Below are 143,372 nucleotides of genomic sequence, written 5' to 3'. Positions count from 1 at the left end.
CTACTAATTCAGGAAGTATTTAGAGGAGATTCATGCCTACCATTTACTGGTTCAGGAAAAAAATCACATAGATGCCTGGGAGGTAGAAAATGATAAAGCAAACGTGATAAAATGTTAATATTCAGGGAATCTGGGTACAGGAGTACTGGACTTCCCTCTGGCATCCTTTTCGCCTTTTCTGTGAGTCTGAATTTACTCTGAGGTGGGTATGAAACAGAGTTAATACTGTTAGCAGTTCCTCTATGTATTTCAACTTCCGCCTTCCCCCTTCGCCTCCCCTTTGCGATCTAACGTGGCCTTTGAGTAGCATCCTTTTTCTAAATTGTGGCTTTAAATATATATAACCTTAAACTTGTCGCGATAAGCATCGTCAGTGTGCAATTCAGTAGAGGTGAGGGAATTCGCATGGTTGTGCGACAGCTCTCTATAACTCTGAAAGTATTTTAAAATACGTTTGTTTGCTTGTTTTTCAAAGGAAGAGGCAGAAGAGGAGGAGACAGAAAGCGGAGACACAGAGTTCGGCAGAAAGTCTGGGGACGGCCAGGAGGACAGTGTCCCGCAGGAGTTTGTGGTCTGAGGGGTCAACAGGCCACATAAACGGAAGCGGGGCGGCGGGGACAAGACAAATAAACCCCAGCCTAAGACTTGGCTCTAGGAAAGATCTCTGCTCTCCTTTCATAGGCACTACTGGTAGGCAGGGAAGCCTAGAAGGTTCTTGCAAACCACTGTCTTCATGGAAGAAAAGTTGGCTTCAGAATTCCTGCCAGAGTTTTGCATGGCTGAAGGTAGGAACCCAACGGTGGGGTGCATTTGGGGGTTTGGAAGGGTGTCTCGTGGGCCTGCTGGCTAAGTCAGAGGGGGCTCACTCCCCAGAGCCCACCTCCCAGAACCCACACTCACCCTCACCTAAAGGGAGAAGTCGAGTCCGAAGGGAACCGAGATAGCTCAGCACAGTTATTTCCATGGGTCCCTGCTGACCGGAGAGATGGGACTTTGGGGTGGGCCCTGGAACTAAAGCTAACGGTGTGAGAGACACTCTATGGAGAGAGCAAGGAGGCTCCGGGGGCCAAGAAGGAGACAGGGGCCGAGGAGAGAGGCTGGAGTCCACAGGGCCACTGGCCTGGGTCCTCAGGAACGTGGGGGCTGCTGAGTGTTCTGTGCTTTGTTTTCTAGGCTGTCGTTCCCTGGAAGCATCTGTATGCTTTATCTATTGATTGATTGATTTTTAAGCCTCACCAGAGGATAGGTGTATTGATTTGAGAGATGTCTATTGGTTGCCTCTGGCACATGTCCCCACCTGGGGATCAAACCCACAACCTAGGCATGTGCCCTGCCTGGGGATCAAACCCGCAACCTGCAGATGTACAGGACGATGCTCTAAGCAACCAAGCCACGGCAGCCAGCGCTGTAGGCTTTAGTGATAGTCACTTTCACCCAGACACGAGTGGTGTCCTCAGGTGTGAAGAAAAGACGGGGTGGGCATACCTGGGCACGGTGGAAATCAGAGAGACCTTGGGCAGCCCCCACCCCCCGAGTGAGGCTGAGACAGCCAAAGGAATGGGGATAGGAGCAGATTGGAAAACAAAAACAAAAAAAAAACCCAGCAAGTATTTAAAGACATACACATACCTACGTCCCCATTGTGAGCCTTGGGAAGCCTACCGCCCGAAGGTGGTGTGGGACCCTCTGAGGAGAGGGTCACATCGAGCCAGATTAATGTTTCCTCATAGCCTACTTAGCTTCACGTAGCCAATTCCATTCAGTCCTCACCGCAACCCTCAGAGTAGGCCTTCTTATCCCCATTTTACGGATGAGCATGTTGAGGCTCAGAGAGACCGTGTAACAAGCAGCAAGTGGCAGAGCAGGAAACAAGCCTGGATCTTGTTCTGAAGTTCGTTTCCTCTTCATTCCAGCCCCGAGGAACTGTATTCTGGTGTCCTTGAGTCTGGAAAATTATGTCTGATTATCTAGAATATCATAAAAGTAGGACCACGCTTTTTTCCTGACACCCCCCTAGATTTTCAGAATTATAGGAATGAGTCCCTCTATCTCCCGAACCCCGGAAAGGTGAACCTACGTAACCTGCCCAGTCTGCTTCTCTCAGAAACCCGGTCACTTTCCACCGTTGCTCCCGACCTTTCTCCCTGGCCGTGGAGCATGAGAACAGCTGCGACCAGACTTATGTAAAAAGCGGATCAGATCCGGCTCAGGTCCTCTCCTGTCACAGCTCGAGTGGTTCCTGTTGACTTCGGAGGTGCCACCAAGTATGTCAGGGAACACGGTGGGATGGCCACAGCTCTAGGGCATGAGGTCTTTGTGTCTTGTTTTGTTTTTTTAACGAAGATACTGAGATTCAAAGCAGTAAAGTGACCTGCCTAGGGTCACCCAGAGAGTCACGTGGATTACAAGTTTCATACCCTGTTTGTTTCATTACTATCAAACCCAGCTTTCTTTGACAGGCTGCCAGCTGCCTCCCCAACCCAACAGCAATGCTGCGTCTCCCCCCGACTTAGGTTTTTTTTTAATTTTTTGTTGTATTTTTTCCCATTACCATTTAGTCCCCGTATACCCCTCTCACCCTAGCATTCACCCCACTGCTGTCCATGTCCAAGAGTCCTTTTTCCTTTTTGCTCAATCTCTCTACCCCTTAACCTCCCCCCACCCTTTAGTTGTCATCCTGCTCTCCATCTAGGAGCCTGTCTCTATTTTGCTTGTGAGTTCAGTGCGCTCATTAGATTCCACCTACGAGTGAAATCACATGGTACTTGTCTTTCTCTGACTGGCTTATTTCACTCAGCACAATGTTCTCCAGGTCCATCCATAGGTGTCTCCCCCTTAGTAACGGAGCCCCAAATTTATTCAAAGTAGCACTGTACCTGGAAAAGGACTGACTTTCCCAGCTTCCTTTCAACGTGGTCTGGCCATTTAAGTTCTAGCCAATAAATTGTAAGCAAACGTGCAATTCTTCCAGCAAGTCTGTCTAAAAGAAGGTATAACCCTGCTCCCTTTCCTCTGTCCTCCTGCTTAGAAGTCAGATGTGATGGCTGGAGCTCCGGCAGTCAATTTGGACCAAGAGGACGAAGCTCACAGTCTAGGCAGGGCAGGCAGAGTGCTGAGAAGAGCTGGGTGGATGATGGTGAAGCTGACCTAATAAAATTGTACTATGTACATGAGAGGCAACTGAATATATCTTGTTTCAGCTGTGCTGTTGCTTACGCTCAATCCAAACTACTTGATGCAAATTGGGGACAGGTTCAACTGTTTTCTCTAAGCCCTAGGGACAACTCCCAACTGTATGGCCCTGCATGCGTATCTGGGGCCCGGGAAGGTGTGACCAGCAACTTCCCATTCATTCTCAAAGCCGCTGTGTGCTGCGTTTCCCAAGGCCAGAGGCCAGCCGACCAGCCCTACTCATCCAAGCCACTAATACAGTCTCATCAAGGTTTTGCGAGTCTCCATTCTGGGCTCTATTTCCAGAACTCCCAGGGCCCAACCACCTCTTGCACCTCTGTGCTATGGTTTCCCCTTTAACCTCAGAAACCCCCTGAGGTTGTATGAATATGAACTCCAAACAGGGGTCATGAAAAATCACAAGAAGTCGGGAAAAAGAGACTACTTTACCCCTGTCCAAAGAAACTCGGTAAAGATGCCATTAGTAGCCATGAGTGGGGCAAGATAAATCTGTAACTATAAAGAGATGAGAATCCAATACCAACTAGAAATAGCAAGAACACGATTCTTGACACTTCAGGAAAGAGTTTCCCATGAAAGCCACAGGTTCAGTCTTGCCCGGAGAGACCAGACGGCAGGAAATTTCCATCCGCTCCCCAGCAATGAGAAGCATCTTGGGGAACACAGCCCCGTCAGGATAAGCGATACTCCAGTCTCTCCGCCCCGGTGCTGGGAGCGGAGTGTGCGGCCAGATTGTACCTGTCAGCAAGAAGACACCCGGCAGCTTCTTAGTGCCTCTCCCAGCCGTCAGGGCAGCTGCCTGGGGTGCGAGGGAGAACTGCCTGGGTCCCCATGTTTATGTGACTGAGGCTAAACAAAGTTTACTTCCTGACCAGGGTCAACTAGCCATGACACGTGCAACCACCTCAATGGTGAAGGCTGCAACAGAGGGCACTTGACTGTGAAAGAGATCAGCCACGTTGGGAGGAGCGGTCTGCAGACTGGCGGGAGGCACCGTCACCTACGGCACTGAGCTATGCATGGTGTGCAGAGGCAACCCTGGGGACCCTCACGTGGAAGTTCTAGCGAGAACTCTGCTTCTTGGCGCTGTTAGTGCTGACGGGGGAGGTCCCACTGGTGATGTTCCATACGTGCATGCCTCACATCCACAGCTGTTGCTGTGGCAACGAGGCACACGGGGGTGTCACCTACAACACCTTGCCTCGGCTGCACCCTGTAGCTCCTGCTTCTTGCCCTGGGTTTTCTCTGCTGTCGGGGGTGGAACTGCAGGAACCCACTCAGGTGAGACCACTTCCTGGCGTGTCTCCTACCTAAAAGCTTTCATTTCCTCCAACTACTTCCTAAATGACTTGGTTCCCAGGTGTTTTCCTCCTTCCCAGGGTTCATTCGTTGATCCAATAAGTAACTATTGCACACCTACCATGTGCCGGGTCTTGCTGGGCACGGGGAATATAACGTCCTAAAGGACAGACTCGATCGGTCTTCATGAAGCCTAGTTCAGTCTTGGGAGTGCTTGGGAGTTTATTTCTGTTCCTCTTCAAACGCGAGCAAGATTGCACGCACTGAACGAAATACGTACTTCATGCCTAGGGCCAGTGAAATGCACGAGGGGACTCTCCTGTCCCCTGTTACCCCCTGGTGCTTGAGCTTCACATTCCCTGGGAGTAGAAAAGCACCAGACCAGGGGTCCAACTCCACCTCTGTCACTGAAGGACATAGCTTCTTTGAGATTTTGATTCTCCGTCCTCGAAAAAGAGATAAAAATACCCTCCCTGTCTCCGCGAATCAGTCCGAAGAAAACATGCATCTGCCCAGTGTTCGGCAGCCTGGGGTGGAAATCAGACCCATTTTAGACCACCACCCCGAATCTCAGTGGTCCTGGGGACCCAGAGGAAGGCAGGCCCTCCGCCCCACCCCCGCAAAGTCCCCCTGGGTCTCTCGGCGAAGACTCAAAAGGGTCCCCCAATTAGTCCCAGTCATTACTCTGTCCTGCCCTGGCTTCTCTGGCCGAGGTCCACAGCACCCAGACCCCTGATAGGAGCCTTGGGGCCACCATTGCTGATGGATCCTGCCTGTGATGGCAAGGCCAGGCTCCAGGCCAAGGGCTACTTCCATGCCCTGAGCCCCTACACCCACATGGCCCAGCAGGGCTGACTCAGTGCGTAGAACAAGCACCTTCCACCTGCCCAGTCCACATCTCTGGCCAGCACATCCAGCACATCTCCCCCNTTTAGACCACCACCCCGAATCTCAGTGGTCCTGGGGACCCAGAGGAAGGCAGGCCCTCCGCCCCACCCCCGCAAAGTCCCCCCTGGGTCTCTCGGTGAAGACTCAAAAGGGTCCCCCAATTAGTCCCAGTCATTACTCTGTCCTTCTGCCCTGGCTTCTCTGGCCGAGGTCCACAGCACCCAGACCCCTGATAGGAGCCTTGGGGCCACCACTGCTGATGGATCCTGCCTGTGGTGACTAGGCCAGGCTCCAGGCCAAGGGCCACTTCCACGCCCTGAGCCCCTACACCCACAGAGCCCAGCAGGGCCGACTCAGTGTGTAGAACAAGCACCTTCCACCTGCCCAGTCCACATCTCTGGCCAGCACATCCAGCACATCTCCCCCCTCCCCCCCCCCAAGCCCCTCAGCCAATGTAAACACCAGTTTCCACAGGAGTGAGTTTAGACATCGCTGGCCCTCCAGTCCTTCCAAGCTGCAGACGATGCCATTCCTCCACTCGGACCTGGCTCAGCCGATGGGTGACTGATGTGCTCCCCCCAGCACTGTCACCCTCGGCACTCAGGTGAGACAGGCGGTGGTCAGCCGGCTTCCCCTGGAGCAACCAGAGCACAGCTGCCTGTTCCGTGTCCTGGTGGCCTTTGTGGAACAAAAAGAGACTTTGCCCCAAAGGGGGAAACCAGAACATCCATCAGTTGCAAAAAACAGCTGCTCCCGCACCCCAGGGCCCGGGCTGCTCTGCGGCCCACTCTGGAGGGGCTGGAGGGACTGGAGGGACTGGTCCCCCACCTGGGGACCCAAGTCAGCCCATAACACTGTGTTAAAACTGTGAGGTGTTGCTACACTTTGAAACAAACTGGCCGCCCTGCGGGTCCCATGTCTTGCTGCAGACGCTGCCTGTGGTGCTGGGACTCACCCACTTGCCATCCACTGCTCCCCATCCGCCCCGGCAAAGACTCCATCTCTCTTCATCTCTCCCTGAACACGCAGCCCTAAAAGGCACCCTTGCTTCCAAACCCCCCCGTGGGTCATTTGTCCCCATTCTTCTCACAGATCCCAGCTTGGCCGTCTGACCCTTACCTACTGTCCCCTCCCTCTCATTAAGCCAACTCCTTTTCAAAAGTGTCTTGTCCATGGACTCAGACCAGCAAGTCTCTAACTTCCCCCGGCAACAGGGGCTTGTAAACCGAACCTCAGTACAGAAAAGCAAAGCCCATCATCGATCTTCGCACAGCGGAGTTGCACGCCGGAGTTGCACGCCGTGAGCCGCGGTCCTGCCCAGGCCCCTTCCTAGCCGGGCGACACTGGGCGACTTCACCTCCCCACAGCTGCCTCCCTACCTGTAAAGTGGGAGTGATAATAGTCACCTCCTTCTCTGCAGGGTTCAATGATATAAAGCATACGAAGCCCCTAGCATGGTGCCTAGAACACAGCAGGTATTCAATAAATGCCATCTGTTATTATCTTTATTATCACCATGTATTACTCCTTTATACTTTCTGCCTTATTTTCATGTCAAGAGCAAAGTCTGGCTGTGCTTGACCTCCCCCACCAACCTTTGACTAGAGAGAGACCCTCGTTGGAGTTTCGGGGTTTCTCTGTGACCTCATGTATCTATGCTCCTGTGGCCCCTGCCCCTGCCTGTCCAGTCCTACTAACAGCCAACTGGGCAGCTCAGCCTACCTGCTGTCCTCCTGGGCCTCCCGGGGTACATGTTTCTAGGACAGTCCCCATCTGTCACACTGCCTCAAACTGTTCTTAGTAGCTCTCTTCACATAGCGGGACCTTTGGGAAGATGTTCCCCACCCCAAAAGGAGCACTTTTAAAACACTTTTTTAAAAAATAAATGATTTAGGAAATAATGCTGATTTGCTCTGTGAACTTTTAAAACAAAGTCGAGTCACCTTAACCATGTCCTTAAAGCATGCGCGCGCACACACACACACAAACATCCCATTCCCTCTAAACTCCGCCACCAAAGCACCCAGCTGAGGCCTGAGCGGCAGGGTCTGGATAACAGTCTCCAGCTGGGAAGGAGGAGCAGCTCAAGTCCCGGAGCAAATCTGTGTGGGAAGGCGCCGCTGCACAGTTTGTCTTGGAGCGACTTGCTCAGGAACTCCGCTTCCACCACCCTCGGGGGGAGGCCCGAACCAGAGACCATCGAAACCCCACACGTTTCTGAAAGGATGCATGCACCAAGGTCTGCTGCATCGGGTGGGTGGAGGACTTGCCATGGCAACAGAGAGAAGCTTTATGTTTCTTCTTGGTAGTAAGAACAGTGGTTAGAAGAACAGCTGATCTCGCCTTGTGCGGCTGCTGTGGGCGCCGCACAGCTGTGCTCGGGCGCAGGTTGATTCACCCGCGCAACTGTTACTGAAGGAGGCGCTGCGGCCGCAGGTCCTCAGCCCCGCAGCTGTGCCGCTCTCGGGTCACACGGGCCTTCAATTTCTCACCCATAAAGTGGGGGGAGTAAACACCTCATACAGTTGTTGTGGGGATTAAGTGAAGTAATGTAGAGCAGGGACCCCCACCTCCAGACTGGTACCTTCGGAGCCTGTTAGGAACCTGGGCGCGCAGCAGGAGGGGAGATTGAATGGTATGAGCTTGAATCGTCCCCAAACCATCCTCCACCCCCTGGTCCTTGGGAAAATGGTCTTCCACGAAATCAGCCCCTGGTGCCAAAAAGGTTGGGGAGCCCTAATGGAGATCCCTTCACCCCAATTTCCACTGTAATTTCATAGGCATAGAGGATCAAATGATACACTTGAAAAATATGTACTGTATTAACAAACAAACAACAACAGGAGAAAGTGGAAAAATTTGAGATACTTTCTAGCATATGTCAACCTGCCCTTCAATATGTCTGTGCTGGCGGAGGTGAACTTGGAATGGCGTTTGATCTCCTGGTCCTGGTAGCCAGGCCCTGCTAGGCCTGGCGTCACCACACATCAAAAGAGCCCGTGTGAATTTAGAGGGACCTAAATGCTGCCCGCACTTCAAAGGAAGTTCCTCTTCCAGAGGCTGTCACGGCCTTTCAAGGCAGGTAAACGGTAGCGCAGCGCAGGGGACTCACAGGAAGGTACAGCCACATCCAACTGGCTGCCATGCGGGGACATGCAAGTTTTCCTGGGGCCAGAACAGCGCAGCCCGGAATGAAGATGTCGCTGCGCGCAGGGTAGGGTGGCCCCGCGCCGTCCCAACCTGCTTCTTGTTAACGCGCAGCCCGGAAGCCCTATCGCAGAGCGCGCCATCAATAATGTCGGCCCCGCAGGTGGTGTCCCCTCTCTTCCCTTCTGCCCACGGTCAAGTCCACCTGGACAGCTTTGATTCCTGGGCTTCCGGCCTTTGGCTTACACTTTGATGGTTCTGTGTTTGAAAATCACAACTGGAAATAAAACGCCACTCTTTCGGGGGAAGGGGGTGCAGGGGGGTGGGCGAGGGAGGATTGAGGGAAGCGAAGGGAGTGGTGGTGAAGAAGGTGCCGAAAACAATCTGCTTTATCCTAAACAGGTGCTCTGGGCTCAACCTTTGAAGTCCTCTCTGCCTGCCCTCCTGCCCCGGTCTTTGGCTAAGCTGGCGGCCGACAGGCAGGTCAACGGCCGGTCCTCACCCATCCGTGGTCCAGTTTTTAGTGAGAGAAAGGGTCAGAGACAGGCTGAGACCGAGGAATTTCCCCGCGCTCCCCTCATTGGTTAGGGAGGTGGCTGGGAGTCGGCTGACCCTCCAGCAGGCCCTGGCGCACACCTGGTGGGCTCCCTCCTGCGCCCTTAAGCGCCACCTGCGATCTCGGTCCGTTCACACCTTCTCCAAATCCCAGCCCCAGCCCATTCGCACTCCCCAGAGCACCTCCCCACCCAGCCCCCACAAACCCTCACCGACCCGGTGCGCAATCACACCTCCGCCTGCGCACCCCCAGTTCTCCCCGGACGCCGCCTAGGCCTCGTGGAGCTGGATGCTGAGACGTGCGGCACGTGCGCCGCGCGGTGATTGGCAGCGCAGGCCAACGCCCCCCAACCCCCCGCACCCCCTCTCAGCTCTGGGGCCAGTGACGCGAGCTGCCGCCGCGGCTGTGGCTGGTCCCGAAGGCGGAGGGGCTGTCCGGGCGCCTAGGATGGGCCAGTGGGAGCGTCCGGGGAACAATAAGTCTGATGGGAAGGGGGTGGCGGGTGAAACAGCCGCTAGAAAGCGCACCTAACTGCACCCGCGGAGCTAAAATGAGCTTGCTCAGGGGAGCTGTACATGCTGTTCCTGAGGAGAGAAATACTTTTTGTAACTGATGAAACATTTTCCATTATTCGGTTATTAACTGGGGCCCAGCGCACTTAACCTCTGCGTTCCTTTGGACAGAGCCAGGAGGTTCACTGCATCCTTGGACCTGTGCGTTTGTGTTTGTTGGGGGTGGGGTGGGGGGCAGGTAAAAGAAACCTAGACATTTTAACTCAATTGGTGTACCCTGAGAAAGTGGTACAGGCACCAGAAAGATGTCCATTGCCATACCGGTGATGGCTGGGCTTAGCCAGGGAGGATTTCCCATAGGAGGTGATTCGAGCGCAGGTTGGAGGCGCCGGGCCTGGGACTCGGCAGGACTAAAAGAGCGGCGGAGACTGAGCGCGCGGTGCAGGGCGAGGGCGCTCCCACCGGCTGCGTGGGGACCGGGCGCTTCGGCTCCAGGAGCCATCACTGAGTCTCGGCTGTGACCGCGGAGGGAGGGGCCGTCTCTCCTCGTCAGTCAGCCAATGAAATATAGTCGCAGGGGGCCCGGAACCAATGGAAACCTGCCGGACTGCGGAGGAATTGCCGCTGGAAACATTTGTGGAGACCTGGCCAAGAGCCTTGGGGGCGCTGCTGTCCCACAAGGCCAAGACAAGTGTGTGTCAAGGACCAAAATACCAGCAGTGCGTTTATTTATAAGCTGATGTGGATCAGAGCGCCGGCTGTTTAAGGCACAGGCACAGGCCGGGGAGAGGCAAAGGAAGAAAGGGAGGGTGGAGCAGAAGAAACGCACCTCCTGTCCTGAGCGTCTTAGAAGCCGGGGAAGGATTATTGCCTCTGTTCCACGTCCTGCGTCCTTTTCCCCACTGTCAACATTAACGTCTTGCGTGGGTGTAGCGCTTTAGTTTCCAAATTGCTTTCACATGCGAGATCTCACCCGGCCATCACTATAACCTGCAAGACAGGTATTATTACTCACATGGGGGAAGCGAGGCTCAGATAAGTTAGCTCATACACCCAAGCAGCACAGCTGTTGGTGATAGCTTTGGGCCCAGAACTCACGTGTCCTGACTGCAAATCCAGGTCTCTTGAAACACACCAAAGGAAGGAAATCAGGCCTGCTTTATGGCCCTGGTGCCCAGGCAGGGCACACCCAGCAATTAAAGTGAAATCCAGAAGGACTGGGTTGATTTTTTTTTTTTTTTGGCCTTAATCATTACTCTTTCTAATTGTCCTCTTGAAACACAGGTCAGCTCTGCCATTATACACCTATGGGTGAAGAAGAGATTTAATTGACTCACTGCCAGGCCAGCTCATATCAAGAAAAAGCAGAGCGGAGAGGGGAATGGGGATGGGTTAGCAACTGTGGGTTTCCTAATCACCCCCACCCTGCAGGCCAACTCGAGACCCGCAGCCTTCTCTGTGTTGTCTCATTTGGGTCCCCAGCCCAAGAGATACTGCTTCCTGTCCCTCGGGCCTGAAATAGGCTACCCCCAAGGGGACCTCTGAGGCTTCCACCTCTGCCACTGCCTTCACCCTGGCCCCAAGGAAACAAAACGTCCCACCCCTCCCTTCCGTGGCCACAATGACTTTGTTAAAAGTTTTGCTACAGGAGAATTTGTCACTCCGGGACTTGCTGCGTCCCTGCCACTGTGCCCGCTGAAGTCTCTGACCTATTTGGCAAAGCGGACGATCCTCAGTGATTCCCGGAGCTGAAAGCCAAGTCCGGTCATTTGTCCAGCTTTTGAAAAATGTGCACCATTGAGCGCACCTCTGGATTAGGAGGGTTCGGGAAGTCCTGAAGGCGTGTTGTATGGTTCTACATACTCTGAAATGACTCATGACCACCAGCCAGGCTGGGGGGGCCACAGCTGTAGAATGCCTTCCATCTGGAAAGTCTGAGACAGCTGAAGGGTGAAATTGGCGAATTACAGGTGCACCTCACAGGTGCACTGTTCATTCCAGCCCACCGTAAAAAAGCAAGGGTTAAAATAAAGTGAGTTGTGATCTTTTTGCTGGTGGAGGGTCTTGCCTTCAGTTTGTAAAAAAAAAAAAAAAAAAGGCAACATCTGTGAGCTCAATAAAGTGAAGCATAATACAAAGTGGCCTGCCTGACCGTGGCCAGGTGGCTCAGTTGGTTGGAGCATCGTCCCATGCACCAAAAGATTGCGGGTTTGATTCCTGGTCAGAGAACATACTTAGGTTGTGGGTTTGCTCCCTGGTGGTCAGGGTGCATGCGCATAGGAGGCAACCAATCAATGTTCCTCTCTCACATCAATGTTTCTCTCTCTCAAATCAATAAACACGTCCTCAGGTGAGGATTCAAAACAAAACAAAACAAAACAAAAAACAGAGGTCTGCCTGTCTTTGTCAAGCGAGGAGGCTGTCATGCAGAGGCCCATGCTGCCTAAGGTGGTGGGGACGGACAATCCGTTCACATGACAGCCCGAAAGGGGCTGAAAACCTTCGCGGTGGGAAAATTCTGCATTGAGTAATCTCGGACCTCAGAGGATATGGAGCAAGGGAACTGAAATTGGACGGGAACTTACTTATTTTCACTAAATAATTTTCTTTGCAATCTTTTATTTTTTAACCTTTGCCACTTACAGTTTACATTTAGCATTATTTTTTATTAGTTCTAGGTGTACAGCACTGTGGTTAGGCGAGCATATACTTTTCAAAGTGTTCCGCCTGCTAGTTCCAGTACCAAACTAGCAGCGTAGGAAATGCAGTCAAACAGTATTGTAATTCACTTGAATACAATCTTGAAGGCGGGACTCTGGACCCCTGAATCAGGACCGCCCTGACTCCCACACTGATCAGTGGGCACCGTCTGCTCTGTTTCCATTCATCACAACTCACTAGGCCTGCAGTGTCCGTGAAGGAGCTACCAGCCACGTGTGACTCCTGAGCACTTAAAACGTGGCTGGTCCAAACAGGGAGTGCAGTCGGTGGAACATGCACGCCTGATTGCAGACACCAAGTCAGGAGAAACGTGGAATCGCTCATTAACACCCTTAACGCGGACGACGGGGTGAAACAATATTTGGATCTGCTGAGTGAAAGACATCATTAACATCAATTTCACCTGTCTCTTTTTACTTGTTTTTAACGTGGCTACCAGACAATTTAAAGTGAGCATATCTGGCTTGCGGGTGCTGGAAATAGTCTCGATCTGGGTGATGGAGACATACATGAATGCGTGTGGGTGTTGAAACCCATCAAACTGTGCCCTTAAGCCTTGTGCGCTGAACTGTATCTAAATAAAAACCAGTCAAAAATGTAAAACGAACAGTGGCTTCCTGTTTCATTTCTAGAGAAACCTAAGCTCCTCCCCTTGGCCACCGAGACCCGCCCACTCCTGTACCTCGTCAGAGCCCAGTGTCCCCACAGCTCCCTGGCCCCCTGCTTTTCACGGGGCCTGGCTCGTGCCCACCTCGGGCACCTGCGTGTGCCTTCCCCTCTGCTTGGAAGGTTCTCCCTCCGGATCCGGATGACCATTCACATCTCGGCTCAAATATCACCTCCCTCTTCCTTGACCATCTGCAATCAGTTGGAATGTTTTTACTCAAAAGGAACAAGGAACCCACACTGGCTCAAGCACTAAAGAGAGTCTGTAGGCTTGCTACCCTTGGGCAGCCAATCAGGCTCCAGCCAGGGTACGGCCAGGGCTGTGGATGCTCTTCCCTGTGATTCTCTGGGTGCTGCCCAGCTTCACGGGTCGGCTGTGACCTCAGGCTGGCTTCCTGCATAGTAGCAAGGTGGCTGCGGCAGCCCCTGGCCTCACGTCCATGCCCCACCCCAGCTAAAAAGAGAGTTTCTTGTGCCCCAACACTCAAAGGAAAGTACTGGACTCACCCAACCAGTCACTTGGCCTGGGAGAATCCCATGTGCTACTTGGCGGGGCCCTGAACCAGTCACCGCTGACAGGACCCTGATTATGCTTAGGTAGTTAAGGCCCCATCCCCCCCAAATCTCAAGGCTCCCGTGTATTTGGGAGCCGTGAATGGGTGCTGGAGAGGCAACCAGCGTTGTTCACGAGACCCCCTACAGCCTCAAGTCACTGCCTAGACCAGAGCTTGGCCAATTGTCCTATAAAGATCCAAGCAGCACATAATTAGGCTTGCGTTGTTTTATCCCATGATCCTCTCAAAACATAAAAATCATTCTTTAGCTCATGGACCCTACAAAAAAAATAGGCCAAGGGCTGGATTTGGCCCAAGGGACATAGTTTGCCAGCCCTCTGATCAAATCATTACGGCGCTTGTGGCGTCCAAGTTGACCTTGTTTTGTTTCTGTCTGCAGAATGAAAGCCCCAGGAGAGTAGGAACTGTGGCTAGGTTCTCTTCCACTGTCCTCTCAGCTCCTTAAAGGGGAGAGGGCACATAGTAGGTGCTCAATAACCAGTGCTTGGATAATGACCATGAAGACTTTATGGTGCAGCAAGTCGGGACCCGGTGTCTAGCCCTGACCTGGGTCTTCCTGCCTTTCTCGCCTACGGGACACAGCTGTCCCCATGCTGACCAGCTCGTCCACAGGGTGTCTTTATGCAAATCAGGAAAAGGTAGCACCCTCTGCCCGATGCAGCCAGCCCCCAGGGCCGTGGTGAGTGGGCAGGGACTGGATTTTAACCCCGCCGCCACCGTGGAGGGCATCCGTGGGTAGGACCCATTCTGCACAGCTATGTAGGGCAGCCAGAAATGGAGTTCAGAGTCTGAGCCCTAAGACCTCCCCTTGTTCATTGTTCCCACCCCTTGGTGCAAAATCCTTTGCTTGCGCTCTGCCTCCCACTTTCTCCCCCTTTCACCAACTCCCAATCCCCTGTTCTTCCAATCTTTTCAACACAATGGCTGTGGTTTGCACGTATTGAATTGCAGTTCACACTTGGCACTTGGAAGTTCTTCCGAGTATAACAGTGTGGTGGGGGGGGCGGGGCTTGTGGTTGGGGAGGGGCTCCTGTTCCTGTGCTCATGGTGCCTTCCGCAGTGGGGACTAGAAAAGTCCCAGCCTGTCTTGTCAAGGGATGGGGAAGCGGCTGTAAAAATATAGAGTGAAACGCTGAGCATTCTTCCACTTGGAAAGGGATGAGAAGGCTGAGAAGGGATAACATTTGCTCGATTGTGAATGTCATGGTGAGGGTGGCCATGAACTCACTCATCAGAGGCTGAACTAGAACCACAGGGCCCAGCACAGAACTACGTTTAGGAATAAAAGAAGAAAATCTGCCTTCCCTCAGTGGGTGGTAAGCTCACGGCACTCATCACCCCAGGCAGGAGTCAGACTGGAAATAAAAATGCCCAGAAACGCGTGGAAGACTCAGCTGTTGACAGACCATAATGACCTATTAAGGGAGACGGAGCTACCTTGGGATATTGGGATTGCACTCTTGAAGCCGTTGACAGAGACCATAGCTGGTTGTTCCCGGCACCTCCCTTCACGCCCCCGCCCCCCAGGAGACAGAGTAAGGCCTGGAGCCAAGGACCCAGGAGCCCAGGCTGCCCCCGCCGGCCCTGGGCAGCCCCGGCCGATTGCCTTGCGCAGGAGAGGGGCACCTCACCGATGAAACGGTGACTTTTCCCACCTGGGCTCCCTGAGGCCAGCTACTCTCTATTGCTGGGAATCTGGGGGCCACCGAGCCAGTCAAATGATGTTTGTGGGAACTCTACGTAAACGAGGACTCTACCCAGTGGGAACTCACCTGCTGTCGTTACCATAGCTGATAATGGTAATGACATTATCAGCTATGTCTCGAAGGTTGGGTACTGCGAGATCATCCCGTGTGACAGATGGGAGAGGGAGGCACAGGGAAATAGCTTTGTTAAGGCTGCACGGCTGATCAGGGATCCAGAGCTTCAGCTCAGGCTGCCTGACTCTGTAGCAAATCATTTCTTCTTCCCCGTGAACCTGGGGTTAGGGCCCCTCCCATAATTCTGCCGGGGCTCCAGGCCGGTGTTACCGTAAAGGAACTCAGGGACTCATCCCACTGGGGTGGGATCTGTTTTTGTACAGAAAAGTCGAGACGGTCGGCACCGGGCACATCCAACAGCTCCCGCTGAATCCAGCTCACAGTCCTCCAGCTGCTGATGTCTGTGCTTCTGTCCCCACCTCTCCACAGACACATCTTAGGGACAGGATGCTGCTGGCCACATCCCTGGAAGACACAAGTAACTGTGATGCGCTCGGAGCAAAGCAGGGGAGACTGGTGGGACAGATATATGGAAGAAGCTCCTGGGCCAAGGCCACCGGGCCAGGTGCTTCTATGTCTGGAGGTCCCCCCACCAAGGGAACCAGCTCGGTCCCCCAGCCATTCAGCAGTGGTGGCAACACCTCCAGGTTCAAAGACTCCGGGAACCCGTGAACATCACCGTAGAAAGCAACAACTAAGGCTCTGAGGCAGAGAGAGGTGTTTGATGTGTGGGAATACAGGCTCTGTGGCGTGTAGCCTGTCATTACTAGGCACATAAACCACACAAAATGGGCAGAACCCAGGGTTCCACCTTGGACTGGGTGCATGAGGAGAAAGCTGGCAGGGCAGAGGCAGGGCAAGGAGTCGGTGGCATCGTCCAGCAGAGCCTGTGGCGTTCGAGGTCACCCCACAGGGCCGGGCAGGCTGCGCACTGCGCCTCCAGGGCGCGGGGAAGACCGAGCCTTTTCCACTTTGCACAGAGATGCTGTCTGCTAAGCTGAGCACTTGAGGGTCTGTGTCTTCCCAGAGGGACCTTTTCTAGTTCACATCAAGTCTCTGTAGGTACCAGCGGGGCCCTGAAGAAGTGTGAGGTGCTGCCGTGCCCTTCCACACCCCCTACTCCATCCTATTTCTTTCTTTCCATCTTTTCTACTGTTGAGATTGCAGGTAGGATTAGGGGGACCCCTCCCTTCCTGCAGGGCTCCTGGGGGTTGGCATACACGGAGGGTAAAGGCACACAGCACAGTGCCTGAGGCACCCCCTCAGGGCAGGGGTCTGGGCTCCTTGGCAGGACTGATGACACCAGGACCCGGAGCTCTCACTCCCCTCCCCCACACAAGCCCCAACCAGCCAGTGCTCCTGGGAGGAAGGCTGGGAGGGCAAGGCAGCCGGGCTGCAAGAGGACCTTGGCTCAGCTTCCTCATTCTGTGGGTGCGGGAGCTAGAGAACCCAGTGAGAGCAAGATCCACCCTGCCCTGCAGCAGGAAGTGGGAGAGAAGGCCACACCTGGGCCCAGGAGCCTTTAGGAGCCCCACCCCCTCATAAACGTGCCGGACCCACGCCCTGGACCCCGCCCACGCAGATTGCAGCTGCTCCTGGAGGGCAGCCAGCCCCGGGGAACAAGGCCTTGATCCTCACAGGTTCCCTTTGCACAGACAAGGAAACTGAAATGCGTGCTGAACAAGGATCAGGAACCTGGTCAAGGTCACATATCTAGAAAGTTGCAGAGCTGGGCTTTGAACCTGTGGTGGACGCTGTGGCTTCTGCCCAGGCTTCCCCCAGCCCAGGAATAGCCCTGCCTGGAGGGGGCTGCCTCGTCCGGGAGGATGCAGCCCAGAAAGCCAGCCCCTGGCCTCCATCTGGGACCACTCTGAAGGGCCACCCAGGGATTTGAGCATTGCTGCATTGCTGCCTGTGTTTCAACACCTCCCCCTGCCAGTCCCTGCCCCCGCTCCCTCCCAGCTGCTGCTGCTGAGTACACTCCCCCATCAACTCTCTGCACCCAAACCTCCCTCCGAGAGTTGGTTTTTGGAGCCTCCCACCTAAGACAAAGACACTGCACCCCCCCGCCGACCTTTGTGAAATGCTGCCTCCCCACCTCAAGGGTGGAAAAACCTCAAATTCAAATAGGGGAGGGTGAGGCAACCCAGAGATGAACAACAGTGGGGAGACGCCACCACCCCTGGGCTAGAGAGGTGGACAGAGTAGGGATACAGTGTCACTTGACCCAGGGGTCACCCAGTGGAAGCTGGAACCACAGTGAGTGGCGGCAGGTGTGGCGGGGAGAAACAGAAGCCCCCCTGGAGACACCCCTGAGGTTGGAAGTGATTCGGTGAGACCTGGCTCCTTCCTCCCCTCCTGCTTAAAGTTTGTGACGACCAGACTACTTACAAGCACACACAGTTTATACCTATACCTAGGTTCAAATTCCCACAATTTAGGTATTATTAAAATCTTTTAAATTTTAAGCCAGGTCGGGGTCCGTAACAATTTGTTCCTCTATAAGGGAAACACCACTGCAGAATGGTAGGTGGGGGGGCCCCTGGGGCACCACAAGCCCCAGCCCCAGCTCGCCACACCCACAAGGTGTGACCTTTGGTTGCTTCATCCCTCTGGTTTGGGGGTGGGGAGCCAAAAAAAGCCCGGAGAGGCCTCGAACAAAGCTTGGAGAACCTATCCTTTGGAGGGGCCATACAACTGTAGAGTTTTGGGGGACCATCACTCCTGGGGATCAGAGTCACCTCAAGGCTTTGTAATCGCAGCCAAGATGGGTGCTTGTGTATATATGTGTGTATGATGTGTGTGCATATGAGGTGTGTGTCTGTGCATATGTGTGTGAGTATGCATGTGTATGAGCTGTGTATGGGGTGTGTGTATGGGGTGTATGCATGTGTGTGATGTGTCTGTGCATGTGTGTATGTGTGTGTATGTGGTGTGTGCATGTGTGAGGTGTGTGCATGTGTGTGAGGTGTCTGTGCATGTGTGCGTGAGTAGGAATGTGTATGAGGTATGTGTGTGGTATGTGTGTGTGTATGAGGTGCATGCATGTGTGTGGATAGCCTCCTCTCTTGTAGTTCCCACGAGAATGGTTGTCCAAGCATATCTTTTAAAACGAAGAGGACTCATTGGCATCGATAATAGATAGAATGTGAATATGTTTGATTGGTACTCGATATGAAGAGAAAGCTCCTCCGGCCTATCCCCAGGGCTGAAAAACGAGACCCAGTGGAGAGACCGGGATTGAGGAGGCAGCCTGCCCGGAGCTCCAGGAGGCCCTCGGGGCCCAGCCCCGAGAAAGCCCTTATCAGCAGCCATCCCAGCTTCCTGTTTTGCAATGGGCTGGGGGCCTGGGCCCAAGGCACATCTGCTTCTGTTTATTCTTCCTCCTTATCTTAATGGCTCCCCTCCCCCACATCACTGCCTGGAGTACCCCCACTCATGCTCCAGTACTGGGGGCTCTGCTCCAGTGCCTCTCCTTTCTGCACAGACCCAGGGAGGGAGGATGGTAGGAGAGGACAGACTGGACACTTAGCGTCCCAGGCCCCGCTGTCCCCAAACACTGCCCTAGGCAGCACTAGATACTAACGTCAAAGTGAAAAGGAGGAATAGGCTAAAGACTCTCCTTCTCCGAAGGAAAGCAGGAAACCAGCAGGCTGTGAGGGGCCACCTTAGCTCTAAGAGAAACGTAATGACATGTAAATTTCAGGTGACACCTAGGCTAATAACTGCAACTGGAAATTCCTGTTGGGAGGAGGAAGTTTTCTCTCATTAAAAGATACTAGAAAGTCACTGGCCCTTGAACAGTGAGTTTTGTTCTAGAAAAACTTGACTCAGATAAGGACCCCAAGAGTAGATAGGGTGCCTTTGTGCGGATTCGGAAAGGGGGCTCCTTTCTCCAGGCAGTCACAGCCCGGGGCTCGGCGGGTCCCCCCCCTCCACTTCCCCAGGATCCTGGGGACAGTTACATAATCACTGCATATCTCTCTCTCTCGCTTTCTTTCTCTCCCTCCCTTCCTTCCCTAACTGTCCCTTCCATTTACCTGAAAGAAGCTCTGCACAGACCACCCCAGACGCAGAGAAAACTGCTGTAGCTGTGAGTAGCTTGAAAGGCTTTTAACATGACCTTGGTCTGAAGCCCCTGTCCAATCTATCCCACGGTAAGGCTTCTGGTGGAGTAGCAAGGAAGCCTTCTGATCCCATTCCAGGCCTGACCCGGGCTGCCCTAAACTGTGACTGCTGGCCCTTTAGAATTCGAGAGAAAGGCACCAGAAGTCTCGGGATTTTTTTTTTTTCTTTAAAATTTGCTTCATGCCCATCACCTTAAAGCATGGTGGTTGTTTGTGTGTTTCTTCTAAATTGTAGATGTTACGCAGTTCAGTTCTTTTTAAGTTGTTTTCGTTTCTTTCTTTCTTTGCAATACAACATGGTGGTTCCAAGCTTGATCTTGGACTCAGAAAATGTGAGTTCCAATTTTCATTCCTCCACTTGCCAGCTGAGTGGCCCCGCACAGTCGACCTAACTCCTCCACGCCCCAGTTCCTCATGGGTCAAATGGGGATAAGTGAGAGTGTTTCCCAGAAAGGATTTGTGCAAATCAACGAGGTAAGGCATGGAAAACACCTACGCAGGCCCTGGCCCACGGCCCTCGATAAACACTAGTTACTCCTAGAAGCTTATTTTAAATGGGCAAGGGAAGCGACGCCTTGCTTATGGGTAATTGAGCAGGATGACTATGGCCCTTGGAGAAATGGCAAACCTGAAGTCTGGGGTAGGAGAAGTGAGCCAGGAGCATCAGATTGTTCCAGAAGACAAGGGAGTTTTCAAAGACACAGGCGCTAACCGGAGGGGATTCTCACTGGCCAAATATGGGACAATTCGAGCAGCAGAATGAACAATGACTATAATGGGTAACACAATGAAAACAAAAATCCACCCGTCCACAGTGATATTCAAAACAGGGGGGGAAAGAAGGGAAATGACAGCTAATAAAAATGGAAGGAATGACAGAATTGGAAATCCCTATTTTGCAGTAAAATAAGTGATTTAGGCAAAATTATCTGTCAAAGGAACCCCTGGGTGAAAGGTTATCGGGGAGCAAGACATTCACCTAGGTTAAAGAGTCACTCACAGATGGCTTATGATGGAGACGTCCGGTGGTCACCCACCGCCTTAACAAGATATCAAGCTGAGCATCACTAATGGTGCAACAATTATGCGCCTTCTCACGTGGTGAAATCTGAAATACACGATACCACCTATGAATTTTCCCTGCCAAAAATGATGAACGTGAATCTGATCAAGCCTAGGACCTACCACCTAGTCCACAGGAAGTATGGGAATAGAGGGACAAACTCAGCTGCACCAAGAGGAATCGAAAAGACAAATTCGCAGTATGGAACATACTATAAAACAACTGACCGGGGGCAAAGGCTCTCTCTTTGACCAGACGTTAGTCAGGATCCTTGAACCAACCTCCTTCCACTAGGCCTTGACCTTGGTCCCTACCCTGTCTTGGGCCTGCCCAACTGAATCTTAACAAAGAATCCTGCCAAAGCTTTCCTCGGCTCTTGATATCTAATCAAGTTCCTCATCTCCTACCCCTGATGTCTATGCCCTTGAGCTGTCTTTAGCAAGAACCCCCTCCCCCTGGCGTCTCCTCTTCATACTCTTCCCTCCAGGGACCCCCTCGTCCTGCTCTTTCGCTGTAAACCCCCACTTGCATTTGTTGCATTTGGAGTTGAGCACAGTGTCTCTCCCCAGTCGAGAGACAATCGTCTCTCCAACAATCCTGACTAAATTCTTCCTTATTGTTTGGGAATAACTTTTTCTTTAATACCCCGGCAGCTCAAAAAGTTAATGTCATTAAAAAGGTAAATTACTTTAAAACAAAAGAAATTAGAGAAACATAACAATCAAATAAATATCAGATGACCTTAATTGAATTCTAACCAAAACAGAAAAAAAGTCTACAAAAATATTTTTTAAATAATTTATTCATTTATTTTTAGAGAGAGGAGATGGGAAGGAGAAAGAGTGGGAAAGAAACATCAATGTGTGGTTGCCTCTCATGGGTCCCCACTGGGGACCTGGCCTGCAACCCAGGCATGTGCCCTGACTGGGAATCGAACCGGCAACCCTTTGCTTCGCAGGCCCACGCTCAATCCACTGAGCTACACCAGCCAGGGCTTACAAGAATATTTTGAGGACAGTTGAATCCTTTCATTACGGATTGGCCGTTATAGAATTGTTAATTTTCTTAGGTATGATAACAGTGTTGGTGGTGAGAAAAATGCTGTTACTACCACGAAATACCTGCACTCTGGTAACACCTGTATTTAGAGGTTGTGTTCGTTTTCTAGAACCGCCATAACAGATTTCCGCAAACTGGGTAGTTTCCAACAGCGCATTCCTCTGGAGGCGCAAAGCCTGAAACCAAGGTATCAGTAGGGCTAGGCTCTATCTGAAGGCTCTAGAAGAAAATCTTTTCTTGCATCCTTTTAGCCTCTGGCGGTTGCCAGCAAGCCTTGGTGTCCCCTGGCTTCTGGCAGCATTAACTCCAATCCAGAGTCACAGGTCGCTCCCCGTGCATCTGACCAGGACTTCAAATCTCTCTCTCTCTCTCCTTTAGTGACGCCAGTTACTGGGGTCAGGGCCCACCTCAACCCAGTATGCTCTCCTCTTAACTCGGTTACCCCTGCGAAAGCTCTATTTAGAAGTCAGGCCACACTCACCATACCAGAGGTTAGACTTCAGCCTATCCTTTCGGGAAACATAATTCGACCCATGTCAGAATGTCTGAAATCTACTTTCAGGTATCTCAACAGAAAAAAAAAAGTATATAGCTAGAGAGAGAGAAATAATGTAGGGACATGTTAGTAATTGAGGAATCTAACAGTAATGATTTATTATTAGATATACAGGACCCAACACAAATAACACTCCCTTTTCATTACAGAATCTTTTATTATAAAATCATAAGCATATAATTCTGTAACATAACAATATCACACTCAAGCATAGCATATGATGTTTTATTTTTTTTAAGATTTTATTTATTTATCTTTAGAGGGGAAGGGAAGGAGAGAAGGAGAGAAATATCAATGTATGGTTGCCTATCGTGAGTCCCCTGCTGGGAACTGGCCTGCAACCCAGGCATGTGCCCTGACTGGGAATCGAACCGTGATCGTGTGGTTCGCAGGCCTGTGCTCAATCCACTGAGCTACACCAGCCAGGGCGCATATGATGTTTTAGATGAAACATCCAGATTAAAACTGTAAATTATTACACCCGTATTATTGCCCTACTAACCACACTCAAGCAGGCCTGACTTCGGCTGGACTCTGCGTATTTCACGATAGGTTAATGTATGCAAAGTCAATTTATGTCTCCTGAACATCAGTAGGGTTTTTTGGTCCCTCCCTTGGCTACTCTTATTTCTCTTATGGATGTATGCTTTTTAAAAAAATGTCTTTACTCACATTTCTGTGAGGTTTAGGGAGGGGGCCAAGGCTTATGCTATGTTAAATGGGAAGTTCTCAGAACCCACAGTTTTCAACCCCAGTTTTACTGAACTATAGGCTTCCTCATGTAAACGGAATCCCAATTTCAAAGTGGAAGTCAAGGAGAAATATAGGACTTGACACATGAAGTTTGAAGAGCTAGGTGCTCTTCAAAATCTCCAAAAAGGCTTCTGGTCTGCGTGGTTGTCTGAATGATCAGCCTGAGGACAATTGTCTGACCGTCATGAGTGGCCTGTGTCTCGGCAGCTCAAACCCAGAGCCACAGCCTGGGCCCTTCGGATGAAGCGCCAGTGCCCACACACAGAAGGTTCCCCTTCTCTCACCCTGGAATAAACAGGAAGGTCTCTCGGAGCTGCGGTCTTTGGGCTACAGCCCTGCCCCTAATTTCTTTAGCCTCTTTACTAAGAACCGAGTCATTGCAACATCAGACTCAGCCAGCTGTCTCAGCACAAGAAAAGCTTCGCTATGGTATGAGGTTTTGTGGGCTACAGACTGCATCTAGGTCAGCACATTGAACTCCACAGCGTGGTTACCACGTCCAGCTCCATCTAGCTAAGGGACTGATCACACCCTCCGGGCACTGGCTCTTCTGGTGCTTGGGATACAAGGCCCCTGTGCGGGTGCTGAAGGTACAACACTTCAGGCCGAAACCACTGGACGAGACATGCTCACACTCAGAATCTTATTTTCTCTGCCAGGTCTTTGGGGTACGAGACAATAATAATACTACAACCCTGCAGATACGGAGATTTCTGTGTGCAGTGAGACAAAATTAGGAGGTGGAGATGTATTTCTTTGTCCTTCGGTTTTACCTACCCCTTGTGTTTCTTTCCTGCCACGTTGACCCAAACACGAGCCTTTTGTCTCAGTTCTCTTTCATAGGGAGTTTTAAGAATTATTTCATAACAGATGGCCAACTGGTCTACCTAGACAGGGCTTTACAAAGGGCAGTGTCTTGTGATGGGGTGGCGTCATCCCGATTGAGGAGCTGGGTCTCACATTTATACTGGATAAACCCCTCTGAGACTAAATCATGTCAAAAATCCAAAACAACTCAGAAAATACTTACATGAGGGCCTGCTGCTATCCAGGGCTCCCAAATACAAACAAACGTGTACACCAGAGTTGCTGCCTTCAGTCTAGCGGGGACCAACATTCTAACGGAGACACATTTTCTGCCTCACAGCACCCGTTCCCACTTCTACTGGTAATGGAACCCCAAGTTTACTCTGGGGAGAACCCCTCCTCCGTCTTTATTCTGTGGGTTCTCAATGGAACTGAATCTACCGCTGGCTCTAGGGCTGAGGTATCGACTCAGGCCTGGCCACAGCGACTGGTTTACAGATGGGCATGAAACTTAAAGCCAAGATATGCATGCGATGTTTGCTGATATTGTTCAAGAAGGGGTAATAGCTACTTTTTCTAGGGTTGCTCCCCATAAGAACGAAGTGAACCTGGAGTGGCCAGAAGCCACAAGGTGGAGCCTGAGAATGAAGCCAACACAGCAAAAGATGGTCCTGACTGAGAGAAACTGAGCTCGTGGGTCCAGCCATTCTTCATGTTCCGTATATTCCCGGGTTTTTCTGCTAGTTGTCCCAGTAATTCTTTTTTATATGTTTAAGGCAGTTAGGTCATATTTTCTGTTATTTGCAACTGTATAGTGGGTTGAATAGAGTCCCCCCCAATTCACATCCACCCAGAACTTTAGAACGTGACCTTACTTGAAAACTAGAATCTGAAGATGTAATTGGTTCAGGGTGTTGAGATGATGTCATCCTGGATATAGGGTGTGTTCCAAATCTAACCGATGTCCTCATAAGATTTGTAGAAGACAAAGAAAGACACAGAGACTCAGGGAAGAAAGCCACGTGAAGAGAGAGGCTGAGCGATGCCACCAAAGGCCAAGGATGCCTGGGCAAGGACGAATCCTCCCCCAGAGCATTCGGAGGGAGCATAACCATCTGATGCACTAAAAAAAATTTTTTTAATTACAGTTGACATATACTATTATATTCTGATGCATTGATTTAGAACTTGTAGGCTCTAGAACTGTGAATTTTCCATTGTTTTATGCTACTCTGCTTGGGGTACTTTGTTACAGAAGCTCTAGGAAACTAATACACTCTAATGAAGGAAATTATCCAATAAATATTTAATGGTGCCACGTACACATCCAAAGAGATCTCAGCACACAATTCAGAGGAAAGGGACATAGAGGATGTAGAGGAAATATTTGCACTGGGACGTTATGAAGGCTGACGAAGTGTCTGGCCCGCCCACCTGTCCCATCACGACCCTGAAAACCTGCAGAGTTCACGTTCTCTGTACCATCCCCTCTCTTCATGACTTCTTGCTGGCCATTCTCCTGACACACAGCCCTCTTTCTTCAGCAAGGAAATGAGCTCTGTTTGATATAAATTGAGAATATTGCTCCCAGTTCGCCTTGTCTTTGGACTCATTACAGTGATTTTTGCCCTGCAGAATTTCCATTTTTACATGCTCAAATTTTCTATTTCTTTCAGGCTTATAGTTGTTGCTTTTTCCAATGTGCCCCTGTGTTTCTGCCCTGGCCAGGTGGCTCAGGCAGTGGAGGATTGTCCCACACACCGAAAGGTTGTGTGGTTTGATCCCTGGTTGGTTGGGGGGCTTACAGTAGGCAACCAATGGATGTTTCTCACATCGATGTTTCTTCCTCTCTCTCTCTGTCTCTCTCTCCCCCTTCTGTTCTCTCTCAAATTAATAAACATACCCTTGGGAGAAGATTTGAGGGGAAAAAAAACAAATTCTACCCCCATCATCAAGATCCCAAAGATCCCTGTAGTAGGGGGTGGCTCCCAGGTCTTATCCCCACCTCACTCCCTGTTCTCTCTCTAGCTGCCATCCTGTTTTTCCCTAACCACAGAAATGCACACAAGAGTTTGAACGTGGCCTCATCTGAACTCTTCTTCCTGCATAAGAGCTGTGCCTCTTTAAGGGAACTGTAGACAATGGTGAACGATACTTGTTTGCTTGCTAGGGCTGCCCTGATGAAGCGCCTTAAATGACAGAAACGCCCCACAGCTCTGGCGACGAGAGGTTTGAGGTGGAGGTGACCGCAGGATTTCTTTCTCCCGAGGCCTCCTTCTTCTCCCTGTGAAGGGGAGAAGGCAGTGTATGAGTCTGTTCCGGCCACCATAACAAAATACCACAGACTGGGCGGCTTAACCAACAGAAATGTGTTTTCTCCCAGCTCTGCAGGCTGGAAGTCCAAGGTCAGGGTGCCAGCCTGGTTGGTTTCAGGTGCGAGCCCTGTTCCTGGCTCACAGGCAGCTGCCTTTTCCCTGTCTCCTCACATGGCACAGAGAGTTCTGGTGTCTGTTTCTCTTCTTTTAAGGACACTAATCCCATCATAAGGAGCTGTCTTAGGTCAGGCTGCTCTAACCAAATACCATGAGCTGGGTGACTTAGAAACAACAGAGGGTGATTTGTCACAGCCTGGAGGCTGGAAGTCCAAGTTCAAGGTGCCAGCATTTGTCACACTCTGGTGAGGGCTTTCTTCCAGGTAGCAGACTGCCAACTTCAGTCTCTCTCTCTCTCTCTTTTTCTTTTAAATCTTTACCTGAGGATATGTCTTTATTGGTTTGATAGAGAGAGAGAGAAATATTGATATTAGAGAGAAACACATGAATCAGTTACCTCATGTACGCTCCCCAACTGGGGATCGAACTCGCAACCTAGGTATGCAGCCTGGCTGGAAATGGAACCCGCCACCTTGTGGGGCACGGGACAATGCTCCAACCAGCTGAGCCACCCAGCCAGGGCAGACTGCCTACCTCTCGCACCCTCACATGGCAGAGAGCAGAGCAGAGCAGGCAACCCTCTCGTGACTCTTATAAGGGCATCGATTCCACACCTGAGGGCTCCTCTTTGATGAGCTGGGCCAGGTTGAGTTCCCTCACACAAGGCCCACCCACTAATGCCACCCGTTGAGGGGTATGTGGTTTCAACATATGAACTTGGAGGACACACACATTCTGTGTATAACAGGGCCCAACCCTCATGACCTCGTCTAACCCTACGTGTCTCCCAAAGCTTCCATCTCCAAATGCCGTCTCACTGGAGTGTTAGGGCTTCCTTGTATCAGTTTTGGGGGAACATGGACATTCAGTCCACAGCACGTTGTCTTTTCTCTCTACCATCTCGTCCAGATTTCCTCTTCTTAGAAGGACAGTCTACGGCCATACCACCCCGAATGCACCCAATCCCGTCGGAAGGACATGATCCAAGGACCTCATTTAACCTTTACAAAAGGCCGCTCTCCAAAAGACAGTCACATTCCAAGGTATTCTGCGTTAAGATTGTAACGTATAAGAATGTGGGGGGGAGACACAATTCAGCCCCCAACACTCCTCTTCGCCCCCACAGAATGTAGAGGTTTTTTCCAGTGTAACATTACAAACCTCTCCCATGCCTGAGGTCTGTTCAAGGACTCTCAGGTCCCCCAGGTATCCCCCAACCCTCACTCCAGGCCACTTGTTACAAAAATGTTCAGATTTGAGGGTCAGGCACAAATAACGCTCCTTCTTTTTATTACAAAATCTTTTATTACAAAACCATAAGCATGTAACTCTGTCACATAACACTGTATCACTCTCAAGCACAGGTCATGCCATTTTAGGTGAAATGTTCAAACTAAAACTATAAGTTATCGCACCCATATGATGACCCTACCCACCACACTCAGGCTGGCCTCATGTCTACCAGACCCTGTGGGAAAGAGGCGCAAACAGAACAAAGATCACCCACATGCCCACCGCCTCCCTTTAATCATTGTTGACATTTTCCCAGTTTGCTTTATCGAGATATGTGTATTTTTGCTAAAATGTTTGAAAAGGAGTTTAGAAATGCTATTTCACCCCTAAATATTTCAGGAGGCACCTCCTAAAAACAAACACAGAGCCCTCGTGACCTCTGAGAGAATTTACAGTAATTTCTTCATGTCATCTGATATGTAGTCCGTATTTAGATAGTCTCCTTTACTATGTATGTGTTGACATGGTTTAGAAAATCCAGATTTATTTTTTGTGTAGAATGACCCGCACGCTGGCTTTTTCTGGCTGTTTCCTTGGGCTGCCATTTAACTTCCCTTGTCTCTTTATCGCTTCTAAACTGGGCTTTTTCCAATGGGGTTCCTCACTGAACCACAGAACGTGGAAGTATTAAATGACTATTTACACGAAAATCATCCTAGAATCATAGGTGAGGAGTTAACTCGTTACATACAAAGGATGCTGTAATAGTTAATAACTTCACGTGTCAGCTGGACTGAGCCACAGGGTGTCCAGACGTTCGGTCGGACACAGTCCAGGTGTGTCTGTGAGGGTTGCTGGGTGAGAGGGACATGTGAGTGGGCAGACAGGGGAAAGCAGATTGCCTCCCAAATGTGGGTGGGCCTCATCCAATCCCAGGACGGCCAAATACAGCAAACAGCCTGGCCTTCCAGTGAGTAAGAGGGAACACCTTCCGGCTAACTGCCTCGGAGCCGGGTCGTCATTCTCTGCACCCTGCCACCTTCAGACTTGAAATGAAAAACAGGCTCTTTCTGGGTCTCAAGCTGACCAGCATTCAGACTGAACTTACACCTGACATTGGCTCCCCTGGGTGTTCAGCTTGCCAGCTGCAGATCTTGGGCCTTCTCAGCCTCTGTAATCACATGAGACATTGATAATGAGTATAATTAATTCATTCATAATCACATGAGAAGTTTATAATACATACCCTTCTCACTATTAATATATCTATATCTAAATAGATGTGTAGATAAGAGATGTAGATATATTCCCCAATGGTTCGGTTTCTCTGGAGAAATCTAATACTGATAGCTTAGGTCATTAGAACTTATTTCTTTCCCAGAAAATAAGGTGATTAGATTAAGGTTAACCATTTGGGGTGAGAACATTTCACATTACAGTGCCTCTACTGAGGATGCTAAATTTGGTCACTTGATCACAGATTTCTAATGTATCAAGTCACTTTTTCCACCCTGGCTGGTGTAGCTCAGTGGATTGAGCGCGGGCCTGCGAACCACACGATCGCGGTTCGATTCCCAGTCAGGGCACATGCCTGGGTTGCGGGCCAGTTCCCAGCAGGGGACACACCAGAAGCAACCATACATTGATATTTCTCTCCTTCTCTCCTTCCCTTCCCCTCTAAACATAGATAAATAAAATCTTTTTAAAAATAAATAAATAATTTTTTAAAAAGTCACTTTTTCCCTTGTGATTACTGAGCAGTCCTGTGGGGTGACATTTTGGCCCAGTATGTGTATCCTGTTCCTCGATTGGTTTTCACCTGATTGGCAAGTGAAATCCTTGGCAATCCTTGCCTGAATCAATAATTTCATCAGTTTCCCTCCCAACAATGTAAACTAAAGAAAATCGACCCCACCTGAGGCTACGGCACCAAAGTAGCTTAAATAGTGATTGGCGTACACAGTAGAGAGAAGCTACATCTCTTACCCTTAGGACACGTTCTCTTTCCTACGAATTCCCCTCACCTAACTCCTCAGCCTGTGGAGACCAGGCCAGGCTGGTCGGGTCCCAGTAACTGGCACTGAAACACCTGGGGAGACGCCGGTTGTGGGGCCAAAAAACAAGCACCAGGGCCCTGGGCGGGTCAGGTGCTGGGGCCGGGAGGGGGCAGTGCCAGGATGAAATAAAGAAATAAATATGCTCGGGAGGGGCCCCCCAAAGTAGAATTTATTTATAAAAAAATGAGCATTTATTCTTACATGTTTACACTTCAATCACCTTCAAAGTCCTCTCCATGTGATGTAATGCACCTGTCAAGACGTTTTTCCCACTACTCAACAGAGGTTTTGAACTCGTCGATTTTGATGCCTTTTAGTGCTTCTGCAGTTTTTTGTTTCACCTCTTCCACACTGGCAAAACGTTTCCCTTTGGGGAATTTTTTTCATCCAAGGAAACAATAAAAAGTCACTCAGAGTGAGATCGGATGTATAGGGAAGGTGGGGTATGGGGTTCATGCCATTTTTGGTCAAAAACTGCTGAACATTCAGCGTGGTATGGCCAGGTGTGCTTATAAATCACCCATCCTGAAATGGGCAAACTCATTGAGAGTCTTCAAAAAAGAAATTCACTAAAGACAAACACAGCCTCTCACAACAACGCCAGCTAGTACACTGGTATAGGTGGGTTCCTGGGACACTCACCTTAGTGGCGGAAGCCTGAAGATGATTTTGTTTTGTTTTGTTTGGGGTGCCCTCTCATATGTGAAATTAAGAGCAGGATGAACTGAAGAAGGTCCTTGAGGCTGAGGTAAAGATCCCAGCAGATACGAGGGACTCAGGGGAAGTGAGGTGGAAACACCCCTCAGAGAACTAGCAGAATGCGGAGCATCTCCCATTTTTGAGGTCAAGCTTCTCTGTTCTCCTAGCAAATGCCTGCTGGATGAGAGTCGGGTGGGTCCACTGGAAGGGGCTGGAAGACCAAATGATGCCCAAAGGTGCGGTAGCCAGGTGTGGGACAGGTGGAACTCCACCCAATCAGAGAGGACGGTTAAGGTCAGAAACCAAGGAGGGTCAGCAATTCATGGCCAGGTCACCCATGGAGGTGACCATAGAGCCCATTGCTGCATAAGAAGGAAAAGCGGCCTTTCTCAAAGGAATTCTGTGAAGGTGGGGTTGGCAGAAAAGTGCAGCTTCCGTCTGCAGACCAGGAATAAGGGGAACATTACGGGGGCTCCCAGGCAGGGCAGGGACCCCAGCACTTCTGTCCCACCTGTCCCCGACCACCTGCACCAACACCTGGACCTGCAGGATCCCTGGGAAGCGCATTGCTGGAGCTCACGACACCCCCACCCCACGGCACCAGAGTCTGGCTCGCTCTCCCAGCCCCGCTTTGCTCCTGCCCCTCCCAGCAGCGTCCCTCAGTTTCTCGGTTACCTTAGCATTCAGCACCTGGAAGAGATTAGTGTGGTTGGCAAACCTGGAGAGCTCATTGTTCACTTCCTCCTCACTGTGATTTGTAAAAAAAAAAAAAAAATGGTGAATGAGATCAGTTCCAGCACTTTCCCTAGAGAGCCATGTAAAATCTACAGAGAAGTGTTCATTTATCACTACCCCGGGGTTTCCTGTTTTGAAGTCGACCTGTTCTTGGCAGACACGCCACCCTGGTTTCATCACACTGAAAGACCTGGACCGACTTAACTATCTCTCTCCCCTCCCCTCCCGATCCGCCCTGCTTCTCTGGGCTTCCGGCACTTGGGCAGGACTCCGGTCTCTGGGGACCCGCAAGGCCCCAGATGTGGCTAAGCCACTCTCTAGTCACCCCAGCTTTGGGCTCTGAATTATTTCTGTACCCATTATCTCTGTACCCATTTCTCTCCTGGGTAACATTTCATGAAAGTCGGGGAACCACTCCCTTCATATTTGAAGTGCAGACAAAATGCAGGCCCTACTGGACAAAACTTCCCCTGGTATTCTCAGAGACAGAGTGTGGCTTACGAAGAGTAAACAGGTCAAGTTCAAAAGTCAACTCCTGGCTGGGCCTGGGCTGTTGAGGAAAACAATGAGAAAAAGCCATAAAACGGTGAAGGTGAATAATGGAGCTTTATCGATGGTTGCCGCCAGAAAACTGGCCAGGGTGTTCAGTTCCTGTCCTTCTGCGTTAAGTCAGGTTTGGATCTTGACCTTCTCAGGGTACTTGCTGGTCCCAAAGCCCTCTTGTGACCAGGTCCCATGTTCCTCTAGTCCCCAACACAGGCAGGCCTCACTTTAAGGAAGCTTTGTAGCTAAATTCTAATGACCAGCGCCAGGATGGTTTTGCTGGTCTACCCCCTCTACCCTGTGCCTAGTCCTGCAGCTTCTCCTAGCACAGACCCCGCCCCCAGCTGCGGATGAGCACGTGGCCCAGACTGTCCAATCCTGACGCTCCATTCCTGGGCCCTGGTGCCTTGCAGCCTGGAGAGACCTAATGCAATGAAAACATGGGTATGGTGGGCCTGCTGGTTGCCCATCCCAATATGCATTTCCATCTTATTCCTTAGTAACAGAGGTCCAGTCTTTTTAAATGGCAGTGAAGTTCACATAGCAAAGTTCATCATTTTAACTATATTTAGTTGGTTGAGAAGGCTGTGGACCCATGACCACATTTTCTTTAAATTTTTCACGGGAGGACATGCTTATTGATTTCAAAGAGAGGGGAGGGAGAGAGGGAACGAAACCTCGATTTGATAGAGAAATATCAGTTGCCTCATGTACACACCCCAACTGGGAACCGAACCCACAACCCAGGCAAGTGCCCTGACTGGGAATCAAACTTGTGACTTTTCAGTTTACAGGACAACACACCAACCAACGAGGCCGCACTAGCTAGGGCATAATTCCGGAACATTTTCATCACTCATTGAGATTACTGTATTTTATCGGGGACCGCAGAGCTGCCCGTTGTGAGACTTCCTTGCTCAAGGAAGTCCCCTTGCGGCGAGGTGTGGCTCTGTGAGGAGGCTCTAGCCCAGGAAATGGAAGCAGGGACGTGACGGACTCCCGGGAGAGCGCCTTGAAAGAAAGAGGCACGCTGTCTCCTCTCCTGTTTATTTCTTCTGCTGACCTTGAACCTCTGCTGCTCATCTGCTTTTGGGCCTCAGCGTGGTCCATACTGGTCATTTCTAGGAGGAGTTCCCCCTGCCACGAGCTACTGATTAAAGCAAGCCCCGAGTCTAGGGCCCGTCCACACGAGGGTGTGAAGACAGCGGTATGAGGAGCAGCACCGATGGGACTGGCTGCCAGCCCCACCCACGGTCCTGCGTGGGCTCAGCAGGAGATCCATCCCCGAGGTAAACTTTCAGTCTCCGGAGGGCGTTAGCCTTGACCACCAGGGCCCCCTCCCTCGGCTGATGAGCCCATCTCTCATGGCGGATGGGCCATGCGACATGTGGCACCCTGGATAATAATACCCTTATGCAGCACCCACCCTCTGCCTAAGCATTTACATGGTTGGCCCCTGGAACCCGCTCCTGGGACCCTAAGAGGTTGGAATCATCATCTCCTTTTTAGAGATGAGAAAGCGCAGGCACAGGGCACACGCATTTTACTGTACGGCGCTTTGTCCTAAAAGAGACATAGGGGAAAATGCCGTGGCGTGAGATAAATGCGCATCCTCCTCCCACTCCCGTTCTCCCACCCCACACTGCCACAGCACAGACAGGTGACTTAAACACAACGTAAAGTCTTGGACCGGTCTTTTATGTCTTGGACCAGTCCCCTACGGGTTGTTCCCAAACTCTTACTGTTATGAATAATGCTACAGTTGTACAGTTGAAACCTATACAGTTTTGTGTCCGTGCATTTATGTGTTGGATGAATCGCTAAAAGTGGGATTTCTGAGTCAATGGGCATGTGATTTGTGATTCTCATGGATACTGCCCTCCACACACAGGGGTGGGGCCAATGTGCCCCCCGCCACCAACAATGTTTGAGAGCGCCTGTTCTGTTCCAGCTTCACCAACACACCAACAAGGTGTTACCGATCTTTGCCAGCTAAGGCAATAGAAAGGAGAGAGGAAGGAAGGAAGGAAGGAAGGAAGGAGGGAGAACTTCATTGTACTTCCTTTCACTTGTCACTCGTAGGTAATGGGGTAGATTGAGCTTCTTTTACACACATTTTGAGGCTCCGACCCCAGTCTGAGGGTGGGCCCTGTCCACGGGCCATCCCTTTATCCCCAGGGTCCACTGAGCCCCATCCCAAAGCCATCCAGCCAGGTACAGAACTTCTTCCCAGTGGCAGCCTTCCCTCGGGGATGCGTCAAACCAGAAGAGCACGTTCTCTTGCTTTCTGATGATAATATTTTTTATTGTTAACACTCGACCCAAACAAAAAAGAATATATGAAAGAAAACTCAAGTGACCAATCATGATGCCCCATTCCCCTGCCCTGGTGACCATAACTGCCTGACCCAGAAATAAGTAACGTTTTTGTGTATTTCCTTAATTTATTTTTCTAAGTGTGTATTTGCTTTTTCTTTTGAAACTTTTATTTGTTTTTAATTTCCCTGGAAAATACAGGTATACATGCTCATAAACAAGATAGGACAATTCCGCTCTAAAAACAAAAGGAAATCCTGACACAGGGTACATGGAAGAACCCGAAGGACATTATGCCAAGGGAAATAAGACAGTCACAAAAAGGCAGATACTGTCTTACACAAGGTACCAGTGTGATCAATTCAGAGAGACAGGAAGTAGAAGTGGTTGCCAGGAACCTAGGAGGAAGAAATGGGGACTTGTTTAATGAGTCCTGGAGCTTCAGATTTACAAGATAACCAGAGTCCTGGGGATTGACTGTACAACCATGTGAATGCACTTAATGCTGCTGTACTGTGCACTCAAAGCATTAAGATAGTACGTGTCTGTTGTTGATATTTTACCATGGTTTTAAAAATCATTTTTAAGAAACAGGTTTGTGACTTTGAGGGGTGAGTATGCGATGCAGTGGACACATGATATATCACAGAATCGGACCATTGAAACCCATATAATTTTATTAACCAATGCCACCCCAGTGAGTTTAATTTAAAAAAAAAAAAAAAGATGTGCTAGCTGGTGTGACTCAGCGGATTGAGCGCTGGCCTGCAAACTAAAGGTTCTCGGTTGGATTCCCAGTCTGACCCATGCCTGGGTTGCAGGCCAGTTCCCCATTAGGGGGCACATAAGAGGCAACCACACGTTTTGATGTTTCCCTCCCTCTCTTTCTTCCCCCTTCTCCTCTGTCTAAAAATAAACAAATAAAATATTTTTTAAAAAGAAACCGATTTGCATTTTCCCCCTGCTCCCCTAAAAGGTAGTACAGATACAGAAATGGCCCCTCTTGGTGATTGCTATCAGCTGATCGTATGTATTGCTTCCAGAACTCCTCTGTATAGACGCACTGATGTGAACACACGAAAAATACACCGTTGCACTAGGCGTGGCTGTGGTTGCGATGTTAACACCAGTGTTGCTGTTCTGGGACCTGCCGCCTGGTCAGCACGTCGGCGGGGGGAGCATGCGCATCAGCAACACGAGATAGAACTGGGCTTCTTGCTTTGTTCTTGCGCTGCCCGTCCACTCCCACGCACGCCTGTGGGATTATCCTGCTTTTACCTCACAGATAACGCTCCGGGAACCTCCGAAGCCTGCTTCCTGGGTCACGTGGGCGAGTGTTCCTCTGAGGTTAAAGAGCAAGAGATACGATCGCTGGGTGGCAGCTGTGTCCCTGTGAAATGTCACCAGATTCTCCCCCAAAGTTGACACTGACTTCTACTACCCTAGTCATGTTTCAGATTACCCACGCTTATGAGCACTTGCTAATGTGCACCTTTTTAAGGTGTCATCGTTGTTTTCCAATTGAAGTAAATGTATACATATAGTGACATGTGTATGTTCAGGTGTGAATGTAGGTACGTAAGTTTTTAATGAAAAAACAGCCATTCCCTGTCCTAAGATTCCTCACCCGGCGGGATCTGCTTCCCAGAGGCAGGGCTGGCAGCTCTTACAGCCACTTTCTCTGGAGCTTGCCTCCACGGCTGGGAACCCTGCCCCTGCGCCTCTACTGCTGTTTTTTCTTTTTTTTTTTCTAAGTGATTTTCTTTTTCTTTTTAAAGATTTTATTTATTTATTTATTTTTAGAGGGGAAGGAGAGAGGGAGAGAAACATCAATGTATGGTTGCCTTTTGTGCATCCCCTGCTGGTAGTTAGCCTGCAAGGAACCAGCCTGCAACCCAGGCATGTGCCCTGAATGGGAATCGAACTGCAATCGTCTGGTTCGCAGGCCCGCGCTCAATCCACTGAGCTACACCAGCCAGGGCTGCTGTTTTTTCTTAACGTCTCATTTACAGACACACTGCGCTGACTTCTGTGGGTGAGTACCTACTCTCCCAGGTGCATACCCATCACCCAGCCTCACTTTATTCCTGTTTCTGGATGAATAAATAGTCCTTGTCTACAGTGTAATGACTATGCAAGTATTTCTCACGGCTGAGCCAAGTAAGCACTGCGTGGCTTCCTTCTCACAGCCTTCCAGGATTCCTACAGTTCAGGATGGCCTCGGTTTTTCACTCACTTTGTTTCTGTTCCTTACCCGAAGTGTCCTATAAAAGCCCTGACTGCCAGAGGCCTTTCCGTGATCTCTTCCATATGCTCAAGCTCATCCGTTCCAGGTCTTCTTCCCGGAGCCCCTCAGGGGCTCCACCCGCTCCACCTGCTCCACCCTGCGCTCTGAGCCCACAGGGCTCGGTCCTCATGTTCAGCTGGAGTCCTGGGCTGCCAGTGGTGGGAGCCGGTCCCTCATTTGGAACAGCCTGTGTTTCTCTCCTCCCCATCCCACCATGACTCTCTCTGTCTAAATTTTACTCTCTCCTTTTGAGGAGGCATAGCCTCTATCTAGTACTGTCCCCATAAAAGTCACTGGGGAGTGTACTTGGAGAACGTTATGCTTTTGTGAAAAACGATGCACGGTTTACAGGACATCCTTTCAGTTACCTGATTTTGATTCTGTGGGCGCTCCCTGCCTCTCAGTTCCTTGGAGCTACTTTCCAACTCTGTGCATCGTAGATAACTGATAGCAATTTGAAAGTAATTCTTATTCATAGATATGCAAATAAATAATCCCTGCCCCTCCCCTCCTCCTGTACAAAAAGGTAGTTTCATGTCTGTATATTTATTTGCATCTAACTAGTTTCAAAATTCCTCTACTCCATACAAAAGCGTGCTTCTTTGACTTCCTTAAATTAGTCATAACATCTTACCGGTCCCCTCATTCATTATGAATTATGAAAGATATTTAACACACGTTCATTTCCCATTTGTGTGAGAGTCATGATTTTTAACACACAAACATTATGCGGTAAAGCATAATTCTATTATGGAAGCTCATTTTTTGGGTCAAATAGCTTTGTTCTAAACCTTATACCCAATAGATAGATTGGCTGGGTATAAAATTACGAGTTCAAAATCCAAGGCTACTTCAGCTCTTTGTTTCTTCGCATCTAACTGGTTTCCAACACTCCCCCCACCCATCTGTTTTTGTTGTCTTTCTTTATCCATGGGATCCAGAATGGATCACAGGCCCATCATCACCTACCTCGGTGTCGGTCTCCTGCATTCACTTTTCCATGGACTTCAGTGCGCCTTCACAGCTAGAGACGCCCAGCCTTCAGGCCTGGGAATATATTTTATATTATTTCTTTGGTGATTTTCCTCCTCTAAATTGCCTCTTCTCTCTCTTCCTGGACTTCTTTATGTTCGGATATTAAATGCCTAGGTTGCTCTTCCTCGCCTCCCCATGGCTCCACCCCCTCTCGCTGTTGTATTCATTTGTTCCCTGTTTATTAGTGAGGTTGAGCAGCTTTCCACATTTAACTGGCCGCTTATTTTCTTGATTATTTTCCCTTTTATATAGAATTTTGATGTAAAACAACTGGCTCTAAACCAATAACTTGTCAGTAATCATTACATTTCAAAGGATTCTGACTTTGAACAAGATTAATATACACATCAGCTAGATAAATCAGTGCCTTATTTTACTAGCCACATTTGACACACAGTCTGGCATAGAATAGTTGCCAAATACATCTTTTTTTAAGATTTTATTTATTTATCTTTAGAGGGGAAGGGAAGGAGAGAAATATCAATGTATTGTTGCCTCTTGTGCATCCCCTGCTGGGAACTGGCCTGCAACCCAGGCATGTGCCCTGACTGGGAATCAAACCTTGGTCCTCTGGTTCACAGGCCCGCCCGCGCTCCATCCACTGAGCTACACCAGCCAGGGCGCCAAATACATCTTTATTGAACAAATTCATAGATTACTACTAAATCTTCATGTGGTTCTTCTTCTAGGGTTAAAGAGTACACGATCCTCTTTAACACTTTATTCTGAAAAAAAAATTATTGAGTAATTACTATTTGTCCTGTTTAAAGCTGGTAATTTATTTAATCCATACAATAATTCAGTGAGATCAGTACTGTTTTTAGCTACACTTTGAACGTATAGAAACTTCTCCAAAAGTTTGAGTGGCCGAGCTAAGATCTGGTTCCACAGACTCCAGTTCTAACCATGGGACAGGGGCCTCTACAGTTGGCCCAGCTCACGTGCCGATTCAAACCTGATTATAGTAGCTGTCAGGCATACATTGTTGGGAAGAACTCTGGGGCAGCATTTAGGTTCCCTGGAAAAATCTGCCTTGATTGATTAATGATGTCTGCCATAGGCCCAGAGGTGGGGAATTAGGGTTACTCTTTTTTTTTTTTAACTCAGCTGAATCATTCCTTAGAGAAAAAGATTATCTTCAGAGTCACACACAGCTCTGGTGCTTTTGAAATTAGGGCATGTTCACATCCGAAGTGTTTATAGGCTGCTTTGTTTCTTTGCTGGAGCAAGAGAATTCTTTAACTGCCTGTTCATAATTTATCTGAGAGAAACACTGGTAATTAGGCATCTGAGCGTTCCTTTGATTCCCTCGCTTCTTCCTTTTTCCTGTGGCAAAAACAGAAACTCAGAAAAATAATCACATTGCATCATGATACCAGCAGGCCATATAAAAAGCCCCGTGATGTTATTTTTCCCATCATCAGTTTCCTGGGCAGCCAGCATTTAAACTGTTCCAAATACCCTCCCACCAGATTGTTGGGAAGGACCGTACCGTTGGTCTCTTTACTGACCCTTCTGCGTCCCAAACAGCTTTACAACTTGGCTTCAGCTGCAGGGCAGCCCAACTTTTAGAGGAATTCTATCCTTTCCCCAGAATACCCACTGCACAGAACTTCACAGGTCTAGGAGAGGCACTAAGTAATTCTCTCCCGTCTCTACCCATTTTTCAAGGGGCACTTCTATCTTACTTCAGAACCAGTGTCTGTTTGCTTAGCATCTTTGTCGAAGGTGTTCAACATTCATTTTCCCATCCTTTAAAAAAAATTTGCAGCCCCAGCTGGTGTGGCACGGTGGATTGAGTGCCGGCCTTCGAACCAAAGGGTCGCCGGTTCAGTTCCCAGTCAGGGCACATGCCTGAGTTGTGGGGCAGGTCCCCAGTAGGGGGCACACGAGAGGCAACCACACATTGATGTTTCTCTCCCTCTCTTTCTGCTTCCTTCCCCTCTCTCTAAAAATAAATAAATAAAATCTTTTAAAAGTTTTTTCAGCTTAAATAATATACATTTATGGAGAATTCCTGGGATGGCGTATCTCCTCTAACGACAAGGCAGGGAATTGAGCAGGAAAAAAAAAATCACTGAGAAATCACAAAGTCCTGATCCCTCTGGCTGAGAAAAGGGAAAAAGGAGCTGGTCTAGAGGCAGTTTCCATGAAGCCAACACTTCATGGAAGGAGGCCTGTGGGGAGGAAGTCTTACAATACTAGGAGTGGGTGGAAGCTGTTCTCTCCCATTGCTGGTTCCTCGGTATCAGTTTCTCAGGGGAAATGTGTATATCTAATCAAATTTCACTGAGTTTTGCAAAGCCGAGTGCTAAGCCCAAATCCAGCTGAATCAGGGAAGGGCGATATTGCCACTTCTGGGCGAAAGCTCCCAGGATGAGACATTCCATAAGGGTCTCCAGGTCAGAGAGTGTTCAGAGCCCCTTTAAGGGACAGTGGGTAGAGCTTGGAGAGTCCAGGACGTGCTGGGGTTAGGGCACCTGTGTGGACAAGATACTGGGCCCCTAACCGGAAGCTGCTTGGGTAAGGGCAGCATTTGTGCTGGCCAGTGCACACAGTATGGTCGAGAGCCTCCAAGATGGCCCCAGGCCCCCCTCCCTTCCCGAGGTCCCTCCCACTGCATGGTCCCGTACTCCATGGTTCTTTGTGTCTCAGGCCTGCCTCTTCATCCTCCTCGGGGGTCTGTGTCTCTTAAATCCCTTTGCTATAGTTTTAGTGGTGTTTCCTCGGGGAAAAGCTACACGCGCTCCATGCCCCATCTTCACCTGGAATCCTTTCCCTTGGTCTTACTCTTCCACTGAGATGTTTTAGGATTCCTTCATTGCCTCACTCACCAAATGCTTCCTGAACTCCTGAACTCCTCGAGGCTGGGCTGTCAGGAGGAAGGAGCCCCTCAGCTCCCCAGAGCCGACATAGTGGCAGACACAGAGGAAGAAACAGGTCATCGCAACGCAGTAACGTTGCTTAAAATTTGGTTCTTGGGCTGTGCGAGACTCTCCCTGAAGTTTGTCCAGAGAGCTGAACCCTGGAGGGGAAGCAGGAGTGAGCTCAAGGAGGGTAAAGCCTTGAGGGGAGGTAGGAGCCATGGCTGGGGGAGCCCACCCAGGAAGAGCGTAGGCAGGGGCGGCCAACCTGCGACCCAGGATGGCTATGAACACGGCCCAACACAAAATCGTAAATTTACTTAAAAACATTACGTGATGTTTTTGTGACTGCATGTTGCAATCTCTTTAATATGTGGCCCAAAACAATTCTTCTACGAGTGTGGCCCAGAGACTTCAAAAGGCTGGACGCCCCCCACCCCGGGGGGGATTCACTGGCTGAGCACTGATTAGGGAGAAGGCAGCACCTGTGGGCTGAGCCGGGCAGGAGAGCCCAAGGGGGAGACAGAGGGCATGGCCACGGAGCGGGAGGTCAGCGTGTGCACTGCCAGCCACTGGGGAGGCTTCAAACAGTCCAGGCTTTCAAAAGTAACACAGGCACCAGCCCTGTCTGATTCCACTTATGTGAGTTCTGGAGAGCGGTCAATTCTTAGAAACAGAAAGTGGAATGGAGGTTGCCAGGGAAAAGCAGGAGCTGTTTGATGACTACAAAGTTTCAGTTTTGCGAGATGAAAAGGTACCGGGACTGGCGGCACGGCAACATAAATATGCTTAATACCAAACACTTAGGAATGGTTAGGACGGCGGAGTCTGCTAGGCTTTCTTTCCCCACCATAAAGAATCATTTTTTTAAAAGTAACACAGAAATCAGAGCCTGTTTCTAACCTTCAAAGGTTCCTTGATTCTTTACCCTTTTTGTGACCAGGCTGACTCAGGGGACCAGCGTTCCCCACGTGGGGACCAAGCCACAAGGCCTGCTCATCACCACTGCAGCCTGAGAGATTTGCCTCCCCGGCCCCTCCACTTACCGACAGGCACTCCCAAGCACCACGTGCTGGTAGACGGCAGCCTGAGAACAACTCCAGCCTGGTCTCTCAGCCGCCTCCAACCATGACGCCCCCTGCCCACCAGGTGCCTCATACAAAAAGACTCTGCCACCTCTCCAGCTGGCCAACCAAAGCACCCCCTTCCGCATCCACGCTGGAACCTGCCAGGTGCTCAGACCTCGGCTTTGTCTGCAAAGGTGCCAGCGTGCGCTTGGGGTCCTGTGGTCCAGTCCCTAGACATTCAAACGAACTCTTGCGACATTTTATCATGAGATGAACTTTATACTCTGCTTCCTCCGCTCTCTGTGTGGCCCCGGGTGGACGCCTGGCGGGGTAGCAGGAGAGTGGGACCAACTGTGAGGGGACGGCAGCCCAAGGGCCCAGTGGACATGGGGCCTTGAGGTGCAGTCCAGCTGCTGGGCCTGGCTCTGGGGAGCAGCACAGAAAAGTCTGCAGCTTCATCCAAGAAGTCACAGACTCTGATACGGTAAAACGATTAGAGCCAACAGCTAACACCTTCAGTGTGGGGGGAACCCTCCTCAGCCCTTTATACGCTCCAGCCGAAGGAACTGTCACGGCGGACCTATGAGGTCGGTACTATCGTCCACGCAGTCTCTTTCTGTCTCATCTACTGGGAAAGTGAGGACCGTTCTCAGCAACCAGATGGCTGTCATTCCAGAACGTGCAGGAGGAAGAGAGGAGGACTCGCAGGAGCTGCTGAGGGCCCCAGAGGCACCCCTCGGGGAGGCTTCAATCCCATTCATGTAGAGCTCAGCCTCCTGGGCAAGAAAAGAGGCCCTGGGCTGGCCAATGGCGGGGAAACAGGAAGGAACCGGCCAGGGTTTGCAGGAGCTGAGTTGCTGTTCTGTGCAGAACAGGATGAGGGTGATCCCCTGGCTTCCCCTACAAGAAGACGTCTGTGGGCTCACTTCCCCATCTCTGCCTCCATTCAGAAGAACGGGTCTCTTGTTCAAACATGAAATTTCTTGGGTAAGGAATAAACCATTAGTATTTGAGTGAGGCCAGGCATTGCTTGTCCAATATTTCAAGCCCGGAAAAATGAGTCAGTTCTTAAGAGACATTGAACTTGTATCAAATTCAGGTTGCTACTTTGATCCCGCGAGCGACGACAGTTAAAAACGGCACCAGAACATTTTCGGACGGTACCTAAGTCTCCCGCAAAAGCAACGGTTCGTCAGGCTGACGGAGACCTAGGAACAGTCCAGCTACGGGAAAAACAAGATGCGAGATCATTCTTAGGACCTTTTCAGTATTTTAAGGATGCAATTCCAGTTCTTACTGAAGAAAAAAGCACGGGGAGGTTGAACTACTGAAAGTGTGTGGGACAGCCAGACCCCAAACGGGGCAGGCAGGCGAGCTCCCAGACTGGCACCCTTGCCCACCACCAACCCCTCTCCCAGCTGCAGGTCTTCAGATGGCCCGCGAGACAGACAGCCCCTCAGGAGGGGCAGCCAGGAGGGTCCAGGGCCTGGCCGAGGTCGGTCACCATTCCAGATGGCCCATGGTGTGAAGCAGGGCTCAGCCAGCCACGGCCATGGGTCACGGGCTGAGAAATCAGACTCACAGGAGGGGCCCGGCCAGAGCTGGGCAGCGCACAGGGACGGCTGCAGTGCCCGCAAAGGGCACCTGGGCCTCGTTTCGGAGCTGGGGCCCTGATGGGCTGACCTGAGAAGTGGGAATGCTGGGTCACCAAGGCTATGACAGGGGTACTGAGGTCTCCCCCAGGGCTCCCGATCGAAAGAGCAAATAAAGCAACATGGCTGAGCCGGTTGACCCCAGGCTTCTGGGTCAAGGACCCCAATTCAGTGGCAAGGCTTCATGAGTTGGAGGAGATCAAGGAGCAAAGGGCACAGCCTGAAAGAGCACCAGGAGCCCATGATGGGAAAAGAGAGGCCAGCAACACGAAATGAGTGTGGCAAAGTCATCGGCCTCAGCTCACTTAAAAACCACGACACATCTGTCTGAGAACCACGCGGTCCTCAGGGTAAGGCACTGCTTGAGGTTTGTAAGTGCTGGCCCTATAGCTCCCCTCCCGCCTCGCCTCCACTGTTCCTCACCATGCCCAGCACGCTCCTGCCCAGGGCCTTTGAACTTGCCAACAGTGGTCTAGAACCTTCTTCCCCAGACAGTTCAGTAACTCCCTCCTTTGCCCGTTGATTCACTAGCATAAGGCGTCCAAAGCGGCTGGTGACTCTGCAGATTTTCAGTTTGATGGAATCACCGCTGTACTCCTGGCAGAAGCATCCCTTCTGTGGGAACTAAAGTCTCCAAACAAGCAGAGCAAAGCTCTTCCTAGTAGACCGCTGGGGAAACGGGGAGAGGGAGTGCGCCCTGCCTGCCTGCCTGCGGGATTTGGACTCTGGAGAAACAGCACTGAACACATCAGGAGCTGACGAAGGGAGTCCTGGAGACCACAGCCCCATGCCCCCAGGCGTTGCCGTCGTCACCAGGTCTTGGAAGGCCTTTCAATAACCCGACCAACCCAGCTCCCCTTGGATAAGGGGGGATGGGCTAAGGCCAATGCATTCCATACCCATGGGCCCATTTGCAGTGAAACGGGTTTCTGGTCAGAAGTGACGCTGTGTGGAATACGGTGATGGCACTCCGTAAGTCCACGGGTGGTGGTGTGGGCAGGGAAGGCAGATCAATGACCAGAGTGTCTATTCTAGTAAGAACCAAACACGGCCTCTTGCCTGGTGGAAGTGGCCCGACGTAACCAATCTGTCACCAGGTAGCTGGCTGAGTCCCCGGGGGAATGATGCGGTCTTGTAGTTGGTCTGGGCTGCTGACAGACGGGGCACTGGGCAGTGGCTACAGCCGGACGGGCCTCGGTGACTGGGGGAGAGGTAGGCGTGAGCAAAACCGACTCCATCTCTGTGTCCTGGATTTCATTCCACTTTCACGTCTCCTGCTGCGACCGCTGGCCAACCTCGCTGCCCTCGGCAAGCATATGGAAGCCTGCTGGCTGATGATTATCTGTCTGTGTTCCATGAAATGTGACCATCAACATTTTTGTGAGGCCGGAACGGCGTGGCGTGACGATCGAGATGCGTATCCAATCGGTGATAGTATCGATTATAAACAATCACCCGTCACGAGACGGCCAGGAAGCATGGCCCCTGGCCTTCCTGCATTCTTTGTTCCTTTGCCTTGCCAAACACCAGCACCTGAGTTATACTGTTAATAAAGTACCGGAACAGCAGCGGAGAATAATTTGTGCAGGGCTGCTAGGCCATCTGTCCGCTCCAACCCCACATTCCTGTAAGTTACCCTGTAATAAGTTCCAATACATTCCACAGGGTTTCCTGCACTGTCTTTTGATCTGAGGACACGTTCTCATGACCATGGCCTCTATGCCCCACTGTTGGGCAGGGTGAGAGTCCGTGTTGCTGAGTCCACACAAAACCTTCACCCCCGACACTGGAAGGGCTGCAGTGGCCGGGGAAGGAGCCTGAGTGACACCCACAGACGGGGTCCTTCTCTCTACCCGATCGTTAAAAAAATCCTCCTCTGCTGAGATCACCCTTTCATTCCCATTCCAAGAAATCCATCCCTATTTCTGCTCCCCGGGCCTCCTTGTCATCCGTTTTCCAATCCTGATTCCTCCAAGTCCCCGAGCACCCACCAAACCATTAGCCAGAGCCCACGAACTCATGTCAACCGCGACCTCTAGACACCTCTCCCCCGGGGAACTGCTCGAGTTCTGCCCACAGGAGAGGATTCTCCTCCATCACTTCTTCCCCCGCAGGACTGCAGGGTGCGGCAGCCACTTGTAGGTGGGGAGGGTGCTTTGTCTGCTGGAAACAAAATATCCAACCAATAGGGGCTTGTGCAATACGGGGCCCGTTCCCAGAACATCCAGAGGCAGAAAGCTCACTGTTGCAAACTCCTGTCCGAGTAAATAACACACTCCCAAGGCAGATCCCCTTCCCTGCGCACAGGCCATTTGGGGAGCCAATTCCAAACAACACCGGATCTCTGCAAGAAAAAAGGGCAGGAGGGCGGCAGGTGGAGAGGAACCCCAGCAGGGGCCGGTCCGATGGGGAGTTAGGCAAGGATTCACTCCACCTCTTCCTGTACTTGTCTATGAGGCTTGAAGTGTTTGTTGTTTTTACTGTGGTTGAAGAAAAACAACACATCAAATTTACCATCTTAACCACTTTCAAGTGTTCAGTGCGGCCTTGTAACTACAGGCCCACGGTTGTGTGACTGGCTCCACACGCCCCCGTCCTGCAGAACCGAGACGCTCTACCTGTGGAACAGCTCCCCGCCCCCCTCCCCGGCCGCCCCCACCCGACTTCCTCAGAGTCTGACTCTTTCACTGTCTCGCACACGTGGACTCTGCAGTATCTGTCTTTTTGTGACTGGCTTATTGCCCTTGGCATAACGTCCCCACATTTCAACCGTGTTGTTGCAAATGACCGTATGACAGATTCGCTTCTTTTTTAAGGCTGAGTAACATCCCATTGTTCGCATGTATATGTTTGTATATAATTAAATATATTAAAATAGTAAAAGATGTGAATGTATAAATATAGAGACACATACCTCTGCTTTAGCCGTTCATCTGTTGGTCCACATGCAGGCGGCCTCCACTTCTGAGCTGCAGGAGACACGGTGGAAGAACCTGTTGTCAGTTCTTTCGGAGACATACCCCAAAGTGGGATTTCTGGAGCATCTGGCAATTCTGTTTTTGACTTTCGGAGGCATCTTCGTGCTGTTTCCCGCAGCAGCTGCACCGGTTGACATGCCCACTAGCCGTGCACCAGGTCCCCGTTTCTCCACACCCGGCCGACACTTGGTTTAGTTTTGTCTATCACAGCGGCCGTCCTGGCGGGCACAGGGGGATGTCCCCCTGAGGTCTGGATGTGCGTGTCCCCACTAATGAAAGACATGGAGCACCTGCGTGCTTGACGGCCATCCTCTCCGGAGAAACGTCTATCCAAGCCTTCGCTTCTTTGTCAGTCAGGCGACTTGGGTTTTTAGGTGTTGAGTTGTAGGAGCTCCTTATGGATTTTGCATGGGGACCTTACCTCTGATACATGGGTTGCAAATATGTTCTCCCGTTTTGTAGGCTTCCTTTTCATTCTGTTAATTGTTTCCTTTGGGCTTGGAGTTTTTGGAACTGAACACATCATGTCCGGGGAAGACTAACAGCACGGCACAGATCAGAGGAGACTAAGGAGGCACGCCCACCAAATACGAGGTCTGTCCAGAAAGTATCCAGCCATGTGCTGTGAAAAATAGAGGCGTTTCTTGAAGAAGAGACAAGATACAAGACACATGGTATGTAGGACAATGACGCCTCACTCTCTTCAAAGTAGGCACCTTGGGACCTCACACGGTTCTCCAAGTCTCCATCAGCTGCCCTGTCATATTTTCCTGAACTCCATTGATGGTTTGAAATCTCTTCCCTTTCAAAGGTGATTTTACTTTTGGGAGAAAGCCACAAGTCTCAGGGCACCGAATCTGGGTGTAGGGGGGCTGAGTCACCTGGGTGATTTAATGCTCCACCAAAAACCTCTACGTGAGACGTGATGCATGAGCAGGCGTGTTGCTATCATGAAGCTGCCAGTCACCAGTTGCGCATAGCTACGGCCTTCTGAATCATCTGAATAGTTTCCGCAGAGGAACGTTCATGCTTAATGCAAAATTTGATGCAGATTTGTTGCTCTACTACTCAGCCATTTTGAATGTGATGGCCACCCAGTACGCATGCTCACTCAACAGCATCTACTGTCCCCACGGACTAGTACAGTGAAGCTGTCATTGTTCACGCGTGCGCATTCCAGTCCACTCTCCTTGGCTGCCAACTTACATCAGTGTTAGGCCAACCGTTCTCATCATATTAACAATGACTGGACTTTTTCCAGACAGACCGGGTATAATGCGCTATATCCTTTTTCGGTCTTTGAACAGGAAAAGAACATTCATGGAAAGACTCACAAAATCCTAATAAAGCCTGTAGTTGAGTTCACAGTATTATACCACTGTTAATCTCTAAGTTTTGACAAATGTACCATGGTTATGTAAGCTGCTCACACTAGGGGAAGCTGGTTGAAATATGGTACATGGGCACTTTCTGTATTATCTTTGCGAAATTTTCTGTGAATTGAACAGTATTCCCCTCCAGAGATACATGTGAAGCAAGTCATAATCTAAAATGAAATGAAATGGGATAAATACCTACCCATTAAGATTGATGAGAGGAAATTAAATGAGTTGGTATCTGCAAAGCATTCACATAAAGGCACATAGTGAAAAAGCCAATAAACACAGGTTATTACAATAGTTATTATATTACCTCCGAATTCTTTTCTACCTCTCAGCTGCTGTGAGCACTGTTGCTTGGTGGTGGTGTACTTACAGCTTCAGTTCTGGGGAAAATAAAGTTGCAACACAGTTTCACTGGCTAGTGTCCTACTAAGCATGACACAGAGCAGCTCTGGTTCCCTTACCCCGTTTCCTCCTTTTAAAACCACAGGGAAGATTACCAAACCGACACACATGTATCTGAAAACCCTTTGAAAAACCTTCCTACGGCTGATCCCTTTCACCTTCTCTGGGTATTACTCCTCCTCCACACCTCCTGTCCTTTGCCATTGTCATTACTGTTTTACAAACTCCTCAGCATATTAAGCCAATGTCTCTGTCTCCGAAGAGAAAAGCTGTCCGTCTCAGTCATCACCAGGAGGGCCTGCCCAGGCTAGTGTGTTGCAGAGCGAAGGGTGTTTGGAGCAGAGCTGAATTGGTCACCCAGCAGAGTCCACTCCAGACCAGTAGATAGTCAACACCCAAGCACGTGAGCAAGCCCAGCCAAGCCCAGCAGAGCCACCTGGCTGTTCCTCAGCCGACCTGAGCTCTCCCCTGACTCTCGGCAAGGCAGCCAGCAGACCCAGTGCCACCAGCCAGCCCTGCTCTGTCTTCTGAAATGGACACTGGACGAGCACGAAGTAACTCCAGCCCCTGCATTTTAGCTCACGCACCACAGTTGGGGTTGAGCCTCACAGTCAGCCAACCTGAGGGCTGATCCCACACACAAATGGGCCAACAGCAATCAGGACTCAGTTACAACAGGGGGACCCACATAACCCACAAGAGAGATGCTCCTAGAGCACCCAGCTCAGGGGGTGTCAAGGAGACTGCACCACTGGGTGCCACAGGACACCTACCACGTAAGGCCACCCACAAAGTCTAGGGATCTTAGCAGGTCTGTCTAACACATAGAAACAGACACAAAGGGGCAGCAAAAACGGGGAGACAAAGAAACAGGCCCCAGTGAAAGAACAGGAGAAATCTCCAGAAAAAGAGCTAAGTGAAATGGAGGCAAGCAATTTACCAGATATAGAGTTCAAAGTAATGGTTATAAAGATGCTCAGGGAACTTGGTGAGAACCACGACAGCATGAGAAAGGACATAGGAACCATGAAAGAGAAACAGTCAGAGATGAAGAACGCCATATTTTATATCAAGAATACACTGGAAGGAATGAAAAGTAACTTAGATAAAGCAGAGGATCAAATTACCAGTTTGGAAGACAAGGTAGAAGAAAACACCCAATCAGAGCAGCAAAAAGGAAAAAAGAGCCCTGGCTGGTATAGCTCAGTGGATTGGGCATGGACTGTGAACCCAAGGGTCGCTGGTTCGATTCCCAGTCAGGTCACATGCCTGAGTTGCAGGCCAGTTCCCAGTGGGGGCCATGTGAGAGGTAACCACACAATGATGTTTCTCTCCCTTCTTTCTCCCTCCCCTCCCCCTCTCTCTAAAAATAAATAAATAAATCTTTAAGAAAATAATTAAAAAGAATGAGGATAGTTTAAGGGAACTTTGGGACAACTTAAAGCATAACAACATCTGCACTATAGGGGTACCAGAAGGAGAAGAAAGAGAGCAAAGGATCAAGAACCTATTTGAAGAAATAATGACTCCAAACTTCCCTAACCTGGTGAAGGAAAAAGATACGCAAGTCCAGGAAGTACAGAGGGTCCCAAACGAGATGAACCCAAAGAGATCCACATCAAGACACATCATAATTAAAATGTCAAAGGTTAAAGACAAAGAGAGAATCTTAAAGGCAGCAAGAAAAAAGCAGTTATATACCTACAAGGGAGCTCCCATAAGACTGTCATCTGATTTCTTAACAGAGACATTTCAGGCATGAAATATACAAAGTGATGAAAAGCAAGGACCTGCAACAAAGACTACTTTACCTAGCAAAGCTATCATTTAAAATTGAAGGAGAACCCTGGCCAAGTTGCTCAGCTGGTTGCAATGTTGTCCCATATACCAAAAGCTTGTGGGTTCAATCCCCAGTGAGGGCATGTACCTAGGTCATAGGTTCAATCCCAGTTGGAGCATATATGGGAGGCAACAAATTGATGTTTCTCTCTCACATCAATGTTTCTCTCTCTTTCTTCCTTTCTCTCTCTCTAAAATCAAAACATATATCCTTGGATGAGGATTAAAATAATAGTAATTACTATAATAAAGATTTTTCTTGATACAGATTTGGTGGTTGGAAATCTCTATCCCAGGGAGTTTTACAAAGAGGAACCAGGATGTCCACGTCATTAGTGCAGCAGCTACTGCTGAACATCCAGCTGTGCCCACACATATGGATGGAGAGGGGAGCAAGGCTAGTATTGCCCTCACCGTGCTCTTTGGGTTAACAGCCTCTTGGTGGCTTTTAGGGGATAGACAGGCTAGGGTCCCCAGTGTTGGCTACAGGGGTGTGTCACTGGCTGGTCACACGACTGGAGCGGCACGACTCCAGGCTCCAATCGCCATTCAGCAGTCAGAAAACCATCTGTGAGGGTGTTGGGAGCAGGAGAGTTTCACAGACCCACGGGAGGGTCCAGGCTGATCAGTTGGTTTATAACCTACTGGGTTAATATTCCTACACACTGTCTCCTCCGCACACGCAAGGACAGGCCTGGGACACTGTCATCAGACGCCTGGAATCTCTGTGAAAAAGCAGATCCCGAAGATACCAGTCTCCAGGTCTCTCCACAAATGCAGACTCGTGTGCCCCTCCCAAGACCAAATGAATCAGAATTTTGCGTGTTAATGAGATTCCCAGGGGACTCGTATGTACATTCGAGTTTGAGAAGCACTGTCTTAGATCCTTCACTGTGTGTGTCTGTGTGTGTTGTTCTGATGAATACTTTTAAGTACAACACACACAGAGAAAAGTGCCAAGTCATAAGAGTATCCTTTGATGAATCACTACAAAGTAAATCCACAGGGGTACCCACACCCAGAACAAGGAATAGAACTCTGGCAATGACTAATGTGGCGCAGGTGGATGGAGCACTGTCCCACCAAGGGAAAGGTCTCCTGGTCAAGGCACGAGCCTGGGTTGCGGGTTCAGTCCCCGGTACGGACAGTGTGAGAGGCAACCAATTGATGTTTCTCTCTCACATCAGTGTTTCACTCCTTGTCTTTCTCCCTCCTTCCCCCTCTCTCTAAAAATAAATAATTAATTAACATCTTTTCTAGAAAGGAAAGAAATAGAACTTTGCCACACCCTAGAAGTGCCCTTTCCCGTGGCCCTCCAACCCCAAACCCTCTGCTTACCAGAGGTATGCAAAACGCCAGCTTCTAGCAGCTTCGGTTCATTTGCTCCGTGTTTGTTACTCATCTAAGTGGAACCCGGCTCTATGTATCCTTTCCCTCTGACTTCTTCTGCTCAACGTAACATGTGTGAGAGTCTAAATCACTCACTACACATACTGTCTGCTGTGTGTACTGCTCTCGCTCCAGTTTCCTGCATCTCCTGGCTCCGGAAAACTGTAAGAACGTGAAATAAAGCCCATTTATTCAAGGGAATAGTTATTGAGCCTCTAGATCGTGCAGGGCCTTTCGTTAGAGGCCGAACCCCAGTGCATGTTGCCAAATTGAGACTTCTCCTTCAGTGCCCTCAGGGCGGTGGGGGGATTCGTGTTGCCATGTGGATTCAGGCTTGGAAAGGAATTTGCCACCTGCCCTAAGAACACCCCAAGCTGCAGCTGAGCACGCAGCCACCAGGTCACAGCAGGGCTTCCCACATCTGTCTTTTGAACACGGGAGAAAAGCCAGGTCCAGTAAGTTTCTGGCTCAGCGACGTCTACGTTTCTTCAAATGTTAGTGGGTTAAAGATTGGGATTCTGCGGCTAAAAGTTCTGTCTCCAAAAACTCTTGGTGCTGAGCTTCCCGGGGCCTTCCGGGATAAATGATGTGCAGACACCACAGGCTTCCCTGGGCACATTCACGTCACCAAAACCCTCCTGTCTGACTGGTTCACCGAAAGAATCGCAATGAGAGTAATGGCCCAGCATCGTCTTTCTGGGCCTTGGTGCCCTCCTCTACCAAAACCAGGAAGCACACCACCTCAGAGGTTTTGAACCTGAAGGTCATGAATACACTAGGAAATCTGTTAATACCTAGAAATTACATGGAGGGTTATGAATGCGTGTTTTGGAGGAGGAAGGCGGCCCAGAGTACAATGATATTCCCCCCAAATTAAACACATTCATGTTAGGTGATCCCAAAGAACCTTTTCTTTAAGATTTTGTGTATGTCTGTATGTCTGTATGTATGTATTTTTAGAGAGAGGGGAAGGGAAAAAGAGAAAGAAACGTCAACGTGTGGTTGCCTCTTGCACACCCCCTACTGGGGACCTGGCTTGCAACCCAGGCATGTGCCCTGACTGGGAATCGAACCTGCGACCCTTTGGTTCGCAGGCCAGCACTCCATCCACTGAGCCACACCAGCCAGGGACCCAGGAACCTTTTCAGCACTTAATATTCTGCAACCACGTGGCTCCGACGGGAGCACTTGTTTTTTGCTTAGTCTCCGCTCCAGCTGAACCAGAAAGGGAAAGCTAGCCTTTCTCCTCCTGTCGCTTTCTCTGCCCGAACGGAGAAGACTGTGAAACGGCAGCACCACACAATCCAGCCTCCTTCTGATCTCTGCAGGTGAGATAACATCAAGGGTCATTTCGCCGAGAATAGCTCGGCCCTGGCCCTGAATCAAGTCCCTTCGTTTTCATGTGACCTCAATCTGGGTTGCATTGTATGGAGTTGGCTTGTTTTCTAAACACGGCACCTACATAACCCTCAGAGCTCGTGGGCAGCGGGTCTGGTTCTCATACCCAAATAGATGTAAACAGGCTGATACCTCCCGAGCAGTTCAGTGGACCGGTTTTCTCCACCCAGCGGAAGGGGTCTGCAGCAGCCCCACAAGGAGAAAGGCACCCCGGTTTGCCCACCAGCCCTGGGTGCCAGCCGGTCACCGGAGCAAGACTGAAACCGTACCCTTGCTACCAGTCTAAAGCCAGAGCTCGTTATTTTAACCCAACAATAATATTGGGTTACACAGTCCCTCCGTGTGGCTGGTTCCCCTGGCAGCGCCCAGCAACAATTGGAGCCAGAAGCTTCCATTACAAAACACCGTGGTCAGTAAAGGAGCACCTTGTATTCCTTACATGGAGCGAGACACGCTGGACCGGTAGACAGTGTCTCTAATGCTACGCTGGCTTTGCTTCAGATGAAAAGAGGTGGGTTCAGAACTCCTGGCTTCCTGGGAGTACCCTTTTCTGTTTCTAGTTATGTAAAGAAGCAGGACCACACCTTCAACGCTCGTGGGGCCAAGTGTGGGCCACAGACCAGCATCACCCACCGGGGAGCTTGTTAGAAATGCAAAAACCTCCGCCCCACCCAGAACTGCTAAACCACAATCTGCATTTTAACCAAATCCCCAGGCCATCCCTAATGTCCCTAATCACGCCCCTAATCACGGGCACAGGAAACTGGGAGAAGCCCTCCGGAAGAACGGGTCCCAAATCTCACCAGCAGCCAGCACCTCACTTACATCACATCCGTGACCTACCAGTAAATGTGAGCTTCCTTCTTCTCCCTGCTAAAACCCAGAGAGGACCGCCAGAGTTGCTTTGAGGAAGGGAGAGGAGGAGGAACAAGCCCAGAATAGGGGACGCTTGGGGAGCCAAGAGGGAATGATGCAGAAAGAGACAGAGGAAACGCAAAGAGACAAGAGGCGAGGTGGGGGATGGCAGGCAGGGTGAGGCCCCGGGGCTCCGCACCGCATGGGGCCCCACCGGAGGCCTGAGGATTCCACCTTCATAGGTCTCTCCAGGGCCCCACGCTGCCTCCCGTTTCCCAATTGAATAGTTTTACAAACTGACCCACTCTTCAACTTCAGTCGCTCTTGAAAAGAAAGTTTACATCTTGGGTTTTATAGGCTCGTTATATTTCTTCCGTGTGTTTTTATTTTTTAATTTGTTTTTATTTCCTTATTTTTCATGTAAGTGTAGTGGGTTTTCAACATTCTATCAATGATATGCATTTCAGGGGTACAAGATAGTGATTTGACATTTTCATACCTTACAGTGTGATCGCCCCACTAATTCTAAGACACCTGTGCCCGCGCAGACTTACCCCCACATTGCTGACCAGGTGCCACTTCCCCTTTCCACCCGTCCCTGCACCCCTCCCCTCTGGCAACCCTGTTTCCGTCTCCGTTTCTACGAGTTTGTTTTGGTTTGGTTTGTGTGTTCGTGTGTGTTGTGTGTTTACACTCCACACGTGAGTACAGACCCCTCTGGGGATGCCTGGTGGTGTGGCCACACCTGGGACCCAGAGAAATGAGGGTCCAAGGGCTGCCTGAGGTGGGGGGGGGGTGGAGGGTAATAGATGTTGTCATGCAGGCTAGAGCAGCCGCAGACAGCAGATCCCACTCGCCCAGAACCGGCTGCGTGTTTAAGGGCGCTGGCGAGGACGTGAGGTAGAGAGCAGAGGGTGGTGGGCAAGTGTTCACTCAGTGCTCCGGGCCCCCGAAGGCGCATTAGGGCTGCTAAATCCACAGGATCGGGGGCCCAGGGCGTGGACCTGAAACCAGTGAGAAGCCAGCTCTCATCTGATCTCCCGTAAGTTACCACCGCAACTTCCCTTTTCGGTCTGTCTGCACAGAGGTGTCGACAATTTATAGAACTCGCTCTTTTGTGTCTTCTGAGGAAAGGGAGAGGCGAAACAAGCCAGGGAGATTAGAATGTGAAGATACCAAGGGGATCCTTTTAAAAAAAAGAAACATGGAGAAACCAAAAATTCCAATAGAAAACAGAAAATAACCAGAAGGTCAGAGGCCCCCACTAGAGAGGATGGTAGCAATAGATGAAGGGTGCTGGTTAGTAGCAGCTCGAGGGAACGGAACAGGTACGCAGACCTCGGGAAGGGAGAGTGTCTCTCCCATCCCCACCGAGGAGATGACATAAAAGGAACAGACTCGCATGGTTCCCAGGGCACAAAAGAACCTTGACTGGTTAGGGCTATTAGACTCCGATCCGAGCTGACAAAGGGGAATAATGGGCCTGCCTCAGAAAGTCTTTTCTAATGGATAGTTAAAAAAATAAAATCGCCCTGGCCCTGTCGTGGGTCAGGTGTGGTTCTGACAGGCTGTCAGGGGTGAGTGTGCGGTCCCTTTAATCCAGTTCTCAAAGGCTCCTAGGCTCTCGGACCTGGGCCTTTCTAGCAGGACAATTAATCCTGTTGCACTAACTATTGCTCCTGGTAAGTGAATCATCAGCGGACTCCGAGCCTTCTGTCATTCGCGTTTCTGTGCTCTCAAGAAGAAGGATCACCTAACCAGGCCCTTTGTCCGCAGACGTGATGCAAACTGTATGCGGCATATTAACTGCATTCTAGGAGGAGAGAGGAACGAGCTTTACTGTCAAACGGAGAATCTTTTGTAAACCTGGATTCTGAAAGGCACAATGGAAGAGCCCGCCCAAGGTAGAAAGATTAATGGCTCTCGCACGCACAGGCCAGCCACTCAGGGCAGCTGGCAGGTACCGGGGGCACGCAAAGCAGCGAGCGCAGCGCCTAACCCATGGGATGCAGGCGAGGCGTGGAGCGCTCCTAAAATGTCACTACTCTGCCGTTTGTTTCAACCCCCACTGTGTGCACAGAATCAGTGTTTCATCCAGGGCGCCCCAGGCCCCCGGACTCTCTGTCCAGACACCCCCAGTGGTTCAACCCCAAACTGCCCAGATCAGCAACTCAGGATGCTGCAAGTTCAACCCAGGGATCCAGCCGGCCTCCCCGCTGCATCAGCTCCTCCCTGCTCAGCCTTCCCCCTTCTCCTGAGAGCAAGGAGATGAAAACAGAGGCTTGAAAATCACTCCCATCATCTGGAGCCGAAACAGAGGGCAAAGATAGCACTGGAGGAAGTGGATGAGCCCAGTCCGGCCACTTTGTCCGGCAGCCTGCACTCCCTCCGTTGTCCTCCGGTTACCTTCCCCGGAACCAGCTCTCTTCCAGTCCACGGAGTGGGAAGGGGCGCATAACTCCTCCAAGTGACCATTGGAAAGCGCATGGCACTTACCAGTCGTGTGGCTTCCTGGCATTAAATTCTATGTTTTGGGTACCATTCAACACAGAGGTCAGACTTTATTGTTTTGGTCAAAGGCCAGAGTAAGATTTACAGAGCAAGGAACAGCACAAGGTAATCCCGAGTTACAGAGTCAGAGCAAGTATGATTTCACAGGACGTTTCCAAGGGGGAGTGGCTTCTGGGTCAACTTAACTGTAGAGTCTAAAGTAACTTCAGCACCAGCTCAGAAGAGAACCACTAAGAGTAACGATCGTGTCTGCGTCAGAGAGTGAGAAACCGATGTTTGCTGGATCCTCTCTCGAGGGCGTGCGGCTGAGAATGGCCCCCGAGAACCTTCTGGTGGAAGGATGGACAGACTGGAAGTGTCTGCATGTGTCGCGGATCAGTCCAGGCTGCCGAGCGGAAAAGGGTCCCAGAAAAGGCTTGAGTGGGCCTGGCCAAGACCAAGTTGGCCAGGGAGTGCCACATTCCGATGGGGTCTAACCATCGCAAATGCTGTGTCCCCCACCACCGCCTGGCGACCAAAAAGACCCACTGGTAGAGATGTGCGCTGCTAAGACCCGACCTTCATTTCTGCTTATTCTGCCTGTGCCCTTTTGTGGGTAAAATTGTGTGAACCCACCACACACACACACACACACAAACACTCACACTCACACACACAGGTATGTTGAAGTCCTGACCCCCACAACCTGTGAATGTGACCTTATTTGGAAATAGGGACTCTGCAGGTGTCACCAAGTGAGGAGGAGGTCAGACTCAGTCAGCGTCAGATCCCTGAAAGCAGAGAAAGCTGAGCTGGGACAGACACATGCAGAGGGAAGACGCTGGGAAGAGGGGCACGGAGGACCCCAGCTGACAATGGAGGCAGAGATGGGAGGGGTGCGGCTACGAGCCAGGAGCCCGAGGACTGTGGGCACCAACCGAAGCAGGAAGAGGCAAGGATGGAGCCTGCCTCGGAGCTTCACGGTGAGCCCGGCCCTACGGACACCTTGACTTTGGCCTTCCGGCCCCAGTTTGTGGTACTTCGTACAGCAGCCCCAGCAATTGAATGCACCCCCAAAGTGCCTTGGCCTCTCCTTCAGGTGAACCCTCACTCTTCCTCACCCACCCTGACAGTCCCCGTGTCTAGTGACAACCACATGGGGTCCCAGCCCTCCACACAGAGCTCCCCAAAACACAGACACACTTCATGCGTGTCTACTGAACTGCAGGTGCCTTTGCTTAACTTAGGCTATGGGCACATTTTTTAACATTCACAAAAATAGAGCAACGTAAGGGACTCCTCTGTGTCCGCCCTACAGCTGCAAAACTGGTCGACACCCTGCCCATTTTCTTCTTCTAGCTCCTAGCCAAGTGTATGTTCCATGGAGGGGGCCTGCAGCACCCAGGGGTACCTGCCTGGAGCACTTCAAAGCAAACTCAGTACATCATTCTAGTTCACATAAGTGCTTTGGTCTAAACTATACCAGACTTTTTTCTTTTTTTGGTCATCTTTTAGAATCTTGTCTTTTATGAGTTATGTGAAAGAAATAGACAGCATTTTATGGCAGGGTCTCCTGTTTTGTTCATTTTTTGCAGTTCAGTGGTTTGAATATATTCACAGGACTGTGCAACTATGGGTCTAATTTTAGAGCATTCCCTTCCCCCCAGAATAAACCACCAAGAGCCACTCGCCACAACCCTTCTCCCCTCTCCCCAACCTCAGCCAGCCACCAATCTCTCTAGAGATTTGCCTACTGTGCCCATTTCATTTAAATGGAGGCGTACAATCTCTCGTTCCCTGTGTCTGACTTCTTTCACTTGGCATAATGTTTATAAAAAAATACAGCTATGTTTTAGCGTGCATCCATACATCATTCCTTTTTAGGGCTGAAGAGTATTTTATTGCCTAGATAAGGCTACATTTTGTTTATTCATCCACTAGTTGATAGAAATTGGGGTTGCTTCCAATTTGGGGCTATTATGACATCGCGGCAATCGGTGAGTGTTTGCGTGGGTTTTCATTTCGTGTATATACAGGGTCCGGCAGAAGTAAGGCCTCACTGAGTGTGGTTGGGAGGGCAATAATATGGGTGTGATCATTTATAGTTTTAATTTGAACATCTCACCTAAAATGTCACATGATGTGCTTCAGTGTGACATTGCTATTGTTTTAGAATTCCAGGCTCATGATTTGGTAATGAAAGATTCTGTAATAAAAGAGGGGAGTCATTTGTGCTGGACTCTGTATGTGTGTGTATATATAGGGTCCTATATATACAATCAGTGAAATTGCTGGATCGTACGGTCAACATTTTGAGCAACTGCAAAACTGTTTTCCAAAGTGGCTACACCATTTACAACCCCACCAGCAGTGTATGAGGGTTCCAGTTTCTCCATAAATTCTCTAGTGCTTGTGATTGCCATTTATGTTATAGCCGTCCTAGTGGGTATGAAGTGGTATCTCATCGTGGGGTTTTTAAAAAGATTTTATGTATTTATTTTTAGACACAGGGGAAGGGAGAGAGAAAGAGGTGAGAGAAACATCAATGTGCGGTTGCCTCTTGAGAGCCCTCTACAGAGGACCTGGCCCAAAACCCAGGCATGGGCCCTGACTGGGAATCGAACCGGAGACCCTTTGGTTCTCAGGTGGGCACCTGATCCACTGAGCCACACCAGTCAGGGTTCATTGTGGTTTTGGTTTGCATTTTCCTAATAACTAATGATGCTTAGTTTTTTCATGTGCTTCTTGGCCAATGGTATAACTTCTTTAGAAAACTCTCTCTTCAGAATTTGTGCTTATTTTTAATTGGGGTATTTGTCTTTTTATTGTTGAGTAGTGAGAGCTCTTTCTATGTTGTAAATACAAGTTCCTGATCAGAGCTACAATTTGCAAATATTTTCTCCCATTCTGTGAGCTTTTTCACTTTCTTTTTTTTAATTTTTATTTTTATAAATTTTTTATTTAATTCTTGTTCAAGTACAGCTTTCTGTCTTATATTCCCAGCCCTGCCCTGACAATGCTCCCCACCTCCCTCCCATTTCTGCCCCCCACCTTAGTTATTGTCCATGTGTCCTTTATATTTGTTCATGTGAGTCCATCCCCTTTTCCCCTATGATTCTCTCCCCTCTCCCCTCTGGACCTTGTCAGCCTGTTCCGTATTTGAGTGTCATTGGTCATATTTTGCTTGTTTGTTTGTTTTGTTGTTTAGATTCCTGTTAACGGTGAGATCATATGGTATTTGTCTTTCACCACCTGGCTTATTTCACTCAGCATAATGCTTTCCAGTTCCATCCATGATGTTGCAAAGGGTAGTAGTTCCTTCTTCCTTTCTTCTGTATAGAATTCCATTGTGTAAATGTACCATAGCTTTTTGATCCAGTCATTTACTGATGAGCACCTAGGTTGCTTCCAACTCTTGGCTATCGTGAATTGTGCTGCTATGAACATCGGGGGGCATAGGTTCTTTTGGATAGCTTTTTCACTTTCTTAAGTGTCCCTTGTAACACAAAAGTTTTCAATTTTATTAAGCCCAATATATTTATTTTTTCTTTTGTTGCTTGTGCTTTGGTGTACATCCAAGAAGCCACTGCCTGAGTTAGCGTCACAAAGATTTACTCCTCTGTTTTCTTCTAAGAGTCTTATGGTTTAGCTCTTATTAAGTGATGATCCATTTTGAGTGATTTTTTTAAAATAAATTTTTAAAATATTTTATTTACTTATCTTTAGAGGGGAAAGGAAGGAGAGAAGTAGAGAAATATCAATGTATGGTTGCCTCTGGTGTGTCCCCTGCTGGGAACTGACCTGCAACCCAGGCATGTACCCTGACTGGGAATCGAACCGTGATCGTGTGGTTCACAGGCCTGTGTTCAATCCACTGAGCTACACCAGCCAGGGCCATTTTGAGTGATTTTTTAATATGTGGTGTGAGATAGGAGTCCAAAAGTATTCTTTCACGTGTTGATACAGACATTATATTTTAATTCTATTTCTTACTAACTTGTTCTGTGATATTGTACCTCCATTTTCCATAAATCGCCTTTTAGATGGCTTTCTGTATAAGGCCAGCCGAGAATGATAAAAAACAAAACCCTGACGGAGAAATATTTTAAATCAGGAAGTGATCGGCTCTTCCCTCATTGCCCGTAATCTGTGATTCATTTCCCCAATTTTAGACTTTTTTCCCTTTTCTTATAATAGTCCACAATGCAATCTAGCACTTGGCTGACTCCTCAGTCATAACCGTGCAAATGAGTTCTGCCCGAAACCTCAGACATTCAATTCAAAAATCAACGTATGCATACTTTGGGCACCGACAACGTGCCCATTGGTCCCGAGCAATCAGAAATGAAAAGGGACGCCTGCCGCCCTCAGGCCAGGACAGCCCACATGGGAAGGAGTGGCGTGCGCACACCGGAGAGAAAGAGGGACTGAAAGGGAGGGGACTGGAGTGACGGCTTAGAACCGGGCCCAGGCAGGGGTGGCCAGTGTCTGGTGCAGGCCAGCCGAGGACACTGTTGAGCTGCGGACCAGCAGGTGGTCTCCACACAGCCCCAGCCCATCCTGGCCCCACAGACAGGTGGACCCAGGAGTGAGACTTCTCATGTTTTTTCAAGAGAAGTTGGGGGAAAAAATCTAAATTCTAAAATGTGTAATCCCTCATTTTTCAAAGTGGCCAATTTGAGTTTTAAAATTCTATAGTGGATTCCTCAAAAAGCTAAATGCATAGTTTCCATATGACCCCACAAAGGCACTCCTAGGCATGTACCTAAAAGAACCAAAAACAGGGACTTCAACAGACACCTGTGCGTCGATGTTCATAGTGGCGTCACGCACAATAGCCCAAAGCAGGGAGCAAGCCAAGTGTCACCAACAGATGAGTGGACAGACAAGATGCGGTCGGCCACGCCATGCGTGTTACTCAGCCACACACAGGAATGAAGTATTAGAACCGGTCACAGCATGGACAAACCTTGAAAACATTACGCTAAGGGAACCAAACCAGACACAAAAACACAAATACTGTCTAATTCCACCTGTGTCAAATATCTATAAGAGACAAAATCATAGAAAGTACACAAGAGGCCACCGTGGGCTGGGGGGCTACTGCTTCATGGTCCCGGAGTTTCCGTTTGGGGTGGTGAAGTGTTTCCAAAATAGATAGTGGTGACGGCTGTACAACATTGTGAATAGAATCAATGCCGCTGAAATTGTACGCTTAAAATGGTTAAATGGCAAATTGTATGTTTTACCACCCAAAGAAACCCTGTAGAGTGGCTAAAGAACATGTCAGGGATTACTCCGCCAGCGGTGGGCAACCAGGTTGGGCCCTTGGGCTCAGGGTGGGTAACACCTTGGGCTCAGCAACAATGCAGAGCTCTGTGCTAGACGCTGGCCTGGGGCGGGAGGTGGATAAAATTTAAAATATAAATATAAATAGGGGGAACCTAATAGGGGAGCACAACTGTGCTCTCAGGAGGCTCCAAAAATATTCCTCAAGATTCCGATAAGAGATCACACCTGGCGGTGGGGATTGTTAAAGGATCCACAAAGGTGATGAACTTGAGCTGCCCTTGAAGGACAGGTAGGAAGAAAGGATGTTTCAGGAGAGGGAACAGCAAGGGTAAAGATGTGGAGAGTGGTAGCTCAGTGGATTGAGCTCGGGCCTGGGAACCAAAGGATCGCGGTTCGATTCCCAGTCAGGGCACATGCCTGGGTTGCAGGCCAGTTCCCAGCAGGGGGCGCGTGAGAGTCAACCACACACTGATGTTTCTCTCCCTCTCTCTTGACCTTCCCCTGTCAAGACCTTCCCTTGTCAAAGATAAATAAATAAAATCTTTAAAAAGTAAGTTAAAAAAAAAAAGATGTGGAGGGTGTATTTTAGTGTGGAGTCCAGTCTGGCTGGAGAAGACCCCAGGTGGAGAGGTGGCTGGAAAGGAAGCGGGGTCAGAGCCAGGTGTCATGCTGCCGATTCAAGGATTTCCCACTTACTTTGAACAGAAGGACGAAGCCCCCCAAGCCGTCCCTGAGACTGGGTAGCTAGGCATCAGCGTACAGAAGGGGCTGGAAAGAGGAGATACCTTGGGGAGAGTTGAGGACGGCCTTGGCCTGGGCAGTGGCCATGGGATGAGGACGATGGGAGCAGGGGACGGAAAGGGGCTCTTTGGAGGAGTAATAGCGTGACACTGACCACTGGCAGGGGGACAGGGAGCGTCAGATGGGGCAGAGGTGGGGGCTACGTTTTTTAGGGTGATGTTGATTTTCAATTCATCTAGCGATGAAGATGATGAGAGAGGGTTGCATGTTGAGGGGACAGGCTTCTTTGGCATCATTTTGATTCGCGTTTTTGTCTGTTTTTTTTTTTTTTTAGGTTAGGAGCGACCGAAGGAGTAGAATCAGCGGCATGGGGGAGACTGGAGACTGGAGAGAGGAAGAAAAGGGGAACCGATGGAGCAGAGAAAGACACAGAGGGGGCAGCGTGGGTAGACTTGCCAAAGGGTCAGGGTGATGTGGGCGGAAGGGAAGGGGGTGGGGGAGAGACAGTTCGTTAGTGGAGAGGAAGAAAGACAGCTTCATACTTAAGACAAGAAATGTTAGGGGTGGAGGGACTGAGCAAAAAGGAAAAAGCACTCATGGACATGGACGACCGTGTGTGGATTGGGGGGTGGAGGGAGGTATAAGGGGACTGCATGGTTATAGAAAAAACATAATATTTTTTAAAAAGAAAGAAAAAATGGAGGCACCTACTTCAAGAGAGGGGGCCGGGAGTGCCAGCTCGCTGAACAAGGGCCCGTGGACTGCAGAAGGGGACAGAGGGAGCCGAGAGGGCAAGAAGGAACGGCAGAGGCTGGCACACACCGCACGCCGCCCTGGGGCCCAGCTCTGATGCCCAGCTCTCGAAGCAGGGAGAGCAGGCAACCTGTTGGCGGGCAGGGTAGTTTCTAAGTATGCTCAGGGTTAGTGTTATAAACACCCGGGGAGTGAGGCGTTCTTGGATCGTAGAAGGCACATGTGTGAAATGGTCAACCATGGGGCTTTCTGGGCTTGGCAGGGAAACAAAAGAAGGCAGACTTGGAGTGACTGGAAGAATGAGAGATGTGAGGCCTAGAGATCATGCTGAGTGGGAGTGGGAAGGGAGGGAGGGAAGTGTGGAAAATACGTGTAACTCCTTAGGCCAAGTGTGTCGAGAGGTGGTGGCACTAGTGTTCACGTCAGGAAGGACTTCGCAGCCTGTGTCCAGGCTCAGTTGGACCCAGGGCCCTGTGACATCTGTCACAGGCAAAGGACAGGATGGGAGAGCCGTGGCCACAGCCCGTCAACCCTGTGAGATGCGTTCGGAGAGATTTCGGGCTGAAAAGGCTTCAGGAGCAGCGGTCCCACACACAGTGCAGCCCAGGCAGCCTGACCGCCCTCACAGAGGACCGGTGTGTCCCACACCTGCGCGCCGTGGTGAAGGACGGCTGGAAAACTAGCGGGGTGGGATGACTGGGTGGTCAGTAAAGGGGGCGCCCAGGGCTTTGGCCATGGTGGCAGTAGAGAGGGTGGGACCCGTCACTTTAGGAAGAGGTCAAGCTCCCTCGGAGTCAGTGGATGGAGGGGACGGGCGACAGGTGATGTACCCAGAACCCAGGACCGGAAGGAAAAGAGGGTGTGGGAGAATGGTGTCGGGTGCCCATCTATTTCCAACACCAAACTCTAAGCCTCGGGGGCAGGACGTCAGTCTCCTCTTTGTATCTGCAGACCTGGCCGAGCCCAGAGCATATGCGGGGCTCAGGAATTCCATCTGGGACGGAGGGGAGCACCTCCAGGGAGCAAATATTCCCTCCCCGCCCCCACCCCATCGCCCTGCAAGTCGGGGAACTGACGAGAAAAGCAGCGGATCTGATGGGAAGTGGCACCGTGGGGAGGAAGTGAGGTGGACGCTGGCAGGACGGGGGTGGGAAGGGGTGGGCAGAGAGGGCGGCCTCGAGTCCCGAGGGACCGCAGAGGGAGCCTGCTCCTAGGACCTCAGGTTAACTCCAGATGTAAGCACACCACTCTACGCAACAGCGTGTGGAGAACTCAGGGAAACCCACCCCCCCTTTAATTAGACAGCAGAGAGCTCAGGTCCTTCTGGGGGGGAGACTGGCCTTATCTGACGGAGGTTTCCAGAAAAGACCACCATGTGAGAGACATCAAACACAGGTCGGGGGTCTAATCCCAACTCTGCTAACCACGTCCATGCCCTTTGGAGTAAATGCTGAGTGACCCCATTCACTCACTCACTCACTCACTCACTCATTCATTCATTCCTTCATCCCTGTGCCCCAGTGTCCTCAGGTTGCAGTGGGCTCGGATCTCGGCCCCACCCACTTTATGAGCTCGCTCTGATGATAAACAGGCAAGCTACTCCGAAACATGTCGCACGGAAGCTCCCCAGGCGTCCCACTGACACGAAGTTCAGATAACCATCTCTTGGGCTGTAAAATGTTGTGTGACATGTCTGAAATAAGTGGGTCATCCGCTGGGGCTCGGAACGCGCTGTGACCCAGGGATGTGGCAGTACTGATCACAGCGGGGGCCCTGTACGAGAGGGAGGCATGACGCACACGGGCCTCCTCTGCTGCCTGTCGTCACGAGGGGTAGAACCCACACATGCCCAGGACTGCGTCGCGTCCAGCTGGCTTTGGAAATCAATGCATCAGATGCTCTCTCACTGAAGCCGCCGTCCGCAGAGCGTGTGTGCGCTGCGCGGCCACAAGGAAGGGAAACTGGGAAACGTCTAAAGCGGTGAATTCTCTATCACTCTCACCCGGACGGTGCCACATGGCTCCAGACAAGTCACTGAACCCGACTGTGCCTGCGTCCCTGTAACATATCCTGGAGCGACGCTGGCAACAGGCCCGCGCCGAGCTGGAAGCAAGGAGCTCCCGCCGTGAGAGAGGAACCGGGACGCGTCTGATTTAACTTGAGTGGATCCAAGAACATCAGTGTTGGGAGAGCGGCAAGAGGCGGGAAACGCCCTGTTACCCGAGTAAAGTGGGCCCCGCAGCAAGAGCTGCGTGCGAGTGGATGAGCTGACGGGAGCATCTCAGGGTGACCCGAGGCAAGTGATCCGTCTTTCTGCCTCACTCGGCGCAGGATGCCCTTTAAACCGCTGGTTCCGCTGTACGTCCTGGGGCGCACACGTGGTGACCTCTGGGCCCGGGTGCACACCAGGGGGTCAGGGGTGACAACACCGGGACTCGGCGTTGAGAAAACTGAGGCTCTGCCTTGGGGCTGGTGACAGGCGAAGGCGAAACTGGTGAAAAACTATCCCAAGAGGGAAAATCCAAGAGCTGTGGTTTCTTTTTTCTTTCTTTCTTTCTTTTTTTACTTTTAAAGATTTTATTTCGTTATTTTTAAAGACAGGGGAAAGGAGGGAGAGAGAGAGGGAGGGAAACAGCAGTGTGTGACGGACACATCAATTGGTCGCCTCCCTCACACACCCACAACTAGGGACCCCGCCCACAACCCAGGCATGTGCCCTGACTGGGAATCGAACCAGCGACCCTTTGGTTCACAGGCTGGCATGCAAGCCACTGAACCGCACCAGCCAGGGCGTGATTTCTTAAATAAATAAATTCTGGCTGAGCAAGGACAGAGAGAAAAACACAACTAGAGAAGAGAGGGACAAGGAAAGAGAAGAGAAAGCCGGCCGGCCGGATTGCAGAGGTGCAGAATGTACCGCTGAGGGACACTGCAGAGATTGACCTGGGGCATTGTTCAGCTCAGCGGGGGGTAAGTAGGCCCCCAATTTAGATAGGTCCCTAAAAGTACAGCTCTCTTCCACAGAGCAGGATTCCCTCCCTCTCCAAATGTCCCCAGGGCTTCGAGCAGATGGGCAGGAAGTCCTTCCAGAAGGAACGGGCCAGAGTCGACCCCCTGTGGCGTGGCCCCGCGCTGCATGGCAGGCCTCGCCTCCGCTGGCAGCTCGCAAGCAGGGGCGGAAGCCGAGGGAGGCCTGACTCACCAGTCCTCAGCCGCTGGAGCACGGGTGGGCAGGCCCGCGCACGATGAGTCACCGGAGCTTCGGATGCTATTCCGAGCTGCCAAGGACGTGGATGCTCCTGCTGGCACCCTGGCAGCCTGCGCCGTTTCTCTCCTTCCTCATCTGGCTGTCAGGAGACAAGTGCCCCAGGAATGGAGTCTTGGGGCTTCCTTAGCCCCAGGCGGCACCTAGGTAACTATCCTGCTGCTTCCCTCCTCCGTTCCTGGAAATCAATGAATGGAAACCGAGTTCCGGAAAGTGAAACTGAAAGGTGCCCCCTCCCGTTGAGTGGCTTCGCTGCGAAGTCGGTTCAGGGAAGGGTGGGAGGGGCGGGGTAGGGCGCACCTTGTGGAAATTCCCAAATGAATCACCTGGACTTTTTATTTTGACGGAGAGTCAGACCAAGAAGTATGTAAGTTTAAGTTTCAGATTCTACAAGGCAAAATCAGACCGGTACCCAGTGCTCTGCACGGGAGCGTGGCACCTGGGTTCATTTCTCCATCTATCAGTGTTACAGACCGGATTAAACAGGGCCCTAATTTTCACTGCACGTGAGCAAATGAGAGAGGGAGACAAAGACCTAAAAACAACTCTGGAGAACTAGAAACCACCACAGATATGTGTTTTTTTTTTCAACTGGACAAGATGATTTTAAGCTGTTTTGGCTGAGAAAATGACCGTGTTAACAACGAGCCCACGGACATGACGAGGAGGGAAATGTTTGGAGGAATGGCCTCCCTGTGGAGGGCGCGGAGGCCAGGCAGATGCCCAGAACGCAGCCGAAAATCCTTACGAGAGAGACCAGGGTGGAGAGAGATCTGGAAGTTCCCCACGGAGGAGGGCTGACAGCCACCTGGGGGGACACAGCAAAGAAAAGCATCCCAAAGGCGGAACGAACCCAATGACCTACAGGGAGAGAAGGGAAGAAGCAAACAGAATGGGGGAAAGTATGAAGAATATGAGTTCTGACTGAGTCGCCGCCTGTGCTCAGAGATGCGCCTGTACTGTTACCTGTGAGGTGCTCTCTCCCCTTTACAGATGAGAGCATGGCGTCTCGCGTTAGTCCTCCGAACAACCCGGATGCCCACGTCAGAACCCGAGAGCCGCGTTGTCCAAATCCACCTCTTTCACCTCTACACTTCATGCCTTGTAAATCCGACCTTCATCTCTGGACTCTGTTCCCTCCTCCTAACCTTTTTGTAGGCCCCCGATTCCTCCTGGCTTTGCCAACAACCTCCTGTCCCCAGGCCTCCCCGTTTATGGTCTTGCTCGTCCCCAGTTCAGTGTCCTTCCCTAGGCCCCAGGCATTCCCCACCCACGCGGTCTCACAAAGCCTGCAGAAGCTCCCCAGCCCCTTGGTAAGATGCCCTGCTGGCTTCCTAGGGTGTCTTCAGGCCCCTTCCTTGCAAGTGCCCCACACTCCTGCCCCACAGACACACCTGTGGGTAGCAGAATCCAGCCACCTCCCCACCTCTACACGCGTTTCCTGTCTCCCAAGACTGTCCCCTACTGTTGCTCAGGCGCCACGTCCTCAAGTGGTACCGATCTTCCCCGGGGCTCTTTTCCTGCGCCCCTCACTGCCCGGCCACCCTGCCAGCGTACCACTTACCACACTGCAGTATTTAATCCGAGGGACAGTTCCTCTCACTGCGTTATCAGTAGTTTGAGGGCAGGGGGTGTCAACGTTATATACTGCTGCCAACATTTCCTGGTAGAATTCATAAAACCAACGATTCAAATTCAAGTTTGATTCTAAGTTCACATTCCTTCCACTCCACTCGAAAGTCAGGGAGCAGAAAGCAAAGCAGGATGGTGTAGGATGCGTAAAAGGCAAGAGGCCACCTACGAGGAACCACAGCTAACATCACACTCCGTGATGAAGGCTGGGTGCCTCCTTCCCCAGAGCAGGAGTGACCGCTCTCGCCGCCTCTATTCGACACTGTCCTGGAGGTTCTAACCAGGGAAGTTAGACGGGAAGAAGAAATCACAGCATCCAGCTTGGAGAGGAAGAGTGAAACTGTCTCTAGTCCCAGACAATGTGATCTCACATAAAGAAAAAGTCCTCAGGAATCCATAAAGGAATTATTAAAACAAAAAACAAGTTCAGTTAGGTGGCTGGCTATAAAATCAATACACAAGAGTCGATAGCATTTCTGTAAACTAACAATGAACAAGATGAGAAGAAATTAAGCAGTCCCGGCTGGTGTGGCTCAGTGGGTAGAGTGCTGGCCTGCAAACCAAAGTGTTGACAGTTCAATTCCCAGCCAGGGCACATGTCTGGATTGCAGGCCAGATTCCCAGTGGGACGCAAGAGGCAACCACACATTGATGTTTATCTCCCTCTCTTTCTTTTTGAGAGAGAGGGCAGCTTCCCCTCTCTCTCAAAATAAATAAATAAAATCTTTAAAAAATAAAAATAGCCCTGGCTGGTGTAGCTCAGTGGATTGAGTGCAGGCCTGTGAAGCAAAGGGTCACTGGTTCGATTCCTAGTCAGGGCGCATGCCTGGGTTGTGGGCCGGGTCCCCGGCGGGGGGCACATAGGAGGCAACCACACACTGATGTTTCTCTCCCACTCTTTCTCCTTCCCACCCCCTCTCTCTAAAAATAAAGAAATAAAATATTTAAAGAAGGCCCTGGCTGGCATAGCTCAGTGGGTTGAGCACAGGCCTGTGAACCAGAGGATCGCAGTTCGATTCCCAGTCAGGGCACCTGCCTGGGTTGCAAACCGGTTCCTTGCAGGCCAACTCCCAGCAGGGGATGCACAAAAGGCAACCATACATTGATGTTTCTCTCCCTCTCTCCTTCCCTTCTAAAGATAAATAAATAAATAAATAATCTTTAAAAATATTTAAAGAAAAAATAAAAGAAATTAAGCAAATAATTTCATTTACAATAGTATCAAAAAGGAAAAACTTATGAATAAATATAATGAAAGAAGTGCAAGGCTTATACGCTGACATCTATGAAACACCATTTGAAGAAGATTAAAGGAAACCTAAATGAGTGTAAAGGTGTCCCATATTCGTGGACTGGACGATTTCATATTGTTAAAATGGCAATACTGCCCAAACTGATCAACACAGTCCCTTTCAACATTCCAGCTTTTTTTTTTCCTTTTTGCAGAAATCAACAAACTAATGCTAAAATCCATGCGGAAACGCGAGGGACCCAGAATCACCAAATCAAAATGGAAAGAGAAGAACAGAGTTGGAGGACTCACACTTCCTGATTTCAAACCTCACCACAGAACTGGAACAATCAGGACTGCGTGGTATCAGCACATGGATAGACACGTAATGCAGATCCGTGCGACAGAGAGAGCTCTATGGAACAGAACTGAGAGCTCAGAAAAAAATCCTTACATTTATGGCCAACTGACCTTTGACAAGGATGCCAGAGAATCCAATGGGGAGCTAACTGTCTTCTCAACAAATGGTGTGGGACACCTGAATATCCATATGCAGAACGATGAACTTGGACTCCTGCCTAATACATAATAGATACAAAAGTTAACTCAAACTGAATCATACACCTAAAGGTAAGAGCTAAACAAGAAAACTCAGAAGAAAACTTAGGAGCAAATCTTTGCGGCCTTGGATTAGGCAAAGATACCTTACAAAGTTCAGGTTACACCACTTCGCTTTTATGAAAGACCTACATTAGTACCTGTTTTCACTAACCAGAAGAAATCCAAACATGTTTTTTTTTTTTTTGCTTATATGAACAAAGCCATTACCATGCTATCTTTCAGAAAAGCGAGGCAGCTTCATGGGAACTCAGGGGAAGCAGGGAATAGCTGGACACCAAAGAGACCTGAAAACGTAAATCCACACGAAAACCCGAACACAGATACTCATAGAGGCACCATTCCTAATAGCCAAAAACTTAACCCAAATGACCACCCACTGATCAATGAAGACACCGGGTGAGGCACACACATAATCCAGACCTAACAAGGAATAAAGATCTGATACTTGCTACAGTAGAAACTTGTTTCCCACTGAGAAACAAGCCTTTGTCTCAGTGGGACCTGCAGGATTTTAATTTAAGGAGGTGCCGGAGTGGTGACACAGAGAGGTCACTGCCATGGAAAGAAGGTTTTTGTCACTTGCCGCTCCCGAGGGGAGGGCACATCGCCACCGCACAGGGCCACCTGCATCGGGAGGCAGGGCAGCCAGCGGAGCCCGTGCTGTTCCCTGCAGGGAAGGCAAGGCAGGATGGGCAGGCAGCTCAGGACCGCTGGTCCGAGTAATTCGGCCGGCTTTGGGAAGGGGCTGGCCCCAGGTGCCTGGTACCCAGCCTGGGGCTGATTTAGGGGAGGGGAACTATTGGCTTGGCGTGTGAGAATTTGATAGAGGAGATGGTTAGTTGGGGTGTGGGCTCTGAACTAGGTCGTTTCCCGGTGAAAAGTGCTCCGGGGGGGGGGGGGGAGCCCTTTCCCGTCTCTAAGGACCGGCTCGCCCTGGCAGGGCGGTTTTTAAGGCCACAACTTGCAGGAGCAGCAAGAATAGAGAAAAATTTTAAATAAAATTAGCACAGCCTTGACCAACTGGTTGGAGCATCCTGCAAAGCAAAACGTTGCCAGTTCAATTCCCAGTCTGAACACACACCTGGATTGCAGGTTCAGTCCCCAGTTGGGGTGTGTGCACACATATAAAACTCTGTAACATTACATTAGGTTACTAATACATCTCTTGATGTCTCATATAACTTGGAAAAGAATGAGTGTTCTCTTATTCCACATACAGGTGATCGATGTTTCCTTCTCACACAGCTGTTTCTCTACCTCTCTTTTCCCTCCCATCCTCTCTCGAAAAATAAGTAAAAATAAAAATGTGTGTATACACACACACACACACACACACACACACACATATATATATATATTTAAATTAACACAGCTCTCTGATGAGTGGATGCCAAATAGAAAAATATAGGACCTAAGAAAACCCAGTTAGAACAGCCGTGAAAACACTATGCTAAGTGAAAGAAGCCAATCACAAAGCCAACTGCATTTCTATGAAATGTCCAGAATTGGCAAATCCATAGACACAGGATATAAACCAGTAGTTGCCTGCAGCTGGGGAGAGAGGAGAACGGAGACTGAGAGCTGATGGGCATGGGTTTCTTTTGGAGATGATAAAAATGTTCCATCCCTGGCTGGTGTAGCTCAGTGGATTGAGCGCGGGCCTGCGAACCAGAGGATCGCGGTTCGATTCCCAGTCGGGGCACATGCCTGGGTTGCAGGCCAGTTCCCAGCAGGGGATGCAGTTCCTGGCAGGGGATGCACGAGAAGCAACCATACGTTGATGTTTCTCTTCCTCTCTCCTTCCCTTCCCCTCTAAAGATAAATAAATAAAATATTTTTAAAAAATGTTCCAGGTTGTAGTAATAGGCGCAGAATTCTGTGAATAGCCCTAACACTTTTACATACTTTAATTGGGCAGCTTATATGGCATGTGCAAATGATATCTCGATAAGGTTGCTCTCTAAAGAAAAAGACAAGGGGAGAGAGGTGTCCGATACTATCACAAACAAAACATCTGTGGAAGAGAATTGTTACAACTGCTTACGCTTACGTCTCTGGTCTCCCAGATTTTCTACCTAGAGAGGAAAATTCGTGCAGGACCTCATGAGTTAACCCAGCAGCCCTGACCGGTGGTCAGTCGGTTCAGCGTCACCCCGCAGCGTGAAATGTCATCAGTCCAATTCCCAGTCAGGGCCCAAGCCCGGGAGGCAGATTTGGTCCCCAAGTCTGGGCAAATGCACGAGGCCACCAATTGTTGCTTCTCTCTCGCTTTGATGTCGTCCCCTCTCCCTTCCTCTCTCTCTAAAAAGCAATGAAAAATTGTCTTTGGGTGAAGATTAAAAAAAAAAGATCCTGAAGGCTGTGAGCCTGCGGGGGACAGGTTCTGTCAGATGGTGTGACCGCTGACAGTTAAGGAGAAACCAGAACATGTGAGAATTATGGCAAAGTCAAGGACTCACAGTCCAGTAACGAGAGCTATTTAATGAACAAGAATCTAGCCCTGCCCGGTAGAAGCTCAGTTGGTTAGAGCATCATACCAATGCGCCAGGGTTGTAGGTCTGATCCCCAGTCAGGGTACATGTAAGAATCAACCAATGGCCCTGGCTGGCGTAGCTCAGTGGAGTGAGCACGAGTCTGCGAACCAGAGGATCGCCGCGGTTCGATTCCCAGTCAGGGCACATGCCTGGGTTGCAGGCTGGTTCCCTGCAGGCCAACTCCCAGCAGGGGACGCATGAAAGGCAACCATACATTGATGTTTCTCTCCCTCTCTCCTTCCCCTCTAAAGATAAATAAATAAATAAATAAATAAATATCTAAAAAAAAAAAGAATCAACCAATGAACGAATGAACGCATAAATAAGTGGAAGAGCAAACCAATCTCTCTAAAAAAATCAATTAAAAAGTTTTTTAAAAAAATCCAAAATCTTGATGCCAAAATCACTCAACATTTCCAGCAGTTTCTTACACAAAGACCCCTAGAACGTTGTACGGGTAGTAGGTTTGCAGGGCCTGGGGTGAGAAAACGAACCATATTAAACCGGGCTGCCAAAACACATTCGATCTCCAAACAATTTCAGATGGAAAAATGAGTGAAAACTGGAGCTACAGCTATTTTGTAGTCATCTGTAGGTTTTGGCAAAACATGAAAGGTAAACTTTCTGAAGGAAGAAGAAGTATGGGAAGTAGAACAGAGAAAATTAAACATTGACTTAGTCCTACCTTCCATTTCACCCGCCAGTTGTAGGAGGGTAGTTTGCAGAAATGATTAGAGCCCGGTGCTGACTTTCGGGAGTTTTGTACATGGGTTGGGGACGGGCTGAAAACAGACTGGGAGCAGAACACAGGAGATGAAGCCATTTTGTTCGGGCAGTTTTCTTGGGAATGGAGAACTGGAAGGAAAAAGGAAATTCAGTTTAGAGAGGGAAGCAGACGGCAAAGAATGAGACCGTAGTCACCGACGGAGACAGTGAAGAACTGCAGTGCCTCAGCAGATCAGAAGTCCATCTCCGGGAGAATGGTTTGAAAGTTGAAGGCCGGAAGCTTACAAAGCTGAAAGGGGAGAGGCTGGAGGTGCTTTCCAACAGACCCAGAGAAAACATGCATCTGGGCTGCTTCAGAGGAAGAATTAGGACCCTGGAAGGCATGACAAGGAGATTTCCACTCGGTGGGAGCGTGGATTTTCAAACAGCTAGAGCGATTCCACAATGGAATGGCCCCACGAGGGACAGCGTGCTCTGTCTCTGGGAGAGGCCATTTCCAAGTGCGCATCCAGGTCCTGACCGGCTGTTAGGACGACATAAAGGAATTCACACACTGAGGAGGAGGAATAATAATAAGTTCCCTTTAGCTCTAACCTCCATCATTCATCATTCAAAGCTGGAGTCCAGGTTAGGGAAGGAGCAGTTGGCAAATGAAAACTGGTTTTCAGAGGTAGACCACCCAGGTTTGCATGGATAGACCACCCAGGTTTGCATGGGTAGACCTCTGGGCTCGCTGGTCCATCACCCAGGTTTTCATAGGTGCACTTGCAGGTTTGCATGAGTAGATCCATCATTTGGAGAACTTGCTCACTATTCGTAGTAGAAGGCATGGTGGAGGCAAGGTACGGAGGGGATGGTTAAAGGTCTCAATGGAGGGGCCTGCAGAGTTGAAAGAGTAAAGGGGGAAAAAAAAACCAGTGGTGAGAAACTAATCAAAAGGAGTGGTATTTCGATGGAAGTCAATTCCTCTGAGAGACAGAGAACTGTCCAAGTAGAGAGACTCCAGATAACCTTGATCTTTCAGTAAAACAAGCTGTCATCTGTCATCAGCTGTGATAGCAGGCTGGGGACAGGGGGAACTGAGAACTTCAACAAGAATCACTTGCCGGGAAGGTTTCAAAACAAACGGATATAAAGTAATAACGAAATAGAAAACATGTGGCACTTTCCGGTGCTGAAAAGTACAGCAGGCAAAGTCTTTGCGGCTTTGGCTCCCCCTGCTGAGTCAGGCGGTGCAAGGGCCGGATACAGAGAAAAGGGCTTAATACTGAGCTGTTTCTTTGGGGGGGGGGGGCGGGTAGGAGGAGGAAAACATAAATGTTGATCTAAGAATCTCCTTACAAAGGAGAATCACCATGACCCAGCAGCATTAAATGAGCTGGTTACCCAGCCTGCGCCAGAGCCAGTGCCTCTGTGCGTGTGTGTTTGTGTGTGTGTGCGTGTGTGTGTCGGGTTGGGGGGGTGCAATGGGGGAGGGGAAACAGGGGGCAGGGAAGGGAAGAAAGAGGACAGAGGGGCGAAAGCACTATCATTCTTTCGGGCCACTCTGGCTAAAAGGTTCTTTTGTCAACTAACTTGTCCCTTTATCCAGGGGCTGTCCCAACAGCCAGGAAGTGAGTGATGGCCGAGACCAGGGTGAGGGGATATATTGAGGGAGCTCTGGTCTTGTTCTTAACTTAATGACGGAGCTTCCTTCAGTTGTGACACAGGCCTGTTTCTCCAGAGCTCTGTTGAGCGACAGTCGGGGTGATCGTGCAGCCCTTACATTCCCTCCCAGGGCTTGTTCACAGACTCATCCTCTACGTGTGACCCCGACTAGGAGAGCAAACACGATCAAGCCCTTTTCACCACCACGGGGCATCTGGGGAAGGGTCTCGGCTGCCTGACCCCCCAGCCCACCCTCCTGGCTCCGCACGGGTCGTTCGTTATTTCATAAGCCCCTTTTGCATCTTCATTCCATGAGACAAAAGCAAGTCTTGTAGCCTATGCATTAGGTACAATTTTTTTTTTAATGGAAATCAACTGCAAAACTGTTGGGTGCGTGAAACTTCCAATGGTGAGGCTAGGAAAACACCAAAACGTTAAATAACTAAGCAAATCCTGATGACACTCTTTAGGGCATGATAATAACTACCAAGCAAAATGAAGGCCTTTGAAGTCCTCAGATGAAAAGTTTTTTACCTAAATACAATTATCCCATTAAAATCCACAACAACATGCCCATCACACAGGGTGGCCCTTTCCTACGCGTTTCACTGATGATGAAGTAGCAAGACCACAACTTCCTTGTGATAAAGAGGCTTGAAAATAGTCTCAAGTGACTTTGCTACTTTTTCTCTCCTTTCTAACAGGGTAAATGGGGAAAAAATGATGTCTTTAGTCAGAGGGCGAGAGCAGCCAGTAAAAAGCTGACTGACGGCATTTTAGAAGCAAGAGCCTCATTCGAAGCGGACCCTTCCCTGGCAGGAAGGGGAAGAGAGGGAACCTTGGCTGAGGGGAGAGGGGCAGAGCTGGCTAAGGTGGGAGCAGGAAATACAATAACCACATGTGCCCCACCCAGGGGCCTGGGAAGGAAGAGATCACAGTGCAGTCCTCCAGAGCCCCGGACAGAAGGGCCAGGAGAGAGGGAAGAGTGTTTTTTAAAAGGCAAATCTAGAGCAAAGGCACCGCAAAGACGCTGAGGGGAGGATGCCGGGGCGGCTCTGAGGGGCTGGGGCGGGGGGGGGGGGGGGNCTTATTTGCTCATGACACTGGGGGGGGGGGGGGGGGGGGTGCTCAGTCAAGCAGCCGGTGTGGGGCTGGGGTAGTCCACAGGCAAGAGGCTCCCAGCATCAGACAGGCCGGTGCGCCCTGCAGAGAGCTGGTCCTTGCAGGAAAGCAGCTGTAGTTTATAGCTCGGAAGTAAATCCAGGATAAGATGAAGTTAAATAAGAAGCGGCCACATGGCATAATGGAAGAAGCACTGGAGTTGAGTCAAAAGGCCTGGGTTGTGACTTGGTCCCTGTTCTATCACTCACCCGATGGTGTGACCCTGGGCAGATCATATAACTTCCCCGAGTCTGTTCTCACATCCAACACACAGAACTAGCTGTCCTGCCTACTTTACAAAAGATGTGGTAGGATAGAGTATTCGTATTAAAAAATAGATATGAAGTCTGTAGAGAAAAGGGCAGCCATTGTTAATATAACAAGAACAGTTTGTGTGACATGGATGTAACCTGGAAGCCAAGGAGAGTGGACTGGAATGCACACGTGTGAACAAGGACGACTTCACTGGACTAGTCAGTGGGGGTGTCAGATGCGGATGAGTGAGCATGTGTCCTGTGTGGCTGTCACATTCAAAATGACTGAGTAATGAACCTGCATCAAATCTTGTGTTAAGTGAGACTATTCCGATGATTCAGAAGGCCACAGCTATGGGCAAATGGCGATTGCCAGCTTCATCACGAAAATGCACCGTCTCATGCAGAATTTGGGGGCGAAACATTAAATCGCCCAGGTGACTCAGCCCCCCTACAGCCCAGATTGGGCCCCCTGAGACTTCTGGCTTTTCCCAAACCTAAAATCACCTTTGAAAGGGAAGAGATTTCAGGCTGTCAATGAGATTCAGGAAAATAGGATGGGGCAGCTGATGGTGACTGGAAGAACTGTGTGAGGTTCCAAGGTGCCTACTTTGAAGGGGACTAAGGTGTCACTGTCCTATGTACAATGTTTCTTGTATTTTGTATCTTCTTCAATAAATGTCTCTGTTTTTCTATTTTTAATTTATTTTTTTTTATTTTTAGAGAGAGGAGAAGGGAGGGAGAAAGAAAGGGAAGAAACATCAATGTGCAGTTGCCTCTTGTGCACCCCCTACTGGGGACTTGGCCCATAACCCAGACATATGCCCTGACTGGGAACTGAACTGGTGACCCTTTGGTTCACAGGCCGATGCTGAATCCACTGAGCCACACCATCCAGGGCTCTAATTTTCATAACACATGGCTGGATACCTTCTGAACAGACCTCATATATACATATATGTGCATGTACTTATATACCTAAAGTTATACTTATATGCAGTTACACAAGTTACATGTAATGTAGTCACAAGTTACATATAACACACATACATACAATCATTTGACTTGTATCATCACACATATAAACATCTGTATTTCATATTTAATCTGATTTATTCTGCATATATGCTGAAACAAACTTTGTCAGTAGAAATGCACAGGGCATTTCAGGAAAAGCAAAAGGAAGATGACCCTGAATCTAAAAGTCCAAGAGGCCACATGGGAAGGTAAATCTGCTATCTTGATTAAATGGCTTCAGCGTCCTTGGACATGGAACTGACTCTTTGACTCTTACAACTTAATTGAGGAAATGACAACTTACCCACAAACAACCAGAGAGCAAAACAAGGCAGTAAAATCAGTCAGCCCGGGGCAGACTGTGTGGTCTACCTCCACCAGCTCCAGGACTGTGCAGGGGGAATAAAGACAGCAGCCTAAAAACACTGCCAGGTACCTGGGCCGTTTACTGCGGGAGGCGGTGGCCTATGCCAGGCAAGGGGCCGTGCGTGGGTCAGGAGTCACAGCCCACTGTGCCCACCCTCCGCTCTCTCATTTTCTTTCCACCTTTTCTAGCACAATCAACATTGATTCAAGACCAACCCCACAAGGAACTAGGGGCTGGAGAAAAACAGCAACATTTTCCCTAGGGAGTGAGATATAAAAATAGGTAAGATAGAAACAGCTAAGCATCAAATAAGTAATACTGAGATTACTTATGTTGCTACCAAAGGAAGGTGAGAAGGTGGAGGGCGGTAGGCTGGGGAAGGTTTCTTGGATTACATGATACTTGGCCAAGCCATGAAAGAAAATTAAGATTCAGACAGCTGAGGGTTATTAGAGCACTGGGGTGGCTGAGTGGATCGAGCACTGGCCTGCAAACCAAAGGACCGCTGGTTTGAGTCCCAGTCAGGCTACCTGCCTGGGTGGTGGGCCAGGTCCCCAGTAGGGGGCGCAGGAGAGGCAACCACACATTGATGTTTCTCTCTCCCTCTTTCACCCTCCTTTTCTCTAAAAACAAAAAAATAAAACCTTTTATAAATAAAATTATATAGTTTCAAGTGTCCAACTTAAAAGTTTTTAGAGACAAGAAGTGTGAATCGAGACAAGGTTTGCCCAGTTTGAATATACCAACACTACCCAACTGCACACTTAAAATGGTGAGGATGATAAATTTTATGTGTATGCTATCACAGTAATTTTCTTAATCCTTACCCAAGGATATGTTTTTACTGATTTGAGAGAGAGAGGGGAAGGAAGAGAGAAAAAGAAAGAAACATCAATCAGTTGCCTCCTGTATGCACCCTGACCAGGGATTGAACCCACAACCTAGGGATGTCCCCACTGAAGATCAAACCCGCAGCATTTTCGTGCATAGGATGATGCTCCACTCAACGGAGCCACCCGGTGAGGGCCACAGTTAATTTTTTAAAAAAGATTTTATTTATTTATAGAGAGGGGAAGGGAGGGAGAAAGAGAGGGAAAGATCACGTGTGAGAGAAACATCAATCAGTTGCCTCTCACATGTCCCCAACTGGGGACCTGGCCCACAACCCAGGCATGCGCCCTGACCAGGAACCAAACTGGCAACCCCCCAGTTTGCAGGTTGGCACTCAATCTACTAAGCCATACCAGTCAGGGCTATTTTTTTTTAAACAGGTGCTTCCTAAACAGAAAAAAAACCTTTTTTTAAGGAAGGCATGAATGCACCTGCCATTGGTAGTGAGTAATGAGCTGAAAATCTGATTCTGCAGGGGGCTCGTACAGGGGCCATTAGTAATGTGGGCTGACACTGGACTGAGAAACCTCATCGCAGGTGGCACCTGACCCCTCAGCAAGGCTATAACTTCATGGTCCAAGGACGGGCTTCAAGTTTCAGCTGTGAACACCCTGTAATAAACTTCGAATACTTGTTCACGTGTATTTTGATCTAGAGAGATGGTAAACAGCTTTCGGATTCTCAAAAGGGTTTGTGACTTCAAAAACTTGGAAGCTACTCACGCAGGCCCTGGGCAGAGGGGCCTGTGGGGGGGGGGGGGGACGCGGCTGAGCTTTTAAAAGCTGAGCCCGTTTCCCCTGGGACTCACTGTTAACTGAACACCAGACAGCATCGGACAAATGGATGCCACCCCTGCCGTTAGTGGTTCCTTCCTCGCTGAATATCTAACAGAGCTACTGGCAATTTATGAGAGCAGCTCGCCAGGGGGACGCCTGTTGTAGGAAGGAAACTAGCAGAGGGTGAGGGGCGAGGCGAAGCCAGTAAAAGAAACAGGAGGTGAGAAGGTGCAATAAATTCAAGTGCCACGGAAGCCAGAGGAAGAAAGTCCTGGGGGAGATGAAGCCCTTACCAGTGTCAAGTACAAGAGAAGGACTACGAAAGATAAGGCAATGTCAAAAAAAAGATGGCCAAATTCTATGACCTTCAGATGTACGGATTCTGCCGGATGATGAAATAAGACGTCAGAGGTTAAGAATAAGGTGTCCCAATTGGGACACTTGAAGAGCAAAGGGCAGGGCTGTTGACAGTTTTGTCCCAACACCAGGCAGACCCCAGGCCTGTGCTGGGCAAACAGATCTAGTCGGTTACCTAGCTGAGGAAGTTAGTACAGCTGGGAAGGCAGCAGATATCAGCTCAAAGGATTTGGCCATGAAAAGGTAAACAGGATGTGAGTCAGAAGCACTTAATGAGATAAGGGAAGCCTTTATCAGTTACTTATATAGGAGGCAGGGCGGACTTCTGGAGGTTTCAAAGGGGGAGGGAAGGAGTGGATGAGAGCCTCTTGCACCCTCCATTCCCGCTGAACATCACCCTGCACAGAGAGGGAACTCAGCCGTTTCTTGCTCGAATGTTGACCTTGGGACTCTTGTCCTCCCGGAAGCAGGAAGGAACAGAGAATAAGCAGGAAAGGGGAGGGGCCGTTCTGCCTTCAAAACTATACAGAAAGAGGAAAGAAAATGTCTTAACACGAAAAGGCAGGTCAGGGCATTTTATTTCAACCTAGTGCGCGTCAGCGACACAGCTGTCACAGAAGGATGAATTCCATCTCCAAATCAGCCTCACTGAGGACTTTTCTTCAAGGGAAAAAGTCAGTAAGAAAGTGAAGTTAACTCTGGGAGCTCTCTGGCGCTCACTCCCACCGAGATGGTCTGAAGTAGAATAAGGAAATATATCCATGGCGAAACATCCGTCATGAAGTGCTGAGCACTGTTTGGCTGGTGATTTCACTTCAGGTACATGTAAGTTTAAACAGGTAAGAAAGGACCAGCTGGGGCTGGGTGCAGAAAGGTGACCATGCTCGCTCGGGGCTGTGGAAAAGACGGCTTTTGTGGACAAACCGAGCAATCGAGTCAGAGAGGCTATCAAAGTGCCACCGGTGGCGACGCCTACCAGCCCAGCAGCGTGAGTCAGGGGACCACAGAGGCAGGAGGAGAGACTTGTGGCCATCTCTCCAAGCTGAGAGAACCACGTAAACACGATGTGGCCTGTGTAACCGTGCAGAAGAACGGGGCAGGACTGCACACGGCGAGCTCTTGCTTCTGGGACAGCTCCACCGACAGAGGCGACACCCGGCAATGGGAGAGCGAGCCCGTGTGCTGCATGGTCAGCACCTTCGGATTGTCCCTCCGAGCGCCTCAGTCGCCCAGGCTCTTCTTCCCCTTTCTCTTCCTTTCTGTGGCATTCTCCAAATGCAGAGGAAAAACCCGAGTGACCGGGTGTGTTCTCTGACCCACACGCCTCCAGTCAGGAACGGTGTGCCGCCAGCAGTCGGAGGCCTGGCCTGCCCCTCGTCTCCACTCTGTATCTCTGTTCCAAGAGGCTGCAAATGCAAACCTGCTGCTGGGACACGCCCTCCACTCGGAAGTGATGCCAACACTGACTTCCCCTGCTATGCACTTTTGCTGGAATAAATTATTCCAATTAAAAAATTTAAAAAGACAGGACCGTGCTATGTAAAGAGAGAGAAAACTCAGCCAAATGTCAGGCGGAGATAAATTAATCAAAACAGCCTTCATACACAGACAATTCTTAAGTGACCACCAGGAAACCCATCCGAACAAAGGAGAGGGAGGCCCTCCCAGAACACGGGAGAGAGGGAAGGGGCCCACGCCTTCAGGGAGCGAAGATGTACCACCTGGTGACACGTGGGGCCAGTGCATGGCCACCAGGGAACATTCGACTGCAGGGAATCCATCATAAGGCCTGAGTCACACTCTAAAACACAAAGTTCCAAGTATACATTCAAATAACCAGACAGGCGGATACTTATTACAAAAGTCAGTTTATTTTCCCTTCCTGTGTTTCCTATTTTCCCTTTTTGTCAGTAATGAGCAATCGGACTGAAATTCTGCTTGATTAAATAATATTAACAAACACCAAATTTCAGAGTATAAAGCAGGATATTGAAAAATATTCCCTAACCCAATGCAATCCTCAAAATTGCACACTTACCCCCTAGTTTGTGTACATAACTTAAAATATTTATACAGAATGACCTCAAAATATGAATGATTATGGGGGGCAGAAACCCCCAGAATTATCTTCTGGAGGGCAGGCCCCTTGTAGTACACTCCCCAACCAGGTGAGTGTTCTAGGAACCTGTGTGTAACAGTGCACCAGCTGGCAGGGTTGTGAGAGGCTGCGTTTGGATTCACTGATCTTTTTTTTTTTTTAAGAGACTCTTTCATTAGTTTGCCCATTTCACGACAGGTCATTTATGGTCATTTATGAGCACACCTGCCCACATTGTGCTGAGTGTTCTGCAGTTTTGGACCCCAAATAGCATGACCTTTGTGCCCCACCCTTCCTGTTCACCTGATCTCACTCCGAGCAACTTTGTTTTGTTTCCCCAGATGAAAAAAGTCCCCACAGGGAAATGTTTTGCCAATGTGGAAGAGGTGAAACAGAAATGGCAGAAACACCAAAAGGCATCAAAATCTATGAGTTCAAAAACCAATCTGAGCAGTGGGGAAAGGTCTCAATAGGTGTATTGCGACAAATGGAGAGCACTCTGAAGGTGACTGAAGTTTAAACGTGTAAGAATGAATACACAATTCCTTGTAATAAATTCTGGGATTTGGGGGGTCCCATCTCACGGTACAGAATTCACAGTCTCGAAGACGTAAACTCTACAAACTTCTGAAGAACAGGTACCGAAATACCCCGCGGGCCCTAGTAATGCATTACTGCGATTCAGTGCCACATACCTGAATTGCTTACTGGGACACAAGGCCTTTCCTTTTTCTCCAATTTTAGTCCTCTTCTGAGGTAACTCAAGGAACCCGGCCGCACCCAAGATCAACCCCCTGGAAATAAGGCTGAGCAAAGGGGCTTCCCGGTGGGCCCCAGGCAGCAAGTCTGGGGCTGCGTGTGTCGGCTGTGGGACACGCACTGGCACGTGTGGACACACCTGTGGACACACCTGTGGTCCCTGAAAGGGCGACTGAAGTCTCTCAGGAGTCAGTCAGTTCTGAATGAAGACGGAAAACAAGCTGACAACAATTTGACAATATTTTTGCTTCTGTGTGTAGTGTGATTAACAAAGGCCTTCTCGATCTACGGCGGGCTTACGCTGGATCCAGCTGGAGCACTTTACCAGGATTAGAGGCTTCAGAGAGGAGCCTCATTTCCAAACTCATCTCCAAAGCAAAATGCAACAAGTCTTTCTATGGATGTAAACCACGCCCGGCTGCCTCGTGGTCACTCAGCTTTCCAGGTGGGAGAACAAGGGTCCGAGTCCGATACAGCCTTTCAGGTTGAAGGGATAAACCTCAACAGGCCCAGCAAAGCCACCGGCAGAGCCACAGGCCATTGGTACATTCATGAAACAACACTGACGTCCATCAGCGACGGTTCCTGTAGTGTAGCAAAGCGGCCGGGCCCCAGGCTGGTCAGCATCGCAGGGGCCGGCGCTGCTCAGAGGGGCTTGGCTGTCTGAGGTTGTGCCGGACCCCCTGACACAACCCCAAAAAGGACGAATTAAAAGGAGTAACAGTCCTGACGTGTCTCCCATCGTTCTTGTTCTTTTGCAGGCACAGTCACTCACTCAGCACACGAGCCTGTCGCCTTTGCACGAGAGAGCATATCTCCCTCACTATTAATGGCGAGATAAACAGAACGGTACAACTTGTCTGTGAAGAGAAAAGAGCATGAAATGTGCGGCGGTAACGTAACTGGGTCTGCTGGGGCACCGTGTGTGAACAGAATAATGACTTCGGACATGACGTGCATTCTGACTTCATACAAAGACAGCTCTGACCTTCCACGAATTAGAAAATAATTTTGAAAATTACAGTTTGTACTACAAAAGACTCAATGTTACATTACAGTCTCCAAAAGAAGAACTGTTACACAAATTAAATAATTTACAACAGGTGGAACAGAACATTGATCCTGGGGCTCAGATTAAAAACAGCATTACCGAAAACAGACCCGGTTTCTTTCCATTCCGGTCTCTAGTATGACCATAACAGCAAGTTCACCAGGAGACGTCCCTCTACTTAGCAGGGGCACAGAACCGGGCAGCTTCCTGACCGGCCTCTAGAAGCCACCAGGCGGTAGGCAGAAGACGACGCCCTTTCTGAGAGCGGAGCGCGCAAGCCTGAAGGCACTGACAGGCTGCCGAACCACCCCGTGACTCCCTGGACAAGACGGCGGCGTCTGCGCTTGGGACGACTGAGGCCACCTCCGACTAGAGTGCCCTAGACTTAGGGACAGAAGCTGGGCACATTCCCGATGGACGAAGCTGTCACTCAACGCTCTCAAGCGGACCTGTCTTGAGCACTGTCTCACTGATAAAGGGACAGATGTCACGTGCTCATTCGGAAAGCAGCATTTCAGAAGCACAAGGCCTTACTCCGTACTGGCCATTTCCCAGGAAGCACCAGATTCCAGCCAGCAACGTCTAGGGCACAACCCATGTTTTCTCAAGAGACTCAAGGTTCTTTTTAGAAGCTGCACTTTTTAACCCCACGTGGCTTGGCGGGCATGGGAATTCCCTTCGGGATTTCCGAATTCTCTCTACCAGAGAGAGAGCACCCGGGAAGAGCACTCTGATTAACGGCTGCTGACACTTTAAATAAGTCTCTTGTCATTTTTTTCTGGTTTTATAAATGACAACCCTCATTAGACTCAGGTCAAGGGCAAACTAAGGGCCCTTTGCCTCCTTAAAACAAGAATGTCTTTTACACTAATAAAATGTTACTTTTCACAAAAGGGTCTTTAAAGGCAATCAGCAGTTGTGCTGGTTTAAGAAGTGATTTAAGTAAATGCTTTGAACTAAATGAATAAGGAAACACACTAATGCCAAAAAGGGGGCGGGGCGCACACTTACCATGAGAATGAAGAAGTAGAAAACCCACATCCATCCTAGGTTGTCCTGGATCAAAGACACTAAATACTGTGAGAGAGAAAATAAATTACATTACAACCCTTCATAACTAATAAAATGAAGCAGCTAAAAGTCAATTAAACGTGTCTCTTCTCAAAAATAAGGGAGTTAGGGTTTGCCTCACGTTTTGCAGTTTACAAGGCCCCCTCACACACGTGTTCTCACGGAACACGAGCCTGCAGAGGCCAAATGCAAACACTGCCTAACAGAAGACACGGGTTCCAGAGGCTTCTTTCTTTTCACTCTGCTATTAAGAGGATACACATCCTCACGTCACCCCCGTTTAATCCTTCTTTCTTCCAATGCAAGGTACCAGAATCGAAGTCTTCAGAAACAGTTTGTCTTTTAAGTATAGCACTCATTTTACAATTAATGTGGTTTGCTCATAGGATTAACTGGATGACTTTAACATCCTACAACATATTCTTTTACTTTATTTTCAAACCATAAAAACAGCACTTAACCCACGTTTTTATTAAGGAAAACCCAGAACATACAATCTACTCTTTGAACCACTCCCCCGCGCACACCTCAGCGGCGTCACGCACACAACGCTGCACGACCGTCACTGCCGTCTGCTCACGAGGGCTTTCCTCACCCAAAGAGACCTCCGTACCTGTCGGGCAGCGACTCCCACTGCCCCGCCCCTCCCCACCCCTGGCAACCGCTACGGTGCTTTCCGTCTCTGCATTTGCCTGTTCTGGGTACTTCAGGTTAAGTGGAATCACGCAGTGTGTGTCCTTTGTGTCTGGCTTATTTCACTTACCATAACGTTTGTAAAGTTCAACCGTGTTCTACATATCAGACCTCCATTCCTGGTACTTCCCGCCAAGACAAAGGTGTAGGTAGACACTCTGTGCCTCCTTGCACAACCAAAATTAAGGACAACAAAAATTGAGAAACAAAAAAACCACCAGATCTGACAAAAAACGGAACTGCACAGAAGTCCTACTACCATTCACCCAGACCAGAAAGAGGGGTGAGGTGAGCAACTGGCAGAGAGGGGTCGTGGCCGGGGAAAGCGGTGGCTGGCGACCCCGGCGCAGGGTGGCCTACCCAGTGAGGTGTGGGAGGAGGCTGGCTGACCGTGGCCACACATTCGCGCACAGATAAACCAGACAAAAACGGGCAGTGAGAAAGACCACACAACCCAGGGCCACAGCGATGGGAAACAAAGCTTCAAAACACTGACTGAAAACACTTGTGGGGGTTGAGAGACTCCCAGCCCCACAGGAGAGTTTGTTGAGAGACCCACAGGGTCCTAGAAGGTACACAAGCTCACCCACCGGGGAACCAGCACCAGAAGGGCGCAATTTGCTCGTGGGAAGCCGCAGAGGGGACCGAAATCTGAGAGTGGGCCAAGTGCCACTGTTCCCTCTCTGACCCCACCCCCACATACAGCATCACAACCCAGCAACTGGGTTGCCCTGCCCTCGTGAACACCTAAGGCTCCGCCCCTCATACTTAACAGGCACAACCAGACCCAAAAAAATGGCTTAAAGGGAAGAACAGATCAAAGTCCCAGAGCCAATACTTTTAAGTGACCAAGAGACAGCCAACCTATCAGATGCACAGTTCAAAGCACTGGTGATCAGGATGTTCACAGAACTGGTTGATTTTGGTCACAAATTAGATGAAAAATGAAGGCTACACTAAGTGAAATGAAGCAAAATGCACAGGGAAACAATAGTGATGGGAAGGAAACTGGGACCTAAATCAAGGGAGTGGACCAGAAGGAAGAAAGAAATGACCAAACAGAAAATAAAAAAACAAGAATTCAAAAAAATGAGGAGAGGCTTACAAACCTCCAGGACATCTTTAAACGTTCCAACATCTGATTTATTGGGGTACCAGAATGGGAAGAGAAACAGCAACAAATGGAAAACTTATTTAACCAAATAATAAAGAACTTCCTCAATCTGGCAAAGGAAATAGACTTCCAGGAAGTCCAGGAAGCTCAGAGAGTCCCCAAGGAGGAACACACCAAGGCACATCATAATTGCATTACCCAAGATTAAAATGAAGGAGAGAATCCTAGAAGCAGCAAGAGATAAGGGGACAGTCACCTACAAAGAAATTCCCATCAGACTGTCAGTGGATTTCTCAAAAGAAACCTTACTGGCAAGAAGGGGCTGGAAAGAAGCATTCCAAGCATTGACAGGCAAGGACCTATGCCACGTCCAGTCCCAGCGCCAACCATGCTGTCTGACAAAGTCCGAGCATGGGCAGGAGGATTTCAAAGAAGCGTGTTCCGGCCTGGCGGATGTAGCATGAATGGATATGTAGTGTTGATCTTAATCTTGCTGTCTCTTGGTGTTCTAACCTTTACCTTTCTGATCATTTGGAATCTCCTAGAAATGCTGACCATTCTCAGAGCTGAATAGCAACTAGGTCAGACTGAGAACAATACCACCTTGGCCTTTCCCCAAAATAACACCTCCTTCCCTGACCCGATTAAACAATTGTAGGATATAATGATATCAGCTAGTAGGGGGCCTGGAATACCCAAGGCAGCCCCCTTAAGTAAGTCCCGAGGCAAATCCCCTCTAACGAAATAGCCCCTGAATGTCTAAAGTTGTTGGAATAACAGCCCCTCCTTTACCTTGAATAGGGATATATATCTATTAGAATTAGACAGGCAAAGAAATAGGAGAAGCTAGTTAGCTATTAAACACGTAAAAAACAGTTACTAAAGAGATAGAGTTTATAGTACACAGAGAAATATTTTAGACAGAAAGATAGATAGCTAAGTCTTGGCCTGAGAACTCTGGCGAAGAACTCTGGCCAAGAACTCTTTCAAGGCCTGAGAACTCTGATATCTACACATCCTCACAAATACCTGGTTTTTTAAATTTATTATACCCATCCTAACAGGTGTGAGGTGGTGTTTCACTGTGTGTTTTTGTTTGCATTTTCCTAACAACTAAGAATGTTGAGAATCTTTTCAGGCATTTGTGCATATTTGTTATGACAACTTGTCCCAATGTTTTCTTCTAAAAGTTTTATTGTTTTAGCTCTTAAAGTTAGGTATTCAGTCCATTTTGGGTGAATTTCTATGCATGGTATAAGGTAAGGATCCAAATTAATTCCTTTGCATGCGTATACCCAGTTTTTTCGGCACCATTTAGTGAAGAAACCATTCTCCCCATTAAATGGTCTTGGCACCCTTGTCAAAAGCCAGATGGCCATAGCTCCGGCCAGGTGGCTCAGTTGGTTGGAACATCATTCTGTGCGCCAAAAGGTTTCAGGCTCGATCCCCAGTCAGGGCATATGCCTACGTCGTGGGTTCGATCCCCAGTCTGGGCGTATATGGGAGGCGACTGATCGATGTTGCTCTCTCTCATCGATGTTTCTCTCTCTACCCCCACCCCACCCCACCTTCCTCTCTTTCTAAAATCAATAAAAACATATCCTCGAGTGAGGACTCAAAAAAAAATCAATTGACCGTAGGTGTGAGAATTTAACTAACTCATATTCTCTGATCACATTACTCCTCTATCAGCTTGATAAAAGGAAGAAATTAAAGCAGAACAGCTTAGTGGGTCACATCACAGGAAGCAAAAAAGCAGAGGTCTGGTCACCCACTGAAGGAAGCACAGTGGCCGTCCAAACACCGTCTGCTACTTTATCTTTCTTTTAAGTAACTTCACCGATACATGGTTTACACATCACGAAGCTCACGCACGTAAAGAGTGAAACTCAGTGGCGGTCAGCATACTCACAGTACTGTGTACCTGTCACTGTAACCTACGTTGAGACCGTTTTCACCACCCCCAAAAGAAACGCTGTCCCGGTTACTCCCCAGGCCATCCAACCCTGGGCAACCCCTACTCTCTGTCCCTATAAATCTGTCCTCATTCTGAATACTTCATCTGAATAGAATCGTATACGATATGTGGTCTCTCACGACCGGCTTCTTTTTATTTATTTATTTAAAGATTTTTATTTATTTATCTTTAGAGGGGAAGGGAAGGAGAGAGGGAGAGAAACATCAATGTATGGTTGCCTTTTGTGTGTCCCCTGCTGGGAGTTGGCCTGCAGGGAACTGGCCTGCAAACCAGGCATGTGCCCTGACTGGGAATCGAACCGCGATCATCTGAGTCGCAGGCCCGCGCTCAATTCACTGAGCTACACCAGCCAGGGCACGACCAGCTTCTTTCATTTGGCCCATTTTAGGTCCGCCCAGGCTGTAGCACCTGCCGGTCCCTCGTTTCTCCGTAACTGCCCAATAATACTCCTTTACAAGAGTACATCACATTTCATTCGTCCATTCCTCAGTTGATGACCATGGGAATTGTTGCTATGTTTTAGCTGTTAGAAATAACACCGTTATTGCCCTGGCTGGTGTAGCTTAGTGGATTGAGTGTGGGCCTGCGAACCACACGATCGCGGTTCGATTCCCAGTCAGGGCACAGGCCTGGGTTGCAGGCCACTTCCCGCTTCATGGCAGGGGACACATGAAGGACACTGTGTGTCCTCGGCAGAGGCAACCATACATTGATATTTCTCTCCCTCTCTCTTTCCCTTCCCCTCTAAAGATAAATAAATAAAATCTTTAAAAATAATAACAATAAAGAAATAAATAACACAGTTATGAACATTTGCGTGCAAGTGTTGATGCGGACACTTGCTTTCATTCAGTCTTACTGAGCCCCTGCCATTTGTCGAAAGCGCGCTATGTGTTGGGAACAGGAAGAAGAACAAAGAGAAAGCAGAATCCGGTCCAGTGGGAAGATAAACCAGTAAATGTGAGACACCGTGACCAGTGCCCCATCACAGGTGTGCAACAACTGCTGTGGAAATCAGGAGGGAAAAACCATTTTTTCCCTGGGCAGTCAAAGAAAGAAAGGAAGAGTAAAGTTATTTGAGGTGAGTTTGGGGAGTAGCTAGGGAGAAGGCTGAGAAGAGTTTTTAACAGCGAATCATGGAGCTTACGGTTTCATACCCCAGGCAATGGGAAATCTTTCAGAAACCAACACAAAGGGGAATGAGTGAAGCTAACAATCCTGTACTCCTGATCCCGCTGCCCAAACCATGAGTTAGGAATCTGAAGACTGGGAGGTGAGACATTCCAAATAAAGGTAAACTCCCTGAAATGGTCATTGCAATCCGCCCATTTGACTAATGAAGGAAACATTCGTGAGGAAGAACAGCAATCTGCAATGCTTTCAGAAAAGGATGCCTAACACAGTCCTTACCGCTTGTATACAGACATCTCAACTGGCGGCCAAAGCATTTTCTGGTTCCTACTTCAAAGCACGGCCAAGCAAGCAATTTCTCCTACCTCTGCTAAGTTTCCCCCCCTTCAGTCTCATAACCAAATACGCTAAGCACATCAGCCATGTCAATCATCCATTCTACAACCATTCAACGAACACCTGAACGTCTACCGGGTGCCAGGCACCACACTTGGTCCTGGGGCTACGGTGGAGCACAAAGCAGAGCAGAGGCCACCCTCATGACGCTTACACTGTGGTGGGAGAGACAGATATCAACAAGCACATACACAATCTGCGGCTGGACAGTGGGAAGTACTAAAGATGGTTTCTTTTCCTTCACACTTGCCCTCTCACAACTGGATACCAGTGATCTATCCCCACTAAACAAGCAAAACAGCAATGACCTAAATGTCAAAACTACAAACCTTTTCCTTCCATTTTCCTTCCCCTGCCCTGTCCACATCTAAGATCTTACTAACTCCTCCTTAGATTCTGGATTCCTATTTCTCTGACCATCGGGCATCCCCTATGGCTTTCCCTACGTTCTCCTTCCCCATTTAACATCTCATCACTTCCGTAATTTCAACTACACTATTCATGTGGCTGACTCGCAAATCCTTATTTCTGCAAAATCAGCACTCAGCGACCTGCAGCGGCATACCCCAGGAGAGGCATGACTCTTGACTGTCCCAGACAGGAGAGACTCTTCTGAGACAAGGCTGCTTTAAGGGAAAAAAGAGAGACCGGGCTGAAGAGTTCCTACCACACGCAGCAGGCCAGTGTCAGCCCAGCTGCTCTCACACCCCAGAGCACAGAAGAACGGCCAGTCGGCTTGCTGAAACACACACCCCCAGGCAATCTGTGGTAAGCTCAGAGTTCTGTCCGCCTGATGAGCGTCCCAGGTGATCCTGACACAAGACACGCACAAACTGCCCTTGGAGACATGTTGCAGCAGGAAGCCGAAAAGGGACTCTGAGCAGCTGTAGTGCCTGGCCACTTCTGCTAGGGATCCACGTGAAGAGTGTGCGTGTGTGTGTTTGGTAGTGTCTGCACATCAGGTGGGGGATAATGAGAAGCATGTGTCTCATGGCCTCCCTGGAGTGTCAAATTCAGGCTGATTTCACAGGGGGTGGCAGGTTGGGACTGAAGGATCTATCTGATGAGGTGTGAGTTTATTTCCAGACAGAAAGAATCTGAAAGTAAAAGTGGAAAAAGGAACCAGAAGTGTAGAGGTACCTTCCATACGAGGTTACACCCGTCAGACCTCAGGGAAGACTAAAACCCCCAGACTCTGAGTGCAGCCAAACCTTAGCAAAGACTAAACCCCGGGCTCTCAGTGCAGCCAGACCCCAGGGACGACCAAACCCCCAGGCCCTCAGTGCAGCTCACTACAGCACAAGAGTGCCACCTACTGTGGCCCGGTGGGCAGGTGCAAATCCTCCCACTCACATCAACCCCACTCCTGCTCACTCACCTGGCCCACGGCAGCTCCAATGCTCCCAGTCCCGTCAACAATCCCCGTGACAGTCGCCAAAGCCTCACTGCTCCCTTGGATCAGCTCCTGGCGACCCAGGTCAGCAGAAATAGCCGAGCTAATCATATTAGAAGGTCCACCAATAAAAAATCCTGAAGTTATAAACAGAACAGGATCTTATTAAAACACTATTCATAACTCCACTAGGAATCTACTGAATAAGGCGAAGTCTGATCCCACAATTTTAATCAATGTGTTGGAGAGGGAAAAAAAATGGGACAAGTGTAATAGCATAAACATTTAAAACTGTGCTGGAGACAAACAGAAAAAAAGGGGGAAATAACCAGTAAAAATGAAATTTCTCCCAGGCAGTAACATCTGCAAACTAGCTAGCCTCTGCTTTGCCAAGACCCCTTCCTGAATGACATGACACGCCAGTCCAGTTTACGGAAACCAAAGGTGCAAGGCACAGGGCGAACACACAGCCTTTCAACCCGGGGAGTGCGCCTGTTACTGACTGACTGCACCTGCCGGTCAAACTCTGCAGTGGCAGAGGTGCCTCACAGCGCACCTGTGCACCGAAGTCGACTGAGCATAATGAGAAAGGGAGAGAGGGCAGAGGAAAAGCTGGGGAACCGGCGCAGCGGCTCTGTCCGCACTGCTCTCGGGGAGGCAGTCCGAGGACCCTCAGTGCTGGCCCACGGGAACCTGCCAACACGGCCGGAGTCGGCTCCCTGAGCCCGGGGCAGCACAAGCTGCTCTCGCCATGCTGAGCATGATCTGAAGTTCAAAATACAGAATCTTTCTTTTTCATGGTCTCTAACTGCACTCTGCTATTTCATCTGGGGCGAGAAAAGAAATACTGACCAATTCCACGCAGGAGGCCAAACTAGCTACACAGGACTTTTAAAAGCTGCTGAACTGGTTTCCAGTGTGGCAGCTCCCTAAGCCACTTCCAGAAGGGAAGCTGGGCTGCAATCACAACTGTTGGGACATCTCTGTCCAAAGGGACCGAGTCCATAACAAAGGGCTGAGGGCCCACATAATAAACGGCAGAGAAATAGAATCTGGAGGAGGAGTCTTTCATTCCACCATTTGAATTCTCTGCAGTTTCGCTGTCACCTGCAGAGGAAAGAGGACAGGGAGAAGGAGCAGCGCCCTACCTGTGACAGCCATCAGAAGGGCATTAATGGACTTATCGTTTGGAGAACCTGGGAGGGAAGACAGACAGCTGATTTGAAAAGCGCGTTACGTGGGCCTCCCCAAGACCAGGTCCCTGGGACCCCACGGGGCACGCCCAGACATGACAGAGGGTCACAGCTCTTTCCCGGCCTCCTCCCACTTCCATCGGTAGTGTCTGCCTCTTGCTGGCGCTCAAGCTAATGAGACTGCTAAGAGCTGCAGAAAAGCCCCACTCCCCTCTCGGCAGCACCTTAAGGGACATATACCAAACCTACTGATTAGCATCTTTCCTCTTTTGAAACATTTTCCCTTTTTGTTTTATTGGTTCTAACGCTGGCATATACACTCCCCAGCCAGCTCTTCAACAAACCAACAAGGCAGAAGAGATGCCAGTGTCCTTCGCAACACACGTAAAACTAAGTGGTGGTGCTTTCACCAGGTACGTACAGGACCATACAAAGGCCCCACGCCATGCCTGGGTAGCAGGTCTCAAGGACCTCCCCAGGGTTGATTGCCCACCTAAGGCAGTGCCTCAGCCTTAGAGAGCAGGAATATGATGTAGCTGCAAGGGCATACTCACGACTGTACCCAACCAGGGACACGACGGCCAGAAGCAGACTCAGCGCTAGGACCGGCGCTCTCTTCTGTAGGACGTCAGAGACGAAGCCTAGCAGAGTTCCACCTGTACGCACAGAGAACGTGCCACAATCACAATCATTTACAATGTAGCTCAGACACCCGACACCTGCTCATCGGGCGCCTTCCACGTGCTATGGGGGTCCTAACACTGGTCTGGCCACAAAGGCAGCTGACTCTCCTACCAAGTTTACTCCCTAACTTCCTTTTAAGATGATTATTACCTGACTGTCCACTGTCACAATGTCTGACTGGGACAAGGCACCACAAAGCAGAAAAGCAGACACCAAAATAAGGAAAGAGAGAAAAATTGCCAAAACCACCCACTATGCCTTGTTGTTTTCCTTCTTCAAGCCAGCTGTGAAGGCTTTTCTGGATTTTTCTGCTTTTTATTGAAAAGACGATCAAGGACCATGCCTCACGGGCTATCAGTAGCAGCCAATAAATATGAAGGGGAGCCCCTCCCCAAAACAGAATTATCTTCTGGAGGGCAGGCCCCTTGTAGCACAGGCTTCCCTGCGGGGCGAGGGTTCTAGGCACTCATTTGTATCAGTGCACCAGCTGGCGTTGTTGTGAGAGGCTGTGTCCGTCTTCAGTGAATTTCTTTTTTGAAGACTCAGGTGTGTTTGCCCATTTCATGATGAGTGATTTACGAGCGCACCTGCCCACACTGCACTGAGCGTTTAGCAGTTTTGGCCCCAAAACAGCACGACCCGTGTGCCTCATCCTCCCTGTTCCCCTGATCTCGCCCCAGCGACTTTTTTTTATTTCCCCAGATGAAAAAAGTCCTCAACGGGAAACATTTCGCTGATGTGGAAGAAGATAAACAAAAAGGCAGAAACACTAAAAGGCATCAAAACTGACAAGTTCAAAAACTGGAGCTGTAGAAAAAACTACTCAATAGGTGTATCCCATCAAATGGAGAGTACTGTGAAGGTGACTGAAGTTTAAACATGTAAGAATACACAATTTTTTATAAATAAATTCCTTTTTGGGGGGGGGCCCCTCTCACACTCACTAAAATGAAACACAGAAATTACGGTTTACTAATAACTAACGGGTCCTGATGTCTACAAAGAGGAGATACGCATCCTTCAAGCAGCCCAGTCACACTGAGCTGCGGCCCCGTGTTAAGTTCTAGGGCTCGGGGACACCTGGTGCATCTTCATCAGACAGCAGGACACAGACACACAGGCAGCTCTGAAGACAGCAAAGTCGCCTGCGGCTCAGGGTCTGAGAGTAAGGGTGGCCCTGACTGGTGTGGCTTAGTCGGCTGAGTATTGTCCTGAAAAACGAAAAGCCACTGGTTTGATTCCCAGTCAGGGCACATGCTTGGGTTGCAGATTTGGTCCCCAGTTGGGGCACATGCAAGAGGCAACTGACTGATGTTTGCCTCACACATCAAGATTTCTTCCCTTTCTCCCTCCCTCCCTGCCCTCTAAAAATAAAATCTTTTTAAACTTTTTTTTAAAAGTGGATAAGGGCAAACAAGTCCAAACACAGCAAGAGCACGCCACCAAAGGATACACAGGTGCTTTCATGGGCTCAGGGCAGTTCAGCCTCACTGCAGCTCTAAACGTGAACATCACAGACGGGACCTTAGGTTTTATCGTAGCCATTTAAGTCCTACCCACTAAAATGCATTCTGTACATCTGTCTGGTTAAAAGTTTTCTACTGCCCTGGCTGGTGTGGCTCAGTGGATTGAGCACCAGCCTGCAAACCAAAGGGTTGCTGGTTCAATTCCCAGCCAGGGCACATGCCTGGGTTGCAGGCCAGGTCCCCAGTAGGGGGTGCATGAGAGGCAACCACACATTGCTATTTCTCTCCCTCTCTTTCTCCCTCCCTTCTTCTTTCTCTAAAAATAAATAAATTAAAATCTTTTAAAAAACGTTTCCTACTTCCCTGTTTATACTTTCAGCTATTACAGTCACTACTAAAGTCTGCTGTGGATAAACCAGCTAAAAAACATTCACAAACATTAATTCCTGCTATTACTCCTACCTCTATGATCGGACAATCTATGCACTAAGCCAATGTGTATAACTAAGGGCTAAGATATTAAAGGAGATCACAAAGGGAAACATCCCAAGACAGAAGCACAGTTCTGTCAACGAAGGACTGAGAAGCAAGGGCCCCATGAATCACAGGGCTGCCGTGGGCTGGGTGTTCTTTTCTACGGACTTCCTTCCTTTAAGAGTCTGACTGTTTACTGGGAGGGTAGTTTAGGAAAAATGGCTGTGGAATAAGTAATAAAACTTGAAATGATGCCAGATTTCATAACCCAGTAAAAGATCACCAGTGACTAATTATTCTAGAAAAAGATGCACGACGGGCATTACCTATAATCCCTCCAACATCGTACCAAATGGACAGCTTGTCGGCTTCCGCCTCCTTCCATCCAAAGTTGTTGCTCAGGTAGAAGGGCAACCAGAAGAAGAAGGAGTAATTCACCAGCTTCAGGCAGGCATAGGCCAGCGAGTACTGCAAGGCAGACAGACATCCAATCATCAGGAAGGACCAGCGCGGCAGGACCACAACCTGTCTGCAGCGCCCGACTGTGAAACTAAACACTTCTACCAGTTCCCACGGGCCTGACTCCACCTGGTCTCCCTCTTCGCTAACCCCGTTAACTCCTAGGAAGACACGCGCTGCGGGCCTTTGGGATAGAAAACACACGTGCCCATCTCCCAACCCTCTCCACTTTCTTCTCCTTTCAGTTAGTTCTCTGGTAGAAGCAAAGCAGTGTTTTGGACCTGAACGGGGGGGCACATACTCCTATTTCCTTATTTAAACAAAGATCAAAGGTATTCAATCGCACCACTGCCTAGCATTCACCATAAGCAAACAAATGCAGTAAACATCACAGTTTCAACTGCTAGCAGCCAAACTAGTTTAGCTCTGCTACTCCCTGCGAAGTCAATACTACGAACGGTGAAGACCAGCACAACTCAACGCTAGTGTGAAGGCCTAAGAAAGCACCAACACTACAACCGCTTTCACATTCCAGCTTCCAGGGGCTTTGCACTCTCACACCCAGTGCAGACACGCGGAGCATCTCTGCTGGGCCGAAAAGGAGAGGACACACTTGTCACCGGCCTCGTGGCTCCACTTCTACGGATAAAAGCTGCAGCTGCCCCGAGGAGGCAGTGGCGCGAAGACGCCCGTATTCGACACATCCCTACCAGGACATCCTGACACGGAGCATCAAAGGAAGGAGGGGGGGGACACAGAGACGGACTTCAAAGGGTGTCTGGCTGGTATTCTTCTCCCTGGAGCTGCCGGAGGTACCACTGGTTTTAAAGCAGCTTCCCTGGCCAGGCAGCAGCCGCCCCCCAGAGGGCCCAGGCCCAGGCACGAGTGCGTTCTGCCCAGACGGTCTGCTCCGGAGACAAAGGAATTGCATTAACTAGATTTCCTTCACCTCCCCTCCCAGGTCGGGGAACGACAGCTTGGGAAACACAAAGGAAGAGCGGCAGATTCCACACTCGGTCACAACAAATTTAAGTTCCACCTCAGAAATTAACCTATTACCAGCAGAGCATTTTAATAACTGGTTAAAATAGTCATTAGCAGAAGAACAGGGCTGAAGAAACCTGCATTCCCCTTACATGACACATCACATTTTAAAGATCGTGGGAACTTGCATTTTCACTCACATTTGACTATGTGCTTGCAAAGGTCACTTCTCCCAGTCAGCGTGGGGGGCATGGGCAGAAGGGGGCTGGCAGGCGTAGGGTGAGACAACCTGCAGACTCTGCTTCTGGCTCAGGGGCTACACTCAGAAGCACCATGGCACAAAATAAAAACAGGTGTGTTCACAATACAGCGACGTTCTAGACCCCAGGGGAGACCAGTATCTTTCTATTCCACAGGAAGGGGAACTGAGACTCGAGGATGCGCTGAGTCTGCGCTTACCCCAGGGCTCCCAGAGAGCAGGTGGGTAAGCTGGAAACATAACCTAGGCCTCTTAACCAACACTCCCGGGCCACAGTGCCCGAAACACCAAGACAGAAAAACTGCTACAGAAGGGATTTAGTTCAGACATTAGGAAGTTCTCCTGACTATAACGGTTGAGGAAATACTGTGTAGTACTGTGCTCTGGACCTTTCAGTAAAAGGCCAAACGATGGTGTCTACCAGAATACGAATGTGGGCAGATGTGACCCATTCAAAACTCCTCTTGGTTGACGTACAATTTTATATAATACTGCAACAGGCCAAAAAGCGTATATTTAAAAGCAACTCTGCCTTCTTCTTTGAACGCTAGGGCAGGTTCAGCCAACGAGGGCTCAAGGCCAACCCTAGCCTGCCCATTCGTTCCACATGGCCCACGGTTTCTTTCGCTCTCGAGTTAAGCAGTGGTGGCAGAGGCCGTGCAGTCTCCGCAAAGTCGAAAACATTCACTGTCTGGCTCTTCACAGACGAGGTCTGCTGACCTCTGAATCCAGTATCAGAAGAAATGTCAGCGGTGCCAACACAAAAACAAGCCGAGGGGCACTGGCCAATATCCCTCTGAACATAAATGTCCACCACTAAGTAACAAAGAGAAGCGCATTACTTAAAGATGCTTCGCCCTGGGCCGAGTTGACACCCTGGCTATCACATCTCACTGGCTGGAGGAAGGACACCTGAGCGATCCTTACCGGTATAACTCCAGGAAGGCAACAGGCCTGGTGAAAGCTTATTGCCTTGATTTGGGTGACAGTACCGCCTTCTTGGATTGAATAATTAGCCTCATATTCATCTTCATTTTCAGCACCATAAATTAATGGCCTGTGCGAGTCTTCTTCGAAATTTTCTTCTGCTTCAATGCCAGGGAGACCTACAACAACAGTAACAGCCGTCATTTGTAGAGAGCCCTCCAGGCGCCTGGCGTTGGGCTAAGTGCTGTGCATGCATCATTACTTATGGGGTCACTATTATTTTATTTCCACTTTATGGAAGAAGCAACGAAGTTCAGAGGCCAAGGTCAACTAAGGTCAATTAAGATCACAGAGCAGCAAACCCAGGTCTCTAATTCTACTTTACTGGGCTCAGTGCAACGCATTTTCAACTAAATCACACTAGCTCTCTAATATGCAGGAAGTTAATTACATACTATCAAACTGATGAGCTTCTTTAATAACATTCAAAAGATAGAAACGTACATCTATTTGTTTCTGCGGTTTCGCTCGTATGGATTCTGTTTTCAGCCAGAGATAAGTATCACGCTATGTTATTTTTCTGAAGGAGAAGAAATCTGTCTCAACAAGGGAAATTGGAAACACATCATGCTAACTGCTAACCAGCATCTCAATTACAAAAGTCACGGGCACATGATGAGTTTCCCCTGTATCCACAAAAGGTGAGCCTCACCCCCTCAAACAGGTGCGGCCGGGCCCGGCAGAGCGGGACGCAGACCCGGGACACAGACGCGGGACACAGCAGCGACACTGCTCCTTTAACCCACTGAAGGGAGCTCCCAGTTCCACTAGGGAAAAAGAGACCACCTGTCCTGGCCTCAGAGTTCTCTTCGCCCATAAAAGTAAGACATTGTGAACAGAAGTGACGCTTGTCCTCACCAATTTCTTCAGGGGACACCAGGAGTCCAAAGAAGATGATGATCCCACCAGCAAACTGCACAGCGGCCGTCACCAGAAAGGCATACTGCAGGAGAGAGGCAGGGGCCCTTACACGTCTGGGACACACCTCAGAGGCACGTGTGGGAGGTGGGGGGTGAGGGCTGGGGCGGGAAGGCCTGGGAAACTGGGGCGAAACTGAGTGCCGGGTGCTCCGCCTGTGCCAGGCACTGAGCTGCGCTTTACCTGTGCTTTCTCTTTCACTCTCCCAGACTCCCTGAGGCTTGGGGAGGATAATTAGGGTCCCCCTGAACACTGAGTGGTACTACTACGTTCGTGAAACCAGGGCTAGCTCCCAACATCTCCTTCTTGCGCCACACAGCCTCCCATAAGACAGTATGTGCCATCGAAGATATTCTGCCCAGTTGAGCGGATCAAACAATAAACGAAACAATACCATAAGGCAGCACATAGCTGAATAAACGGGGAGACCCACGCCTAATAAGAAACATGTATGGGGATTTAAGAGAAATGAACAGCTGTAGAGACTGAAGCAGCCACACAACGCTTTAAGGAACTGACCATCTCTCCGGCACAGCTGAGGCAAAGGCACTGGGTGGGGGGCACAGGCTTCTGCTGGGAGGTAACGGGGAACACAGAGCTGACTTGGGAAGGTGAGATCAAGATTAAAGACTCTCAAAAGCCAGGCTGCGTAGCTGAATTTTATTTAATAGACAAAAGAGCCTGATATGGATAGACGGTCTAAATTTTTGAACAAGTCCGTGACAAAAGTAGTGTTTTCAGAGGGCAACTGTGGGAACATCACCTAGGGTGAACAAAAATTCCTATCTGAACCAATCAGTTACAGCCCAGGTGTGAAGCTAAAAAGCCTAGAATAAGGGAGACTGTGAACCCTGGAAGGGCTTCCCACCGGCCCTAAGTAGACAAGGGCCACACATTCACCTGATTCAAGCAACAAGAAGTAGATGCCCGGTAAAAACCCTCCCCGTGCCCCTCCTCCCATCCACTCAATCCTCATTTTCCGATCGTATGACCATTGTTGTTACTGCATCTTTACTTCCCAGAGATTGTCTGAGAAACATACAGGCCAATACAAAGATGTACTCCTGACTTCTTCCTTCATTTTACACACATGGTGTCACATAACACACACTGTGCTGCACCCTTGCTTTCTTCCCTTAACACAGTGCTACCTTGGTACTTGGCATTAATTCATTCTGATGCGTGGTGAGCAAGCAGCCAAGCGCTGAAACATGTTTTCTCATCAAAATGCAACAAGTACCAGGTTGGACGAGTTCCGAAGCTGACGAGTGCCGAGGTACCCCTGTACACACACGCACCACTGAGATGTCCCCCATCGGTACAGGGAGAGCTGTGCCATTCTACTTCACAGCTGCACGGCACTCCACGGAACAGGTGTACGACAGTGTAACTGTTTCCCTTTCGGTTGCCATGGGTTATCAAAGTCTTGCTATTTCAAACAACGCCGAAACAAATATCCTATAGATCCGTGACTCTGTGCACGCAGGTGCTCGCCTGTGGGGTCAATTCCTGCGGCTGTCATTTTGACAGGCAGCCCCGGAATGACCCCAACAGGCTTGTTTACTTTGCCAACTATAACACCTGTTGCTCCGTGTCCTCGTAAGCACATTATTCTCACACTTGGGGATTTTTGCCGATCTCATAAATATTCAATGTAGTTTCTCTCTTTTTTATGATGTAGTTTTAATTTGCATTTCTCCTCTGACAACACCCACGCTCCACAAGGGCGGGGATGTTGTCCCTTTTGGCCAGCGTCCATTCTCTACTGTCTAGAGGCACTTAGAGGCACTTAGTAAATATTACTGAAATAAAGTCACAGATGAAGTAGAATTTATTTTATGTTTATAAGCTGTTTCTATTCCCTTTTCATCAACTACATGTTCAAGTCTCTCCCCTTTTTTCTCTGTTGTTGGTCCTTTTCCTATCAGTTGGAGGGTGCTTTCTTATATAGGAAGATTAGGTCTTTGTTTGTACCATGAGTTGCAACTACCTTTCCTAATTGATTGTCTTTAGACTTGGGTGTTTTTCAAGAATGTTGTTGTAATCTGTCAAAAGGGTATTTACTCTTTTTCTTTAATTTTTTAAAAACATTTTATTTATTTATCTTTAGAGGGGAAGGGAAGGAGAGAGGGAGAGAAATATCAATGTATGGTTGCCTCTGCGGAGGACACACAATGTATCGTGAGTCTCCTGCTGGGAACTGGCCTGCAACCCAGGCATGTGCCCTGACTGGGAATCGAACCACAATGCTCTGGTTCGCAGGCCCGTGCTCAATCTACTGAGCTACACCAGCCAGGGCTGGGGTGTTTACTCTTAACACAAGCCTTGCCCTACTGAGCCACAGCTCAAAGTGGTTTTAAATGGCCACAGTATTATTTCCTAAAAAATATAGGTATATGAGGTCTGTAAAAAGTCCAGCCATTGTTAATGTAACAAGAATAGTTTGCTCAACATGAATGTAACCTGGCAGCCAAAAAGGATGGACTGGAATGCACATGCGTGAACAACGATGACTTCACTGTACGAGGCAGTGGGGATGGCAGACAAAGCTGAGTGGGCAGGTATGTGTATTGTGTGGCCGTCGCAGTCAAAATCACTGAGCAAGCAGAATAATGAATCTGCATCGAATTTTGCACTAAGCTTGAACATTACAGTGCGGAAACTATTTGGATGATTCAGAAGGCTGCAGCTATGGGCAACTGGAGATTGGCAGCTTCATCAGGACAATGTGTCTGCTCATGCATCATGTCTCATATAATTTTTTTGGCCAAACATCAAATCGTCTAGGTAACTCAGCCCCCTTAGAGCTCAAATTTGGCACCCTGCACGTCTAGCTTTTCCCAAACTAAAATCACCTTTGAAAGGGTAGAGATTTCAGACTGTTGATGAGATTTAAGAAAACACAACAGAGCAACTGATGGCAACTGGGAGAACTGTGTGAGGTCCCAGGGTGCCTACTTTGAAAGGGACTGAGATATCGTTTTCCATTTAAGATGTTTCTTACATCCTGTATCTTCTTCAATAAATGCCTCTATTTTTTTTTTAAAGATGTTATTCATCTATCTTTAGATGGGAGGGGAAGGGAAGGAGAGAGGGAGAGAAATATCAATGTATGGTTGCCTCTCATGCATCCCCTGCTGGGAACTGGCGTGCAACCCAGGCACGTGCCCTGACTGGGAACTGAACCGCGATCCCATAGTTCGCAGGCCCGCGCTCAATCCACTGAGCTACACTGGCCAGGTAAATGCCTCTATTTTTCACAGTACCTGGCTGGATACTCTCTGGACAGACCTCATCTGTATTCGCACACTCAAGAAAGAGCTAGAAAGAAACACCTACCTCGTAACCATACTGCAGGACGGACGAGGCGAGGCACGCTCCCAGAATGTTGCCCACGGAAGCGCAGGCACTCCAGAGACCAAACACCACTCCTCGCCTAAGACGGAGAACAGTGGAGAGCAGAGGAAAACAATGTGAGACGGGACTCGATTTGCGGTTCAAGTACAAAACAGCCAAAACAACAGAAGCTCACACTACAGAGAATCAACATTCTAAGGTTTTTTTAAACACACCCAAATGGCAAAACATGAGGTCTCTTCAAACTCTAAGACTTTACTATACTAAAACTTAATTTGGGTCTCACTGAAAGAAACTACTGAGAGAATTTTAAAAAAACAAGTCACAGACAGAAGAAAATAGTGGGTATCACTTATCTCATACGACTTGTGTCTGGAATATAAAGAAACCTCAAAACCCAATAATACGGAATCAGACAATGCAATTAAAATGTTAAAAAGTACAAGTCTATGATCATCTCCAAATAAAGAATTCTGAAAGGGGGGCAAAAGATTTCAATATACTTCACATATAAAATATGCAAATAAGCACATGAAAAGATGCTCTGTACCATCAGACATTAGGGAAATGCGAATTAAAACTGCAACGAGGCATCACTGTGTGATGAGAGAAGAGCTAAAACCACAAACGACCAAGCATACCAAGTGTCAGCAAAGGTATTCAGAAACCAGAACCCTTTACACTCTGTTGGCAGAAATGTAAAATGGTACAACCATGTAGAAGAGACTGCCGATTTCTTAGAAAGCTATAAACACATCTACCGTGAGATCCAGCCATTCTAGTTCAAGGCATTTGCCCACGGGAAGTGAAAGCCGAGTCCACAGAAGGATCTGCACTCGAATGTTCACAGTAACTTTATTCGTAACAGCCAAAAACCGGAAACAACCCCAACGTGCACCCGCAAGTGGACAGATCGACGAACTGCGGTGCGACGAGCCACTGTCCAGCTGTGAAAAGGACGGACTACTGGTGCACGACATGAACGCGCCTCTGACGACGCTGCGTGAAGAGGACAAAGGAGAAGAGTGCACCTGGGCGACCCCACTGAGATACCCCCCACTGAGATGCGACCTGAGGAAGCTCTAATCAGTCTAAAGCGGCAGGAAGCAGATCGGCAGTTGTCGGAGACGGCAGTGGGCGGGAGGGGGCTGTACTGGGAGGGGGGGACACTGCCAAGGAGCGTAAGGAAACTACTGGGGGTGAGGTACTGTCCATTATCTTCACTGTGATGATGGTTTTAAGGGTGTTTTCATGCCCAAACCCATCAAACGGCACAGTTTAAATATGTGTGGCTTACTGTGTACCTCAATACGCCATTTTTCACGTGATGGGTAGAAGAGCCTGGTGTAAGGAAAACTAGCTTTTACAATAGTCTCGGAGAACAACTGATCAGCTCTGAACACCGGCAATGGCAGTACAGCTGGTGGAAGAAAAAGTGTTTATGAAAAGTTAATTTGTTCAAAGTTCACATTTGTATTTTATCTACTTGATGTGTATTATTAACACACCGTGTAAGATTATCTAGCTCTTGAGCCCTGACCGGTGTGGCTCGGTTTCAGACCGGGCCCACACAGGAGGCAATCAACTGATGTTTCTCTCACGCATCAATGTTTCCCTTCCTCTCCTTCTCCCCTGTCCTTCCTCCTCTCTAAAAATAAATACATGAAATTTTTAAAAAAATTATCTAGCTCAGCCCTGGCTGGGGTAGCTCAGTGGATTGAGCGCAGGCCTGCGAACCAGAGGATCGCGGTTCGATTCCCAGTCAGGGCACATGCCTGGGTTGCAGGCCAGTTCCCTGCAGGCCAACTCCCAGCAGGGGACGCACGAAAGGCAACCATACATTGATGTTTCTCTCCCTCTCCTTCCCCTCTGAAGATAAATAAATAAATAATAAAATCTTTAAAAAATAAAAATTATCTAGCTCTTTAAACATTTTATAACCAGTGCTGCCCAAGTATTCAAATTCACATTCCCAAGCCTCAATTTGTTTTAACAAACTTGGACCTGACAGCCAGGAAAAGGGGCCCGACCCGTCCAAGGTGACAGCTTTTCTGGACAATGTCCTCACTGCTCGCTCACTGCATTCCCCTGCACCCCAACTTTTTTTTGCACCTGGAAAACAACTGATCTGAACGCGGCCATTCCTACATTCTTCCCCAGCACTAAAATGCCTGGATCCTCTAAAATACATCAGACTGCCAGGAGGGTTCTGAAGGAAAGAGGGAGACGGGCAGGCTCCGAAATACCCCTGCTGGCCAAAGGCGCGCTTTAACAAGAAGCTGGCCGGAAGCCTGCGATCTGGGGCTGCCGTTAGCCCACGGGCACCATGGGGTTTACTGCTGTGTCTCCCTGTAGCTCAGGCAGCGCGTCCTCCACTTCACTCACTAGTGCCGCTTGTGTAAAAACAGTCTTACTTTAAAGAACACTCTGATGGCTTTCCTGAATGTGTTGCTTCTTCGTGACAGACCCACAGAAGTCGCAAAGGGCCAGCCTGCCCTGTCACTGGGGTCAAATAGCCAGTGTCACTCAATTTACGGAAACTCAGATGAAAATGATCTCCAAGTGGCATGTCAAAGTAATTCTCTTTGAGTGACAGGCTTTCGGGTGGTTTTGCCTTTACTTCTCTTGGCTCAATTATATTATCTGGTTTGTAGCCAATAAACCCGTAACCTTTATGTAATTTTCAAAAACGTGACTGGAAACAAATTACCCTAAAAATCTTCATTAAAAAAAATACAGCCCGTGAGCAGACAGCACCACCTGCTCCCAAAGAAAACCAGAGCGCGACAGAACAAGTGCCTCTCAAAATCCATTCCGTCCATCAACGGTGCTGCCGGGTCAGAAGGAGGCAGCGATCGTGGGTGCGCTGAGCACAACCGGAGTGTTCTCAGGAGCAGCGCTTACTGTGACGAGACAGACTGTCACAAGTAAACTCACACACCGTTACAGACTCCGAGCCAGCAAGCATCACCACCACCACCCCCCGCTCCCCCCCACCCCCCGTGAGACCACGAAAGCTGAGAAGTGAGAGGAGTCCTCAGAGCACAGGCACTGATCACTGCACAGGGTGGAGAGCGTCTGGTGCATCCACGGGCCTCGATGTAAATGTGCAAACAAAAGAAGGAGAACTTCCGGCCAAGATGGAGGCTTAGGTAGACACACTGTGCCCCCTTGCACAATAAAAAGAAGGACAACAACAAATTTAAAAACAAAAACCACCAGAACTGACAGAAAATCAAACTGTATGGCAGCCTGACAACCAAGGAGTTAAAGGAAACACATTCATCCAGACCAGTAGGAGGTGGCGAGATGGGCAGCTGGGTGGAGTGGACTCGCAGCAAGTGGTGGCTTGCAGGTCAGGCAGCCCCACATTCTCCTGCAGATAAACCAGGAGGAGCAACTGGGGAGCAAGACCACGCAACCCAGGGTTCCAGTGTGGGGAAATAAAGCCTCAAAACTCTGATTGAAAATATCTGTGGGGGTTGAGGCAGTAGCAGGAGAAACTCCCAGCCTCACAGAAGAGTTCGCTGGAGAGACCCACAGGGTCCTAGATTGTATACAAGCCCACCCACTCAGGAATCAGCACCAGAAGGGCCCAATTTGACTGTGTGTATTGGGGAAAGTAACTGAAAACCTTCAGAGAGTGGAACAAGCAGCACTGTTCCTTCTCATACCCCTCCCCCACATACAGCAAAGTGGGTTGCTCTGTCCTGGTGAACACCTAAGGCTCCGCCCCTTATACATAACAGGTGAGCCAAGACATAAAAGAAATGGTCCAAATGGAAGAACAATTCAAAGCTCCAGAAAAAAATACAACTAAGCGACAAAGAGAAAGCCAACCTATTAGATGCACAGTTCAAAACACTGGTTATCAGGATGCTCCAAAACTCCCCGGGTACTTCAACAGCATACAGAAGACCCAGGCAGCAATAAAGGTTGAATTATGTGAAACAGAGAAATCTGTAGGGAACCAACAGTGATGGGAAGGAAACTGGGACTCAAATCAATGGAGTGGACTTGAAGGAAGAAAGAAAAAAACAAACAGAATGAAGAAACAAGAATTCAAAAAACTGAGGAGGGGCTTAGGAACTTCCAGAACATCTTGAAACATTCCAACATCCAAATCATAGGGGTGCCAGAAGGGGAAGACAAAGAACAAAAAACTGAAAACTTATCTGAACAAATAATAAAGGAGAACTTCCCCAATCTGGCAAAGGAAATAGACTTCCGGGAAGTCCAGGAAGCTCAGAGAGTACCAAAGAAGTTGGACCCAAGGAGGAATACACCGAGGCACACCATAATTACATTAGCCAAGATTAAAATGAAGGAGAGACTCTTAAAAGCAGCAAGAGAAAAGGGGACAGTTACCTACAAAGGAGTTCCTATCAGGCTATCAGCTGATTCTCAAAAAAAAAAAAAAACTTGCAAGCAAGAAGGGGCTGGAAAGAAGTATTCCAACTCATGAAAGGCAAGGACCTACATCCAAGATTGCTCTATCCAGCAAAACTTTCATTTAGATGAAGTGCTTCCCAGATAAGGTCAAGTTAAAGTAGTTCATCATCACCCAGCCTTTATTATATGAAATGTTAAAGTGATTTATCCAAAAAAAAAAAGATAAAAAATATGAACAGTAAAATGACAGCAAACTCAACTATTAACAACTGAACCTAAAAAAAAAAAAAAAAAACTAGGCAAATAACTAAAACAGGAACAGAATCACAGAAGATTCTGTGGAGATCACATGGAGAGTTATCAGCAGAGGAGTGAGAAGGAGAGAGGGAGAAAAGGTACAGAGAATAAATAGCATGAATGGTAGGTAGCAAATAGACAGGGGAGGGTAAGAACAGTGTAGGAAATACAGAAGCCAAAGAGCATATATTTACACTAACCCTAACCCATGGACATGAACTAAAGGGGGGGAATGTGGGTGAGAGGGGGAGTGCAGGGTGGAGGGGAATACAGGGCAGAAAATGGGACAACTGTACTAGCATAATCAATAAAATATATTTTAAAAAGGAAAAAAGGTAGAGCATCAATAAAATAAATGTGCATCTCACAACACATAGCTATTTATCTATAAAAACTGATAATGGTTCAAACTGGTAATATTCCTGAAACTGGAGAATCACAAGTAATGATAAACAAAGCCAGGTCTTTGGGTGTCTCGACTTATTCCCATCCTATACGTTAAGCACTCTTCCTCCTGGGGGTCTAGAAGACACTTTAGCACGTGCCCACCCTCACACCTTGGCTGCACTGCACACACAGACTCGAATACAATCTAACAACTACTTAAAGGTTTAGGGGAAACGCCCCCCACGTTCCACATTCTCCACCTGCGCCTTCTTGGAGCCTTTGCTACGTGACATTAGGCAAGTCCCAAGGACCACTTTTGGCCCCAGTTTCCTTGTCTTTACTGGAAGAGGGCTAAAGACGGTCACCAAGTCTCGAAAAGGGGAAAGAAAGTCAAAACCCTCGGCAAATACATGCTGGACGGCACATGTTGACGCTCTCTAAGGGGAAGATTAAAGAAAAAACCGAGACACGTCGCCTCAGCCACACTCAGAATCTGACTACAGCCAGAGTGCGGGGAAAGGGACCCACTGGACCCGACCTTCAGTAAGGTCCACACCGTGCCCAGCGCACTCTGACGTGAAACCCTGCGTAAGCTACTCAAACGTCCTAGCATGAAGGACGCGGGCGGTGTGGGAGGGACGAGTGAACTGGCAGGTCTGAACAGCCCAGTGTTAAAGCCACTTGACTGGAGCAGTGACGGAGGAAGGAGGTGGCATACCCGGCTTTCCCAAACCAGTTGCCCATGACGGCGACCACGCAGGGCCACCCCGTGGACTGCAGCAGGCCGTTCACGATCCACAGGCAGCAGTACAGCCACTTGTTGTAGAAATGCAGCCACTCCGTGACCGTGCCAAAGACAAACACCTTGGAGAAGGGGAGAAAGAGGGACATGAGACATCCACCTGGACACGCGGACACACTCAACTGCCAAGCAATTATGTTTCTGCGTGAAGCACCACAGGCAGGAGACACTCAATGTCTAGACCTGGGAGACGCGTGGCCGCCTCTCGAGACGGTGCTGCTGCAGGCGGCACTGAGTGAGAGAGAGACAGCCACCGAACTGCCACCAGCCAAAGAGGCGAAGATGTCACAAAGCCTAAAACTCGTCAGTGATCATCCCTCCGACTCATGTCTTCCACTCTGAAAATTAAGTCTTCACTGTTGGGCCTCCTTTCATACCTACAGGTGACCCTTGAACAGCAGGTGCTGGCCCTGGGCAGTCAGAAATCCACGTGCAACTTTTCACTGCCCGAAACTTAACTTCTAACAGCCTTAGTGTTGGCCGGAAGCCTTCCTGATAATATAAAGTCGATTAGTGCACACTTTGTATGTTCATGTATTATGTGCTGTATTCTTACAATAAAGCTAGAAAAAATGTTATTAAGAAAACCATAAGAGAAAACATATTTACAGCATCTAATGAAAACAATCCCCATCCGAGTGGACCTGTGCATTTCACAGCCGTGTTGTCCCAGGGCCGCCTGCATTTCCGTTTCCCCTTCCTCGGGCCTGAGTCTGTGGAGGGCTGTTATGGGGACCCAGTCCACGCCGGTGGTTCAAGTCAGAACCACGCCAGGCACTTCGAGGGGACTGGGAGGCACCGGCTGTTGCTGTTAGGGCACCGTCACTGCTGCTGCTAAGCCAACTGGAGCAACTGGGGACAGGCTGCGCGACTTAGGAGCATTCATGTAATAACCGCTTTTCCCCAGACAGCTTGCTTGCATGAACATCTCATTTGTGGCTGAGGTCTCTTTGGGGAATATTTGGCATGGGTACGTATAACACTGTGTGATTCCAGTTACAAGACATTCTGAAATGAGCGAAACTGTGGAGGACAGAAAAATGGTCAGGAGGAGGAGGTGGTAGTCAGGTGTCTATACTCACTTGTCCAAATTCAGGGCTACACACTAAAATTGGTGTGTTTATGTACATATCTCAATTTCCTTACAAAACTGTTTAAGTTTTAAAACAGGTTTTCAAACAGTACATAGATACATGTGGGTAAGCAGCTTGTGAATAAAGTGGGTAAATCTCTAAAATTTCAAAGAAAAAAATGGCAGACTTTAAAAAAAGATAAAACAGTCTCTTCTCCACACCTTCATTCAATCAACAAAAATCTCTCGCCAAGTCTCGCCAAACCCACGTAAACAAATAAAGATGACTCAGATATGGCTCTCGCCCACGTACTGCGCCAGGCACCGTTCCAAATACCTCGCGCACAGTAACTTGACAGCCCTGAGCGGGGGGATTCAGAAGAGGAAGCTGAAGCACAGAGAAAGTATGGAGAGGGGACTGCAACCAGGCCGTGCATCTCAGGAAGTCTGTGGTCTCAGCCACTGTGCCCGGGCCACCCAAGGCAAGCGAGACTGACAGAGACATGCGCAGACTCAGCGGGAGACACGATCCGTGCCTCCAAAGTACAGGCATGGAGCCGAGAAGAGGGAACGGTGACTCCTAGGAGGGGGGTCGGCAAAGTAAGGTGCTACGAAGGAAGTGTCATTGGGCCAGGGCCTCGAAGAAGACGCTGAGGGAGACTATGGAGAGCCCAAAGGGGGACCACGCGAGGCAGAACAAGCAGCAGAAGCGACAGCAAGTGAGGCAGAAGGGAGCCGGGAACGGCAGGGCCACAGAAAGCAGTCGGATGGAGCAGAGCGGAGACGCAGGGACAGATGCCCCTGGAGAAGTGGGCTGGGACCAGGCTGGGGGGAGCACGGAACCCCACGCTAGTTATGAGCTGCCTTTGCTGGGGACTGAGTCGAGGAAGGGGCGTGACCCAGATGATACCTTCAGAAGACTCCCCTCACTGCAAAGGTAGGCCAGGGATGCAAACACTGGGGATGAATTCTACTACTGTCTTCGACATGCAGAGGCCAGGGGGCTGCCTGCATTCCGAAACACCTGGCAAAAATCACAGTTATCATCATCATCATTTTTGAAAGCTTTCAAACTTACCACTAATGCAGAGGAGCACATGCCAAAAGACAGAACACATCGTAAATTAAGCCGATCCCCAACAATACCGCTGATGAAAAGGCCCTAAAAACAAAGCATTTAATTTTACAGCCCTGAATAACAACAGATGGAAAGAAAGAGGCATTGCAAACCAATGAGGCAAGCAATATACTGAGATTACTTCAAATCAAATCTCATTTTCATGCCTAGACAAGCTTGTCTGTATCAGTTTCACAAATGTTTCACGAAATGACACCAGGGCTTCTGCACACCTCACGCACTGAGACATCATAATTCAGGGCAAACTTGGGTTCTACTTGGTCCTCTAACTGCCTAAAAGGAGACTGAAGAAAAAAAACCCCAAGAATTATTCCAAGAAAACAAGAACATAAATACATTTCATTTTCTAGAACAGATTAACTCCTCAACGCCAGTCATCTGCTTTCCCCAAGGGATTCCTCGTAGCTTCCTGCATTCTGGATGAAGATGGGTCCCAGCATGCCCTGCAGGACAGAAGCTTCTGGAGCACAGGCGCTGCCAGTTTAATGTGGCCCTTGGGCTTCGTGACACCACAGGGCAGGGAGCCCAGGGAGGCAGAGGCAATGATTAGTTGAACTCAGGTACAGATGCTCTGCCTTCTGCTCGTCTCCCACGGAGCAGTGAAAATGCTCAGACCGCGGCAGCAAGCAGACCAAAGAGCTGAGGGCAACGCACTGAGGTTTCTCCCATAAACACACAAAATGTAAGAGAGTCCTTACTAAAAGCCTAAATTCTGATGTAAGTTTTTCTAATAAACTATCTATGCCAGAGAAAATTTACATGATAAATGTCACAATAACCCTTACTCCCTCATTATCGACAAGCTTTCACTACCCCAAGAGGCACCTGCAAGCGTTGGAGGAGATTTCACGTTCTGTAGCTGCTGCTCAGCCCTCTGCTACAGACTACAAAGGGGGTGAGGAAACTGTCTCAGTTACGCTTGGGATCCGGAGTCAGTTTACTCTGTGCTGCTCCAACTGCCTGCACGACACCCGGAGGTCAGAGAAGATGATGCAGCTCCACGTGGAGACCACAACCAACGACTGTTCCCAAAGTCATTTGGGAACTTTTCACCTCCTAAGTCTATCTGACCCCACAGACAGGTACCATCATCCAACTCCACAGATGAGGAAACTGAGTATCAAAAAATGGTTAATGCCAGTGGGGCAGCAAGGTTAACACAGCTTGTTGGTGCTGGGAGAACTGGTTTTTCCACTAGGCTCCATTGCTTCTTAAAATAGTCCATAAAAGCTGCAGACAACTCCAGATGACCACACGCTGGGATTCTGTACTGAAAATACCCAGGGTCAGGAGCTTAGATCCTGAAACAGGCTCTAAGATCTGTTTCAACCTTTTCTATAACTTTCCTCTTTGAAGAAAAACAATTCTCCTAATTACCCAAATAAACATTTAGAGATTACTTTGGGACTTTCGCCCAGTATTCCACATCACCTGGACTTCGAGCTTACAAAAAAGGCTTTTGTTAGCACTGGACACGTTTTCCAGGCAGGAAATAAGATGCTGGAGAAAAAAGGTCAGACTGTGCCCAGTCCCAGCTGCTGCCACGATCGGGCCCCCAACTCCCTCTCGGCAGCCAGCACAGGCATTCCCTAAAGGCAGACACTCTGGCTGCCCGGTCTGAGAAGACGGCCTCCAACAGAGTCAGCCCGGCCATCCTGGCCTGACTCCCGGAGCTGGGGCTTCTCAATGCTCCTGCTCCCGCTCCACTCAGTCCCAGCCTCCTGCCCAGTCCTCGTCTTCCCACCTCTAAATGCTGGGAACCCACAGCTCCATCTTCACCCTTCTTCTCGAGCCCCACCTCTCTTGATGATTTCACCCAGTCGCGTAATTTTAAAAACCAGGTACATACAAAGGACTCTGAAATCTGCACCTCCAGCCTTAACATCGAGACACACTGACCTCACTTCCCCACTCAGGTCTTTGTTCACACATCCCCTTGTCGGCAGGGCTTCCCCAGCCCCCTATTTAAATTATACCCCTCCCGAGTTCTCCATTCCCCATTCCCTGCTGCAGTTTTCTCTGCCACACTCACCACCTTATTTATTGCATTTTGTGACTGTCTCTCAGCTCCCACTCCAAGAATATAAGCTCTACGAAGGTAGAGACCTCTCCTGTATTAACCACTGACGAACTCTCACTGACTGGAAAGGCACCTGGCACATGCTAGGTGCTCACCAAGTGCTTGCCAAATGAATGAATGGATGAGGACACAAAATACACGCTTCGGCCAATGCTGATCTCTCCTCGGTCAGCAAATTCAGAATCTCTTACAAAGTTAGGGAGTTTCACATCTTTTTTTACGCCTTTTACATCTTTCTTTAAAAACCCTGGAATTCTAAAACTCACCACGGCATAGGAGAAGAGGAAAAGAGTGTCCAGTGTCCCAAGGAAAAGAGTCGCTTCCTCGGCGTTGGGAAACAAACGGTTGCTGCTCCAGACCTGTAGAAACACAACGAGAACCTGTCAGCCCCGCGGCATCTGCTCGTGCTCGTGTCGGTCAAGCACCTTCACGTGCAACCCCTGCCCACTCTCAGGAGCCCGGCGATGCTGAAAGGAGCAAACAGGTCCCATACAGAGAGGAAGCACACACACACAGTCAGAACTATTCACACAGCACAGCAGCCCCCCTCATCGACGGTTAAAACCATCACATGACACAGTAGCCCCCCCTTATCCACAGTTTTGCTTTCCACAGTTTCAGACCAACGGAGGTCCAAAATATTACAGTACTTTGAGGGAGAAGGAGAGGGAGGAGGAATGCATGTGCCAGCATGAGCAATGGGAGGGAGGGAGGGAAAAGAAAAAGAGACCACACTCACGTAATTTTTTCAAATGATAGCTTATTTCTTTAAGATCTTATTTATTTATTTATCTATCTATTTATTTATTTATTTTTATTTATAGAGAAAGGGGGAAGGACAGACGGAGAGAAGCATCAATGCATGGTTGCCTCTTGAGCGCCCCCTACCGGGGACCTGGCCCGCAACCCAGGCACGTGCCCTGATTGGGAATCCAACCTACAACTTTTTCCTTCACAGGCCGGCACTCAATCTACTGAGCCACACCAGCCAGGGCTCACGTAACTTTTATCACAATATACTGTTATAATTGTTTATAATTACCTATTATTGTTGATCTGTTACTGTGCCTAGTTTCAAAATTAACCTTTATTGGAGGTAAGTATATGTAGGAAAAAAGCACTGAATATACGGGGTTTGGTACTACCCACAGTTTCAGGCAGCCACTGGGGTCTTGGAACGCACCCCCCCCCCCCCGAGAGGAGGGGACCGCTGCACTGAAGGCCGTTTTCTTTCCCCCTTTAATCTCCCGTCAGTGGTACACAAGCTGTGGCGGGTGAAACCACTGTGCTTCGGCGTGGAGTCAGCAGCCCCACCCACCGGTGCTGTATCAATCACTGTGCTCTTTGCTGCCTCACTCCCAGTAAAACAAAGTCAACTTCACTTCAGAACGTCCTTGACGAAGCAGTAAAAACTGTTCATCACATCGAACCTGGCCCGAGTAGGCCTACTTTTACTGCGTGGTACGACCCAGTGGAAGACACACACCAGCTCTCCGCACACCGAAGAGGGGGCTGTCCTGGGGGGCCGTCAGGGCGGCGGTGTGAGCTGCAAGCAGGACGTCAATTCTACTTGAAAGAACAACTGACAGACACAGTGCCCAGTTCTGAGGACCTGAGCATCTGGCCGATCGGAGAATCTGGCAGGTATTTCCCCACAAAAGAATGAAACCAGCCTGTCACTTCAAGATTCATTTAAAGTACAAGATAGACAAATGGATCTTAATGCAGGGTTCTCAAAAGTTAATTGACACAGTTTCAGATTCCACATTGCAACTACCCTTTAAGAAATCGTCACTTGTCAAATTCTGGTGTAGTTATCAAAGACAAACACCTATAATTAACTGAAAAGGCTGTTAAAATACTTCCCCCTTTCCCACCATGTATCTGTGGAAGCCAAACTCTCTTTAGAGGCCTGAATGGATCATGTTGCAAGAGACTGAATTCAGAAGCAGACATGAAAACCCATTGTCTTCTACTCAGCCAAATACAGAGATTTGCAAAAATGTGTCAATCAATGCCATTCTCCTCAGCGATTTTTTTTTACTTGAAAAAGTCATTTTTCATAAAATGTCATTCATGTTAACATGTTTTGGGTTTATTTATTCACTTGAAAATAACTTTAAAAACTAACGTATTTTTTCGATTTATCAGTTTTAATTTCTAGAAAACAGTAAATACCTATGAACATAAACCACATACCCAAAAAGTTCACAAACTGCTAAACTAAATGATTTCTAAGATGGACTGGTAAAGAAGGGAAATTTTCACTTAAGAATAGTAAAAAGAACCCTGGCTGGTGTGGCTCAGTGGATTGGGCACTGGCCTGTAAACCTAAAGGTCACCGGTTCGATTCCCGGTCAAGGTACATGCCTGGGTTACAGGCCAGGTCCCCAGGTGGGAGACGTGCAAGAGGCAACCAATCAGTTTCTCTCCCTCTTTCTCCCTCACTTCCCTTATGAAAATAAATAAATAAAATCTTTTTTTTAAAGATTTTATTTACTTATTTATCTTTAGAGGGGAAGGAGAGGGAGAGAAACATCAATGTATGGTTGCCTTTCGGGCGTCCCCTGCTGGGAGCTGGCCTGCAGGAACCAGCCTGCAACCCAGGCATGTGCCCTGACTGGGAATCGAACCGCAATCCTCTGGTTCGCAGGCCCGCCTTCAATCCACTAAGCTATACCAGCCAGGGCCTAATAAATAAAATCTTTTACAAAAAGAATAGTAACAAGAAAAATCACAAAAAGCAATTAAAAATACATGCATGTTTAAAAAAGTAGGACCCCAAATTGTAAGAGAATATATACACATGATTCTGAAGTACTGGGACTCATGTCTGGGAGACTCACGTGCCAGTCTGTTAACTTGAACAGGCCTCAGGCGCTGCTTTCCTGACGAGTGGGAAAGCAGCTCACACGGCGGGACGGGTCAGTGTTTCTGGGAGCCAGATGAGGCCCCGAATGTCTCCAGTCGGGCATTCTGCCACATTTTCCCTCCAACCACAATCCCTGATGCCCTCTGGGCTCACCCGACCCAGGAGTAAGCCCCACTGGACACACACCCATGGGACCTAGAGACCTGGCGCCTCAAGCAGCTGCTGCCAGTCCAGGGTTTTCTCTACTTTGCGAGAAGCCGGCAAACTCCTGCAGGTGAGGCTTTCCCAGGAACTGACAGGTGGCAAACAACTTTTTTCTGCTTCTCTGCCAGAATTCGGCTGAAACACACGTCTGCTTGCCTACTTTAACAAGTGTAAACCAAACAGAACCAAAAACAAAAACAAGAAAGTAGGCTGAACCAAAAGGGTTCAGAAAACAGGTGAACAGTAAAAAGCCTACAAAGAAAGTCAGACAATAGACACAGCTCTGATCAGGATGACACTATCAGCAGGTGAGAAATGGTCCAAGTGCACAGTGACTGTCCAACATCTAATGAGTCATGGACAAAAATGACCCGAGCACTCCAGCTGGCTCGCGAGCACGCACGATTACCGTGGGAACATGCCTGCCCGTATGCACACGGGGCTTTCTCGGGCGGTGGGGGCAGGAGCTTTGCTAACCACCACAATGGCTACTTCCTGGAAGCACGACACTGTGGGCACATTTGAAAGGTCATGGTGAGAATGTCCGTTCCCGAGTGAGGGCTGTGCATGGAGGGGCGGGGACTACGGACACGAAGAGCTTTCTGGGCGAGCTCGGGCGGCGTGGCCGGGGTCTGCTCTCCGTCTGGGGTGCCCTCGGAGGGAGCGCAGCTGCGGGGGAGGCTGGGACGGGTGCCGAGCCCTCACTGAGCCCTGCTTCTGCTTCCCTCTGCTGGAGAGAAGAACATCAGGCTCTCTCACGCTATTCTCTGGGAAGGACTATACTGCCCAGAGAAGTAAGACTTTTTCATAGAATAGATTTTTGTTTGTAATTTTCAGCCAAGTTGTCCTCAAACATTACATTGAACCATTACCTCTTTATTATCTATAAACAAAGATTTCATGCTAGTCCCACTTAATATTCCACTGTTTGTCCACGTCAGCGGGATCCATTGTAAATTCTTCAGGTATAGAGACTGTGTCTGCTCAGTTTTTGTAAAGCCCCTAAGGCAGCTATGCAGAAAAACAAAAACTATACTACGTACTTTCTGAGGATGCTGTTTAAGGCATTTAAGAGATGTTTACCAACATATATAAACAAAATCCTTTTTAGAGTTCAGACTCATTTCACACAGACCTCTGGCACTAAGCACTTTTCCACTCTGGACAAGTAAGACAGCCTCAAAGGGAAGCCGCAGTGAAGGCGCCACAGACCCGAAAGCACGGTGGGGGGGGGGTACTCGCTGCCTCAGCCTCTGCATGCCCAGCAGCTTCAGAAAACCAGCCCCGCCCCTCGGAGTCTGAAGGGAGCTAGGCAGCACTGCTCTCCACGAGGGCGGGGGCAGGGCAGTGTACGCAGCCCTCTGGAAAACTCGGCGCTTGACCCCCACGTAATCCAGCCACACTACCTACTCAGAGTTCCCAACCATCAGACCGGTGACACCTATTTTAGCAGCAGAGCAAGTATCTAAGTAGAAAAATTATTGCAAGTTCAAAACCAGCCCATAAAGTAACAAGGTTCCTAGAAGGAAAAGGGCTGACACAGCGGGGCTGAGCCTGCTATCCTTAAGAAGACCTACTTGCCCTGTCGTCTGCAAGCCTGGATCCCGGGAGGTTCCCATGATTCCCTGCTGGGACCGGTGGCCATGCCTACACTGTGGTTTACGCTTCACACCTGCTTTCCTTCTGGGGGTGGAATTTTCATCCGTGCCAGGCAGAGAGTGCCCATGTGACCAGCCCCAATGAAAACGGGGGGCACCGTGTCTCTCCCCTGGGTTTCCCCTCTCGTGCTGGAGGCACGAAGCACATCCTGTGTGTCTCCTGGTTTCCCCCAGCCTCACCCTCTGTGCCTGTCCCTTTGCTGACTCTGCTCCACACCCTCTCGCCGTAACAAACCACAGCCTTGGGCGCAGCCACATGCCGAGTCCTGTCAGTCCTCCCAGGGAATCATCAACCTGGGGGTGGTCTTGGAGGCCCCCACCCATCACCCCAAACACAAAGGCAGCCTCAGCAGTACAGCCAGAAATCTAGGGCCTAAACCAAACCCTGCGAGGCTCAGGGAGCCAGGGACGTTCTACCTAAACAAGAAAGACCCAGGGAGACACGTTTTCTTCAGCTCGTCTGCAGGCCACCGGGCAGTGGGAACAGGTGGCGTGCATGGCTCCAAACTCCACAGCAGAGCACTCTCACTCAGCAGAAGAAAGAACTTCCTAAAGATGCGAGGCGGGGAAAAATGGAATTGTCCGCCTCAGAAAGCAAGAAGCTTCTTCCCCTCAAGGTTTAAAACAGAAGCTGGACAGTCACCTTTCAATAGCCACAGAGACTCCACACTGCCGCAGGGGCTCTCTAGGCCAGTCCCTACCGCAGGTCTACGATGATCACTGGAGGTGCTGGCTGTGCACACAGCACTAGTCAAGCGAGTGTCCGTCAGAAACCCAGCCCTCTGTTGTACCTCCTTAAAGATTTTATTGATGTATTTTTAGAGAGAAGGGAAGGGAGGGAGAAAGAGAGGGAGAGAATCGTCAGTGTGTGGTTGTCTGTCACACGCCCCCTACTGGGGACCTGGCCTGCAACCCAGGCATGTGCCTCGACTGTGAATTGAACCTGCGACCCTCTGGTTTGCAGGCCAGCACTCAATCCACTGAGCCACACCAGCCAGGGCAAGCCCTCTGTTCCTAACATCTTTCCTCTTAAAAGTTCCTGAGAAGTTACATTCAAGACACACTGCGCAGGAGCACCTCCGCGCTAGACTGCTAGCATGAGGATAGGCTCTTTTTTCCTTAGTCCTCTAGGCTTTTATTTTTTGTATCCCAGTGCCTAGAACAGACCCACAATAAGCAACTGACTAACTTATTTATATTTTGGGGACAGAATCATATAACTTTCAGATCTCTGTCAACTTTAAAGTGGTCCAAATTTTGCCCAGATGGTGTGGCTCAGGAGACTGAGCACTGGCCTGCAAATCAAAGGGTCACGGGTTCAATTCCCAATCAGGCCACATGCCTGGGTTTCGGGCCAGGTCCCCAGCAGGGGGTGTGCCAGAGGCAACCACACATTAATGTTTCTCTCCCTCCCTCTCTCCTTCCTTTCCCCTCTCTCTAAAAATAAATAAATACATACATACATAAAAATAAAATAAATTGGTCCAAGTTTTGATAGGTGGAAAGAAGGTGAAAGAGCGTACAAAATAACATGAGCAAAATCTCCAAGACAGAAATGAGCACGGTACTTGTGAAACCCAATGAGAAAACAGCTGGCCAGATTGTGTGATTTCAAAACCGTGAGAAATAAGCTGGTTGGAATGGTGCTGGTTCGGGGCAGGCTAAGCAATTGGGCAGAAGAGTTTGGATTTTATGCCACAGGAAACAGGAAGCCACTTCGGAGTCCTACGCATGTGAATGAGACAAAATAGAAGGACTGAAGAGGAACCCGGAGGCGGGCACCGGTCCCTTCTGAGACCCCTCCCAGCGCTCTGGCCTGCTTACCTCTGCAGGCTCCACGGATCTGTTAACAGCGGTTGGGGTCCACTGCTTAGAGATGCTGACTTTGACATTGCTGAACGTTTTCCTTGACGCATGGAGCAACGAGTAACTACAAAAGAGAAGTACAGCTGAATGAATAGCAAAGAAAATGGCATTCGATGGTATCACAGATATATTCCTGTTGGCTTTATTCAAATTCAGAATTCTCCTGTTTAAAAAAAGAGAAAGTACTGCTTTGTAAGGACGACCAACTGAAACAGTCTCTATTAAGCAAAATAAATAAATAACTAGTCTCTTCAATACGAGCCCCCCAAATTCAACTGTAACTTATCCTTGGACCTACAAGGTGGTGCTGTGACTCATCCCAACCCACCCTAAATCATGGTTTCAGTTCTGTAAAAAAAAATTTTACATCTTTAGCAAACAGTGGCTGGTTACTGCACTAGCCATTCAGTAGCTTTCCCTGTGGCTCCTGGCTTATCCTCATACTGCTGCGCACCCCCACCCCTCACAGAAGGATACACCCCAAACCAAGCACACAGACCTGCCTACCGATTCTTACAGAATTACAGGACCATCTTCCTAATTTCTACCTTATCATAAAACAAACAAACAAAAAAACCTCCATCGTCCTCATTTTCGGTACCTTCAATAAAGAAAATCTATTCAGAATACTCCAAATAGCTGAGTCATAGGGTTATGAAAAACATGCCCCCGACACCAAAAGGCCACTGAGGCCACTGACTCATGAACAAGGACACTTCTTCAGTCATGCTGGCTGGCCAGCGAGCTCCCTGAGTGACCAGAGCTCCCCACAACCGTCTCTTACCACTCTTACTGCTCCAGGAGGCAAAGGGCAGTCCCTGAATGTGCCCTTTGTTCTCGAGCTCCCAGTCTGAACAAAAAAAGGACTTTACACTGGGTCAGGTCTTCTCAACCACAGAACCACTGACATTTCGGAGGCCCGAAGTGTCTATTGTGGGGCGTTGTCTTGTGCACTGTCGGACGTTTAGTAGCAAGCCTGGTCTCTGCCCACGAGATGCAAGTAGCGTGACGACCAGCAAGAAAGTGTCTCCAGACAGGGCCAAATACGGGCCAAACCACCCCCAGAACTACCGTATTGGAGCTGTGGAAAAGTACAGGATGAGGAACTAGCCTGTTTCACTGTAAGCCCACCAATCCCTGCCATTAGTAGGTACTTCCCCCTGAGGCAGAACGACGCCAAGAGAAGAGTTGCGGCCACCGCTCACCTGAAGAAGGTGAGCAGGAACACGGCAATGTGGTGGTGGCTGAGCCGGGACAGGGGAGCGCCTCTCTGAAAGAGGTCTGGCCAGGCCATGCTCCCGGACTTCCTTCTCACCTTTGACCTTCAAGTGTGGATAGTGAATGATCATACCATTTCTTCCTTCTGGAAAGGCAAACACATTATTAACATTACCCAAAGCAGGCAGATTATCCAAACTGAATTATTCAGACTTGAAACCAGTCAGCATATAATCAGGCCTTGAAAGAAAAATCACGTGGGCTTGCTGACCCCAGATAGATAATTGTATTTTATAGCAATTAGCTAGTCCTTTAAAAAAAAAAAAAAGGAATCCTTGACCAAAGAGTACACCCTAACTGAAGAACTCTGATACAAATGGATTTTTTTTAATTAGTGAAATTTTAAAAATCACTGATTTTAACAGAAAAAAATGAGCAAAGGAAGTGAATAGACAATTCAGAAGAAATGAAACAGCTATTACACCCACCGAATAAAAGTTCCAATCTCACCAGTAATATAAGAAATGGTAGTGAGGGCAAGAGAATGCCTGCGCAGTGAAAACAGATTGAGGCCAAGGCAGTCCAAGGCCCAATGGTTTCTGAATCCTCACATGATGCCGATGGAAGTGAAAATTAGTACAGTGTTACAGGAAGGCAATCCGGCCAAGTTCATCAAGAGCCTTTGACACAAAAATTTAATTTCTAGGAACCTATTCCTAAAGAAATACAAGATGTGTTCGGGTCTAATAAACAAAGCTAGTTTTCACGAAGTGTCAAAGGAGCTTTTTTACTGTAAAGAAATAAACTTGAGCCCTGACTGCTGTGGCTCGGTGGACTGGGCACAGGCCTGTGAACCAAAAAGGCGCTGGTTCGATTCCCAGTCAGGGCACATGCCTGGGTTGTGGGCCCAGACCCCTGTGGGGGGTGCGTGAGAGGCAACCACACACTGATATTTCTCTCCCCCTTTTTCTCCTTCCCCTCTCTAAAAAATAAATAAATCTTTAAAAAAAAAGAAGAAATGAACTCCAGTCCATCCTAAGAGAACAGGGGAAAGAGGCAGGGCGCTCCCGGGCCATCTCTCCCCATCCCCTGCAAGGGGAGCCCCCTCTGAAAGCTGCATCCAGGCTCTGACAGCCAAGGCTAATTAAGCAAAAAGCAAGCATTTCAACGTAATGTCTCCAGTTATGAGTCTGCAGAAACAACCTCAATATAAAATGAGTGGAATGATTAAATTACTGCATACCTATGACTATTTTACAATAATTTAACAAGATGAATTAACTTTTTAGTAATAAGAGAAAATTTCATATAAAAAAGTAGGATATGACATAAATATAATCACCTGTGTGTCTACATAATATTTACAAATAAGTAGGGAATATACTAGTTCTCTTTAGGTAGTAGGATGATGGGTAAATTTCATTTTCTATATACTTTTCTAAAAATTCTACAATAAATGTGTATATTACTCCTTTTATAATCAAGAGGGAAACATCACAGCACTGGAAAAGTCCTACAATTGATCTGCACTATGAGGAAAAACTTAAATTAAATTAACAAAGTGACTTGTATGATAAATACACAACGTCAATGTAGGAGACAAACTCAAGAGCCCCCACCACTAAAATCAGCAAACCCCAGGGCTCTGCCACCAAGGCCACACTCTCTGTCACTGCTATGACACTCCCGTGTTCACTAGCCGCAGCTTGGTCGATGTATCCGAACCCTAAACGCTGAGAGACCCAGCCTGGAGGCCATTCTCAATGAACATTACATTCGTTTCACTTACTGGCTGCAAGCCCTTGAACAAGCCAATCTCTATGAACTGCATGTGGTCTTCTGTGAAATGACCTCTCTTCTAACAATTATGTGGTTAAAATAAACAATGTACACAAGGAATTAAGATAATTATTTTAGCCACTGATCTGCCCAAGATTAATCCCATATCACCAGAATGTAGCTAACTTCATTTACTCATTCTCCCTGAAAAATGGTAACAAAATTATGAGCTGGGTTAAGACTATAAAATTCCATTTACACAATGTAACAAACTTTTCTGTCTGTAATTCCAGAAAGTTTAAAACCGAGAGCTATTAGTGTTACTGCTAAATTTACCTGCATCCCCCAAATTAAACATGTAGTCCAAGTGGAACAACCAGAAGCTTTAACCTTGTTTTTTTAAAGATTTTATTAACTTATCTTTAGAGGGGAAGGGAAGGAGAGAGGGAGACCAATCATATCAATGTATGGTTGCCTCTCATGCATCCCCTGCTGGGAACTGGCCTGCAACCCAGGTATGTGCCCTGACTGGGAATTGAACAACGATCGCCTGGTTTGCAGGCCCGCGCTTAATCCACTAGGCTACACCAGCCAGGACTTAACCATTCTTTATAGAGTACCTCTCTCTGAATGCACGCGCAATTCGAAACACTGTACTGAGTACTTCAGGAAAGGCTATGGATTATGAAATTCAGTAATTTATCAGAGAAAATAATTCCAAAAACATAACACTCCAAGAGATTAGGATTATATCATCTCGGCAGTAATGGGATGGTTGTATTCCGGGACGGGACAGCTACATTCACAGCTTTAAGGGCTGATGAGCAGTTTGAGACCATCCTAATTTCATTTCTAAATAAAACTCCTTTTTCTTGGCTACAGTGATGGGGGAGAAAAGGCTTAATAAGTACACCGGGAAAATGGTTTTAAACACTCACTTGCTATCGGCAGCATGACTTCTGAAAGGATTATTATTATAACATCTGGTCCTATGCAATGAGAGTAACTAATAAGAATAATACCTTGCCCTCCATACCCTCCATCACAGGACTGGCTTCCAATCCCCTGCGAGCTCCGGCTGTGGTGGAAACACAGAGTCTTCGCCAGGTCCGAGCCCAACCCGGACATCTAACTTCCTGAAGGCCCTTTTCCTTCCTGCTCTGAACACAGGCTGAACACGTGTGGAAATTCTTCAAGTGCATGTATGTGCTGTTCTAATTAATAAGGTCAAAATTCATTTAAGTAGCTTGAATTCACAGCAGGTTGTCATTTAGTATTTTCTTAATCAATGGACACTGAATATACATACAACTATAATGACAACAAGAATTATCTTTAAAAAAAAACAAATTAAAAATAACATCCTTGTCATCGAAAAGGATCCAGAACCGCTGAACCATGTTTCACTTCTCAAAGCAAGTTCAAGGTCACTAACTCTCTGATTCATAATGAAGCTCGTTTGGGGTTCTAGAAGATCGTCCACACCTGGTATTTTCCATTCTGGAACATAGTGTGTAATCAATGTCGAACGCAAGATGGTTTTGCATGTAACATGTCCAGACAGAAGGCAATCTCCCCCTTATATACACTGCCTTGGAACACAAAACATTCCAAAATTTGCACCTTCTATAGATGTTCAGAGTCCATTCCGACCCAAACAGTAAAATTTCAGGGTGTCTTGGATTAAATGGACTACGGGGCAAGCAGGCCGCACGGTGGGAGGGGAGACTGGCAGGAAAGGCGACAACCTACGTGAAGCGTCTAGCATGCACCTCAGGCGGCCCAGCCTTCGCCCACCCCAACCCGTGACCACACTCCCCGGAAATCCGGACACGGCATTAATAAACTTTGCTACGCCGTAGCCAACTCCTGCCTGCCCCACGCAACCTCACTTCCTCTGAGGTCTCTCAGGGAAAAGCAAGCTTTCTCTTCCTTGCAAAACCCCCAGCTTCTTTGAAACCCATGCCCCGGGCTTTAGTGCCCACTGTGCCGACAGCTGTCACCGACTGCCCCGTCACTGCAGACAGCTCTCGTCTTGCTCCTCCGAACCGCGGCTCCATCTCATTTCACACCCACGGGGTGACCTGACCGTGTCCCTGTCCTCTTCACACCACCAATCTTGTCCTCTCTCCCACAATACAAAGCCACTCCGTGGTCAAAACCTGGTCACTATCATCCCCAGTAACTGAATCCCCACCTCCAACTGGATTTCAATATCCTTTCCTTCCACAGAAATGCTTGCTTTCCTGTTCCCCACTTTTGACAGTCATTTCACCGCAGCAAGGCTCCCAGCTTTCCCAGTGTTCAGCCACCTCACCAATTTTTCATTAACCGCCACCCTCCTCTTGTCCTCATGTCCTTCTTTACCAACTCAGAATCTGAACCATGACACTTTATTTTTACTTGCCTCTGTCCCCCTTCACTGTGGCCAAGCAGCTGAGTTCTGTCAGAGGCAAATCACACATGCCGCTGGTTTCACTCTTTAGATTCAAAACCACAAACCTCAAAGAGTATGCAATACTGCCCAGCCAGTCCCCACTTCCCTCATCGTCTTCGCCGTCTCAACCTCTCGGACAACTATTTCGCACTCCTCTCTTTCACCCCCCAACATTCTCTCGCTCTTCTTCCATCTAGTACCGCAGCTTTCTGCCGATGGCTCCCAGATCTAGGGCCCTATGACACTCGCGGGTTCCCGACAGCACAGCCAACCCAACGCGTGATATCCCTCCCACACCTAAAACAGAATCCTTCACCCTCCCTCCGAACCGAGTCCTCCCCAACTCTGCCCCACCTCTGTGAAGGGTGTCACCACAGCTCCATGTTGCCCAAGGTGATTTGGCCTTAACCTTCATTTCTCCTTTTCTCTCAGCTTCCACACATAACCTATGACTAAGCCCAGTCCCTACATACATCCCAAACCCATCCTTTCCTCTCCATCCCCACAGCCACCATGAAGATGACCCACCGTATCTGCCACCAAGCCGACCACACAACCTCCAGCAGGGCCTCACTATCTCTACCTGTACCCCACCCACCTCACCATTCTCCACACGGCAGCCAGATATGTACCCTACAGCACACATCAGCTGTCACTCCTCTGTTTCACACACTGTGACGGCTCCCCAAGGCCCAGATAAAAGCATGCGACTCGTTGCCATGACCTCCCAAGACTGCGTACACCCCAGTCCTCCGTAGTAAAGTAGGAAGGTTAGGGGGCGGCAGTGGAGCTGACAGGTGGGGTTGGCAGAGGAGGGCTAAGGATGAAGGAGGGGGCGGCCTGAGCAATAACTAAAGAGATTGGGCTTAGTTTTGTTTAAATTATTAGGGTTTTTTTTTAAAGATTATCTATTTGGTTATTTCCAGAGAGAAGGGAAGGGAGGGAGGAAGAGAGGGAGAGAAACATCAGTGTGTGGTTGCCTCTCGTGCACCCCCAACTGGGGACCTAGCCCGAAACCCAGGCATGTGCCCTGACTAGGAATCGAACCCACAACCCTTTGCTTTGCCAGCTGGTGCTCAATCCACTGAGCCGCATCAGCCAGGGCTAAATTATTAGTTTTTAGTATGTTCTATATGCCTAAGGTAGAAAGTCCAAGACACCAAAGGCACACAGCGACATCTTGCTCCCTGTTCTTGTTGCCACATGCTACCAGTTTTTTCTGCATCCTATACTTTCCAGGCATAGCCCTTCACACTCACAAATACACAAATGGCATACGACATGCACTATTCTGCCCCTTTTTTTGCCTTCACTTATCAGAGGCTGGGAGTCTGTCCACACCTTTACCTATGAACCTCCCGTATCCCAGTCTACGATTCATGTGGGCGGCTCCCAGCCCTTTGCTATCCACAGGGTATACACAGCGAGGTGGCGGCACACTCCCTTCCCGCCTTTGCCCACCTTGCTCCCCAGGCACCATGCCTGCACACTCACTCCCACGTCCCCACACTTAATCCCTTTCTTGTTCTTGAACCCACCAAGCCCCTTCCTGCTCCGGGCCTTCACATTTGCTGTTTCCCGGCCTGAAATGCTTTTCTCCTAGTTCTTTGCAAACAGCTTGCCCTTTCCTCTTCTTGGCTTGTCCTCAGAAGTTATCTTCTGGAGTGATATGCCCAGAGCACCCTAATTTAAATGGACTCCCTCAGCCCTGGCTGGGTGGCTCAGTTTGTTGGAACGTCATCCCCTACACCGAGAGGTTGTGGTTTGATCCCTGGTCAGGGAACATACTCAGGTTGCAGGTTGGTCAGGGAACATACTCAGGTTGCAGGTTCGATCCCCTGTCAAGACACGTTCAGGAGGCAACTTATCAATGCTTCTCTCTCACTCCCTTCTTTCTTCCTTCCTTTTTGTCTTTTTCTCTCCCTGCCACCCCTGCTTCCTCTCTCTAAAATGGATAAATATATCCTCTGGTGAGGATTAAAAAATAATAATAAGTAAATAAATACAATGGGCTCCCTCAGTTCCTATCCCTGTCATCTCTGTTTCTTCCCTCATAGCATTTCTCCCAATCTAATTACCTGGTTTAATTGTTTGCCTGTGTACTGTGCACCTGTGAGCTCCAGAAAAGCAATGGCCTTATCTGTCTTAAGTGCAAAGCTATATCCCCAGCACCTAGCGGGGCGTCTAGAACAATCAATCAGTAAAGTTGTTTTGAATGAACGGTTCTTTGACTGACAGCCAATGGAGACCGCTTCCTTACAATGCAACATCTTTCTCTCCATAGATGAAGTGAACACTCAAACCCAGACCTGGCCCTGGCCCCTACGTTACACAGTATAGGAGGGAAACACGGTAATTAGAAATATCCCACTTTAAACTGAGAGACACAACTCCAGGCCGGGAGAAAATGCACCTGACTAGTAACAGTGGTTCTCTTCCACACTGCACTCTAATGAGAGGGCATCAGGTGGGCAAGCACTTCTCTCCCCAGCTCCAGTTTCTACCTTTGCAAAGTACAAAGCCTGTGTGTACTCCCAGCACATAATCCTCTTTCCCATTTGCTGACTGTTTGCTGAGTCCCCAGCTGGGTACTGGGCAATGCAGGTGACAACGTATTAAACGGACAGTGAGTTCACTTCTTTGACAGGACTGTGCACGCTGCGGCTTAGCACCCCAATGCTTGACACTTAAGTATCTTATTGTCCCACACTGTCTATCGCATTTGAAGCCATTTACCTATATATATACCACATCAATCCTTTTACCCAAAACTCAAGTGTTTCTGTAACTGTTCTCTCTTCTGAAATGGTTTCATTACCACAAGTGTGTAACACCTGGCACTGATCTGTAAGCTTCTCTCATTTCATCTCAGGGTTCCCCAAACCACAGTCTTCCTACCTATTGGGAATACATTCCAAAGACCACAACTTTCTAGACAAAGCCTTACCCTCACCTAGACAAACGACCTACACTCCCATTAATGGCCATCCCATTAATAAGCAACAACACAAAAAAATCCCAGGAAGAAATGAGGGTAACACTAAGTGAAATTTAAAAAGAAACCTACAGGGAACCAACAGCGGAAGAGATGAAGCCAGGATTCAAATCAACAAGTTGGAACAGAAGGAAGAAATAGGCATTCAACTGGAACAGCAAGAAGAAAGAAGAATTCAAAAAAATGAGGATAGTATTAAGTGCCTTGGGAACATCGTCAAACATACCAATGTCTGAATCACAGGGGAGCCAGAAGAAGAGGAAGAACAAGAAATTGAAAACTTATTTGAAACAATGAAAGAAAACTTCCCTAATTTAGCACAGAAAATAGACATACAAGTTTAGGAAGCATAGAGAGGCCCAAGCAAGTTGGACCCAAAGAGGACCACAATGAGACACATCATAATTAAAATGCTAAAGGTTAAAGATAAAGAATCTTAAAAGCAGCAAGAGAAAAGCAGAGAGTTACCTACAAAGAAGTTCCCATAAGACTGTCAGCTAATTTCTCAAAAGAAACTTTGCAGGCTAGAAAGGACTGGCAAGAAGTATTCAAAGTGATGAAAAGCAAGGACCTAGTAACCTAGATTACTCCATCCAGGAAAGCTTTCATTTAGAATGGAATGGCAGATAAAGTGCTTCCCAGATCAGGTAAAACTAAAGGAGTTTGTCATCACCAACCCATTATTACAACAAAATGTTAAAGAGACTTCTTTAAGAAGATCAAAACTATGAACATTAAAATGGCAACAAATTCACAACGATCAACAACTGAATCTTGGTAAAACAAAAATAAAACGCTACACTAAGCAAAGCACCAGAACAGGACCAGAATCATAGACACGGAGATCACAGGGAGGTTACTCAGCTGGGAGGGGGAAGGGGGAGGGTAGAGGAAAAGGTGCAGGGACGAAGAAGCACAACTGGTACAAAGTAGACAAGGGGGGGTTGAGAATAGTAAAGGAAATGGAGAAGCCAAAGAACTGACATGCACAGCCTATGGACAGGAACTGAGGAGGGGAACTACTGGAGGAAACTGGAGTACCAGGGAGAGGTGGGCAAAGGAGGATAAATTGGGGCAACTGAAATGGCCTAAGTAATAAAATATTTTGCAATTAAATAAAAACAATGAAATTCATCTGAGGATGTTATCAATGAACTTACATCTTCTTTCTATAGTGAATGGTTATCATTATCAATCTTTTCAGATCTTGAATATAAAACGGTGGCAAATGATCTTTAGGGCCCCTATCCTATTTACTTAGAGATGAATAGGATAATTCATCTATTTAAAACTGTTAATATAGCCCTGGCTGGTGTAGCTCAGTGGATTGAGTGCGGGCCTTCGAACCACACGATCGTGGTTCGATTCCCAGTCAGGGCACATGCCTGGGTTGTGGGCCAGTTCCCAGCAGGGGACTCAAGAGAGGCAACCATACATTGATATTTCTCTCCTTCTCTCCTTCCTTTCCCCTCTAAAGATAAATAAATAAAATCTTTAAATAAATAAATAAAATTGTTAATATAGAGAATAAAAAATGGGAAAGAAATAATTCAAGTCTAAAGGCTCTGAAGAAGAAGGTGGCAATTAAGAATGAGACTTTGCTTGACCCAGGAACCTGTTCTCGCTATGAACATTTCACTAGAAGTTACCACGACATCACCCACAATCTTAACATTTCTGAAAGCCTCGAGGACACATTTCCATCGTCCTCTCTCCGTCAAAAGTGAGAGTAAACAGACCACATTCTGCAAATGAGAATACTGAGGGAATGACGAATAACTAAATTAAGCACATTCCTTGTCTGAGACCATGTTACCAAACATGGTCCACTAACCCCCTTCTTCCTCCTTGGTCTCCGCACATCCTTTCCAAAGGCGTCCCCACCCTGCCTGGAAAGTATCCCGTACCTGGGTCAGACCCCGAGGCTGCACAAGAGCCCCCGCCGCCGCGCGGGCCAGGCCCCCGACTCTCCCCTGGGCCCTCCCGGAGCCTCCCGCTGCAGTCCTCGCCCGCCGCGCCAGGTCCCGCAGCACCGGGGGCCCAGGAGCCAAGCTACGGGGTAGAAGGAGCTCCCGGCCGGCCGTCCCGGACGGCGGCGCCCCACCCACTGGCCGCCGCCCACCGCATCTCCGCCGTGCCCCTCGGACCTGCCCGCCCCAGGGTGCCCCCACCCCGCCGCTCCAAGCCGGGCTCCGGCCCTTCCCCGCGGCTCGCGCACCCGAGACCAGCAGTAATCGCTGCTCTTTGACCCGCCGCCCCGTTCACTCGGCTCGGATCCGTTGCCTGCTGGCCACCTCCGCCTCTGCCTCCGCCGCCGCCACCTCACCCACGGCCCTGCGGCCAGGGTTTCCGGACGCCCACGTGACCCGCGCGGTCCCCGCGGCTTGCTGGGAGTTGTAGTTCAACCACGAGGGCTGGAGGGACTGGGTGGGTGGGGCTGCTTCCTGTGACCTGCGGAGGTCTCCCTGGTCTTGGCTGCTGGGCGGGGACGGGGCGGGGATCTCGTGGGGGTACCGTCAAGGAGAGTTACGGGAAAACCAGTGAAGAAGGGATAGGATATAACCCGAGGAGGGAAAATGATGTATACGTCGCCTATTTTTTTCCCAAGAAACTTTATTACGCTCTTTGTTATCATAGAAAGCAACGTGTTGCTAAGTGTACCAGTGACATGCCACAGGGCACAAACTTTAGATTGCTGTTTAATTAAATACCCATAGTCTGCCACTATCACTCACTGCTCAACGTCCAACCTCACCCCTCGAAACAGATAAGCGAATGTTCAGATCCTGGCAGACTTGAGCAAAAATTAAAGGCCTTAAAACACTCCACTTGGAACAAGTTTTTTGTCTTCCTGGGTTGCTTTCAACTGTTGGGGAAATATAATTAGGGGGGTGGGGGGGGGAACAACAACAACAAACTCTAAACCAGAAAACCTCTCCACAAAGGTAGTAAAGTACAAAACAGATTTATTAGTGACTAAGGTTGTATCCAGAATGTGAAGCACATCACAGGCAATGGACTAAAATTGCAAAGAAAGGAATCTCCATCTTACTCAGCCAAGCCTTCACAGCCAAGCCAGTGCAAGCCATTACAAGCATGTTCTCGAGATAATCACTAGTCCTCGAGTGAGAGGACTCCTCAGGACTTTTGCTCACACCCGGTTCATCCTAACTTTTATCACGGTAGCGAGAGAGACCACCTGTGTTGGCTTATCCAGAAGAGAAATAAACTTCTCATAGCTTTAGGACAGGAGGTAGTTTTTCAGATGGGAGCAAGGTGCCCACTGAAGTTAGGCTCCTACCCCTCACACAGGAGCTGAGAATCAGGGACACTATGTCCCTGCATGTTCGTATGTCAAAGGCGATTGCCAGGTCCCAAAGGAATGTTCTGAATTATGAGACTAGCCACAGGTTATTAGGCCATTATAAAGATAGGCATGTATTTGAAAAGGACACAGAATGAGATTTTGAAAGAAAAGAAAGGGAGGGGCATTTATGCAATGCATTAGTAGTTTCGTTTCCAGTCACGTAACGATGTGGCTGGGGAGATGTGAACAATAAATCAGCCAAAGGTTTCACTTTTATTTAAAAAAATACATGGTAGGATACTACTCAGACTTAAAAAGGAATGAAATTCTGATACATGCTACAACATGAATGAGCCTTGAAAACATTATGTGAAGTGAAAAAAGCCACACACAAAAACAAATATTGGATGATCTATTTATGGGCAGTACCCAGAGTAATCAAATTCATAGAAACACAAAGTGGAATACTGGTTACCAGCAGGGGGTTGGGGAGGGGAAATGGGAGTTACTATTCAATGGATATAGAGTTTCAGTTGGAGATAAAGAAAAGGTTCGGGAGATGGATGGTGGTGATGGGTGCACAAAATTGTGAATATATATAATAACGCTGAACAGTACACTTAAAATGGTTAAAATGGTAAAATGTATATATTGTGAAATACATATGTGTATATATAAATATATATGTATATATATATATAAATACATATATAACGTGGTCACCACCACCCAGAATGCCTCCTCCCCGTACACTCTTTGTACATATAGTCGTGTTGATAGAGAGGATCGAAGTAGAGAGAGGCAGAATCCCTCCCTGGCTTCCATAACCATCTGCACATTTTACCATTTGATTTCTACTCTAGATGTTCTCCACATACTGCGTCTGAGTCTGCTGACTCTTTTTTTCTTTAACAGTAACCATCACTGGGAGGAGAAACCATCTGACGTTCAACCTCATTGATGCTGGCATCTGAGGGGTGCTACTTCCTGCCCCCTGCCCATACGCTTGTGGTAGATCTTGACCTACATTTCATTTCCAAGCAGCAGACACACACGACCGTGGCTCTCAAAGTGGCAGTCTGCGGCAGCTGCGTGTGGCAGCGGGCTAGGTTTTCTTGCTCTACCTGCCAGCATTGGGTGTACCTTACTCCAAAGAGCGGTTCCTGAAAATTGAGCTGTAAATGGAGTTTGGAGTAAGATAAATCATATTTCAAAGGTTATCTGAACCAATCATAGAGAGAAATGTTCTTGGACAGTGAACAAATGGTCCTCAATTTCAGTGCCTCCCAATCTTTCTAGACCTCAACCCACAGTGAGAAGCACATTTTCCGTTGACCCCAGGGGACCCGTGCAGATCTGCAACGGGCCCAAACGATTCACAGAACAGGGCTCAGCCTCCTACGTGAGTCGCATTCTGAGACGTTTTGCTGATCTTTCCTGTGAAAAAGCTCATTGCCACCCACTGAAATGGATTTCATGACTCATTAATAGATCTTGGCCCACGGTTTGAAAACACTATACCAATGTAAATATTTTATCAATCCGGATGTTTCTGTTTTGCATGTTGAACCTGTGGCCTAGCTGCGAAATGTTACATTTTCCATAGTGGAGAAAAGATAGTCTTTATGTTCTGAGAACCAGTCACTCTTCCGGACTCTGTGGGAGAGAAAAAAAAATAAGAAAATGTTACCTCAGCTTTATATTTCCCCTGCCAGCATTGGGGACGGATACACTCCATTTTCTAAGACCTAAAACTTCACCTCTGTCCTGTGGTGGATGAGAGAAACAGCAAAGTTTTTCCAGCTCCTTCGTCCCGTACCAGTGCAAAGTTCTTTCAGTTTTTTCATCTTCTCTTCGGATCGCCTCCTCTCTCTTGGTAGCTCCCCAAGAAGAGTAATTCAAATTCATGAAACAGTGAAAAGACTCAAGACCCAGATCTTTGTCCTTTAAATCGTGTTTTCTGCACTGGAGCCCACACCCCAGCGGGAAAAATCAGAGGAGGTGGGGCAGGGGGCAGGCTGCATAAGAGAAGGCGAGTAGAGAGAAGGAACAGGGTGGTTTACCAGGTACTGGCTGAGTTCACTGGCCGCGCAAGGCGCCAGAAGTTCGCAGACCGTGCAAGGGCAGTGCTGGCCAGCGCCTCGTCTGGGCTCGTGCCCAACGGCAGCTCTGGGCTCCGGGGTGGTGGGAGGGCTTGGCTTTCCTTTCACTTTCTCAGGCCGCCAAACCTGCCACCTGGGGACAGAACTACAGTTCCCACCACGCAGCGAGGCAGCAGGAAGAAGGGGTCCTGAGGGCCGAAAAGGAAAACCAGAAAACCTTACCTGCTGGCAGAGGTGAGAGAGGCACCCAGGTAAGCGACAGGTGAACCAGGAAGGTGAAGGCTGCTGCATACAGGACGGAGGGCATCATGGGAGGACACTGTTTTCTCCTTGCGGGGCATGTCAGCTGAGTTAAAGGGGCTTATCTGGAAACTCCGAGGACTTGCTGGGGAGCGGGGGGTTGATTTCCGTTCAAGTTCTGGTGGTAGCGCTCGGGAAGTGGAGTGGCTTTCTTCATTTGAAAAGTCAGAGGTGGGGAAAAGAGCGGCTTTGTTGTGTCTCTTGTCTGTTGGATCGCTGAGCCATTAGTGATTTCAGAAGCATCCGAGAGAAAGACTGGGTTTTTACAGACTGGATATTTGCGTGCATTTGAATTTGTGTAACGAGTCAGACTTGTCCTTTTGGATGACTTTCAAGAAGGCCGAAGAATCAGACTGCAGGAAATGAAGACAGGTCCTATAGCAGGAGCAATTTGCATACTTAATCACCGAGGGGGGTTAGGTTTCCTGTATTTTTATGCGGCATCTGCTCCGGAGACCCAACAAGACAGCCCCTGAGGAACAGCCGGAGCCTGGGCATATTTGCCTGAAGTGGCAACGCTTGCTGCTCCCAATATCTGATGGGCTGTCACGTGGCATGGGAATCTGCCCGGGCCAGGCATAGCATGAGGGTCAGCAAATGTAACCCCAGGGAGACAGTTTTCCACCCGTGTAAGTCAGAGTTGTGCACGCAAAATGGATTTTTTGCAGGAAGCAGTGAGTTTCGAAGGGTCAATGATACTGAAGCTGAGGTGGATAGTTGAGTAGACGGGCTGAAGGTATGAATAGAACTTCAGGTGAGTGATTGCATTGATTGAGGTTTCCCAGACCCGACTGGGCGTCAGACTCCCCTGAGGAGTGTGTGCACGTGTGTGCATGTGTGTGTGTTGAACTATCTTCAGCACATCTGGGATGGACTTCGGGAATATGTATTTTTCATTATCTCCCCAAATAATTCTGATATGATAAGTTAGTTTGGGAAACACTGTCATGTAGAAACTTTATTTTCGGATGTTCCGTCTCCCAGGAGCTGGGAGTCCCTCTCCTCCCCGTGTCAAGTGGGGAGAGGATGACAGCGAGGCGTGTCCTCCAGCTGGTGAACGGCAGGGAGAACACTCCAGTGGGCGTCCCCTCGGCCATCCTCCTGCTGAGTGGACACTCGATGGAGCATGGGGCACCTGGTCTCAGTGACGAGGATTTCCATCAGTTGGTCGCCTGACTGTGTCGACTGGGTAGTGGGCCCAGCGGAGAATGGCAATAGAACCTCTTCATTCTGCGGGCACCCCTAAGTACTGTCAACCCACCTGGAGCAGGTGTGGGCTTGTGTGCCCCGTAATCAGTGTCCTTCTCCCCGAGGATGGTAGTGCTATGAAAGCAATGATGTTCCTCTGTCTTGCCCTGTCCCGGCCCCCGGGTGCCTAGAACAAGTGCCCGCAGCCTGGTCCGTGCTCACTAAAGACACGCTGAGCTTCCTCTTTTCTTCCCAGCTCCGTTCTCGGCAGCAAGCGCCATGCAGTTCTCCGGCTCAGCCAGGGCAGCAGATGAGAACTTTGACTACCTGTTCAAGATCATCCTCATCGGGGACTCCAACGTGGGGAAGACGTGTGTGGTGCAGCATTTCAAATCCGGGGTCTACACGGAGACACAGCAGAACACAATTGGGGTGGACTTTACTGTGCGCTCCCTCGAGATCGACGGCAAGAAAGTGAAGGTTAGAGGGGCGTGGGTTTTGCTTCTCCTCCTTTAGCCAGAGTTCCTAACGCTGAAACACAGGCCTGAGGAATAACAGAATTAAATATAAAACACAAGCCCTGGCTGGTGTAGCTCAGTGGATTGAGTGTGAGCCTTCAAACCAAAGGATCCAGATTCAATTCCCAGTCAGGGCACATGCCTGGGTTGCAGGCCAGTTCCCAGAAGGGGACCCACGAGAGGCAACCATACATTGATATTTCTCTCCCTCTTTCCTTCCCTTCCCCTCTAAAGTTAAATAAATAAAACATTTTTTAAAAAACCACGAAATCATAAAAGTACCAGGAAAAAACATAGGTGTATTTATTTTTATCATTGTGGAATGAGAAAATAGGGCGTTTGGGTAAGATGAGAAATCCAGAAGCCAAAAGGGAAAATATTGCTCAGTTTAACTGTCTCGAGGTCAAGTTTTTATATTTCTATATAACTATATAAAGGTCAAATTTCTACGTATTCAAAATGCCATCCGCCAAGTCAAAAGTTGAATGACAAGTTGGAAAGAACTATTTGTAATATGGGACTTAACAAAGGCCTGATTTCTTCACTGTGAAAACAGCCCTGATAAATAGCTAAGAAAGGGCTCAACAGCCAAATACAAAATGTAGGCAATTAACAGATTGAACAAAACTGCTGTTTTACAAATTTTATAAGAAGTAGTTCATACAGTTATGTAAAGTGTGAAGAGGCCCATTTTCACTTGTAATTAAAGTATCAACAGTCCTGGCTGCTGTGGCTCAGTAGCTTGAGTGCCAGCCTGTGAACCAAAGGGTCACTAGTTCGATTCCCAGTCAGGGCACAGGCCTGGGTTGTGAGCCAGGTCCCCAGTGGGGGGCGTGCGAGAGACAATAGCTAATAACAACACATATTGATGTTTCACTTCCTCTCTTCCTTCCTACCCTCTCTCTAAAAATAAATCAATAAAATCTTTACAAAAAAATTTAAAAATAATTTTAAAAGAGAAACAACAAACGAACACTGAGATAGTGTCTTTTACCAATTGATTAGAAAAGATTTAAAAATATTGGTAAAAGTGTAATAAATGGATCTTGTTTGATATCCGGATTAAATAAAAATGAGAGTAAAAAGGCATTCTGGAGACTATCATGGAAATTTTCATACTCCTGGGTATTATATGATACCAAGGAGATGTCAAAAAGTTTATAAACAGTGATAACGGCATGCAGTTATGAAAGAAAAAGCCCATTTTTGTAGGAACATATATCAATGTAAATAGCGATAAAATGACATGAAGTCTGGGATTTGCTTTAAAATAATAGCTCAAAGAAATCAACAGAATGGGCTAGATGTTGCAAAAATGTTGATAATTATTGATTCTGGTATAATGGATATATGACAATTCATTATTCTATTATTTCTAGTCTTGTGTATGTTTGCAAACTTTTTTATTTTTTATTTATTTTACTTTTTATTTTATTTTTTTAAAGATTTTATTTATTTATCTTTAGAGAGGAAGGGAAGGAAAGAAGGAGAGAAATATCAATGTGTGGTTGCTTCTCATGAGTCCCCTGCTGGGAACTGGCCTGCAACCCAGGCATGTGCCCTGACTGGGAATCAAACTGTGATTGTGTGGTTTGCAGGCCTGTGCTCAATTCACTGAGCTACATCAGCCAGGGCTTTCTTTTTTTATTTTTTAAAGATTTTATTTATTTTTTAGAGAGAGGGGAAGGGAAGGAGAAAGACAGGGAGCGAAACATCAATGTGTGGGGGCCTCTCATGTACACCCTACTGGAGACCTGGCCCACAACCCAGACATGTGCCCTAACTGGGAATCGAACCACAGACCCTTTGGTTCACAGGCCCGCACTCAGTCCACTGAGCTACACCAGCCAGGGCTGCGAACTTTCTATAAAAAATAAATTTTGGCCCTGGCTGGTGTAGCTCAGTGGATTGAGCTTGGGCCTGCGAACCGAAGGATCATGGTTCGATTCCCAGTCAGGGCACATGCCTGGGTTGCGGGCCAGTTCCCAGCAGGGGGACCCACAAGAGGCAACCATACATTGATATTTCTCTCCTTCTCTCCTTCTCCCTTTCTCTCCTTCCCTACCCCTCTAAAGATAAATAAAATCTTTAAAATAAATAAATAAATAAATTTTGTACATGATGTAAGTATATGAAGAAACAGGTACCGTCAGACACTGTTGGAGGGTGTAAACACTGGTGCCAGGATGCAACGAAAAAAAATAGATTTGTGGGCCCCAGCTTGGACCTCCTGAATTCAGATAGCTAGCAGTGAGACCCAGGAAGCTGTATTTTGCAGACGACTTAGGTGAGCAAGCTCCCTTTCGTTGGGAGAACTCCTGATGCCACCCCCATTCCTGCCCTGTTCCAGATGCAGGTGTGGGACACCGCAGGCCAGGAGCGCTTCCGGACCATCACCCAAAGCTACTACCGCAGTGCCCATGCGGCCATCATCGCCTACGACCTCACCCGGCGGTCCACCTTCGAGTCCGTCCCTCACTGGATTCACGAGATAGAGAAATACGGAGCTGCGAACTTGGTCATTATGCTGATTGGTATGGTGTTTTCAAAGGGTTTAACCCTGCTTTCCTGGTGCCCTCTGCTGACACTCAGCTGTCTGTGTTTCCCATGGCAGGGGGAACATGAACTCTAAACGTGCGAATGGTGGGCAGGACCTCAGAAAGCGCCTGGCCCAGAAATTCCTGTAAGATTCACTTGAAAGTGAGAGGGGGTTGGTGGGAACTTCCTAAGAATACAGATCTCAAGGCCCCACCCTAGAGTGTCTCAGTCTGGAGACTGAGCTGAGGCCCAGACGTCTGTGTGCAGGGCGCCCCCGCTGATTGGCTGCTCACGTCAGGGCAGACAACACAGGAAGTCCTCTGTGGGCTGAGGTTCACAGTCAGGTGGCTCCGAATCCCTGAGAGAGCCACTCGGATGAATGTGACCCACATACCCTTGAATAACGAAACACTTAGTAGGTTCCAGGCACTCTTCTGACTCCGCTCCTGCGTCAGATCACTTAATCCACCCAACTACCCTAAGAAGCAGAGACAACTGTCCTAACTTCCAAGATGGGGAAACCGAGGCACCTGTAGGTTAAGTATCCTGCCAGATAGTTCAGCCTGGTTACTTACTGACAGGTGAGGCGGGATTTGAACCAGGTTGTCTGACGCCCAGAATGCCCAGTGAGTTCAATTCCTCTCTGACCATTTTCCACTGGTTGGTTAGACAGGACCGTTATCCAGGGCCCCCTGAAGCTCTGGTTTAGGAAGTTTCTGTGTCTACTCTAGTGCCTGGACTTCGGGGTCAGACAGATTGGGGTTCGAATCTCCCTCTCTGTCTGAATTCGGGGATTATAACTTACTCTCTTCGCATTTCTGCTTCTTCGTGTATAAAACTGGTGCCCACTTCCAAAATATCATTGAGTTGAAAGGATTAAATAAGGTGACATACAGGGTCTGTCCAGAAAAAGTCCAGCCACTGTTGATATAACAAAAATAGTTTGCTGAACCTCGATGTACCCTGGCAGCCAAGGAGAGTGGACTGGAATGCACAAGCATGAACGATGACGACTTCACTGTACTAGTCCATGGCGGGGCGGTAGACGCCTCTGAGAGCATGTGCTGTGTGGCCATCACATTCAAAATGATGGAGCAAGCAGAGCCACGAATCTGCGTCCAATTTTGCATTAAGCTTGAACGTTCCTCTGTGAAATCTATTCAGATGATTCAGAAGGCTTCGGGGACAATGCAATGAGTGCAGTGCAAATAAAAATGCGGTACAAATGCTTCAAAGGTGGTCTAGAATCTGTGGAAAGTGACCGACCTTCTGGAAGGCCCGCAACAAGCAGAACACCTGGGATTGCTGAACGTGCATGGGCTGCAATCCACGAAGATCGGTGACTGACATCGAGAGAACCAGAAGTGTTGGGGGGATTCCAAAGACCCCTGTGTCTGAGATCTCGACACAGGATCTTGGCATGAAACGTGTTGTGGCAAAATTCGTTCCATGGCTTCTGCCACCAGAGCAGAAGGAACACCGTGCTGCGGTTGCTCACGACTTGATTCACACTGTACCAGTGAGCCAGATTTCCTCAAGAAGGCCATAACCAGAGATGAATCGTGTGTCTACAGTCACATGTATGACCTGGAAATGAGGGCCCAGTTGTCCCAATGGAAGTCACCTGGTTCTCCACGCCCAAAGAAGGCACAGCAAAGTCGCAGCAAGATCAAGACCATGTTAACTGTGCTTTTTGATGGGGAAGGTGTTGCCCACTCCAGGCCAAACAATGAATAAGGAGCATCGCCTCAGTGTTCTCTGCTGGTTGAGAGATGCAACGTGACAAAAACGGCCGCAGCTCTGGGCAACTGGTGATTGGCAGCTTCATCGTGACAATGCAATGCACTTACTCATGCAGAGTTTTTGCCGAAATATCAAATCACCCAGGGGACTCAGCCCCTCTACAGCCCAGATTCGGCCCTCTGCGACTTCTGGCTTTTCGTAAAACTTAAACCGCCTTCGAAAAGGAAGAGATTTCAGACCATCAATAAGATTCAGGAAAATACAACACGGCAGCTGATGGTGAGTGGGAGAATTGCGTGAGGTCCCAAGGTGCCTGCTTTGAAGAGGACTGAGGCGTCATTGTCCTAGGTACAATGTTTCTCGTATCTTCTTCAATAAATATCTATTTTTCATAGTACATGGCTGGATACCCTCTGGACAGACCTTGTATATAAAGCACTCAGCACAGTGCCAAGAAGTCCATGAAGAGAAGAAGCTGTTTCCTGGTAGAGCAAAGATGAGCAGAGAGGGAGGGACAGCTGTGACCTTTGGGGGCTGGTGGAAACCTCACTAATGGTGGCTCCCAGAGAAGGGAAGCTTAAGTGTGAATACCGTGCACCTCAGTGCTGACCACACTTGAGGTTCCCCCAGGAGCGTGGACTGGATCTCTTTTCCGTTAAGTTCACGTGCTTCCCAGGAAACACTGAAGCAGTTCTTCCCTTGGGCCTCGACGCCTGCAGCTCTTGAACCCAGAGCCCTCCCAGCATTGCCATCCTTAGCTTCTTACCCCTCTGCTGCAGAAACAGGTGAGGCAGAGCAATCAAGGCCAAGATTGCAGGATGTCCAGGAATCTCAGTTTCCTGGGTATTTACACTCGAGTCTGCCTTTTGTAACCACCATCTCTTCCCCAATTCTTCTTCTTCTTCTTCTTTTTTTTAAACTTATTTATTTTTAGAGAGAGGGAGAGAAAAAGGATGTGCGAGAGAAACAAGGATCGGTTGCCTCTCACGCGCCCCCTACTGGGGACCTTTCCCGAAACTCCAGCATACGCTGTGACGGGGAATAGAACTGATTTGGTCCTCAGGCTAGAGCTGAATCCACTGAACCACAATAGCCAGGGCTCGGCCCCAATTCTTACTTGGTTCTAGAAATGCCCCCTAAGATGGTCTGGACGCGTCCCCAGTGCCCCTGTCATCCTCGGGCCGACACAGTGGGCTTTGTTTTCTGTCGAGAGCCCCCTTTTGCCTTCGTCTAGGAAAGCCAGGAGCGTCGTGTGTCCCCCACGGCAGTGCCCCTACTCACTGTATTTCCATTCTGTCTCCACGTCTCTCCACACAAATGTCTTTCTCTCACTTTACCCCAGCCCCCGGCAGCCACCTCACCACCACCGCGCAAATGGCAGAGACAGGGCTGCGCACTGATTTGCGCGGCTCCTCCTCCTCCGGCCATTCCCAGGCAGCTCCGCTCCTGCTTAAAGCCCTTGGTGCCTGTGGCCCTCCAGACGGTGCACAGAGTCCTGACCGCGAGCGACTGTCGGCCTTTCCGCTTTTCCTCCGGCAGACGGCTGCAGGCCTCTCCCCGTCTCCCCCTGCTCAGCCTGCTCCAGGCCTCTCAGCCCCTCCTCCTCCCGTCAGTTCAGGAGCCAGCTTCCTCTCGTAGGTTATGCTGGATCCGCATCTGACGCTTGTCCCCCTCGGCTCTCAGGCCAACCTTTCACTTAAGCTTCTCCATATTTACAGGTCCACCATCTCTCAGAGATAACCCTGAAGGCTGAAGATTTCAGAGTCCAGACTTCGTCGGATCTTAGGAGGGTACATTTTGCATTATTTGACGCCCTCGGCAGGGTCCGGGCCAGCGTCCCACGGTCAAAGGCATAGACACTTACGCAGTGAAATGTACAAATAGGCATGCAAAGCAGATTGAATAAAAACTTCAAATGGCTCATTTAGGGCAGATTTTACTGTCAGATAAATTACCAAAAAATTTAGGTGTTTTGGAGGTTTTTGGATTTGGGAAATGTGGATAAGGGCCGGTCCGCCTGCACAGCTAAAGACCCTTCACCTGGTCTTCAGGACGTGTTGTCTCATGGCCTGTCTTGGGTGTGAATGCGTGTACATTCTCTGTTGTCTGTGCGTCTGCCCTGCCTCCCTACCAAGATGAAGAATTCCTTCCTCAGGGGCAGAGCCTATGCATCATTGCTGGGTGGCCCGCACGACTCTTAGCAGGCAAGGACTCCGATTGCCTGAGCGGGATTTCCTTCCCTCCCACAGGGTGTCCCGGCTGTCCTGAGGAGTGCGGCCATCAGCTATGGGGAGGCAGGACAGGGGACAGTCAGTGCTGTGAACCTGGGTGTGGCACTGGGGCAGGCAGGAGGAGCAGGTGATAAAAGTTAGAACCAGCCCTGGCTGGTGTGGCTCAGTGGATGGGGCAGCGGCCTGCAAACCAGAGAGTTGCCAGTTCGATTCCCTGTCAGGGCACATGACTGGGTTGCCAGCCAGGTCTCCAGTTGGGGACATGTGAGAGGCAGCCAATTAATGTTTCTCTTGCACATCAATGTTTCCCTCCCTCTCTTCCTCTTTCCCTTCCCCTCTCTCTAAAAATAAATAAATAAAATCTTTTAAAAAATAAAACAACTAACAAAATAAGTCTTCATTATTTATCCTACAGCTTCAACTCAAGAAGTCCAGACCACGAACCTCGGCCAGCCCGGCTTCTGTCTCACAGGGTGCAACGCGTTGTAGTTTGGTGGGTGGGGGGAAAGGAACGAGTTCTGAAGGGATGAGAGAGCCCGAGAGAATCACTCTGGCACCGTCTCACCATGTCACACTTGGAGGGAGTGACCGTCCCTCCCAAGAACACGGAGGCTACACCTGTCCCAGCCAAGAAAACACACACACCTCCAGCCCATTCCTCACAGCTCTTACAGATCTTAGGAACAGTGAATTACAATAGTGGTTCCCTTTCTATTTATCTGTGGTTTCATGTTCAGTAAATTTGCCCTCAAACTACTATTTGTGAATGAATCCATGCGTGCATATCTGCTGAACTAACATGTTCTTTTTAAAGTCCATTTTTAAAGAAATCAGGTTAAGTCACGCAATGCAATCAATATATGCTTGTCTCTCACTCCCAGGGAACAAATGTGACCTGTGGGAAAAGCGGCACGTCCTGTTCGAAGACGCCTGCACGCTGGCTGAGAGGCACGGCCTCCTCGCCGTCTTGGAGACGTCAGCCAAGGAGTCCAAGAACATAGACGAAGTCTTCCTGCTCATGGCCAGGGAGCTGATCGCCCGGAACAGTCTGCACCTGTATGGGGCCGGCCCCCTCGACACCCTGGCCCTGGACTCCAGTCCAGTGCTGGTGGCCCAGGGGCCAAGTGAAAAGACCCACTGCTCTTGCTGAGAAAGCTCACGAGGCTGAGCACCCACGCGAGGCCATCTCCAAAACCAAAGGTAGCCGGATCACTTGGTGTTTGCTGAGTAGCAGTTCAGGCCCAAGTGTAGACTCAATGCTGGTCCTCTGTCCTCAGTTCAGACCAGAGGCCACAGCGGTTGACACTGAGGACAGGGGACACCACTGTCCTTCTTGATTCGCCTTGGACTTAAAGGCACAGGGCCAGGAGGATAAGATTTCTCTTTTTCATCTTTCCCTTTTTTGCCCTCACAACCCTTCAGCTGGGCTTCTACTGAATTTTGCTTCTCGATTGAAGAAAAGGGTGGTGAGGGAAAAGAGGAGTACAAGGGTGGGGGGACCCCCAGAACCTGGACTCTATTTATGAAAAATTGTATATTCTTACATGCTTAAACCTCACTCACCTTTGAAAAGTACTCTCCATTGGATGCAATACACCTATTGAGGTGTTTTTTTCATTGCTCAAAACAGTCTTGGCCCTTGTCAGTGCGGGTGCCTTTTAGTGTTTCTGCCGTTTTTTGTTTCATTCACCTCTTCCACATTGGCAAAATGTTTCCCTTTAAGGACCTTTTTTCAACCGAGGAAACAAACAAAAAAAGAGTGTGGCTCAGGGTGAGAGGTCAGGTGAACAGGGAGGGTGGGGCACGGGGGTCATGCCTTTTTTTTTAATCAAAAACTGCTAAACACTCAGCGAGGTGTGGGCAGGGACACTCCTCCATGACCCATCCTGAAATGGGCAAATGCGTGGAGAGTCTTCAAAAAAAAAATTGCACCACAGCAGAACACAGCCTCTCACAACAATGCCAGCTGGTGCACCGATACGGATGGGTTCCTAGAACACTTTGCCCAGCGGGGGAAGCCTGTACCAGAAGGGCCTGCCCTCCAGAAGATAATTCCAGGTTTGGGGGGGTCTCCTCTCATATCAGGGTAGGGGAGAGGATGTTTGGAACATTCTGGGACAGTTTAAAACAGCTCGGGCGTGAGAGGATGGGCAGAAGCCTGCAGTGAGAAACCAGAGTGCTGTTAACGCTGGCTTCCTGACAGCCACACCTCAGGGCTTTAGGGTGGGAAGTGTTCCTTTCGACGCAAAGACCGTACATCCCTCTCGCCAGGTGGTCAGTCAGGTGCCATATGATGGAGATGGAATTGGACTTCACATTATTCTAGCCGGGCTGATGGGACCACCCTCGTAGAATGTGGAAGACACCTGCCACTGCTTTCTAAAATACCCAACTCGCCGCTGGAGAGAAGGCTTGAACTGAAATTTAATTGGCTCACAGAGGAACAGCAAACGGACATTGGCCTCGCAGTGTGGCCCTGGTCACACCAGGTGGCCCCCAGAACAAGGGCACCCCCGTTTTCCAATGTTCCCCAGTGCTTGCTGCGGAGGCGTGTCTGGCAGTCACAGTGAGGACCCTCGGGGGACGCTCTGGCCACAAGACAGGACAGGAGCCGTCTGGGGAGGGCTCTTTGGGCTGGGCGAGCGCCCCAGGTGTTTCTAGCTCGTCACTCTCCAGAGGCCGACACCTGTGCGAAAGAAACCGTCCCTCGTTACCTGTGGCTGCTGAGCACTCGAAGACAGATGCTGAGCAGGCCCTGGTGTCAAGGGCTCACACCCATTTCCCTTCATTTCTCTGCACACCCGTCTGACCCAGTACTCTGAAAAACTCAGCAGCTTCTAGGATTATGCACTCTGCGGGTTATCTGGAATGAAAATGCTCCCCACCAACAGGTCAGACATGCGAGAACAAGGTCACCTGAACACCAGGAACCTGTGATTAACCGGCTGTGACAGAAACCCTTGAGAGGGCCCCCTTCTTCAGATTAGGGCACCCAGAGGTCCGTTGCAGAGGGAGGCACCGGTGCCTGGGAGGCCGCACAGCCTCGGGCCTGGCGTGGGCGGCTGCCTCGGGCAGGTCCTCCGTGTACCCTCGGTTTCCGAAGGCGGAATGATAACTGAACCCTGGCGTTTTTCTCACACTCCCCAAATGGTACAGTTGGAAACAAGTTATATAAAATGAA

The 143,372-nt window shown here is 49.0% G+C and overlaps 2 protein-coding genes and 1 long non-coding RNA gene across 5 annotated transcripts; 1 reads left to right on the top strand and 2 right to left on the bottom strand.

Moving 5' to 3' along the window:
- Positions 1-81,438: 81,438 nt before the first annotated feature.
- On the bottom strand, positions 81,439-128,611 carry SLC37A3 (solute carrier family 37 member 3). Of its 2 annotated transcripts, none has more exons than XM_037049073.1 (15): positions 128,483-128,611; positions 119,041-119,198; positions 117,794-117,899; positions 111,502-111,594; positions 109,096-109,179; positions 106,862-107,007; positions 101,050-101,146; positions 97,651-97,735; positions 96,733-96,911; positions 94,430-94,571; positions 92,034-92,135; positions 91,435-91,482; positions 90,272-90,423; positions 83,522-83,587; positions 81,439-82,319 (listed from the first exon to the last, which is right to left on the bottom strand). In XM_037049073.1, exons 2-15 carry the CDS (start codon positions 119,127-119,129, stop codon positions 82,227-82,229), a joined length of 1,482 nt encoding a protein of 493 aa, XP_036904968.1. In that variant the 5' UTR covers positions 119,130-119,198; positions 128,483-128,611; the 3' UTR covers positions 81,439-82,226. The 2 variants fall into 2 exon arrangements, with proteins under 2 accessions (XP_036904968.1, XP_036904969.1); XM_037049074.1 differs by having other exon boundaries at positions 128,514-128,609.
- Positions 128,612-130,486: 1,875 nt separating this feature from the next.
- On the bottom strand, positions 130,487-132,148 carry LOC118989080 (uncharacterized). Its single transcript, XR_005066946.1, has 3 exons — positions 131,896-132,148; positions 131,642-131,806; positions 130,487-131,227 (listed from the first exon to the last, which is right to left on the bottom strand). It is a non-coding gene; the product is annotated as an uncharacterized LOC118989080 (long non-coding RNA).
- On the top strand, positions 131,780-142,139 carry RAB19 (RAB19, member RAS oncogene family). 2 transcript variants are annotated; one of them, XM_037049072.1, is made up of 4 exons: positions 131,780-131,907; positions 133,418-133,641; positions 136,030-136,213; positions 141,073-142,139. In XM_037049072.1, the coding sequence occupies exons 2-4, from the start codon at positions 133,441-133,443 to the stop codon at positions 141,339-141,341; spliced, it is 654 nt and encodes a 217-aa protein (XP_036904967.1). In that variant the 5' UTR covers positions 131,780-131,907; positions 133,418-133,440; the 3' UTR covers positions 141,342-142,139. The 2 variants fall into 2 exon arrangements, with proteins under 2 accessions (XP_036904967.1, XP_036904965.1); XM_037049070.1 differs by having other exon boundaries at positions 131,781-131,924.
- The last annotated feature ends 1,233 nt before the right edge of the window (positions 142,140-143,372 follow it).

This window comes from Sturnira hondurensis, unplaced genomic scaffold (genome assembly GCF_014824575.4).
Source record: "Sturnira hondurensis isolate 20B ecotype Veracruz unplaced genomic scaffold, ASM1482457v3 Scaffold0006437, whole genome shotgun sequence".
Classification (NCBI taxonomy): Eukaryota; Metazoa; Chordata; class Mammalia; order Chiroptera; family Phyllostomidae; genus Sturnira; species Sturnira hondurensis.
The sequence above is the reverse complement of the archived record's forward strand: the minus strand, read 5'-3'. Positions and strand labels throughout refer to the sequence as shown.

Excerpts from the sequence above, each read along its gene's own strand:
- RAB19 (XM_037049072.1), top strand. The coding sequence starts at position 133,441 with ATGCAGTTCTCCGGCTCAGCCAGGGCAGCAGATGAGAACTTTGACTAC. Across the intron at positions 133,642-136,029 it reads TCGACGGCAAGAAAGTGAAG|ATGCAGGTGTGGGACACCGC; the intron begins GTTAGAGGGGCG and ends GCCCTGTTCCAG. Across the intron at positions 136,214-141,072 it reads CTTGGTCATTATGCTGATTG|GGAACAAATGTGACCTGTGG; the intron begins GTATGGTGTTTT and ends TCTCACTCCCAG.
- SLC37A3 (XM_037049073.1), bottom strand. The coding sequence starts at position 119,129 with ATGGCCTGGCCAGACCTCTTTCAGAGAGGCGCTCCCCTGTCCCGGCTC. Across the intron at positions 109,180-111,501 it reads TCCTCTTCTCCTATGCCGTG|GGCCTTTTCATCAGCGGTAT; the intron begins GTGAGTTTTAGA and ends CTTTGTTTTTAG. Across the intron at positions 91,483-92,033 it reads GTCCCTGGTTGGGTACAGTC|GTTCTCCAAACGATAAGTCC; the intron begins GTGAGTATGCCC and ends CTTCCCTCCCAG.